General features: G+C 40.7%; 1 protein-coding gene across 1 annotated transcript; it reads right to left on the bottom strand.

Annotated features, from left to right (window-relative positions):
• Positions 1 to 49,822: 49,822 nt before the first annotated feature.
• LOC130194140 (contactin-associated protein-like 4) lies at positions 49,823 to 137,756 on the bottom strand. Its single transcript, XM_056415033.1, has 23 exons — positions 137,603 to 137,756; positions 118,839 to 119,032; positions 113,220 to 113,367; positions 110,028 to 110,231; positions 98,338 to 98,513; positions 97,541 to 97,702; positions 95,103 to 95,370; positions 92,789 to 92,938; positions 90,295 to 90,463; positions 84,265 to 84,371; positions 80,220 to 80,339; positions 79,934 to 80,134; positions 78,703 to 78,865; positions 77,758 to 77,885; positions 76,095 to 76,265; positions 73,085 to 73,303; positions 68,199 to 68,438; positions 65,514 to 65,738; positions 64,087 to 64,220; positions 60,172 to 60,259; positions 52,667 to 52,885; positions 52,179 to 52,250; positions 49,823 to 50,798 (listed from the first exon to the last, which is right to left on the bottom strand). The coding sequence occupies exons 1-23, from the start codon at positions 137,754 to 137,756 to the stop codon at positions 50,602 to 50,604; spliced, it is 3,909 nt and encodes a 1,302-aa protein (XP_056271008.1). The 3' UTR covers positions 49,823 to 50,601.
• Between the last annotated feature and the right edge of the window lie 3,807 nt (positions 137,757 to 141,563).

Below are 141,563 nucleotides of genomic sequence, written 5' to 3'. Positions count from 1 at the left end.
GAAATTTGGTTGGATGATTGTTTATTATCCGGGGACCAGTCGATTAGATTTTGGGATCGATTGGGTCAAAGGTCAAAGGTCATGAACAGGTCAAAATCTTTCGCAGAACTCAAAAAGTATTGAACCGAATCGCATGAAATTTGGTGGGATGATTGTTTATTATCCGGGGACCAGTTGATTAGATTTTGGGATCGATCGGGTCAAAGGTCAAAGGTCATGAACAGGTCAAAATCTTTCGCAGAACTCAAAAAGTATTGAACCGAATCGCATGAAATTTGGTGGGATGATTGTTTATTATCCGGGGACCAGTTGATTAGATTTTGGGATCGATCGGGTCAAAGGTCAAAGGTCATGAACAGGTCAAAATCTTTCGCAGAACTCAACAAGTATTGAACCGAATCGCATGAAATTTGGTGGGATGATTGTTTATTATCCGGGGACCAGTTGACTAGATTTTGGGATCGATCGGGTCAAAGGTCAAGGTCAAAGGTCATGAACAGGTCAAAATGTTCTTGAATCGCCTGAAATTTGGTGGGATGATTGGTTATTATCCGGGGACCATTTGATTAGATTTTGGGATCAATCGGGTCAAAAGTCAAGGTCAAGGTCATGGAAAGGTCAAACTCTTTTTTTACCATAGCACGATACATGTTTGTCCAATTGGCATGCAACTAATGCCAAAATGTTCATAATTCAATGCCCAATCTTGTGATATGCGAAGGTATGCGCTCTACCGAGTGCCCATTCTAGTTCTTATATGTTTTACACCTGGGGTCAAATTTATAAATGTATAAATTGTGTACAGGACATTGAAAACACATCATGTGAATTTTAGGTTTTTCCAGTTGTCCCCAATAAATTAGGAAAATTCATGAAATATAAAGCAACAAAAATAATCTTGTCAATCATTTTTTAGAGACGTTAAGCATTGAATGGGCTCAATTTGACCCCAAAGGTAAGAGGAGGGATAACACTTTTATATGACTGTGATATGTTGCCTGTAATGACTGCAGTCGGACGACAGGGGGCACTGTCGCCTTAGAGGACGCTGTCGTCACTGTGCGGAAACGAGTCTTCATTGATGTAACTAACCTCACACGTCAGCAACATGCATCCATAATGAATTCAAGATGGGAGTAACTGACGTTTACTCTAACTATTCATGAGTGATTGGCAATCCAGACAATAAGGCTAGTTATGTTGTTGTGGGCTTTCTTTGTAATACTAGTATACTTAAATAGTATTTTTTTAAAGAAGTCATTAAATCATTTGGGGATGACAACCCTTAGCCTTCATCTGTACCTCCTGACCTATGGCAAGGGCCTGAAATAATGTTTCTGACTTTCTACAAACATTATACACAATAACACTTTTGGGAGTAACATGTTCTGCTTCACTTGACCAATAGGTTTAGATTAAACTCAGAAACTATGCTTCTAATAGCAGAGCTCACGCTTCTGTGATACAGCAAGAAGGCTGAGGACTCTCCTGCTGCCACGGAGCTGACGACTCCTCTTTCCATCCAGCCGATGTCACTGCGAACCAGGCAGTTTGATCCCACGCTGATTTTTCAAGGCGACGCAACTAGAAGCTTTTGAGCTTGCCAGCGTCCCACAGAGGGACCTTTGAGGCCAGATCCACTTGGAGGAGTTAGTACGGATAATAAATTGAATCACTTACACATCTGAGTGCCACGAGTCTTACAAATAATGTAAGCAGTGTCGATGATTTGTGGATTCTAGTCAAAATGAAAGCGCTCGACAATGCGGTCCATGTATCCTGTAAAGTAATCCATAAATAGAAGATGCAATTAGTCATTTTAGATTGCGCCAGACTCAAATAAAAGCCTCTAATAAATAGATAATGTAGTTTGACAGGCTTGTGAGGAGCCACTTCTGACTTTGCCCCTTTTTCATTGTTCAAAGGGATCTGATATTGAGGATTAGCTATCAACTCCAAACACACACACACACACACACACACACACACACCAACAACAACTGCGAAGCACACACACCCACTGAGCTGAGTACAGACCAGTGTCTGAGCAGCCACCTGCAGTGCTCCATTAGCTGGCTCGGAAATGGGATTTAAAAGATTTGGACCATGAAATGTGGCCAATAATGCCAACTCTGATCTAAACCTGAACTGAATATAAATGGTGTTCCCACAGTCCTGTCACATTCAACTGACGACACTTTGCCTGACAGTCGCTCTCACTTAACTCTGGTGACTTCACGTCAGCCACCGTCGTGTCGTGTGTACGTGTTTTGTTGCGGTTGGAGCTGAATGAGACTCAAGTGTCTGATTGATGGAGACAATTTAAAGATTTAATGTCAGATTTGATTAAAAGTATAAAAGTCACGCGAGCAATATATGAGGCTGTGACTTTCATCCAAAAAAACAGGTTTATCTGCTTTAAGGTAGCCATGTTAACGTATTTTCAGACTCTTTTTTTCAACCTCAATTTTTTCTGTGTGTAGTTTGTTGTATTTTGCAGTTTGACTGTGTTCACAGCAAAAATCCCATGACTACAGACTGCAATGACCTACGGGCAACACAGCTGCATGAATCAAATGGCAGCTTTTCTGGTGGCAATTTACTACATATGAGACCGGTGTGTGAAAAGACAAAAAAATGTAAGCAGTCAAGTTACATCAAGGTAACTTTTACATTTGTATCTTTTCATCCAACTGCACAATAACTCAAGATCACTTGAAAAATAAAGGACAAAACACAAAAAAAGAAAAGCAACCAGGCTTCATCCATCCCTCTGCTCCAGCACAGGGACTTCATGTGAAAAGTGTTCATGAAAGGAAGTGGACCTTGAAAAAATTAAGATAAAATTTGAAAGCAAGTAAACAAGATATCACAGAGAAACATATAATAAATGTCATCAAGCAATCGGTCCCTTCTATCTTCTCGTAATTGTGGAAGCTGATAGCGGGTCAATTTGGCTCGTGGCTTCGTATCATGAAGGTCGGTTGGTACTTTGTTTCTTTATTTTTGTTGGTTTTCCAAGCGTAATTATTTTTCTTTTTCTTTTGGACCGTTGGCTTTGATCTAGCCGTGATGATCTTTCGCTCAACGATTGCTGCTACGTGATTAGCCGGGCGGTTCGCCAGGCTTTTGTTTATTTGTAGGTTATTGATGTAACCTGGATGCACTTAAGTTAAGTTATTCAGGCAATGCCACAAATAGTGTTCAGCTGCTACCATATGATAGCTTTTGTCTAGAAATGTTTGAAGAGCTGTCTCACCGTGGCCGTGATAGCTGAGCCTAATTTGTGTATAATAGCGACACTTTGATTTCATAGTGGCTTTCTTGATCGTAGACATTGGTGAATTTGTGTTGATTTTGAATGCAGCTTTTGAAAAGTAACAGTATCCGACGACCCGTTGTTCTATGCAACTGTCAGTAAGAATGGCAAGACTTAAAGAGATTGGTTGTGCCTTCTCTCAGAGGTACCTGGAGACCGTAGATACTTGGATGGTATACACACTCTCCAAGGGATACACACGATAGTTTCGATGCTGGCCAACCAATTTCTTCGGTGTCAGAGATCCCAAAATAATCCCTTGCCATCAAGCAGGATATTGTAGCCCTCTTAGACAAAGACGCAATCAAGCCTGTAGAGTTGCACACACAGCTCAGTGGGTTCTATTCAGTGTATTATTGGGTTTTGCCCAATCCCAGACCTAAAAGGTTCTATCATTGAATGTTTTGAATGTTTTTAATGGTCGTGGTTTGGGTCAAAAGACCTCACGGATGCATTTTCCGTGTGCCTTTAGCACCTTACCACAGGCAGTTCCTGAGGATTGCCATCAACGTGATGCCATTTGTACTCTCACTGGCCCTTTGTGTATTTATAAGGTGCGTGCCAGCTGCCTTTTTTCCCATACAAGCCTACGGTTTGAAAATCTGACCATACCTGGACAATTGGCTAATCATTTCTCAAACTGCAGGTCGTCAAAGAAAACAGTTATGCTCCTTGGTCATGTGATCCAACTGGACCTTACAGTGACTACTCAAAGAGCAATCGTAGACCCAGTCAGAGGGTAGGTTACCTGAGCAGGACACTTGACTAACATTCAATGAAGGTTTTCCTTCATCGCCATTCAGCAACTTCTAGGTCTCTTCCAGAGAGGCAGTCTTTAGCAATACGGCCTTTCTCAGCCTGCTCGGCATGCTGATAGCAGCTTCTATGATCATTCCTGTGGGTCTTATTTACATCCATCCACTTCAAATCGGTGTCAAAGGGTTCCAGCATTGTTGTCGGATATTGAGGCCTTGGATGAGACCAGTATATCTTACTAAGGGGGTTTCTTTAGGATTATCTCTTCCCGGCGAGAGGAGGTGGAGGCAGGCCCCTCTCTATTGCGCTGGGGTGCAGTCTGGGCAGCGTAGGTCCATCAAGGGTCGGTGGAGGGTAGAAATAATAAATGTGCTTGAGCTCAGAGCAATGTATCTGGCTCTGCGAAATTTTCACTCAGCACTGAAGGGCCGGTCTGTTCTTGACAGACAGCACCTCGGCAGTGAATCATATCAATCATCGGGTAGTCATCAGGTCCAGGCAGACCTGATGGATTGATAATCAGTCTGCAAGGGTCACAGCAGCTCCTTAGATGGGCATTCCCCAACTACCTGAGCGTCAAGGCCATTCATCTCGCAAAGGAATAGCATATTGCAGCAGATATACTGTCCTGCCAAGGGTAGTATGTCCACATCTTTGGCAGCCTTTAATGGAGTCAAATGATCTCTGTAACTGCAACCTGGGAGTCTTCATGTACCTTCGCTTGCTATTACCGTGTCTATGTGGCTGCTCTTCGTGCCATTTCAACGGCAGTCCTGTCAACAGCTTCCCTTTCCTTAGCGGTAAGCATTCTTTGGAACCTTTCTGGTTTAAGTCATCCAATGCTAAAGTACCGCCACCTAGTGGTCAGGGAGAATTAAATAGATTCCTAGGTTCTATTAATTCTGGACGACCACCAGAGCTGTCTGTAACTTAGAGTCTGGGCGAGAAGATCCTGAAGGAACAGAATGCATGATGGCGTGAGGGTCATCCATGCACATGTGTAACTCATTTTACGACAGCAATATACCTTCATACAGTTTAGTCAGATCTGGATTGTATACCTAAAATGTAACACATTTCAAAATTCCAAAATTGACCTTTAAGTATTACAGTTATCAAAACACGTTTCTGTCTTCTCGTTGCTGTTGTATTTTCTGCATTTACCGATTTCTAGAATGTTCTACATTTGTGTTGCCAAAAAGATTATTTCTTAATTTACTTGTGTTTACTTCATTTTGATGACAGGCAGCAGTGCTCTGAGCTCTCAGGGGCCACTGAATAAATAACAAATACATCCATCTGATAATGTCACCAGTGATCCGTTTGATTGGCAAAAGACAGTTACGGCTTCAATCTTCACACATGACCCTCTTGAGTTTATTGTTCCACGGATATTAGAGCGTAATAGAGAGGTGCAGCTTCAAGAAGCCACTAAGTGGGACATACTAGCTCTCAATGGGAAAGCTGGATGCCGGCACTCTAATATGCTAAAAACAATGCTTTCAACATGAGTTATTATCTTTTGTTCAGGCAAAATCAGCACAAAAAGCGCCCTAGACTATGAGAAACATTTTTCCTTTACGGTGGATTAACGGTATGCAATCAGCTTCCATGGGGGCTCATTATGTGCATACATCTGTGCAAGTGCAGGTGTGTAATTACATCTCATCGAGGGGTCTCTATAAGGTCTTATTTAGTGGGATGCTTTCTGATGCAGCGTGCCAGTATAAGGACCTGAACATGCTTTTATCAGTGTGCTACTGAAACAAATGCTTGTTCCAACTCTGCCTGGACAGAGCGCCGATGAGGACTGATAGGCTGTGACACCCGTGTGTCGGAAGCAGATGGCTGGTGGTGCCTGCCGTCGTATCTCTCTCCCACACCAGGCTCTCTGGACAGATCCAACATAAGCTTAATTAATGATTTGATAACTGCAGAGGCGTTGAAAGGAGCATGGAGACCAGCGTGAACTCCAAATTTAAGAGCTATGCTGGCTTCTATGATGTGAAGGGATTTCTTACCACATGAAATCGGCACAGCGTGAGCTCGCCAGCATGCTGAGTGTAAGACATAAGTCACAGATCTAAGAACTAAACAAAGCAGAAGTTTTCTAAAAGCTGTGCTCCCTGTGAGCTCTCGCACTACAGGGATCACCCGGTTGTTCTGAAATCTAGACGTAGCCACCCATGTGTAAGATGTACAATTAAAATTGGATGATTTCAGTAGTTTGGAGTTTGTTGGTCGAGAGTTCTTCTGTATTTGCGTTCTTATTTTTCTTACTAATTTGAAGCGGGCAGAGATCACTGGGAGAAATGTGATGTCGGGTATATCCATGCACCAATAGGAGTTCAGTAAGGATCACTTTAGTCTAAGACAACTTAATTGCCATTTGCAGTAATATATATCTGGTGATATGGCCGGAGGACGGGCAGCAGCAAAGACCCCCCCATGGGTACTGAACAGAGCCGGCATCAATGACAACTGAAATTATATTGATTAAGTCAGACATAATATGATAGGAAGGAAGCATTAAAGCTAAACCCTTTTAAATATGGTGCACTGTTGGAGATTTCCCCATTGGATACAGAAAGGGTAGTCAGCTGAGCCGATTGGCCTTATCATTCAACAGCAACACAGTTTCAGTATTAAAGATATACATAATTTCAATTAACTTAGTGTTTGCTGGTGTCGTGATGAATATGGGATGTTATAGAGAATTTCTTTTTTTTTACAATTTAAAAAAACAAAAACAACATTAAAATCAGAAGATCCAGAAAATAAATCCCCAACATATTATCGTATTATATGCAGTAGGTGCAGTAATAATCCACAATCAAAAACCCTCCCAAAGGTTTTAGGGTCAGAGACCAAGTGAGACACCCATCATGATGATAGTGACAATCATGATGATATTTCACTTCTGAATAGCCTTCCACCTTCAAACGACACCCACCCAAAAGAAAAAAAAACTCCTCGCCATTTTCCACCACAGAAGAATAAAAGATCCTGTTGTGTCCCCCCCCCCTGGCCAGGCTGGAAGAAAACATAGTTATGCATTTTTTTCTATGGAAAAAATATCAGGTCGGGTGTCAGGGGGACAGCGTGTGTGACACATATGAATAAATAAACCCTGTGAAACACACACCACATCACAACAGCCACCTGTCAGCAAAATAAATAGGATCCTCGGAGAGAGTAAGGCCAGGTATAAGTCTGGGAAGTCCACGAGTAAAATCATAAACCAAAGCAGCAGCAGCAGCAAAATAGTGATGTGCTGTTGTTGTCGGTATGTGTTGAGAGTAAAAATACACCTGGGTACAGGGTTAGCATCCTACGTTATAATCGCTTTGTTTAAAATAACTTGAAGGACAATAGACATTTAAAATATGATTTTTAGTCCAATATATAAAAAAAGAAAACCAATGTTAATTTTTTACAGTATTAATCCAGGACTAAAATCTTTACCTCACCAAAATTGAACTTTGAGTTGCTTAAATACCCAATTTCATTCAGAAATCAGGCACTGGTGGTGGTGGGATGTGGAGCAGGGCTATACTGATGTGATGAAGACTGTGGGTGAATGGGGTGGAGGAGGGTCGCGCCCGTTCACACTTAATTGACAACTGGCAGCTACATGTGAGGAGAATTTAAATTAATTTCAATTCATTTGATATAGCCCAATATCAGCGGGGCCATGACAGGAGGCATCAGACACAGCCGGGTCCAATGGACCCCATGAGGCGTGGAGTCACGAAGACTCTGGGGAGGTAGCAGAGTTAATAATGTTTGATGGAGAGATGACATAGGTAGAGAACAGTCTTTCATTTCACGTTTGTTTAACTAGAGCCCACATTTAGCAGATAGAGTGGACACCGGAGAGTCAAAAACCAAAGAGATTAGTGAATGACTGAGAATTGCCGACTGAACTCCCGCCAAGCTTCAATAAAATATTAATCATGCTTTTGTTGCTAAAAATTTTATATAACATTTATTTCCTAGTTTAAATGAGTTCTTCAATTAATATTTTTAGCATCACAATCACCTAATGATGTAAAGTTTGAGAAATCCCTTGCTCAAATGTCCACATACTGTTTTAGATGTAAGACATTGTTGTTATCCTCGATGTTAGTGTGTAATGCATGTAGTGTGTAACAGTTTAGCTCCACACCTTCCTTTTTGTATGAGTTGTTTTCATCCTGTCTCACTAACTATCACATCATTCCAGATCCTGCTTCCCATCTCGTCAGTCCAACTCCCTTCACCTGCCTCTGATCACTCCCTCGTTAGTCCCTCATTACCTTCACCTGGTCTTCACGCCCATCTCACCTGTTGCCCATTCCCTCGTTAGTCCCTGTCTACTTAGGTTCCCTCACTTGCACTTGTCCTCTGCCAGATTGTCTTGTTTTTTCCGACCTAGCCCTCGAGGGTTCCACAGTCTGTTGATTTTTCTGTCGTCTGTTCCGTTCCTGACGAAGCTCTCAGTAAACAATCTTTATTTGCATTATTGTCTCCTGAGTCGTGCATTTGGGTCCACCCTAATCCCCCCGTGACATGGTGTGTCTCTTTGTTCACACTTAGAAAACACTAAATTGACTCCAGATCACATGAGAGTAATTTCTCTAGCCCGACGCCATGAGTGTGAATCAGATCGGTGCAGATGTATTCAAACCGGTGTATTTAAAAATATTTCATTTTAGATGAAGAGCAAAACTTCTAGAAACCAAATATTCGCACATGAAGCGGAGAGAGACGAGTTTTGTTTGTGCCCGATCGTTACCGCGAGACGACATTTCAACAGTGCTTCAAATATTGATTGAAGTGGTCTCTCTGCTAGGATTTAGTCTTGTTTCCCAGAACACAGAACAAAAAATGAAAGGACAAGTGACAGTCCGGGGGAATTTGAAAACCAGCTGGAATTTCAAAAAGCTTGTTTTTTTCTCTCTCTTTCTAGTGCCAGCTGGTCATCTTGTCTATGATAAGACCGTTTGAGTGAAGTTGAGCCAAGGACATCTCTACGCTCGGAAGTTTCTATTGCCAGTAGTCAACTCTCCTGGTAACAGGAAAAAAAAACTGAGGATAACACCTGTGTGATTGAGTGACCTTGGGTTTGTTTGTTGCTGTCGAACTCTGGAACAACGTACTGGTGGATCTGGGGACTTTGATTCTTAAGACTTTTTTTCAGCAACATTTAGCAACAGCAGATTCAAACTCCCCGGAGGACACGTGCATCAATACCGCTGTCAGATGTCCCGTCTGTCTTTTGTCTTTTCTCTGGGAGCGGTCAGTAAAAATCAAGAAGCATTCTGTCATAATGTCACTTCAGTACTTTCTTTTATTGCAGAACAGCAACAGAAACATAAATTAAACTCAGAAACACGTTGCTTTTTCTTAAATGCGGTATTTATATCCGTTCTTAATTTGCGTTTAATTTCTGTTTCTGTTTTCTGCAAAAATAGAAAGTATTGAAGTGACACTACGAAAATAATGCACGTTGATTTTACTGACCGCTCCTACAACAATTGAAAAATAGTTTGCCCTTCCGCTCTCTTACCAAACTTACCTGGCTGTGCTCAGGTGACGTCGACATATAGAGTTAACGCCCCGTGACGTCATCATTGCATCATCGTCATCATAATGATTTCAGCAATATGTCAACATGATCAACAGTATTTGAGCATAATTTTATCTACGGGCAGTATCATGATTATAACGTACCCACATGGATGAGATATGATATAGATAAACACACATCAGTGTAATGGCTTCTACATGCTGTATGTTGTTCAGCCAATGGCTTCTTTAGCATCTTTCAATTCTGATTAGGTACATGTTTAATAGGAACATTGTTATTTTAGTCTCCGCTTGGCATAAGCACCACCTTTATATTCACTCAACTCACAGCTTCACAGCTTTGGCCAGTTTCTCCAGGAATGGTCACTTTGTTCCAAATAACCTTTCAGCCCACCTTTAAAGTAATTATGAACTCATCGTTGTGAGCGGCTTATAGTCACAAAGTCATAAATCATTTCTGTCCCCTGCACTAAGCCCGATCAAACCGAATGGAAACTATTTAGTGCGGAGGGTTTCGCTCTTTAAATCCAGTGATTAAAAAAGGATTGAAAGAACAGCGAGCTGAGACTGGAGGGACGGCCTGTGTGGCTGGCAGAGCGGCCTGTCGGATAGAGAGATTCATAACCGATTTCACCCGTAGATTGCTCTCAATCTTTGAATATCATTTAGATTCTGTCACTATTGTACCTCCCCATCACCACCATGAGGAAGATATTCCTGGAAATTTCTTTTAACATGCACATGTTGACTTTACTCCACCACACAAGGTATCTTCTGGCTGGGATTCTGTACAATCCCCTGTCTGTATTTAGACTCTGTTGCTAACCTCAACACGTATTGTTATACATTTCAAATAAAATGTACTCCTCATTGAAATGGTAGAAATGGTTTGAATCCATCTTCAAGGAAGAAGTTGAGTTGTCGAATGACCTTTGTAATTATAACTCTTGACAGTTCGGTGCAAAGATGGAAATAGAAGGACTCTTTTAGAGATATTATGTAATTCATATTTTTATTCAACTGCATTCACGTTTATTCTGCACAAATGTCAGCACTCAAATGAAAGTTGATTCTGTTCAGAACAAATCCCCAATAAGAAACGTCGATGAATGTCGGAGTCTTTCAGAAGCAAACACTGACTAAATCTTCAGTGGATAATGGAAAATGTGATTAAATTGACCGACTTTCATTTGGGATTAAATAGGCCTAACCAAATCCTAATAAAGACACAAACCATTTTAAATTATGCTGAAACCATCGTTTTCTATTTTCAACTCCAGCTTTAAACCCTGTAAACATTACATATAACATCATTGTGTTTCCCTAAATCAACCTGAAACTCTGTCACTTTCCTGGATGATTTGTGGTTTAAAAGCCATTCTGAAAGAAAACACTCCACCGTTTGGAAATCACAACCGTTGTCCTTGGTTCATCCCTCAAGGCTCTTCTTTGATTAAAAATCTATCATCCTCTTTATGAAGATGTCCTTGATTCAAGAAAATCTATACTAGAGGATTGTAGTGAATAATCGAGAAGTTAATTTAATTGACAAATCTTTGTATTTGCTTTCCCCCTTTTTTCTTCTTCTGGGAAAGCAAACATGACCTGCCAACATTACTTTGGGTTTATTTTTAATCTAAAACACAATAGGCCTACTAAAGCAAACGCAGTGTAAAATTTGTTTCAAATGCATTTCTTAACTTAGTTTATGGCTAACTTATTTAAGCTAACTTATTTAAGCTAATCTATTCAAGCTAACTTATTTAACCTAATTTATTTAAGCAAATTTATTCAAGCTAATTTATTTAAGCTAACTTTTTTAAGATAACTTATTTAAGCTAATTTATTCAAGCTAACTTATTTAAGCTAATTTATTCAAGCTAACTGATTTAAGCTAATTTATTTAAGCTAATTTATTCAGGCTAATTTATTTTAGATAACTAATTTAAGCTAACTGATTCAAGCTAATTATTCAAGCTAATTTATTTAAGCTAATTTATTTAAGCTAATTTATTTAAGCTAATTTATTCAAGCTAACTTATTTAAGCTAATTTATTCAAGCTAATTTATTTAAGATAACTTATTTAAGCTAATCTATTCAAGCTAACTTATTTAAGCTAATTTATTTAAGCTAATTTATTCAAGCTAATTTATTTAAGCTAATTTATTTAAGCTAATTTATTTAAGCTAATTTATTCAAGCTAACTTATTTAAGCTAACTGATTTAAGCTAATTATTCAAGCTAATTTATTTAAGCTAACTGATTTAAGCTAATTTATTCAAGCTAACTTATTTAAGATAATTTATTCAAGCTAACTGATTTAAGCTAATTTATTCAGGCTAACTTATTTGAGATAACTTATTTAAGCAAACTGATTTAAGCTAATTATTCAAGCTAATTTATTTAAGCTAATTTATTTAAGCTAACTTATTTAAGCTAACTTATTGCTTAATGTTTACTGTTTTATGACTTTAGTGAATGCAGCTCTCATTGGTAGAGGAAGATGTCTCAACATGTGTCAGGGGTACAAATGGTTCTGTGTATGTGTAGTTTATTGGATTGATACCATTTTCCTACGTGACACAAATCAGACATCTCGCATGCTAAATATCTGGAAATGTCATTGAGTCTGACGCGTAGCTTCGGCCAATGAGAGTGCGAGGCACGAGTTAAGGGGAGAGCTGGCGAAGGTGTCGCCCGTAACAGTAGCAACTTTATGTATGTGTCGCATTTGCAGTTGCGGTTGTGGTTCCCCAACGGTTGTTGCTTGCGTGGATTAACACAACAGAGTGGGGGGTGATGGAAATGTCACTCTTGTCTGTCTTCAAAACTTGAGAGCCCTGGTACAGTCCGGTGAGTCTTTTTCTCTCAAGATCTTGCCTGCCACCAAGGCAGAGGTCAGGGATTTTGGGCTTAAAAAGTTTGGTCACCACTGTCCTAGATGAAAGTCCTGTGTTTATTGACTATCTTTGTCAGGATCTGGAGTGTTTGTGTCTTGTGCTTCCTGTTTTATTTTGAAGTCCCCGTCTCTTGTGTCCTCTGTTTCCCTGCACTTCCTGTCCCTGTGATTGTCTGCCCTGTCCCTGATTGTTTTCACCTGTGTCCAATCCCCTGAATCCTGCCTGTGTATTTAAACCCTGCACGTCTCATTCCCCAGGGTTGGTTCGTACTATTTAGATTGTTTAGCGTTGTTGACGTGTTATTTTCATATGAGTTAAAAAGATTAAAGTTTCTGTAGAACGTTGTTGGCGTTTGGGTCCTCGCTCTCTCTCTGGCTCTTTTTACAACGTCACTTGCTTCGACCGACTACTAATGACGTGGGTGGGTTTACATTGGAGTTATTTGAAAGTTAGCTCGTCGTGTTGGTCGTCTATTTGATGAGTTAGAAGTAAAAATGGGTTGCACAATCATGCACACAAAGCACAGCCCATGTGAAGAAGTTGCGGTTACATCAAGTCCTAACGTTAATGCCGGTGCCTCACTGTATCGGCTGTGAATGTTTGAGTTAAATGTGGAGACATGTCAGTGGTTTCATTGTCGATCAGCAGATTGGCCTTTCGGGTTCGCTCTCATTAACTCAGTGAGACACCCATTCGCTGTCACTCAGCACGCCAGAATATCAGAGAAAATTGGCACCTTTGCCCCCCGATGCAGAGAGAATTGAAATGAAGTGATCAGACATTTAGAGACCAGACGTGGAGCAGGAGTTAACTATTCACTCCTTGTTAGCCTCAACGTGGATGCTCAATTCTCAAGGCTGAATGCTTTCTCAGTTTAAGAAACACATCATAAGTGTTGATTGTTTTGTTGTTTTTAACAGATGTTTTTAAATTAGAGGTAGTTTTAGCATTTTCCCTGCTAGATCCCTGTCAAATTGATGGTGATATCCAGGCATAATTACCATAAACAAACCATTGTTAATATAGGAGCCTTTGTTTCATACTAGTGTGATGCTAGTGAATATGAATATGTCCACAGTCTTTTAAATATGAATTGTTTATATTAATGCTACACTCGTATGATGATTCCAAGATTAAACAAACTGGATTTATAGTTTTCTCAGACAGAAAAAAGGTGTGGCAAGATAAAAGTATCGACGCTCCGTTGTATTTCATTATTTTCATAAAAATTCTGAATAAAACATTTTTAAAAAATCAAAGACACCTCTATATCTCTAAATAACTCTGTTTTCACTAATTACATTTTGACTGTTGGTAAAATGCAGACACACAGCTTCAACATGAGCATACAAAAGTGCCTTGACATCCAATTTCCTGCATAATCTGTTTTTAGCATTTAAATAATAAACATACTCATTGGTTTAATTTGGATTGAGACTAACTTTATTTTTATTTGTTTAAATGATGGCAGGAATCAGATTCTCATGGGGTGGCTACAGGCGACACACACACACACATTAATCTGCTTACACGTCTACTTCCTTATTATTAATGCTCTTCATATCCCCCAATCCATCGTTGACCTGCACTGTAAATTATGAAGCTGTCTAATGAAACATAAATGGACGAGGTGGGGTTACAATAACATGCCTGTTAGACTATTTTCTGAACCCTGATTGGCTGAGGGCTGAGTTGCTGCAGCTGAATGGGTGGAAATAACTTATTGCTAATAAAACACAATATCTGTCAGAGATCTCCAAAAGTCTTTTTACCACTGGAGATATTAAGATGTGAATCATTAATTTCCCCCAAAGATATGAACTTAATTGGGTCTCCTTTAGGACTTCCATTATTCATGTTCCTGGAAGCTGCGGTAAGATTCCAGATAGACTGGTAATCCAGAGAACTGTGTAATTACAGGATGAACAATGGCCAAACGATGCATCCGACGGGAGTGATTTTATTTCCAAGGTTCTGCGTATTATTTTTCTTTTTTCTTTCTTCAGCTTCCATGCAGGTACCTCGTAGATCACACCGCTACAGCATTGCTCCGCTATTAGAGAGCCTTTACTTTCAATGGGTTTCATTTTCAGAATAACAATGGACTCGTGGCTAGATTCCAGCTTCCATTGCAGGTAAGAATAAAGTGAGTTTATCATCTCCCACGCGGGCGGTGGGTTGAGCAGATATTATAGTCTTATCGGGGGGTGGCGCAACCAGCTGGGGGGGGGGGGGGGAGCAAACCTCAAGGCAGCGAAATGTCATCCTACCCATCCTGAGAGTAGACGTGGGCCTTCATACCTACAGTGGGGTCTTTTGCCATGCCTGTGAAGTAAATGAAACACATTTAGGGCGCACAAGGAACTCATCATATATGACAGATCTAAAAAACAACACGTTTTTCATGCTTTACAACAAGCCTGTATCCCAAAAATTATGCAAGCAATACAACATATAAAATAATAATGAATAAGACTAGAGTACGCTTTTTCCAATTAGTAACAGCATTGTAGAAAAGCGAGAAAATGATGTAATGTATGTATGGATGCAAGCAATACATGTATGTATGCAAGTACAATGTATGTATGTATGGAAGAAATACAACATATAAAACTAGAATGGGCACTCGGTAGAGCGCATACCTTCGCATATCACAAGATTGGGCTTGAATTATGAACATGTTGGCATTAGTTGCATGCCAATTGGACAGAAATGTATCGTGCTATGGTAAAAAAAAGATTTTGACCTTTCCATGACCTTGACCTTTGACCCGATTGATCCCAAAATCTAATCAGATGGTCCCCGGATAATAACCAATCATCCCACCAAATTTCATTTGATTCGGTTTAATACTTTTTGTGTTATGCGAGTAACACGCATACAAATAAAAAAATAAAAAAATACACAGCGATCAAAACATAACCTTCCGCATTTTCAATGCGAAGGTAATAATAATGAATAAGGCTAGAGTACGCTTTTTTCAATTAATAACAGCATTGTAGAAAGGCGAGAAAACAAACGGCAAAGATACGTTGGAAAACAAACGTAATCTGGGGAGAAATACGTTTCAGTCAAACGTAATTGCAAGTTTTAGTTCTGGGGGGAACGCAATCTTTCTAGCTACAGCAATATCCGCTCGTAACAATCTTCTTTAAATAAATACAAAAAAATCACTCTTCAAAGAAAACTTCGGTTTAGTCAACCAAAGTAGTTGGAAAAGTCAACATCGAACCATTGTCTCCTGGGTGAAAAAGACCGGTTCTTGGACCCATCTGCCTCCCTCCCAACACATCCGAGGGGTATTTTTTTTAAAGTGTCGGAAAGACAGAGTGGGAACTTTTGTCTCCAGTATAAATATCCCTGTCTGTGTGTGTCCGGCTCCAGCTGGTGACGCAAAGGGTCTCGATCAAGGCTCACATGGACATCGTAGTCTATTTTCACTGGAGCGAGCGTCTATCTCTGAAGCATTACATTCACCTGACTATGAATTTGCTATTTAATGAGTAGTTATGAACATTGTTTTTCTATTTATAAAACCAGTTGTTCTTGTTTGATTGTATTTCACTTCTCTGAAGTCAGGGATCGAGGATAAGGAACGACTCCTGCTATAATACAGCGGCGTTTGCACTCTGATGGCGTATTCATCATCATCGGTTACCTTCTGCACACAGATAGAGGGAAATATTGTCCAAAAACTGTCGAGAGTTTTTGATGAATGAGACAATTTGATGATCTGCTTGCGTTTCAGTTTCTCTCTCGCTGCTGTCTTTCCATGTTCTTACATGCATGTCTCTATTTTATTGTCTTTCCGTCGTCCCGGCGGTCTCCCGCCTGTCTTGTGCTCTGTTTGTTAATCCCGCGCATGTCTGTCCACACGTCCGTCTCTGTCTCCCAAAAGAATAAGATCCCATGTCAAAGGAAATCACGTTGACAAGGCAGACGGCTTTGAAATCCTCTAAGCGACCCTCCGCTGCTTCTGCATAATGCTGACCTTTCATATTTACAGGATCAGCACTCTTATCCCGTCAGAGCAGCGATTTTTACCCTGCAACCTGTTTGGTCTTGAGAAAGATAAGAAAGAGGGAACGAGAGAAAGGCTACAAAGACACTACTTAAGCCGTTAAAGAGGATGCATGGCTGCCGTTAAGTAGACCTGAGAGAGAGACGAGACGCCTAATGGAGGAGAGATGAGGGCCGCTTGCTGCTGAACAGCTATTTTATGGTTGAATTCATTTGATCCGAGAGTCTCATAATTCATGCCCCGAATCCTGAATACTCTAATAGGATGTGTCACACCTGTCCTACACCTGAATGGGCCTGTCGTTTTAGGGGCTGCAGTCATAGCAGATCCTCAGAACTACTGTCATTCAACAGTAAAAGAAAGAAAGAAGGATTTTTTTTTTAAAGTAGCAGAGAGAAATCTACAACTTATTTTAGAACTTTGTCCCGCACCTATAATTTTGACATAAGTCAATTTATGATACTTGTCAATTGTCTTTGTTTCTAACTGGCCAACCACCTTGTTTGTTATATATTTCAAGTGCCGTGAGATTAAAACAACCTTAATACTTATCAAACCTTTGTTAAAAAATACAAATTAAAAAAATTCTATATATTCACATATTTAAATATGTAATATAATAATTATAATATTTTGTCTTAAGAATATTTGTGGTTTCACCAGGCTCAAACAGTCTAACAAGAATACAACGTGGGAATCCAGCCACCAGAGACATGGTGCATGATGCTACTTCGGGCGTCGGTGGCTCTGCCAGAAACAAACAAGCTGTCCTTTAAGGTTAAATAGATCCTGCTAGACACCTCTTAGAGATAGATAGATAGATAAAGACTTTATGAATCCCCAAGGGGAAATTTGTCGACTTAGAGTTACTAAAGTAAAAATAAGGTCACTGGATACAGACGGGCTCTGGTCCAAGATGCTGCCGTGTTGCCCCGCCAGACACTAAAGCCAGTCCTCAATGCTGCAAAGACAAATCCAGCCACTGGATGCGACTGTTTCCAGATCTGTCAGTCCTGCTTCATACGTGGCTGGAATCCTAATTTGAGTATCTGTCCTCATACAACAACGGCCCCTTGTCGGAGACCTCCCAGTACCTCTCCTAGCTCCTCTCTACGGAAGAGTCGAAGCCAGACATCGACTGAGACCGTCGGAACGACGCTCCCAACTTCTGTTCTGCCTCTTAACAGAATCCCACTCATTGATTACTTCATCCACATGAGTCATCACTACTGTTGTAATGTGATGTAAGTAGAATACCAGTGACTCTTTAGCCATGCACACCTAAAATCAACAAAGACGCGGACTAACAGTCCCGAAGAAAGTTCGTCTCACGTCCTTCATCGCCAGCCAGCATCTATTACTGCACTTCATCACGGTTCCTCATTAACATTGATGGGAAACGTTCAAGGTAGCACACTTTTATTCGATGGGTTCACAGCAACAATGTTGTAAATTAAAATTCAACATTGGTTTTACAGACGGACTCAAACACTGCGATTTTGTCTCTGCGGTATGCCGGAGAGGCTTTAAAAGGAAGCAGACGTAAAGTTACAGGAAACAGCGCCTGGTACATCTCCATTATGCATGACCCTGGAAATCACGGCGCATGTGTCGAATGGGGATCTTTGTCCAGCCAGCAACAATCCTCTCAAACTCTCTGTGATAAAAATCGAACTTCCACGCTGCAAAGCTCCTCAAAGCATCCGAATCGCTCGGCGAGCCGGCATGGGCTTTCCTGGCTTCTGGCAAAGAAATATGAGGAAATAAATGATGAATGCAATTTTGCAAGGAAGTCAAAAAGGCTGGTGCTGGAAAAATCCAACACCAATTATGAGGCATAACAGAGGTGCAGATAATGTAAAAGGGTGCATGTGGAGCTACAAGGCAAGTCTTTGCACTTTTTTTATGGATAACTTTTAACACAATTTAAGAATATTGAATTTTTTCGCTTTTATATTTCTTAAATGTCACGGCCCTGTTGAGGAGAAGTCTACCACTGATCATGCTCTCCTATTTGAATAGCATTTTACTGGAGCACTTAAAAATCACATATTTGATCCCATACTTATTGGATAGTAATCTAATACAAACAGTCACAAGGTGTCAAACACAAGGCCCGTCATTTCATGTGGCCCCCCGACGGCTTGAAAGACATACGATCACCTTTTCTTCAAGAAATTTAAGAAAAATACCCGCTTTTATTTTGAAGGTTTCAAATCTAATAGATTTATGTCATAATATGAGACATTTTTCATGTACAATATTTATACACTCAAATAAACAATAATTAAATGACGAGTGTTATTTAACGATATGTTGGGGACTTTATACGTTGATATACTTCTGCTACAACCGGCCCTTTAAGAGGCGGCCATGATGCGGATGTGGCCCACGGTGAACATGAGTTTGACACCCCTGCATTCGTGGTTCAATTGTTCAAATTAGTTTCAAATAATGGAACTATTAATTATCACGGTTGCTACAACATGAATTATTTATACATCTAAATATGTGTGTGTGTACTGGGAAACCATTTGCTATTATCTTAAACCATAACAGTGCACGTCTGTCAGATTTAGACTAAAGGCCATTTCTCTGCTATTTCCTTTCATTCGTCATCACTTTTCATGGGAAGACGTTTCCTTTGCTTGCAGGTGACGCTTATTGTCTCTGCGTTCTCCAACGACCCCTATTTTTACCCTTTCGCACTCGCACGGTTGAGAAGGCTCCTTTCAGAGGAGAGACACTGGCTTTGTGTTCGAAACCGGCGGCTTCAGGCGAGATCTGGTAGCGCTGACGGGAGCGCTGAGGAAAAAACGCCGAAGGAGAGGAAAGAGAAAAGCATTTCCTTTTCTCCCCAGTCCCAACTGCTCCATGCAAGATTAGGACAAAAGAAACAAACGGGACCCTCCAGGAACGGGTCAATCGGAGCAGGCCGTTTAATTTGCATCTCTTCCACATCAGGAAAGGTGTTCAGAGAAGTTACCTGAAGCGTGGCAAGTTATTTTCGGATGATAGAGAACCTGTGCTGTTGAAGCTCTCACAAGAGTGTGTTCGGTGATGTTTTTCTTTTCCTTTGTTACCTTCGCATTGAAAATGCCGGAAGGTTATGTTTTGATCGCCGTGTATTTATTAATTAATTTATTTATTTATTTATTTGTATGCGTGTTATTCGCAAAACTCAAAAAGTATTGAACCGAATCGCATGCAATTTGGTGGGATGATTGTTTATTATCCGGGGACCAGTTGATTAGATTTTGGGATCGATCGGGTCAAAGGTCAAGGTCAAAGGTCATGAACAGGTCAAAATCTTTCGCAGAACTCAAAAAGTATTGAACCGAATCGCATGAAATTTGGTGGGATGATTGTTTATTATCCGGGGACCAGTTGATTAGATTTTGGGATCGATCGGGTCAAAGGTCAAGGTCAAAGGTCATCAACAGGTCAACATTTTCTTGAATCGCATGAAATTTGGTGGGATGATTGGTTATTATCCGGGGACCATTTGATTAGATTTTGGGATTGATCGGGTCAAAGGTCAAGGTCAAGGTCATGGAAAGGTCAAACTCTTTTTTTACCATAGCACGATACATTTTTGTCCAATTGGCATGCAACTAATGCCAAAATGTTCATAATTCAATGCCCAATCTTGTGATATGCGAAGGTATGCGCTCTACCGAGTGCCCATTCTAGTTTTTTTTTCCCCTGAGTTTGTCAGCGCTTTGGTCGCTGCTGTTAAAAAAATTGTGTGTGTTGAATTAACTGTTTTTTGTGACCTTTTGAGTAGGTGGGTTTTTAGGTGGTCAGACGCACCACGAGTTGGATCAACATGGATGATCTAATTGGCCCACTTTGACCAAGTTTATTTTTCATTATAAATATGTGTTACTTGATTTATGTTGAAATTTCAGTAAAAACCCTTAAAACTGAATCATTTGATTTGATGCTTTTCCCCACAAGAATTGAGCTCCGTAGTCAAACCTGGTGGCAAATCCATAGACTTTGGTTACAATTATTAAAATACAGCCACAGGTTACATATGTGATTTCACTATGAACATATAAGCTTTATATGGATGAGGAAAACTCAATAGCTCTATGCTACTTTGAATAAGTCGCAGCCTTCAAATGTTAGCATTTATGTCCCTCCATAGTTTATGATTTAATGCAGTGTATTCTGTGTCGCAAGAAGTTAACGTAACACTGGTTCAAAGTCTGGGGACTCAACCTATTAACTTGCTGTCGAGATGGACCTTTATTTTGAAAAGAAACTGTGAATGTTAAAGGGGCTGATGAGTCAGACGCTGAGCTTTTTCTGTCTCGCATTACATCCACCAACACCCCCCCTCACCCCAAAAAAGGATGTTTTAAACACCAGGAATGAGCAGGCAAATGTCCTCGGAGAGGAGCTTTAATTACCTAATATTCCTCCAGGGGAGTTTTCTTAGATTTCATATATTTTGACCTCCACATGTCGAGCATAATAATGTGAATATCATCCATAACCATGTAGTGAGCCAGGAGACTATAGAAAATGGAGCTGACCTTATATCCTGAGATCTCCTGTTTGGATCTCATGGAGCTGATTTCCCCCTCAAAAAAATATCTTTGGTGACTCATTCTGAACCACGGAGGGCTGGACTGTCTGAGCTGGTGTGTGTGTGTGTGATGGGGTTTGGTGGGGAAGCTCTCAGATGGAGCAGACCCACCTCTAATTACTTCCTGGGAGGGATGAAACTAAACTCCTGTGTGTGTCTATCTGTCTAGATTAAACGAGTGTAGGGAGTAGTTTTCTCTTTCTCCCTGAACTGGCTGGTGAAGACAGTGGACACTGTTCTCTTTTTCACATAGATGCAATAAAGTGGGGGAATTTACATTTGGAAGTATATTTACTCAATTTGGCGAAAGTATTTCCATGTTATGCTAATTTATATTTATACGTCTACGACATTTCCAAAGCCGATATTTGACATTAATTTGATGTCAGTTCGCCGACTAGTAGGCTTGCAGATTCAGATAACTGGTACAAAATATAAAATCAACTAATACATTTAAGATGAACGTTGTTTATTATGACTGCATCACAAATGCTGAGAAAAGAGAAAAGAGGCAAAATATTGGATCGTAATGCTTTTTTTTAGTCTTATGAAAGTACAAATGACCCTCAGATGTGATGATGATGATGAACATATTCCTCTTGCACTTTACTGTACTGGTTTAAGAAATGTGTCTCTAAGCGTCTATAACTGCGGCAGGGTTGTCCTTCAATCACAAGATCCCGGCTACCTCGGGTTTCGACACTTATCCGCAAATTGCTCCTGTAGATGTGTGAATCTTCAAACACTGATTGCCTTCCAGCTATGTGATGGAATGGGATGGATATCTTCTCCATGACTTCGACTGTGATTCTGTGGCTATACAGGTATAAGAAAAAACATGTACTCAGGATCAGAAGGGATAATGTCGGGATGAATACATTAAGGATTACGATCGTAATCAATCACACGAACGTTATCTGAAAATCTTAGTGGGACCAAGATGAATGCTTAAAGGTTTGAATCGGCTTTGTGGAAGATCTTATCACATGCTCCGAACAAATAGGGGGCAGCATTTCAACTAGAATGTTGACAAATTCCACATTTAAAAACGAAAAATTGTTGGAAACTCAAGAGATGAATTGGACCAATAATGCTTATATGTGAGCTCCTAATTGTTCATAGTCTTGGAGTTGAGACGTACTGTTTGTAAACTCATGCTTATGAAAAAAGCTCGGGCGATACGCTCTGATTAATCTGCCGGCCCACGGTGGGAGTTTATCCGTTTTCTTCGGGGGTCATTTCTTATCTTCTATGATGGTGGTGCTCTGATTCTCAAGGGCATGTGGAGGACATTACATCAATCTTGAAATGCTGTTTCACAAAGTAAGCTAAATATGTAGCGAATGTAGGCCTTAGGCTACGTGTTGACACGTTAATTAATTTTGCCTCTCAAAAAAGGTCACTGTGGTTGATTGGAGGTTTGGTTTTGACGCGTGTGATAAACGGATGCAAAGTCTAGTGTGTAATGTGAAAGGTTATTTATTTCTAGAGTTTTCCGGGTACCGAAAATAACCAAAATATACGTTCCTTGTCCAAACCCATTTGTCTGTTTCCAAAAAATTAAAGAAATCCAAACACAATTCTGCCAATCTAGCAACAGCTGGTTTAATACTACCGATTATATTGGCCTTTGTCTTCATTGACAGTGGCCCTGCCCTACGCCCCCTAGTGGTGGGAGGTCCAACAAAACTAAAACAAACAAAATGGCTCTTATAATGCTACCAAGAAAGATTGACACGAAAGGTCTGTCAGTGTCTCACTGTACTCAACCATAAAATACACACTTGTCAAGTAATGGGCCGTTGTTCACCCTTCATCTCTTTACTTAAGTTGTGACATTGTTATCAATGTCATCAATAGCATCTTTAAAAGAAAAATCTCGAAACACATACTTCATTATTATTTTACAAATTCAGAATCTGAAAATGCAAACATCTTTAATTTAAAAGGTTTAACATTCGGTTTCTCCTACGTTACTAAAAAGTGAAGTTTGTGTATAATATCGTGTCATCCTGCTCGTAGTATTCTGCGAATGTCACCGTGAAGGTCAAACATCCACGTGAAGTAACAAAAAGCAAAACGAATTCAATGCCCAATCTTGTGATATGCAAAGGTATGCGCTCTACCGAGTGCCCATTCTAGTTTTTCTCTGAGTTTGTCAGCGCTTTGGTTGCTGCTGTTAAAAAAATTGTGTGTGTTGAATTAACTGTTTTTTGTGACCTTTTGTGTAGGTGGGTTTTTAGGTGGTCAGACGCACCACGAGTTGGATCAACATGGATGATCCAATTGGCCCATTTTGACCAAGTTTATTTTTCATTATAAATATGTGTTACTTGATTTATGTTGAAATTTCAGTAAAAACCCTTAAAACTGAACCATTTGATTTGATGCTTTTCCCCACAAGAATTGAGCTCCGTAGTCAAACCTGGTGGCAAATCCATAGACTTTGGTTAAAATTATTAAAATACAGCCACAGGTTACATATGTGATTTCACTATGAACATATAAGCTTTATATGGATGAGGAAAACTCAATAGATCTATGCTACTTTGAATAAGTCGCAGCCTTCAAATGTCAGCATTTATGTCCCTCCATAGTTTATGATTTAATGCAGTGTATTCTGTGTCGCAAGAAGTTAACGTAACACTGGTTCAAAGTCTGGGGACTCAACCTATTAACTTGCTGTCGAGATGGACCTTTATTTTGAAAAGAAACTGTGAATGTTAAAGGGGCTGATGGGTCAGACGCTGAGCTTTTTCTCATCTACATCCACCAACACCCCCCCTCACCCCAAAAAAGGATGTTTTAAACACCAGGAATGAGCAGGCAAATGTCCTCGGAGAGGAGCTTTAATTACCTAATATTCCTCCAGGGGAGTTTTCTTAGATTTCATATATTTTGACCTCCACATGTAGAGCATAATAATGTGAATATCATCCATAACCATGTAGTGAGCCAGGAGACTATAGAAAATGGAGCTGACCTTATATCCTGAGATCTCCTGTTTGGATCTCATGGAGCTGATTTCCCCCTCAAAAAAATATCTTTGGTGACTCATTCTGAACCACGGAGGGCTGGACTGTCTGAGCTGGTGTGTGTGTGTGTGTGTGTGTGTGTGTGTGTGATGGGGTTTGGTGGGGAAGCTCCCAGATGGAGCAGACCCACCTCTAATTACTTCCTGGGAGGGATGAAACTAAACTCCTGTATCTGTGTGTGTGTGTCTATCTGTCTAGATTAAACGAGTGTAGGGAGTAGTTTTCTCTTTCTCCCTGAACTGGCTGGTGAAGACAGTGGACACTGTTCTCTTTTTCACATAGATGCAATAAAGTGGGGGAATTTACATTTGGAAGTATATTTACTCAATTTGGCGAAAGTATTTCCATGTTATGCTAATTTATATTTATACGCTCACTTACATTTCCAAAGCCGATATTTGACATTAATTTGATGTCAGTTCGCCGACTAGTAGGCTTGCAGATTCAGATAACTGGTACAAAATATAAAATCAACTAATACATTTAAGATGAACGTTGTTTATTATGACTGCATCACAAATGCTGAGAAAAGAGGCAAAATATTGGATCGTAATGCTTTTTAGTCTTATGAAAGTACAAATGACTCAGATGTGATGATGATGATGATGAACATATTCCTCTGCACTTTACTGTACTGGTTTAAGAAATGTGTCTCTTAAGCGTCTATAACCGCGGCAGGGTTGTCCTTCAATCACAAGATCCCGGCTACCTCGGGTTTCGACACTTATCCGCAAATTGCTCCTGTAGATGTGTGAATCTTCAAACACTGATTGCCTTCCAGCTATGGGATGGAATGGGATGGATATCTTCTCCATGACTTCGACTGTGATTCTGTGGCTATACAGGTATAAGAAAAAACATGTACTCAGGATCAGAAGGGATAATGTCGGGATGAATACATTCAGGATTACGATTGTAATCAATCACACGAACGTTATCTGAAAATCTTAGTGGGACCAAGATGAATGCTTAAAGGTTTGAATCGGCTTTGTGGAAGATCTTATCACATGCTCCTAACAAATAGGGGGCAGCATTTCAACTAGAATGTTGACAAATTCCACATTTAAAAACGAAAAATTGTTGGAAACTCAAGAGATGAATTGGACCAATAATGCTTATATGTGAGCTCCTAATTGTTCATAGTCTTGGAGTTGAGACGTACTGTTTGTAAACTCATGCTTATGAAAAAAGCTCGGGTGATACGCTCTGATTAATCTGCCGGCCCACGGTGGGAGCTTATCCGTTTTCTTCGGGGGTCATTTCTTATCTTCTATGATGGTGGTGGTCTGATTCTCAAGGGCATGTGGAGGACATTACATCAATCTTGAAATGCTGTTTCACAAAGTAAGATAAATATGAAGCGAATGTAGGCCTTAGGCTACGTGTTGACACGTTAATTAATTTTGCCTCTCAAAAAAGGTCACTGTGGTTGATTGGAGGTTTGGTTTTGACGCGTGTGATAAACGGATGCAAAGTCTAGTGTGTAATGTGAAAGGTTATTTATTTCTAGAGTTTTCCGGGTACCGAAAATAACCAAAATATACATTCCTTGTCCAAACCCATTTGTCTGTTTCCAAAAAATTAAAGAAATCCAAACACAATTCTGCCAATCTAGCAACAGCTGGTTTAATACTACTGATTATATTGGCCTTTGTCTTCATTGACAGTGGCCCTGCCCTACGCCCCCTAGTGGTGGGAGGTCCAACAAAACTAAAACAAACAAAATGGCTCTTATAATGCTACCAAGAAAGATTGACACGAAAGGTCTGTCAGTGTCTCACTGTACTCAACCATAAAATACACACTTGTCAAGTAATGGGCCGTTGTTCACCCTTCATCTCTTTACTTAAGTTGTGACATTGTTATCAATGTCATCAATAGCATCTTTAAAAGAAAAATCTCGAAACACATACTTCATTATTATTTTACAAATTCAGAATCTGAAAATGCAAACATCTTTAATTTAAAAGGTTTAACATTCGGTTTCTCCTACGTTACTAAAAAGTGAAGTTTGTGTATAATATCGTGTCATCCTGCTCGTAGTATTCTGCGAATGTCACCGTGAAGGTCAAACATCCACGTGAAGTAACAAAAAGCAAAACGAATTCGAAGGTGACCTTGATGTTGAAAAATAAACAAATAAACGTTGAACAAATGCATGGATTCAGTTGTCAGAATTATTAAAACATATACTACACCATGGATCTATATACTATTTAAATAACACATTTATATGCACACCCTGAGCCATTCTGAAATGGTTGAGATATTTAGCTCATCTACACAGTAGAGCTCAGTCAGTGGTTTATCACAGCAAAAACAAAACAAAAACAACTGAACTGTACAAACCGAGTAATTAAAGTTAATTTCACGCATCTGCAGTCCGTGATCCAGCAGACACCGAGGCATTAATCATAATTAGTTGCGATGCTCAGATGCCCTACAGACCTATCAATCAGCAGACCACCTCTGGCCCTGAGCGTTGCCTGCACTGCTGAGCAGGTCATACGCCGTCGGCTGCCACTTTGACGAGTCTAATGCCACCGGGAGAAAGAAAAAGGGCAACAAGGACTGTCACCAACCCTTTTTTCCACCCAGACAACCACCTGTTCAAAATTTAAAAAAAACTTCCTCTGGGAGACGGTACCCGTCCGTAAAAACCGAGAGCACCTGTTGTCTCGGAAGCTTCACGCCAAGAGCTGTCACCTACCTACCTGAAGTGACACCTCACCTCCAAGGATTCAGCCCACACATGTCACAGTCAAGGCACGTCACATGTCATGCATTATTATCCCCTTTGAAAAACAGCCGTGTATAACATCTTCACTAAACTGTGTACCGTATACATGTCTGAGGCTTGGAGTCAAATGATATTTTTGTGCTATACAAAGAACACAAACGATAGGACAGGTTGTTTATTTCTATTGTTTGTCACATGTATATCTTCGATGTTCCTGTATATTTCTCTTTGAGTTTCCACTTCCGTGTGGGTTCTGTCATTCCTCACACCTGGACAAAAAAATAGACCCTTGGTCTGCTGCTTCAAGTTTTAAAATGTAAATATAAACAGCCCCGATTGCAAATAAGCTCCCACTAGTCTGGTTAATAAGACGGTAAGGCACATCAATATGTATTTTTGTATTCTTCTATAAAAAGGAAATCTTATTAGACACCTCCAGACATTTATACAGCTTCATTATCACCTGTTAAGTTACCAACATCTGCTCTCAAGGAGGAGCATTCGCACCTCTTAAGGGATGCATATAATTTCCAAAGAAAGCACATTGCCTTTGTCATTATTTTTTTTCCTCCAGATATATTCTCCACTTTTTTTTTAAATTCCCTGTGCACTGCAGTCCTTGTCACCACTAACTCTAGTGATTATAAGGAGAGAGCTGTAGACTGTATGAGCTCCTCCTCCGTGACAACGCCAGCTGCTTCTCTCTCCTGCAACTGATGAGCTTCACCGGTAACGGTGGGGTTCATGTGATCCTGTGACCCTAAGAAGTCCTGTCAGGAACCGGGACGCACTGCCATGACAACAAGAGGGGGATACACACACAGTTAACAGAGAGGGTTTTATGTAACTAAGGGAGAGTGAACATAACTTAGAATAAAGAGTGGCGAGTGGAGTCAGTAGTTCCAGTGGTGGAGGTGGGTGCATGAGGGAAGTGTGTGTGTGATATGTTGTATAGTGTCGGGTCAAACCATACGACAGACAGCCATGCAAGGTCTCAGGATGGAGAGAGAGAGTGTGATGGAGCGAGAGAGGGGGAGAGAGGCGAGAGGAGAGAGAATCAGAAGAGAGAGGGAGGAGGGGGAGCGGAGGCGAGGAGGAACATGAACTAGCATCTACAGGATGGCAGAGAAGGAAATAGAGAGGGAGAGAGTGTGTGATGGAGCGAGAGAGGGAGAGGAACATGAACTAGATTCTACAGGATGGCAGAGAAGGAAATAGAGAGAGAGAGAGAGAGAGAGAGAGAGAGCCTGGGAGCAAAGGGCATTTTTAAATGCAGCACAGGTGTTGCCAATGCTGCTGATTACCTTAACAGCAGTAGAAGGGCTTCCTGACGGCACTTTGAACCAGAAGGCGCCTGCTTCAATACTGGATGGAATAACCAGTATGGAATGTTAAGTTCCACAAGTTCTTGTGTATAGGAATGTTCTTGTGTAGGGAAGAAACACACTAGGCTCAGTGCGTGTGGTTTCTGTGCATATAGTTTTCTTTAAATGGCTGATTTTTAAAATATGTTATACATATGCCTGACATCCAAATAGTATTGTCCCATTGAGCAATGTTGGAATTAACTAACTCGTTAATAAATCAATCAATCAAACTTTTACTTCAGACTCAAGGTCCAGATAGTACAAAACATTAAATAGAATAAAGTAATACATATATGAATTAACGTCTCTTCAAAGAGGCGATGAAAGGACAGTCAGTCGGTTATTTGCAGTGGTTAATTCCTTTCAGGCTTCGGGAAGTCTAAATCACATTTAAATATCCTTATCTCTGCTACTGGAGAGACCTGTGTGTCATCTTCAAAATCAATTGACTTGTACATGTTGTGTAACTGTGGTATCATTTCATTCTGAAGAAAAGAAAAGAAAGACATTTGCCGTAGATGAAAACTATACAGAACACACAAAAACACAACGGTTTCCATCTCATCTCTGGCAAATATGTTGTGGCTCCAGAGAAAGGATCAAAAATAAAAAACAGAAGGTTAGCAGTGAGAACTGTAGGGATGAATGAATACCTGCAGAGTTTGTTTGGGTACATGGCCGGAGGTGAGGCCCCGGGGCTCGAGATGAAATTGGGACTTGGAGAGAAACCTGTGAGTGAATTGAGGTTTTGTGAGTAAAGAAAAATAATGATCCTGGGGGCAGAGATAGCCTCTCAGCTCAGAGGGGAGCAGGGCAGTCTTGAGGGGCAGCGGCGGCGTAATATACTTGCGATAGGCCCCGGTGCAATTTTTTTTCTTCTACGACCCTTGCCCCAAATACACACACACACACACACACACACACACACACACACACACACAAGCTTTACAGACAATTGCTTTCCAGCGCTAGAGGCTCACATTCTGCAATCCAACCCTTTTGGACAGGGCCGACCTTATCGCCGCTACGTTAACAAGCCTGCCCCAGACGCGGCGGCCATCAGTTAGTGGTGGTCTTGTGGTATTTGGGTTGCCCAAATAAATCCACCGCTGGTTCCCCAAAGGCCAAAAAACGGCTTTGGGCTCTTCCTGGGCCAAGCCATAGGGGGCCAATGGGATGAGCGAGCTGACTCACAACTATCCACAGCAATAGGCACGTTAGCTGGGTATTCGGTAGTGCTTTGAGCTGAATGCTAATGTCGCCATGGCAACATGATGGTGCTGAGCAGGTAGGCATATAACGCTCGCAGGGTTTTCCATTTAGTGTGTTAGATTAATAATAGCTAATCAGCACCAACCACAAAATGCATAGCATGAGTATTTTTAATCATGATTACCATCATTTTTATTTTTTCCCATCATTCATGAGTTTGAGTTTGGAAAGTTTAATGTCCATCGAGCTCTCGAAGCCCGGAGGAGCATGAACTGTGCCAACTCGGGTTGAAACCCTTGAGACTGCCGCTAGGCTACGGACCACAGAGGGAGATGTTGTGTAGCAAGGTGCTTTATTTATTTTGTATAGTCAACTGAACCGTGGCTGATAAAAGCAAAAAGTTCAGGGTGGATGCGAAGGGATCTCCACAGGGGGGAAATGAGGCAGCTCAATGCATGATTATGTCATTGTGAGTCCATCTGGAAATTTGAGCTGGAAGAAGGCCGAATCATGTCATGCATGAAGTGCATCAATGCTCTCGAAGTCGTTGGTGAGCACAACAAGGACATGTTAAAGAAAAGTGATGAATAGTTTCACGAATTCTCTAATCATTCAGTTACACCTATCACAATACACATTTTAAGCTTAACATTTGAAGTGGATATGTTGCATCTTTTACATATGCTGACCTTGTATTTTATTTATTTTTTACAAAATCAATAAGATGTGTCCTTGTGTTTACTGATTGAATCACTTTGGCCTCAAGTGTCAGAGAAAAGAAGTTAAAATAAAAAAATAAAAAGGGGCCTTAAATCGAGCCTTGGAGATTTATTAATCCATCAATGACTCGGCTCCCCGGCCCCTCCCCTCTGACCTCGGGGCCACAAACAGCATTACTGATGTATTAGAGGAGCAGAGACTGAATAATTACATGGAGGAGTTGAGGGATAGCAGGAGAGGCTGGATGCGCATTAACATATCAGGATACTGTGAGGGGTAAAATCACAGCGTCGGACATGATTATAATACGAACTTGGAGCAATGATGGTTTATGATCCATAAATACAACATTACAAAGTAAAAACACTGCGTTGGTTATCCTATAACTACACCATTAGGATCACAATGAGCCTTATGTTTGGTTCATTTCTCGCCATTTTCATCAGCGGCACAGCACGCGCATGTGCTGCCGGGCGAGGAAAACTTCAATTCCAGCGTTTTTGCATTCATATTGATGTGACCTTCTCCCTCGCATACAGACGGAGAGCACCGGAACAGCTTCTATTGTAAATGCGGCTTTAATCTGCCTGATGGGGAGGCTAAACTTTATTCTTCATTCCCACCTGGGCCAGCCTGCTTCCACAGCTGTGCCTCCTGGTCTGGACAAATGGAGCAAACAAACTCATCTTCACTTTTATATTTAGTGATGGATTTTTTTTTTAAATATCTGTGCCATCTTCTCTGGCAACAATGCCGCCGTTTTAGAAAAATTAGAAGATAGAAAACTGCAATAAACAAGAACGTTCATGCATCTTGCAAATAAAATAAAGATGTTTTAATTTCAAAAAATTGTCCAAAAAGCAGACATTTAATTATTTTTAAAGCACAAAAAAAAGACTTTAAAAAAAAAATGGGTAAGGAACCTAAATAATGTTTTTCCGGGCCTATTTGGACTTTTATTGGCACCCAATCTTTTGCAACATCTTCCTTTTAAAGTACATATATCACATGATTTCATGCTCTGGCTGCCTAACATCCCAGTTATCTATGTTACTCCTATTATTCCGTTGTCACTGTGCTATTTATTCAAGTAACAATTTATCAAATGACAATGCAATAAAAATGATGTGAAAATATAAAAATAGGCTGCCCTACAAAGTGCTCCCCTTTACCTGGATGGAGCTTTACGCTCTTTACTCTACTTCCTGTGCGTCTCGTGCTCAGAGCACCGAACACGAGAGAGACGCAGCCTACCTGGCGGACATAGCGGCACATTGTGCAGCTAAAGATCCAGATATTTCCTTTGGGAGTTCTTACCAACAAAAAAAACGAGCTAAAAGAGCAAACATTTTGATCTTACAGTTGCAAAATGGACAGAAACTTTACTGCTGAATGTGCAAATAAACAACTAACAACTAAACACTTGGTGATTTGTTATTGTTGGCTTCACAACTTATTTCCTCTGACCCCAAGTGGCCCAAAAAATATGTTACGGTAGGTTTAATTCACAACCCAGGCTCAACATTCTGCTTTTAAAAACAAGAACTAAGAACTTTTTAGAAAACCAAGTGCACATTTGGTTAATAATAAGCCGTCCTGAGAGCTCTGGAGGACTTGAGGAGCACTGAGCTGTGCCAACTCAGGTTACAACTCCTGCTGGAGCTGATAACCACCAATCCCACCACGGCAAGTCCGTAAACTACAGTCGGTGGAAGTAAAATGCTTTTATTTTGTGCATGAATTTATTCATAAATCATTTGTTTTCAATTTAATTTAGTTAGAATAGCATTCATTTAGAATTGCAATGTCGCATACATGTCTCTACACTTCTCTAGATATGTCATCTTGTGCCATATCAAGTGAAAATAATCTGCGTACAACAGGGAACTTAATGATCAGTTATTTATATCCTGTTTAAAGCTGCAGGATACACACGCCAGTATGTTTAAAGTCAGTTGTTGTCAAACACCCACACATCTTTTGGGTGAAGTAATCACAACAGAAAATACACCGTAGTTTGAATAATGGACTTTCAAATGTTGCTCATAAGATTATTGCTGGTTCACAGTTACCATTGCATTGAGGTAACTAGAACGGACACTCGGTAGAGCGCATACCTTCGCATATCACAAGATTGGGCATTGAATTGGACAAAAATGTATCGTGCTATGGTAAAAAAAAGATGTTGACCTTGACCTTGACCTTTGACCCGATTGATCCCAAAATCTAATCAAATGGTCCCCGGATAATAACCAATCATCCCACCAAATTCCATGTGATTCAAGAAGATTTGACCTGTTCATGACCTTTGACCCGATCGATCCCAAAATCTAATCAAATGGTCCCCGGATAATAAACAATCATCCCACCAAATTTCATGCGATTCGGTTCAATACTTTTTGAGTTTTGCGAATAACACGCATACAAATAAATAAATACACGGCGATCAAAACATAACCTTCCGGCATTTTCAATGCGAAGGTAATAAATAAATAAATAAATACACGGCGATCAAAACATAACCTTCCGGCATTTTCAATGCGAAGGTAATTACATCATGGGGATCTGGAGCTGGCAAAGATAATGGAAAGTTTAAAAGGGAGGAAGATGAATAACCAGGCGAGGATGACGGCAGCGATCAGGGAGGTTGAAATATGTGGCATAATGCAAGTTTATTGGGTTCATTCCTACAAATTTAGAGGTTATAAAGCACAATATGAGGGAAAATAACTGCAGTATGTACAGTAACAACAAGTTTGTATGTAGGCCAAGGTGACAATGGACACGGACGGCGGATGCCCTTCATTCTCACACGACAGTGGGTGTCTGCATACAAAGAAGTGTCGACGCGTGCGTCGGCCTGTGTGCTCGGCTCGGGGCTTCTGGCTTCCGTGGGGAGGCAGAAAATCCCTGGAAAATATGATTTTAGGGAGATTCTAGGACAATATTCGTTCTCAAAACAACACATACTACAAAATATATATTTTCATTACCTTCGCATTGAAAATGCGGAAGGTTATGTTTTGATCGCCGTGTATTTATTTATTTATTTGTATGCGCGTTACTCGCATAACTCAAAAAGTATTAAACCGAATCGCATGGAATTTGGTGGGATGATTGGTTATTATCCGGGGACTATTTGGTTAGATTTTGGGATCGATCGGCTCAAAGGTCAAGGTCAAAGGTCATGAACAGGTCAAAATCTTCTTTTTATCATAGCATGGTCGATTCTTATCCAATTGGCATGCAACTAATGCCAACATGTTCATAATTCAATGCCCAATCTTGTGATATGCGAAGGTATGCGCTCTACCGAGTGCCCGTTATAGTTTTTAGAATGACTTAGTTGAGGTCAGGGACGTCTTTGTGAGATGCAAATGAACACACAGACAAGAAGGAATGTTTTAGACACATCGGCGCAGAAGCGGAGGTTTCCGCCTGAGGAGAAAGTAGAGAAAGAAAGTAGAGAAAGATAGTAGAGCTTGTGAAAGAAAATCATAATTGGGTTTCACAGAAGATATTCATACTGTCGTAGTTTGTCATTGTACTAATACAAATTCCATTAGTCAAAATCCCATCCTTTGGGGTTTGACCCGCGAGGTTTTCCCCTGACTCCCCAACAGATAAGCCTCTTCACATTATTTTGACAACGTTGAAAATTATGTTTATTTCAAATATTTGTTTACCATATTTCTAAAGAACACTGAGGCGATGTCTGTAGCTCCTTTATTTTGTGTAATTGGACCAATAATACTTTTTTTCCCTAAACATACAGTTAAAACCCTCAATGCCATGACTCTAAGTACACATTAACTGTGTATAAATCCCAAATCGTCCATGTATCGTGAATCCCCAAAAGGCACAAAGTAAACAAGCGTTCACTTTACGCACTGTGTGTTACTGCGACGCATCGTCTGTCAGGACACTTGGAGGTGAGGCTGACGGCCCGCATGATGAACCGGAGCAGTGACCGATCTGAGGAATGAACTCGGGCTCCTTTGCGTTGCATAATATCAATAAAACATGAGGCGTCGGAGACTTTGTGTTCGCCGGATCGCTTTTTATTTATGAAGCTGCTTCTGCATAATGCTGCTGAAGACGTAATCAGGGGAGCAGCGAGAGCCCGGTGATCCGTCTCTCCTCGTATCTGATCACCGGAGGGTTGACCCCGGGCGGGGCAAGGTGATTTAAAAAAATATATATATATCTACACTACCGTTCAAAAGTTTGGGGTCATCCAGACAATTTCGTGTCTTCCATGAAAACTCACTTTTATTTATCAAATGAATTGAACATTTCATAGAAAATATAGTCAAGACATTGACAAGGTTAGAAATAATGATTAATATTTGAAGTATTAATTTTGTTCTTCTAACTTCAAGCTCAAAGGAAGGCCAGTTGTATAGCTTATATCACCAGCATAACTGTTTTCAGCTGTGCTAACATAATTGCACAAGGGTTTTCTAATCAGATATTAGTCTTCTAAGGCGATGAGCAAACACAATGTACCATTAGAACACTGGAGTGATAGTTGATGGAAATGGGCCTCTATACACCTCTGGAGATATTTCATTAGAAACCAGACGTTTCCACCTAGAATAGTCATTTACCACATTAACAATGTATAGTGTGTATTTTTGATTAATGTTATCTTTATTGAAAAAAGTGCTTTTCTTTGAAAAATAAAGACATTTCTAAGTGACCCCAAACTTTTGAACGGTAGTGTATATATATATATATATATATATATATATATATTTGTATCTAACGTTGAAGCACCAATGTGGCTTGGTGGTGATAAATGATATGTATCAGGAGAATTATGGATTCCCCCTATGGAAGCATGCAGACAGTATTTAATGTTTAACGTCTTAAAATAAATGATTGACAACATTTTGTTTTGCTTCATATTTTTAATGACTTTTCCAAATTTTTTGGGGAAAACTGGGTAAACATAACATTTACATGATGATGTATTTTCGATTTTGTCTACACATGTTGTACGCATCGGTGTTCTTTGGGGTCAATTTGACCCCAGGCTGTTTTTCACGGTGTAAAACAAATAAGAAATATCAACATTTTACACTTATATGTGTAAAACATATAAGAAATATCAACATTTTACACTCATATGTGTAAAATATATAAGAAATATCAACATTTTACACTTATATGTGTAAAATATATAAGACATATCAACATTTTACACTTATATGAATAAAACGGAAGAAATATCAACATTTTACACTTATGAGTAAAACATATAAGAAATATCAACATTTTTATATTTTGGATTTGGGTTTTTTGGAAGTTATTGAGGTCAATATAGCAGAAAGTTTTAGGGCCCTAACCTTACATAAGTCAACTGTGAATCCTGAACCCTCCTATTACCTTTGGGGTCAATTTGACCCCATTTAATATTTAACATCTTAAAATAAATGATTGACAAAAAATGTTTTGCTTTATATTTCACAACTTGTCCTAATTTATTGGGGACGACTGGGTAAACATAAAATTCACATGATCATATTTTGTCAATGTCCTGTACACACAATTTGACCCCTTTTGTTAATGTGTAAAACATGTAAGAAATATCAAAATTTTACACATATTGGTTTTGGTTGTTTTGAAAGATATTGAGGTCACTAAAAAATACAATTGTATAATCTTCATAAAGTTTTAGGGCGCTAACCTTTCATAGGTCAGTTGTAAAACCCTTAAATAATGGTGTCAGTTTTGTTGTTTGTTGAGAATCAAGAAATCAAAGAGAAATTGTGATTTTATATCACCTGTGATAAAAGACTTTATGAAGAGGCCTATATTTGATCATAACCTATATGTTCATTGCTTTTTCTGATGTTTTTGTGATAACCATTTTCTCCATGAGTAAAGGCTTGTAATATCTGACCACAGGGACTACGGTTGGAGTGTAGCCTTCTAGCTATAAGACCGACACATTTACCCCTGGGTTGATTGATGTGTTCAAATAAATAAATAAAATGAAATGAAATGTATTTGAGCCCGCCTCCAGGAAGCGCTCTCTCCCCGCCCGCCTCGTCACTTCTTCCCGCCGCTTGCCGCTTGTTCGTCTCCACAAAACAACATTAATCAACTCTCGTCGTTCAAGTGAGAAACCATTTACACAAAACACTTGACACCAACCTTGAGTGAGCGGTGCGTTAAATTCAATTAACATTCCTGTGAGCCACGGAGCGCTATCGCACACACGCGTTACCTTGGAGACTAGCTAGACATCCTAATGGTTATTTAAGTAATTTGGATTAATGTAAGTGTGTGGTGTTAGTACTGGTACTGATTCTGGTACTGGTACTGATTCAAAATTCTGATTTTGAAAATGACACCAGAGGAGAAGCAAAAATCTGAGGGATGGTAAAAAATAAAATCTGTAGATTAAATCACTGCTTTTTGGGAAGTGGAATATCAGGAATATCGTTTGTTTGTGATCAAATCTTGTATTGGTTTTCGAGATATGCACATGCAAAGGAAAAGATGTACACCTTGTACGTATACAAAGGTACTCAGACAAAAAACATACAAATAAATATAAATAAATAAATAAAAAAGAATATATATATATAAATACGGGTAGACATGCAACAACCTGCACACATATTAACACATATATGCACATAACTGCATACCCTAATACATACACACACATAACACACACATACTGTAAATGTACCCCCCCCCCACCACACACACACACACACACCCATATCAGGATTTAGAAAACACCACAGCACCGAGACGGCACTGGTGAAAATTACAAATGACCTCTTAATGGCAGCAGATAAAGGACTCCTCTCTGTCCTGGTCTTGTTAGACCTTAGTGCTGCATTCGACACCATTGACCATGACATCCTGTTACAGAGACTGGAGCAGTCGATTGGCATTTCAGGCACGGCACTAATTTGGTTTAAATCCTATTTATCAGATCGATCTCAGTTTGTATTTGTAAACGATGACGCCTCGATAACCACCAACGTTAATCACGGAGTTCCACAAGGTTCTGTGCTTGGACCAATTTTATTTACCTTATACATGCTTCCTTTGGGCAATATTATCAGGAAACACTCCATAAACTTTCATTGTTATGCAGATGACACTCAACTATATTTATCGATAAAACCAGAGGAGAGCAACCAACTCTGTAAAATTCAAGCATGTCTTAAAGACATAAAACATGGATGACCTGCAACTTCTTGATGTTAAACTCAGACAAAACCAAGTAATTTTAATCGGCCTGAGCACCTCAGAGATCAATTATCTGGTGATGTGGATTCTGTAGACGGCATTGCCCTGGCATCCAACACCACTGTAAAGAATCTTGGCGTTATCTTTGATCGGGACTTGTCCTTTAACTCCCACGTAAAGCAAATCTCAAGGACTGCATTCTTTCATCTACGTAATATTTCAAAATCAGGCACATCTTGTCTCAAAAGATGCAGAAAAATTGGTTCCGCGTTCGTTACCGAGACTGGATTACTGCAACTCCTTATTAGCAGGCTGCTCTAATAAATCTCTTAGGTCCCTCCAGTTGATCCAGAATGCTGCAGCTCGTGTTCTCACTAAAACTAAGAAAAGAGATCACATCACTCCTGCACTAGCTGCTCTGCACTGGCTCCCAGTAAAATCAAGAATCACTTTTAAAATTCTTCTCTTAACCTACAAAGCCTTGATTGGTGATGCTCCATCATATCTTAAGGAGCTTGTCGTACCATATTGCCCCACTAGAGAGCTACGCTCACTAAATGCGGGACTACTTGTAGTTCCTAGAGTCTTAAAAAGTAGAATGGGGCAGAGCCTTTGGTTATCAAGCTCCTCTTTTATGGAACCAGCTTCCAATTTCAGTCCGGGAGGCAGACACAGTCACCTCGTTAAGAGTAGACTTAAGACCTTCCTCTTTGACAGAGCTTATAGTTAGGGCTGAATCAGGTTTGCCCTGGTCCAGCCCTTGATATGCTGCTATAGGCTTATAGCTGCCGGGGACGTTTTAGGATGCACTGAGTACCTATCTCCTCTTTTCTCTCCTTAGATGAATTTTCATCTCTCAATCACACGTTACTAACTCTGCTTTCTCCCTGGAAGTCCTTTTGACTTTACGTATCATGGGGTAATCGGACCCTATGAGACGGCATAGATCCCATCTGCCTGATGGATCGTCTGGGTCGTAAATTCCTGCTCATGACTCGCCACTGTCCTGTTGAGACTCCGCCCACTCCTCCTCCCACCGCCATCTGCCTGATGGATCGGGGAGGTCTCCATCGTGGAATATGCCTACTATGAACTATTCATACACTCTGTCATATTCATTGAATGTATTTTAACTCTAAATCTGTCCTTCTGTACACATTACATCTATTGCATCTGTCCATCCTAGGAGAGGGATCCTCCTCTGTTGCTCTCCTCCAGGTTTCTTCCCTTTTTTTCCCCCTGAAGGGTTATTTGGGAGTTTTTCCTGGTCCGATGTGAGGTTTTGGGGCAGGGATGTCTATGTGTACAGATTGTAAAGCACTCCGAGACAAATTTGTAATTTGTGAAATTGGGCTATACAAATAAACTGAATCAGGAATATCTTGTTAAAATGATCAAGTGGAAAATAACTTTTTTCTGAAAAGTGAAATGACTACAACTGAGGGACAAAAGTGAGCGATGACACATCTTGAATACACAGAATGTGTATAAATGCACATATGAGAAAAAAAGGCCATTATTGAAAGAGTTACTTATCTACAGGCTTACGGTGTTTTAAGGCTCTCCCGTTCTGGTTAAACACGTCTGTTGCACCTCTTATACACACGGGGTTTCATTGATGGGTGGCTGTGATCAACAGGGTGTCCTATTTCTGCTATTTCTGCTTTTTCTTTTCAAGAAATATGGGCTACCTACCACCTGCTAGAATCAGAAAACGCATGATCAGCACTTTCTACTTATAGCAGCCATATTCAAACCCACATATCATCTTGCATGTGCGCACTAAGCTACATTTCTGAGGAATAAGAGGAAGAAACTTGCCAACACCCCACGATACAACATATTCATCACACTCACAGCACTGTACAAGCACCTTCCTCGAAAACCCAACATCCACTTCCCCTTAATGAACTAACTCAAATTAATTAACACCAAAAAAAAGCGACACAATTTCCCCAAGGGGCCGTACAGTGATTTAAATGTATCTGATTATGAATGAGGCTGCAAACATGCGTTTATATGCTTTTTAGAAATAATGCGATGCTGTAGCCGGTGTAAGAGCCTCGGCCTAAAGGACTGTAGGACTAGTTGCCTAAACATTGAAAATGCGGAAGGTTATGTTTTGATCGGCGTGTATTTATTTATTTGTATGTGTGCGTGTTTGCGCGTGTTTGCGCATAAGTCAAAACGTATTCAACCGAATTGCATGAAATTTGGTGGGATGATTGGTTATTATCCAGGGCCTATTTGATTAGATTTTGGGATCGATCGGGTCAAAGGTCAAGTTCAAGGTCATGGAAAGGTCAACATCTCCTTGAATCGCATGAAATTTGGTGGGATGATTGGTTATTATCCGGGGACCATTTGATTAGATTTTGGGATTGATTGGGTTAAAGGTCAAGGTCAAGGTCATGAAAAGGTCAACATCCAATTGGCATGCAACTAATGCCAAAATGTTCATAATTCAATGCCCAAGAGAGATTCCTGTAAGTCCTTCTGAGTGTGTTCTGTATTCCAGATTGAGTTTTAGCCCCCAGATTGATTCTTCATCGCCCACCGGACCAATTCTGAAAATCTTTTGATCTTGCAGTACAGTTTATGCAAGTAGAGCATTTTTAAAGCTTTTTTTTCTTATCATCATGTTTTGCCTTTGGCAGCACTTCTTTTTTTTAAGGTTAGGAGAAGATCATGGTCTGGTTTAATAAAAACATGATTCAAAATTGTTATTCAAATAATCCATTGAGCGGTGTATTTGAGCCCACACAGGATCCGTGAACTGATGATCGAGGATCGAGGATCTCATCGATGTGGCGCCACTCTCCCAGCTGTGGGTCGTGATGAGTCACGCCGATCCCCCTCATGTCAGCCTCGATGCCCTCGCTTATCTTCCACACTACAAGATAAAAGTGAAACTCTGGAGCGCAGTTTAAGCCCAGTGGATTTTAGGTTACTTCGAATAACCATTTCATTATTTTGAAACCAAGAATTGAGAACTTCTCAATTTTCATCAGTCAAAAAAAATGGTTTACATCATGATGAGATAGCAGAGGTCACGTTCCAAGTCAATGTTGACTATTTTCTTTAAAGAGACTATTAGAAAATAGAGGAAAGGATGAAACACAGAAGACGTTTTTTTCTTTTCTTTCAAGTATTTTATTTTAAGTTTCTACAAGTTACACCAGACAACAAACAACAACAACGAATAAATAAAAATGACATTACAGCATAACAACCAACTCTACGAACATTTAGACAAGGGCAGAATAAAAAATAGAAAATAAATAAATATATATATTTTTTAATAAATAAAATAAATAAATATATATATTATAAATAAATAAAATAAAATAAAATGAATAAATAAATGAAATACATTAATAAAATAAATACAATTTAAACAAAACACAAGCGTAAATTGAACATGAATCCTCATCACATTGTTTTCTTCTTGAATTCAAACAGATGCAAGATTCTCTTGATATGCTGTCGTCTGAAAATGAAGACTTGGTGTTGAGCCTTTGGTGATGGATTGAAGATGATGAAATGGACTCGCTGTATTTCCAACGTCACATCATAACGGGTTATATGCAGATTTAAGTGATGAGGGATTCTTTTGAGAGTTTTGTATTCTTTGTCTGCCACAACTCAGATGATCTACATATTCATATTTGTCAAGGTCATTTTCTGTTACTTGTTTCAATCTAGATATGAATGGACTGAATATTTTCCCGTGGTTGAACTCTGCTCTCTGTTTAGCATCACTAACCACCACATTAAATCTGACTTCATTTCACGTGAGATCTTTAACCTCCAACGTTCAGAATGTCTTTCTAAAAAAAAAGACTTTGCCATTTCCATCTTTCTGAAGTTTTAGTCATTAAGTCGGCTCGTCTTTATCTCCACTCGGCAGACAGAAGCATATTAATATCCATCACTAATGTCATGTACTGCACAGAACCCTCGCTTGGAAAGTTTAGGAGGAACAACGATCTCGGATGTAAATTTATGTTAATTAAATGTGCTCTCGAGAGCGAAAGTGTTGCCGTGTTTCAGCTTCATTTAACAAGGAAGCAGAAGACCTCGGCTGCTCCTCAGCACTCTCTTCATACCACATGTGTTGTCACTTTAATGACAATGCAGGGATTTGAATTGGCGTACAATTCATAAATGCACTTTAGGCTCATCAATAAAGAGTGAATCCAATATGAAAGAAGTATAAAGCAATATAAAGTCACTTAAATTTAGCAGTTGTACATATCTTATCACTTTATTACTATTTGTTGGAGCTATTTATTTTGACATTTGTATTTAGTTCTATTGTTTAATCATTGCCTACTTAGGTTATATTGTGATATGTTAGAAGAGTTTTTCTTATGATAATTTTAGTTTAGTTCATTGTGATTGTTGTTTAAATATATTTAGTTTTAGGGTCACTGATTGGGTAACACTGGGATGCACCTGTGGTTATCTGTAGGTGTGGGTAGCTTCAGGACCAGCATGCACCGGGGTGGCCGATGTTTTTTTTTTTTGTGTCAACATTTTGTTTGTTCTTTTTGATTGTTTAGTAAATAAATTATAGGAATAATGACATACGGAAATGGAGATTACTTTCTTTTAGCTGCGTCAACTGAAAAACCTCCACGGTGCGTCAGTGGCAATTTGATTCAAGATTCAAGATTCAAGATTCAAGATGTTTTATTTGTCACATACACACACAGGGTGTGCAGTGAAATGAAAGTGGCAATGCTCAGCAGGAATGTGCAAGGGCAACAAGTACACACTATTTACAATAAAAAACAACACAATATTTACAGTAAGTGTGTGTGTGTGTGTGTGTGTGCCTAAGAGAACAGTGCAGGGTCTATTGTGGGTCTATGTGGGGGACCTGGTGAGGTCGGAGTCCACAAACCTGATGGCCTGAGGAAAGAAACTCCGTCTCAGTCTCTCTGTTCTTGCAGCGTGACTACGGAGGCGCCTGCCTGACCGCAACAGCTGAAACAGTCTGTTGTTGGGGTGGTGAGGATCCTTCATGATCCTGCCGGCTCTGGTTCTGCACCTCCTGGTGTACAAGTCCTGCAGGGTGGGAGTGTAGTTCCAATAGTGCGCTCAGCCGAACGCACTACTCTCTCTGCAGAGCCTTCCTGTCCTGAGCGGAGCAGTTGCCAAACCAGGCTGTGATGCTTCCTGTCAGGACGCTCTCTACAGCTCCAGAGTAGAAGGACAGAAGGATCCTCTGGGAAACTTTAAATTTCCTCAGCTGCCTGAGGTGGTAGAGGCGCTGCCTGCCTTTCTCACCAGAGTGTCTGTGTTTGTTGACCATGTCAGATCCTCGGTGATGTGGACTCCCAGGTATTTATACCCGCTCACCCTCTCCACAGTAGTCCCGTTAATCCCCAGTGGTGAGTCGTCCTCTGTTGGTGTACCTTCCTAAAGTCCACAATCAGCTCCTTAGTTTGGGTGACATTCATGATGAGGCTGTTGTCCTGGCACCAGAGTGACAGATCAGCAACTTCCTCCAGGTAGGCCTTCGGTGCTGTTTAGGAGATCAGGCCCACCACCACTGTGTCATCCGCAAACTTGATGATGGTGTTGGAGCTGAACCTGGCCACACAGTCATGTGTGTACAGGGAGTACAGTAGGGGGCTGAGGACGCAACCCTGGGGGGATCCTGTGTTCAGGGTGAGGGATTTGGAGGTGTGTCTGCCCACCCTGACCACCTGTGGCCTGGCGGTCAGGAAGTCCAGGATCCAAGCACACAGGGGAGTGTTCAGTCCCAGCTCAATCAGCTTGCCGGCCAGTCTGGAGGGGACTATGGTGTTGAAAGCTGAACTATAATCAATGAACAGTAGTCTCACATAGCCCCCCCTCTGGCTGTCCAGATGAGAGAGTGTGGTGTGCAGTACCTGGGAGACAGCATCATCCGTGGATCTGTTTGGGCGATAAGCAAACTGCAGCGGGTCCATGGAGGAAGGGAGGAAGGCGCAGATGTAGTCCTTTATCAGCCTCTCAAAGCATTTCATGACCACCGAGGTGAGGGCCACCGGTCGGTAGTCATTCATACATGCTGGAGAAGCATTCTTAGGCACAGGGACAATAGTGGATCTCTTGAAGCAGGCGGGGACCACGGACTCAGCAGCCAGGAGAGGTTGAATATTGTGGTGAACACTGGAGCTAGCTGGTTAGCAGGGTCTTCAGTACTCGCCCAGATATGCCATCTGGACCTGCAGCTTTCCTGGTGTTCACCTCAACAGAGCCCTCCTCACACTGTGCCGGTCACAGAGAGTGTGTGTTCATCTCATGTAGAACTCACCTCGGCCACGCTTAACGGTGTTGTTGTTGGCAGCGACTAGGCGCTGTTGTTGCTAGCCTCAAACCGTGCATAAAATGAGTTCAGGTCGTCCGCTAGGGATGCGTCGGCACTCACCATTGCGGGGTCTGCTCTGGTAGTTTGTAATAGTCCGCAGCCCTGCCATAGGCGCCTGGTGTCGCGCTGCTCCATCTGTGATTCCACTCTGTCTCGGTACCTCCTTTGGCGTTTTCACCGCCCTCCTCAGTCCATAGACCGCTGCCTTGTACTCGTCCATGTTGCCGGATACAAGACCGGAGTTATAGGCAGCAGTAATGGGCGTTCACAGCTTCACGGATGGATCTATCAACCCACGGCTTTTGATTAGGAAAGACCCTAACTTTACCGTGGGGACGATGGTGTCCGTTAAGCGTTGCTATGAGGCTCATTGCTACTTCATAAACTCGCTGACGTCACTGGAACTGGATTGGATCATGTCCCAGTCGACAATACTCAGAGCGTCCTGTAGCTCAGCCTCTGATTGGTCAGACCACCGCATTACGTTCCTCGTCACTACCGCTTCGCGATCCTTTGTTTATACTCCGAAGCAGAAAAATGGCGGCATGGTCTGATTTCCCCTAACGGAGGGAGAGAGACAGCCTTATAGCCTCTCTCTTGAATGGCGATAGCAGTGGTCCAACGTTCTTTCCTCTGGTAGCACACGTAATGTGCTGGTGAAAGTTCGGCATGACTTTTTTAGGTTTGCCTTGTTAAAGTCCCAGCCACCACCACAGCCGCGTCGGGATACTTGTTCTGATGCCGACATAACACATCGTGTAGGTCCGATAATGCTAACGCCGTCGGTGTCCGCTTGTGGTGGAATGTAGACGGCTGTGGTGATGACCGAGCTGAACTCCCGGGAAGGTAGAATGGACGGCATGAGATCGTCAGATGTTCCAGGTCTGCGAGCAGGAGCGAAAGAGTCTTAATGTTTTTGGGTCACACCACATGTTGTTTGTCGCCAAGCAGACCCCTCCACCCTTAGATTTACCAGACTCTTCCGTTCTGTCTGCACGGAAAACAGAGAAGGACTGGTTTGGACATATGACTCGATCGGCACCAGCGGTCAGCCAAGTTTCCGTCAGACAAAGATGTTACAATCCCGCATGTCCCGTTGGAATCTGATCCTTGCCCCAAAATCATCCATCTTATTTTCAGAGACTGGGCGGTAGCAAGAAGGATGCTGGGCAGAGGTGACGGTGGGCTTGAACTCTCAGTCTGTTCCAATTCGCTCCGTTTCCCTCGATGTTTTCGGTAGTCCCCCGTAGTGCGGCTCCACTGTTGTTGTTGCGGTTCGCTTGCATCAATCTCCGCCGGCCACGCTGGATCGATGGAAAAAGTGGACAAAAACCCTTGTTTTGCGCAAAAGTTTATGTCCAAAAGTGTGCTGCGGTCGTATGTTGTTAGTGCCGATGTGTTTGTGGCAAAGAAAATATTAAAAATAAACACAAAAACTAAAAGAGCGCACAATCTCCGCGGAGCTGCCGCGACGGCGACTGGACACTGCCGCGCCATCTCAGAAAAATCAGTTATATTTGATTTATTTGGACAAATGGCCACGACAGTATTATTCACTTTATGTCGGACAAAAAGAGACAAACATAATTTCGATTTTCCGTGTGTTCAACATTAGAAAATTGACAGTAAAGATGACTTTGACTTTGACAACATTTTGATTAAAACTGAATTAAGTAAGTACACAACAATTATTCAAGAAGCTCATCTGAGTGCTTGAATAATATCAAGAGCAACCCGTCGGCCTAACGTGTTTCACCAGAAGACTACAGCAGACACACGGCGGCACACAACTGGATCAAAGACTGGGAGGTAGAGAGGAATCAGTAAAACAAGAAGGTTTCAAAGCTCATATCATCTAATCTTCTCAGTTGGACCCAGAAATAACACATAAAATATACTGCAAGTCTGATGAGGGACGTGGAACAGGTGAGAGGGTGGGCGGAGCAGCAGGGTGACGGGGAATGGAGAGAACAGGAGGGTCACTGAAGGTCAGAAAGGAGTCTCAGAAATTATTCAACAGTGAAAACAAACACTACGAGAAATACGTTTGCTCTCTACGAACTCGGCTTCCTGATTTTGAATTTGACTTTTTGTCATTATGGTTAAGACTTGCACCTGCCTGCTGTGTATGTCAATCAAAAGAAATAATAGATGCACACTGGAACCCCCCAAAAAATGAAAAAAAGTATTTTAGTTTGTAAAACAATCTGGATTCTTTAAAGTGACTATTAGAAAATAGAGGAAAGGATGAAACACAGAATAAGTTCTCCTCGTTTATTATGTTTTTTCTTTTCTTTCTTTGAAGTATTTTATTTTAAGTTTCTACAAGTTACACCAGACAACAAACAACAACAAAGAATAAATAAAAATGACATTACAGCATAACAACCAACTCTACGAACATTTAGACAAGGACAGAATAAAAAATAGAAAATAAATAAATATATATATTTTAAATACATAAATAAAATTAATACAATACATTAATAAAATATATACAATTTAAACAAAACACAAGCGTAAATTGAACATAAATCATCACATTGTTTTCTTCTTGAATTCAAACAGATGCAAGATTCTCTTGATATGCTGTCGTCTGAAAATGAAGACTTGGTGTTGAGCCTTTAGTGATGGATTGAAGATGATGAAATGGACTCGCTGTATTTCCAACGTCACATCATAACGGGTTATATGCAGATTTAAGTGATGAGGGATTCTTTTGAGAGTTTTGTATTCTTTGTCTGCCACAACTCAGATGATCTACATATTCATATTTGTCAAGGTCATTTTCTGTTACTTGTTTCAATCTAGATATGAATGGACTGAATATTTTCCCGTGGTTGAACTCTGCTCTCTGTTTAGCATCACTAACCACCACATTAAATCTGACTTCATTTCACGTGAGATCTTTAACCTCCAACGTTCAGAATGTCTTTCTAAAAAAAAAGACTTTGCCATTTCCATCTTTCTGAAGTTTTAGTCATTAAGTCGGCTCGTCTTTATCTCCACTCGGCAGACAGAAGCATATTAATATCCATCACTAATGTCATGTACTGCACAGAACCCTCGCTTGGAAAGTTTAGGAGGAACAACGATCTCGGATGTAAATTTATGTTAATTAAATGTGCTCTCGAGAGCGAAAGTGTTGCCGTGTTTCAGCTTCATTTAACAAGGAAGCAGAAGACCTCGGCTGCTCCTCAGCACTCTCTTCATACCACATGTGTTGTCACTTTAATGACAATGCAGGGATTTGAATTGGCGTACAATTCATAAATGCACTTTAGGCTCATCAATAAAGAGTGAATCCAATATGAAAGAAGTATAAAGCAATATAAAGTCACTTAAATTTAGCAGTTGTACATATCTTATCACTTTATTACTATTTGTTGGAGCTATTTATTTTGACATTTGTATTTAGTTCTATTGTTTAATCATTGCCTACTTAGGTTATATTGTGATATGTTAGAAGAGTTTTTTCTTATGATAATTTTAGTTTAGTTCATTGTGATTGTTGTTTAAATATATTTAGTTTTAGGGTCACTGATTGGGTAACACTGGGATGCACCTGTGGTTATCTGTAGGTGTGGGTAGCTTCAGGACCAGCATGCACCGGGGTGGCCGATGTTTTTTTTTTTTGTGTCAACACTTTGTTTGTTCTTTTTGATTGTTTAGTAAATAAATTATAGGAATAATGACATACGGAAATGGAGATTACTTTCTTTTAGCTGCGTCAACTGAAAAACCTCCACGGTGCGTCAGTGGCAATTTGATTTATAGTTATATTTGATTTATTTGGACAAATGGCCACGACAGTATTATTCACTTTATGTCGGACAAAAAGAGACAAACATAATTTCGATTTTCCGTGTGTTCAACATTAGAAAATTGACAGTAAAGATGACTTTGACTTTGACAACATTTTGATTAAAACTGAATTAAGTAAGTACACAACAATTATTCAAGAAGCTCATCTGAGTGCTTGAATAATATCAAGAGCAGCCCCGTCGGCCCTAACGTGTTTCACCAGAAGACTACAGCAGACACACGGCGGCACACAACTGGATCAAAGACTGGGAGGTAGAGAGGAATCAGTAAAACAAGAAGGTTTCAAAGCTCATATCATCTAATCTTCTCAGTTGGACCCAGAAATAACACATAAAATATACTGCAAGTCTGATGAGGGACGTGGGAACAGGTGAGAGGGTGGGCGGAGCAGTCAGGTGACGGGGAATGGAGAGAACAGGAGGGGTCACTGAAGGTCAGAAAGGAGTCTCAGAAATTATTCAACAGTGAAAACAAAACACTACGAGAAATACGTTTGCTCTCTACGCAACTCGGCTTCCTGATTTTGAATTTGACTTTTTGTCATTATGGTTAAGACTTGCACCTGCCTGCTGTGTATGTCAATCAAAAGAAATAATAGATGCACACTGGAACCCCCCAAAAAATGAAAAAAAGTATTTTAGTTTGTAAAACAATCTGGATTATTTGGTTGTGTTTGATGACACGGACACTCACATGCTGGTAGATCTAAAAAGCAGAACATCAGGAGGTCACATTCTTTTGTTTGAGGGCAGTAGGTTGACTTAATTAATAATGATTAATAATAATTTCTCTTGAAATTGGCCAGAGTGACAATGTGGTGTTACACTAGCAGACAGCAGGCAAAATCATCAAGTGTGCCTATAAAGATCTGGACATCGCAAATGAGATCATACGCACCTACCATATATACCGAAATATAACAACATTATCTGCATGTGGATACTGACTTGTGCTTGACACTCCCTTTTTGCATCTACACCTCGTGATAATGAGCCTCCTAATTATCCTGATTCTCGCTAAAAATGTGGACTAATAATATGCAAATAGGTTATCTAAGGGTGGCGGACTTGTCAGCAACCACAGCTAGAGTCCCTGAAAAAGGGAAAGAGTCACATGGAAGGTCTTCATTTATTTTCCAATCACTTACCAACTTAATTCACTTTTTTAGAGTGGATACTTATTACCGACTGCCATAGGTGCAGCTGTTGCCGTGAGAAAGCTAACAGGAAGTGATTTAGGCAACCGTACAATTTTCTTGATGAGTCCGATCTGTATTTTTTAAATCCTTTTAAATGGGATATCCAGATATCCAGTGGGTACGGAAAGTATTCGGACCCCTTTAAAGGCATTAATATATATTATTATATATTTTTTTACATTGAATAGCATATTTGAACTAGGGCTCCAGGGCTCTGCTCAATAAATAATAATAATAATAAAAACTTTATTTATATAGCACCTTTGAAAACCAAGTTTACAATGTGCTCTACAGAGAATCAAGGCAAAACAAATAGAATAGTAAGATACAAATATAAAATTTAAATACAAATAAATAAATACATTTAAAAAAGCTAAATTAGGGGAACTAAAGAACTGCATAAAACTGCACAACTTTAGTTCAAAAGCTCCGACGTGCTCCAATTGTTCTTGCAGAGAGGTAATCATGACACTTACTAATACTAACTACCCAGGAAATATGAAACATGCCGTAAAAAAAAAAAAAGAGCTGTACCAAAAAGCAGTACGCTAAATGCTTTCACGAGCCGTCATTGTTAATCCCACACGGGTTTATTGTGTCGGATTATGCTCCGCTTGAGTATCAAAGAGACTCTTGTATATTTGAAAAGCCATTAAAAAAAAACATCTTGAAGACAAAGAAAAGGAATTATATATACCCAGTATTCATATTTGCATGGCTGGTTTTCGCTGCATCGTTTATACATCAATGTCAGCTACTTCTGTTTCCAAAAGCGTCTCTTCGTGTACTTTCCATTCTGATGATATTTGAGTGTACCTGTTAGGCAAACACAGATTATTGCTTCTGCAAAAACATTAATATTTGGCAGCGCGGAGAAGGAGACAGACAGTCATTGTTCTACAGGCGGCTGGAAGCTTCACTGTGGAAAGTTACTTTGAGATTTCTGGTGCAGGCAAGAAGTAAAAGTACAACAAAAAGTCTCTTTGTAAAGCTTTTATTTTTCTTATGATATAAAGAAAAAGCACAGCAAGGAACATAAACGCTTTCTGACTCTAAGTGTGTGAGATCTGACAAAAGAAGTGACTTTTAATGTTGTATTAATATATTCAGCATGTGTTGAAATTAGGTTTTTACATAAACAGAATAATTTGAGTTGATTCTGAAACTGTGCTTTTATGCAGAGATGTCATATACATAAATACATATATATACATATATGTATATATATATACATATATATATGTATATGTGTATATATATACATATATATATATATATATGTACATATACGTATATATGTATATATATATACATGCAGATACATATATATATATATCAATCCTCTGCTTATTCTTCTCATATTTTGACACAAACCGTGACTCAAGTGCATCGTCTTTGTAGAAAAAGTGCTTTAAAAACGAACACCAAAGTCCAAAGTCGTGTTCAACAGGACCAACGTCGTGTTTTTTGATCCACACATTAATTCTGCACGCTGCCTGTCGATAAATGATTTTCAATACGTCGGAGAATTATCGCCGTAAGCACACAAATGCCTATTTTCATTTTTTCAATATTTACAATGACATTTAAAACGACAGCAGGAAGGAACTACAGAAAACCCTCACACATTGTTCTGTTTTTGGACTTGGCATCTCACCGGTCCACCGGTACCAGTGGCTCGTGAAGCACTGAACTCTGGGGGAAATCCTCTTGCTCCGCCCCCGTCGGGGTCACAGGGCGGCTCTGTGGCGCTCCCGCTAAATGAAATACTCCTTTTGGTTCTCGCTGAGCGCGCTCAGAGAGTCTGCCTGGCTGCTGAAGGGCGGCTCGTGGCCGTCCTCCGGCTGCGCTGCTTTGACTTCCTGGTTCCCATACGTCTCCTTCCTGCTGCAGAGGAATCTGGCCAATATCGCCGAGGCGACCGCGGTGACGAAGATCACCACTGCAATCAGCCCTAATAAAAAACAACAACAACAACAAATGGACTTGGACCTTTTTTTTCTCAATTTCTCAACGACATCTATACACACATATACATTTTAAAACTAGAACGGGCACTCGGTAGAGCGCATACCTTCGCATATCACAAGATTGGGCATTGAATTATGAACATTTTGGCATTAGTTGCCAACTGGATACAAATTGACCGCGCTATGGTAAAAAGAAGATTTTGACCTTTTCATGACCTTGACCTTTGACCCAATTGATCCCAGAATCGAATCAAATGGTCCCCGGATAATAACCAATCATCCCACCAAATTTCATGCGATTCGGTTTAATACTTTTTGTGTTATGCGATTAACACGCATACAAATAAATAAATAAATAAATAAATACACGGCGATCAAAACATAACCTTCTGCATTTTCAATGCGAAGGTAATAAATATTTAATGCAACATCAGCATATATTACGATGTAACCACAGCTTCATTACTAACCTTACTGGAATATGGTAAGAGAGTAATTAACCATACATTAATTTATGTATATGGTTATATACTCATATACTGTATTACATTAATTCAAAGCTTTTTTACAATCCCCTTACATTCATACACTGTAGATGCAGCTACAGGGAGCAATTCAGGGTTAAGTGTCTTGCTCAAGGACACATCGACTAGGGCGGGGATTGAACCTCCAACCCCCTGATTGCAAGACGGACCTCCTACCCACTGACCCATAGTCGCCCTATGTATCATATGCCAATTTCTGCATATCGGTGAAGACGAGGGTGTGACCCGACATGTTTACTCGCTGCGACGCTGGTATTGTTTTCACATCGTTATTCTATGTGCGTGTCATCATGACCACATGTGGTCCTGCAATGCCTACTGGACAGGGAACCGGCACATTGGCGGTTTTATATACCTTCCCAGGTGTTTATATGTCTGTCAAAATAGGCGCTACTTTTCATCATTTGTGATTTTCATCCCTCGGAAGAGGTTTCACTATCCAATCACTAAAAAGACTTTAAAAAAAAGTGTTTTTCTGTTACAAACCTAATAAAATATATAATCACCAGAGTTTATGCTTTTATTTGTAATCCAAACTAACTGTTGCGACACAAAATGCCACTTGACCGATTTGAACTCTGCATCTAACGCAAGTCAAACATCCTTCTGTTTGCAAAGTTTCTTCATCCAGAGCCAAACTCTTCTCATTAAACAGCCAACCCACTCAACTGCATCTTTTTTCCTCCTCAGAAACTCAGATCAAAATTTTTTTTTTACCAACCCTCTTAATGTCAGACTCCCTAAATATAAAAGTTCTGACTCGACTGTCACGATATTTTAACGAACTGTTCGTACTCCTGCCGAGATCGACTGCATTACCTCCAATTAGTGCCGAGTCACTCCTGATGGCGTTGACTAAAGGCTGACCTGGATCCACTGAACCCGGTTGATCTATCGAGAGAGAGAAGAAACTACAATACAAGCAGAAAAGGAGTCCGGAAACAAAAAAGGAGGTTGAAAAGTACAGACAACAGAAGAATGTAGAGCAAAGAGGAAGGGGAGAACAAAGAAGATGAAGTGAAGGACTCCATGGCCAGAGAGAGTCTCGCTGGGAGAAGAAGTGCTTGTTTTAAAGTCTCGGAAACAGCCTCAAAGGACTTCACTACAGTTGTCTGACGAATCGTATCTGCCGGAGTGCCATCACTCTGTCTGCTCACCGTGGAGGATGGTTAATGAGGCCATAAAAAGAGTCTAATGAACAGCCCTAAGAATGCCATCAAAGACGTTCCCGAAAAGGAAGAAGGGATGGGTTACCTAATGATATTCAGCATAAGGGGATGTAAGGACCGAGTCGGCTCTTTGCGTACCTGATAAGGAGCGTGTGCTTTCTGTGGCGTACGGATCGGCCAGAGAGGGGGAGGAGCCACAGCTCGACGGGGACAACGGGCCGCGGACGATAACGGGGCCGTCGGGCTGCAGCAGGGCGGCTTTCAGAGGACGGATGGAGTTGAAGCAAACGCCCGACAGACAGCCGGTGAACCCGAGAGAGGCCAAGCTGGCGAGGTCGGCATCCAACTCGTCCGACTCTGAATACAGAGAGAAACAAACACAAGAGGCGAGAGAGTGAGAGGACACATTTGTTATCAGCAAGATACGCATTTCTCTTGATGAGGCCACATTTGGGGTTGATGAGCGTTATCTACCCTGAGGCTTAATCTTTTTAATACCTGTGCTGCAAAACCCGCTGGAAAGGATTGAGCAACACTGTGGAGGAAACTGGAAAACGACTCATCACGTTGAAAGGCTTTTTCCATGTTTTTTATCCCGATACTATTCTGAAGAGCCCTGGAGCTGAACAGGACAGTGACTATGGGAGTTGACAGTGGACTTCTCCCCCCGCCACACTATCCGCTCACACCTCAGGGTGGAGACTCTGCGGTTTTCACCTTTCCACATTCTCCGGACCTGAAGTGGGACCTGAAGTCCAACTCAATCCGCACCGCATCATAAAAAAGCAGAGCAGAGGCTGTACTTTCTGCGCCAGCTCAGGAGATTTCCAACCTGCCTCAGGCTGCCCTGACTTTTTACTCCTCCCATCTGCTCTCTCCTCTCTTCCATCTGTGTGGTGCCAATCAGCCCACAAACAGGACAGAATCAGAATACAGCAGATCATCAAGAGAGAGAAAAGGCCCCCAGCCTCCCCTCATTCTGGACTTGTACACCGCCAGAGTCAGAAGCGGGCAGGAAAGATCATGCAGACCCCGCCACACCCAGGACACAAGCTGTCAACTCTCCTGCCCTCTGGTAGGCTACCAAGAGCACTGTTACCAAAACAACGAACACGAAACTAATCACTTTCCACTGCGTCACCATGATGAAAAATTAATCAGACTCTTCCATACTATCTGCACTTTCTTTTTGATTGTCTTTAATATTCTTATTTTTATTTATCTATTGTATATTGTGTGTGTGTATATATGGAAGGAAGAAAGTGTAACGTAAAGTCAAATTCCATGTATGTGCAAACCTACATGGCCATTAAAGCTGATTCTGATTCTGATTCTGATTTAAACGCAATCGAGCATCTCTGGAGAGACCTGAAAATGGCTGTCCACCAACGTTCACCATCCAACCTGACGGAACTGGAGAGGATCCCCAAATCCAGGTGTGAAAAACGTGTTGCATCATTCCCAAGAAGACCCGTGGCTGTACTAGCTCAAAAGGCTTCTACTCAACACTGAGCAAAGGGTCTTATGACCATGTGATATTTAAGTTTTTCTTTTTTAATAAATTTGCAAAAATCTCTACATTTCTATTTTTTTCTCTCAAGATGGGGTGCCGAGTGAACATTAATGAGAAATAAAATGAACTTTTTTGATTTTAGCAAATGGCTGCAATGAAACAGAGTGAACATTTTAAAGCGGTCAGATAACTTTCCGTACCCACTGTATGTACAATACAAAACAACAACAGTGACAATGGAGGGGGACGTTAGTGCAGAAAGAAAGTGGCGATAGTGAAGGTACGTGGATGTGTCTGATGAACTCTTCATCAGAGCGACGGCCAGCGAGAAGAAGCGAGTTCCGTTCACGCACGCTGACCGCAGTACACGTTTCATCCTCTAGTCGCACCTTCGAAAGCAGCTTCAGTGCCGTCCGAGTGCTTGACCTTTACCTCTGGCCAGCTCGGTGCTCGCTTGCCCGAGGGTGTAAAGGGCGGAGGAGGCGCGGTGGCACCAGCGCTGATGGAACGAGCCCGAGGGGGGAGTGGATAGAGCGTGGGGTGATTAGCCGTCACCGGCTTACGAGTGCAGCGCGGCCAAAAGACGGAACATGTGGCGCCCGAAAGAATATGGTTGAATTAGCCTGAAGTATAGGAAAGAGTAGCTTTGCCGGATGTCTCGCGCTCGATGGAAATCAGGACCGGAATGCGATGGATTAAGTTTAACAAACAATCAAAGCTCACGATCGTGGGTTTCGTAGTGATCCAGGCTCCACAGCTACGAGCTGGAGCGAGAGTCGCCGTGTAACCCAGAGAGAGATTTCTCCCAGCACAGGAAAAACTCCCAAGAAATAGAAGAACAAACTTCAGGAGAGCAACAGAGGAGGATCCCTCTCCCCGAGAAATGGAGGCAGCTTCCCAAAAATGTCAATGTTTCTTAAATTAACTCTGTTGTGTCACCGTCTCTTAACTTTTATTTTCTTTTAACTCTTGTACTGTGTTTTTATTTTGTGTAACTGTGTTTTTTTATGTGGCTGCCTGTCTCGTCCAGGTCACCCTCGAAAGAGATTTTTCAATCTCAAAAGGACTCACCTGGTTAAATACATTTTTAAATAAATAAATAAACACATAAATAAAATGTTATCACTCGCCCGATTGCCTCTCAGCTGTCACAACAACAACAACAACAACAACAACGCCACAGAGTCTCACTTGTGGCTGATGCACTTTCCCCATTAATTCTTTCGGAAGGTGCTAAATAAAGTCTTCACGAGCTATAAATGTCAGTGTAAACTACAAATAATCCCGCGGTGCAATTTGCTCACGCGGCACATTAATGCCACTCGTCTTATTATTCATTACCGGTGAGAAACAACTTTCCACCCCCATGAATGCACCACTGCAGCGGGGCCTGGCTGGAGAGGGCTGTTCATCAGCTGGATATTTGATCAGGTTTTGATTAAAGATTTTTAATTGAACGTTAACCTCTGAGCGTAAAGGAACTAATTTGACTTTGAATTATACATCTCATGACACACTTGTATATCTATTGAGGTGGAGGCTAATGGGGAAATTAGTTAATGGCACAACAGATTGAATTAACTAACGTAGCATTAGATTGTCTATTGTATTTAGATGAGAAAGCACAGCATCACTATGCACACACTAGGCCCACTCCAGATGTTAGCATCGCACTGGTGGTATTCATCCACTGGATTTTTGATTATTACAGAAAACTAGGTCTGTGGCAAATAGTTTACGATACCTGATTTTGTTCAGCGAGATAATCTTTTCGTAAATGAACGACACTTTTAGGATTGTTCTAAGCATAAATGGGCAGAAGTAAAAGAAAAAAAAACATTATCCTGAATGCACGACACTGAAGTCACATTGCGTGTATCCACACACTGTGTTTTGAAAGACAAAAAAGAGAGCTGCATTTACTGAGGTAATACAACATACAAACAAATGTTAAAATCTCTTATGCTTACTTTAATCACAGATTGCTGCCATCGAACCAAGAAAAAACTAAAAAACGTTGACTTTGAGATGAGGGAACTGGAAGTGCAAAAATTCTAACTGACAGAATTTAGGACCCATTCATTACATTACATTTCATTTAGCTGACATCCAAAGCCACTTACAATCATGTTACATTCACACACCATAGACACGGCTACAGGGAGCAATTCATGGTTAAGTCTCTTGCTCAAGGACACATCAACTAGGGTGGGGCTTGAACCCCTGATTGAAAGACGGACCTGCTAACCACTGAGCCACACATCATTCCTGCAATTCAATTTATTTTGTATAGCCCAAAATGACAAATTTGCCTCAGAGGGCTTTACAATCTGTACACATACGATATTTTCGATGTCCCGGAAGACCAAAACACCCCCCCAAAAAAAAACTTTTAATGGGGAGTAAAAAAGGAAGAAACCTCCAGGAGAGCAACAGAGGACGATCGCCAGTCGGTGTTAAAAGTGCTAAATAGAGTCTGGGACTTTCCAAACAAGGAAGTGGATGTTTGTGCGAGCAGTCAAACCATACACTGACAGCACTGGCCTCGTATCCACCGACTGACTCTTACTGTCCACCTACACCTTCACCCACGGCGCTCTCTCTGTCGTTATCCCAACTTCTCCCTCTCTTTCTGGCTGAGCAGCTCAGTCTCTCCAGTCTTTGCTGGTCCATTAGTTCGCCTGATAGATGACAGCGCTGGCAGGGAGTGACAGCACATCAACTATCTTGCTGCCTCTCTGATACGACAGCCCGAGTCCCGCAGAGGGAAGGCTGGGTCACACACCAACACGGTGTGGGTCAACGGAAAAAAAGAAAGAATTCAAGGAGCCGAATGTAAAAACAGGACCGGCGTGTATATATAAAGTCCATCTGGAGAAAAAAACTTTTAAAATATGTGTTCTTGAGATGGACCACACTTGAAAAACTTAAATTTGAAAGAAATCAAATACGAGAGCAAAAGTTCAAAGGTGCATACGATGATTACAATGTTCCACTGGTGTGCATGGTGATAATACATTACTGCTGAGCGTGCATGAACCAAAAAAATGGATGAAAGAAAATTCCGTTGGATGATATTGAAATGGGCGTAGTGGCTAGCACTGTCGCCTCACAGCAAGAGGGCCGTGGGTTCAATTCCCGGTCTGGGCGGTCCTTCTGTGTGGAGTTTTAATGTTCTCCCCGTCCAGCGCCCCGCGACCCGAATGAGGATAAGCGGTATGGATAATGGATGGATGGATATTAAAAATAGGCTGGTTGTGGCAAAAATCGTGTCCGGCCATCTTCATTGGGGGTGCATCATCTTGTTCTACATTCGCTTCTTTCTCCTCTTATTGAGGTGTAATGTGGGGTAATATTGCGTCACACCACGCTTGCCAAAATTAAATGACCCCCATTTGAAAGGGAAGGCAGGCGTGTCCAAAAAAGAGGGTACGATCATATTTTCCTATATTGACATTAAAAAAGTAACCATAGGTTATTCACTTCCTGTACGGAGCCGTAATAGATAGAATTGAAGCTTCCATCATTATTTTGAAGGTAAGTTACCTTGTTTAACACCCTGGACTCATGCACATACCCTGGCACATGTGGCCTTCCACATCTGTGAGGACGTGGAAGGCGTCACATATTATCATGCAAAAATGAATGTGAGGCATTACTATCTGAATAGAAGATTTGACTTTGACGCTTGTGGCCATGTCATGTGAAAAGATTTCCTCTTTTGTTCTCACTTAAAGCTTTAAATAGAAATGTGTTCCATCCACACAGCCAATTACATTTAAAAATCCTGAAAGGTCAGATAATGACTATTCATAGTTCAAAGCGTTCGGTACCTAAAGTCTTCATGCCGTTTCGATTGTTACGTAAGACGCCAACGATGCGAGTGCAAATCCACGATGAGTGAATGTGAGGTTTCAGAAGGTTGTTGAGGTAGATTATAGATTATGATGAAAAACAATGACGCCATAAAAAAAACACTTCCTGTGACAATGTCCGCATATCACAACGAGACTAAATGACTCGTTCTCTGCGAAATAATTCGAACCACCTTTTCAATGAAACCTCCAATGAAAGAGCACAACCTTCTCAAAACGGAGAGTGTCTGGTTCAATTCTCCGCTGCTTAAATACTGCTCCCGCAATGCTGCAGGTTAGTTTCAGAACATACATTTCCACAGCTACTAAAAAACTGGACTTGCCCCAGTCGTTTGTATCTGAAATAGAAAAGTCCCAAAAATCCTACTTTCTGGAACGGGGCCCTGGAGGCAACATTGCTACTTTGCTATTCTGGGGGTCCATTTACAACTTCATCAGACGGTTGATCGTGAAGAGGCAGATAGGAAACAAGGTGAGAGAGAGAGAGTGGCGTGACACGCAACAAAGGGTCCCGGCTGGAATCGACTGGGTGACATTAAGGTTACGGGGCTGGAACCATTCTACACCACCGCTGCTTTGGTCTGGAAAACCCCTTCAACCTAGATGCTGAGCCTCATTTCTGAGCTCTGCTTTCATTCAGTACTCACGCTTTAACTCATGTGCATCTCCTTTAACAATTTAACTCTACATAAGGGTTATTGTGGAAACCACAAGAGCTGGGATTAGTCCTTAAATGTTCTCGTGGTGTTCATAAGCAAGACTCAGACATCTGCTCATGTACAGTAATATACATACCCTCTCTGCACTGCATCACAGATAAAGAATGGACATAAACATTGATATTACACAGCAGTAGTCTCCAGTTAAGTAATAAACCAGGCACAATGGAAGTTACCTGGATGTAATGACCTGGATCTAACTCCAGTTCTGGAAGTACTTGCATATACCACTGTTATAAAAGCTGTAAGTACAGTTAAGCACGATGGGCTCTATCACGAATGACACATCCATGCAGTGCTAATGTTAATCAATCAAAACCTACACTGTAAATATCTCGTACCGTATCTATCTTCAGGGTTAGTGTCGATGAATTATGCAGAAACCCTCACTGACATGCATACTCACTGAGGTATATTTCGAGAAATAAACAGGGCGACTCTGGGTCAGTGGTTAGCAGGTCCGTCTTTCAATCAGGGGTTCAATCCCCTAGTCGATGTGTCCTCGAGCAAGACACTTCACCCTGAATTTCTCCCTGTAGTTGTGTCTACGGTGTATGAATGTAACACGATTGTAAGTGGCTTTGGATAAAACCGTTAGCTAAAATAAAATGCAATGCAAAAATGGGATTTCTCAGACAATTCCTCAACACTATACTTTAACTTAATTATTTTTCTGTACATTTCGAATCGTTTCTTATTTCTATTCAACACTATTTCAGACCAACGTGTTGGATGACATCATGTGTTGGTGCTATCCAAAAGTGAACATCAGATACGACAGACGGAAACACAAACGCGGTCCTTCCCCTTTAAGAGACGCTCGACTGGATTGAGGATTCCGTCAGGCAGCAAAGAAAAGGGGCTGAACTATACCGTCTGACTTCCTGGTTTAGGTTGACCCCACACAAGGCAGCTGAGACTTATTGGTTGTTATGCTATATTGCCGGGTGCTGACTCCAATCTTCCAAGTAATTTGTTCTTTTCAATCTCTCCTCATTACCATACAAAGTGAAGGACCTTTTTTTTCGAAAGTTATTACCATTACAGCTGTCTGACTCGCCGCTCGGCCAGACGGACATGGAGACTGTATTACTCACCGCTTCGATAGCAAAAGATAAAAAGTTCACCGATGTATACTGCACGATGTGAACTTACGCATGAGTGAATGAAAAAGCCATTTGCACGGACACTTTACCTGCACACATAAACTTTAAAATGTCACATAACAGCGACTTAAGTGGCTGGCTCCAGCTTTTGTCATTTCAAAAGGTTCTTATTCTTGCATCTCCACAGTAAAGTGCTCTCTCTGTGACTATTGAATATCAATGTCAGCTTGTGTATAAAATCACCACAGCTGTTGCTCAGACCGCACAGCTTTCTCTTTGCTCCACCCAACATGATGAAGAGTAAACAGCATAAAGCTCCAGAACTGTTTTGTTTGTTTGTTTGTCGCATAAGGCACAAACATCTCAGTGCTGTTATTCAAATGAGTCTGTTCCAAGTGCTGGCGTCTGAGCCAAAGAGAGTCTTACTTACCCTGCACTCTGCCGAGCATGAGCGATTTGATGCCGGTGAACTCCACACCAGATGTCAAGCTGAAGTCCTCCCTGGTATTCTGGTCAATCTGAAAGACAATGCACGCCACATCTGAAAAAAGGTAAAAGCTTAACACACAGAAAAATAATGGTTCTTAAAAGGCTTTGTGGTTCTACAAAGAACCATCACCTACTGAAGAACCATTTTTTTGTTTGAGATACCTTTATAGGTTTTTTGAAGAACTATTTAAAGAAATGGTTCTTTAAAGAACCCTGGTTTGAAAGGTTCCAGAAATGGTGCCTTAAAGAACCACTTTTTAAGGTTCTTTGAAACACTGTTTCTTTACGACACTGGATTTAACCTTCTCCTCCGTTTGGGTTAGCCATCCGGTGGGCGGTCACTCCCGCGCTACTACCTCCTGGGACGCTCATTCACCGTTACAAACACCTTTATAGTTCTTTGAATAACTATGTAGATTCAAGATTCAAGATGTTTTATTTAATGAAATGGTTCTTTAAAGAACCCTGGTTTAAAAGGTTCTTTGTGGAACCAAAATGGTGCCTTGAAGAACCATCTTTTAAAGTTTCTTTGAGACACCTTTATAGGTTCTTTGAAGAATTATTTAAGGAAATGGTTCTTTAAAGAACCCTGGTTTAAAAGGTTCTTTGTGCAACCAAAATGGTGCCTTGAAGAACCATCTTTTAAAGTTTCTTTGAGACACCTTTATAGGTTCTTTGAAGAATTATTTAATGAAATTGTTCTTTAAAGAACCCTGGTTTAAAAGGTTCTTAGTGGAAACAAAATGGTGCCTTGAAGAACCATCTTTTAAAGTTTCTTTGAGACACCTTTATAGGTTATTTGAAGAATTATTTAAGGAAATGGTTCTTTAAAGAACCCTGGTTTGAAAGGTTCTTTGTGGAACAGAAATGGTGCCTTAAAGAACAATTTTGTAAGGTTCTTTGAGACACCTTTATAGGTTCTTTGAATAATTATTTACGAAAATGGTTCTTTAAAGAACCCTGGTCTGAAAGGTTCTTTGAAGAACCAAACATGGTTCTATTATGGCATCACTCTGAACAACCGTTGTTGGTTCCAGATGGCACCTTCATTTTTCTGTGTGCAGGTAGAAAGCAAAAACTGAAAACGACTGTCAATGACAGCGTTCTATTGTTAAGTGTTTAAACAAAGGCTGCCCTGAGAGGGAATGACTCATGGCTTCAGAGAAGTGAGTAATTACAAAAAAAGACAAAGCTGGCTGGAGGGCTAAACCTCTGGTTTGACCTGCATATCAAAATGGGATTCAAACCCCAAAGCTGGAAACCGATAGACCCCGTGAGACAGTGGTTCGCAGTAGCTGAGCAGTGAAGTGGAATAGGCTCTGAGATGGTATATATGCCATCAGAGAGAGACACTTCTATAATAAAAGAGAGTGCGTGATGCATTGCTTGCAAACAGAGAGATTTGGGTTTTAGTGAACCATTCATCAATAAGACATCCTCCAATGTTGATCAACCTGACATGAAATGGGAGCCACGAAAAAGGAGGAGATAGAAAGTATAGCTGGAAAACCGAGGGGAAAGTAGCTTCTATTATGTATTCATTATATTAGGTTTCTAAAAGCTTTTTGGTCAGATATTGAGACATTTTGATGCCCGCAGTGAGATACCCACTGGTACGCCTGAGGGGATTGATCTATTAAATCATAATTTCTTTAATCCTACGATAATATCATGGTTTGAAGATTATCGCTCGCTGGCGTTCACCGTCATGTCATTAATTGAAACTGCTGGCTGGTCTTTCTGTATGTTGTGGCTGGTCAGTGGTTGACGGAGCACAGTGAGATGTTTTTAACCGCTGTCATTCACAAAGCAAAAGTAGCACCCTGAAATATGTTATGTCATATACAGTGTCAGAAAAAAAGAGAAAATTAATAATAAAGTCTTTTTTTTTTTGTAATGCAATAAAAAAAAAAAATGTCATGCATTCTGGATTCATTACAAATCAACTGAAATATTGCAAGCCTTTTATTCTTTTAATATTGCTGATTATGGCTTACAGCTTAAGAAAACTCTAAAATCCTATCTCATAAAATTTTAATATTTCCTCAGACCAAGTAAAAAAAGATTTATAACAGCTGAGTGTTTGTCAAGGCTCAAAAAACCTTGCAGTGTTTCGAGTTAATTAGACAATTCAAGTGATTTGTTTAATACCCTACTAGTATACTTTTTCATGATATTCTAATATTTAGAGATAGGATATTTGAGTTTTCTTAAAATCAATAAATCAGAATAAAAGGCTTGCAATATTCAGTTGATGATTGAAAAAATCCAGAAATGCATGACATTTTGTTTTTTTAATTGCATTACAGAAAATAAAGAACTTCATCACAATATTCTAATTTTCTGAGACAGTCCTGTATCTTACCGGTTTAATACAACTGTGTCCATTTCTTATAATTTACTTTGAATGTGTGTTTAACGTTAATTCATATGTTGTTCCTATATTTGAGAGCGTTGATCACCTGTGTACATACTAACTGTGAAGGGAGGAAAGTGCTTGTTGTCCCTTTTGGAAGAGAGCACTCTCTCTTTAAGAGAGCGCTGTCTCTTTAAGAGAGGAGTGCTGTCTCTTTAAGAGAGGGACGCCGTCTCTTTAAGAGGGGGCGTGCAGTACGCAGGCTGAAGACAAAACAACGTATGCTCGTGTTAAAACAGAAGAACAACCTGTTTCTGAACAGTTCATTTTAATGGTGCAACACAAACATCTGGATTTATAGCTGATACCCGTTAATCAAAATTCCTATATTGGTTCTGTGTCTCTTCTCAGGACCAACTTAATTTCATTTTTATTTTGAACGATTATATATAGGGTTATAGATGACTCAAGTTAAGGATGCTTCTTTTTTTTGTTTACAAGTGTTATCCCAGTTTGGATTATATAATAAGTAAGCTGGGTACTCGTATACATGTAAACATGATTAATTGTCTGTGGATACATAAGCAAGCTGGGTCCTCATTATGTACACATGATTAATTTGCTGTGGCGGAATGAACCATGTGATCACAAAATAAGCATCAGCCAGAAGTTGCATTACATAAAATGACAACCAGAGTTAGTGTCCCTGTGCAGTCTGCCTTTCATTATCAGGTGTTGAGTGCAGTGTGAGCAGTGGGTTTATTTAGCAATGAAATGCTGCGTTCACACCAAAAGTGTTGAGAATTTTTCGCTTAAGTAGATCCCATGCAAAGTCAACGCACAGACGCGAATGGTTGCGATTGACGCACATTTTTCGCCGGGCGGTTCGAATGACGTAAATTACTCGCCGCGAAAGACGTGAATGACTCAAATTTAGCAACGCCCGAAAAAATTCGCCCGACACTGAGTTGCGAAAGCCAATCAGCGTTGAGATGCTCCGCTGTTGTTGAATTTAATTGCTGCTGCTACTCTAATAATGCTGGAAGCGGCATTCATTCAGACATAGTCGGTGAACGTCACCGAGCTGTGTGAGCCTACGGGTGATGTTATGTATAAATATATATTTATATATATGATATTAATGTTATGAATCCGAACACGAGGGCGTTAGATGTTCCAACGTTTGTGGGCTGTCCACAACAAGTGTAAAGCAGAAATAGTGGTTATTTCTTCCATGGTGGATGGTGGAAATGATAACTGTTTCCACGGAGTAAAGCCACGGAAATAAGCCACGCCCCCTATAAGGTGCGAATGAAGCGAATAAACCACAAATAAGTGAGTAATATCACGTGAGTAAAGCATTGCGAATTTTGTTTTGAACGTAACACAATGCATTTTTGGATGACATCCATTTAAAGGAAAATTGAGCATCTGAAATTAATTACAAAAGATGCTTTCTACGCATTGGTTTACAGTGTGTGTGTGTGTGTGTGTGAGCACCTGAACAGAGACGGTGCCTGCCAGTCTCCTGACGATCACCGTGTGCAGACGTCCGTCAGCCAAGTTCGTGACTCTGCTCCCGATCACTTCCACGTCTCCGCTGCTGTGCAACTTGTACCTCATTTCCAGCTCGTCTTTGCAAACACAGAACAACAACAACACCAGCTGACAATTTAATGCAAGAATGTACAATATCACAGGAAAAATAAGTTGCGGCGCATTGTTTTAGTATCGTTAAAGTGCCATGTTCTCTTACTTTAAGTCTATTACATAACAGTGCCAAATTATGACATTCAGGAATAGAGTGGGGCTTTATTTGTCCCTGAGGGGAAATTGGACTAAGACCTTGAATAATGAATATTAGATATGAAACAGATGTAGCACAAGCTAGTGCTCAAAACTATTTAAGTTATATATACTATACACTGCAATTGTTGATCACCAACTATAAAAGGTAATACTTACAATTAAAGAGAAAAGTAAAGAGGTATTTTTAACCAGTCTATAATAATTAATTAGGCATGTTATCCATAGATGTACATATTCTGGCTCTGAACATCTCAGAAGACACATATTAACTTCTAGAAAGAGACATGTCATCCCAAAATATGAATGTTCCAAGGTTATACCAGTTGTTAACTAAAAAGCTAAAAACTATTTCGAACTTTGTCGATTTGTATCTCTATGAATAACAGTCCAATATGAAATGAATCCCCCCCCTCCCGGTTAAAAAAAAAAATTAAATGCTGTCGCTGAGATAATTGAATAGTCAAAGATAGAAAGATAGATAGATAGATATATACTTTATTAATCCCCAAGATGCCTGCAGATTAGGAAAAATGATAGGAAATAAGCTCTTTTCATATTTCATGACCTTTTCAATAATGTTTTATAATTATATCTCTGTATTTTACTATTTTTTCCACAGACTCCCAGATTATTTTGATAATAAAAACAATCTTACAAAGGGCAAAGGGAGTTTCACACTGAGCGGGTGACTGAGATGGTAAAGTTTCTTTGCTTGCAGCCGCTCAGCAGCTACAGTAAGAAACATGAGAAAAGCCTTTGTGGTGCATCCAAAAGAAACCTCTCTCTGGGATTCAATTAGCTACTTTATCAAGACGGCAGATACCCGATGACGGCTTGATGAACTAGAAAAAGCCTCCCGGCTATTTCTCTCACTAATTAAAAAAAACAGCTCAAACTTACCTCTGTTAACGGCAGAGTTTTTAACAAAAAAAATCATAGCAATTATATTTAAAGTACATTCATGGCTTGAAGCAGTGCTTCTCAAACGGCTGCCTGGTGGGCCGGCCTCCTGTCATGTCATTGAATCTGACACTGTGCACAGCATTGAGCCTGCGAGGAGATCCGATGCAGCAGAGGACCGAACGCAGAAGGAGAAAGAAACCCGAGTGTGTCCTCACCATGTGAGTTGATGAGCAGTGCCAGGTACTGCCTATAGAAAGAGTTGACGTAGAGTAGCAGGGCAGGACTCTGGTTGGTCCTGAAGCTCAGGGAGATGTTTTCTCCGCTCGGCGTCGTATCAGAGTGGATGGAGAAGGGCGAGGCGCTGCTGTTCCTGGTCGCTTCAGAGGGCTCCTTGAAGTTGTAGGCAACGGACGTCGATGACTGGAAGCTGGCCGAGACCTCTGCAGGTTAGAACATTGACGAGTGAACGTATGGCTTTCACTCTGACATGCCTCTCTCTCGAGTGCATCGGTAAAAACTGCCGTCGTTGACTGAGATTGAAGGTCAATGTGGAAGAAAAAAAGTTAAAAGTGTACAAACGCTTTGCTTATTTGTTATTTATTTTGAATTGTTTGTAAAATGCATTTACAATATCAGCATAGAACAGCTAATTAACCACATTATCAAGTAGTTCCTTAAGATAAATGTGCAACCTTATTAGTAGCAAAGGTCATTACAATACTTTTTGTAGTACATTTGGCTCACTGCCACTGATTGCCGGGGGCGGGGCTTGTTAGCTTATTGGCTCGATTGTTTTTTTCCCCTTTCTTTTTTGAAAGCAAGAAACTGTTGTTTTACGTCACGATGCCGGATGAATCAGACAACTTGGATGAGTCGGCAGATCCAGGCAAGGAACTTCCAGTTCAGGTTGCCTGGAAACAGGAGTTTTTGGAGATGACTTCAAAACTCTGACCGGCCTAAATATTGTAAAAACCGGCAATTGTTGGTGTGCTTTGGTTTACGTTCAGATTTCTTTTTTTCTTCTTCATCAAAACAAACAAAACATGTCAAAAAAATTAGCTTTTAAGGTGCTGGGAGGAAGATCTCAGCCAGGCTAGCAATTTCCCTCCTATTCCAGTCGTTATGCTACGCTAGGATAACCAGCTGCTGTCTGCAAAACCGACACACGTGAGAGTTGTATTCATCTTCTCTCTAACTGTTGGCAACAAAGGGATAAGTGTATCCTCCAAAATGTTCTTTGACAATCAGCACACAGCATGTCTACACACGGACAGTGTTCAACAAGCCCCTTGATGCATCACACGGGGGCCACAATGTCACGGTGGGCTAGAAGAGTCCTTTAAGATAATCTTGGTGCTTGACCTTCAGGACAGAGCGGGCTCAATTATGACGCACTCAAAGCGAGCGTCGAGAGGCCGACAGTGAACGAGAGAGACGGTCAGGGTCAGTCGAATGTGTGCTGACTGAAGGACCCTCTTCAGAAAGCAGTTTCATCATTGCCCTCTCTTCCGATTTAAAGCACCGGAGAGAGGTCGTGTTCTACGAAGCTTTCGGATAAACCCCTCTTGTCAGCTCACGTATTAATATAAACTTTCTGCAATTCAAGTCAACGTGTGGTAGATTTTTTTGTTATGGTTGTTTTTCTGGAAGACTTGTGTTAAACGTTCTCAGAAAACTTCCGGGTCTCGGAAATTGTAGTTGGTAGCAACTGAACACCGCATATCCAAACAGGAGCTGATAGCGACAGTAACTGGACGCGACAAGCCAAGCTGTGCAGAAGCTTAGCTTAATACTCAAAAGTATAAATAACCACTTTCGGAGAAAAAGCTTTTTCGATGAACGTTAGCTAAATAAGTTAGCAGCTGTTACAATTTGCGAGCGACAAAATCTACAGTTGTATAAATGAGAAGTTGGCCTTTGTCTGATAACGAGGAACAATGGTTACCGAGATCAAGTGGTAAATATGCAACTGTCGTGAACTGTGTGACGTTAGAAAGCTGGACAGGCTAAGGGGGCGTGGCTTAGCATACGGTTAATTCAGAGTGTCTCATGAGTTACACAAACACCGAGGGACGGGGAGCCACATACAATCTTATTTTTCAAAAATGGAGAGAAATGGCTAAAAGGAACGTAGACTGACTAGCGAAGAGGCAAACAGATATCTTCCTCTTTGTTAGGATAGCCTCAAACATCAAAACAAATTTGGAGGAATTAGGTACTAAGATAATTCTGAAAAATTGAGGGACAGAAAAACATCACAATGTAGCTTCTTAAATATTTTAACATATTAATGTTGTTACTGTAATCACTCAAATTTGACCGTTGGAATATTATACAGTGCTGGAAATTATGACATAAAGTTGTTAATTGAAAGATGCAAATATCAGATGATTCTTCTCTTTCTTTCTTTAACCCGATGAGATTTGTTTGGAGAAGTTTGATGGCATAACAAAATATCCGCTCTCCTTGAACACAATAAATTAACCTGATACATTTGCCTCTCTCAACTTTTATTCTTCGGAAAATAAATTCCTGAGGCCGTTGCTGGGACAGAAAACTAAATGCAAGAATTTGAAGTTAGAGGGGAGACTTGGTAATATTTTTAAAATCACATACGACCATGACTAAGGCTTTTTCATCCATTGAGTCAATCTGTCCGTCAAATATAATCGCATCGTAGATGTGTTGGATCTTTTAGTAAAACTTAAACTTCACAGGTCTGAAAGCATGTTATCTGTACCTGTGATGAAAGTTCACATTACTAGTAGTGACTTTCATTGGAAGCAGGAGAAAACTGTTTTGCATTGACGATAAAATGTCATACATTCTTACTTTTGGGGTACAGAATAATGACATATTGTCGTATTTATTAACATGAAGTCTCCGTCTTGTATTTGCACCTTTATGACAGAAGGCTCCAGTGAAGGCTGACTGGTCGCAGTCGCAGGAGAAACCATGAACTCTTTCCACACAGCGCCCCTGGTTCTGGCACAGCGACCCGTAGCTGCTGCAGTGGCCCGGGCATCCGGGTCGGACTCCCGGGGTGATCTTCGCCCTCTCCTCCAGGTCCAGAGTCACGCCGTTCAGCTGCAGAGAGCGGATGCAGCCCAGAAAGCCCTTCTGTCTGGAGGCGGTGCCTCCTGCAAACAGACAAAAACAATACTGTACACATTATACCAGTGGTTCTTAGCCTTATTGGAGGTACTGAACCCTGAAAGCTCTATCAGTGCATTAGCGAACCCTTCGTAGTTGTAAAAAAAATGTTTTTCTTAAAAACATAGGTATATATTCTATAAGTGCACAAAATTAACCACATCGCATCAGTTCTACACAAAATCATTATGTTTAAAGAACAAAACCAACTAAACATGAATTTCACACAAAGACATAACTCAATGAATATTTCCTGCAAATCAATGTGACTTTAACTGTTTAACTGACTTTAAGTTCATAAATTCTCAAAAAAATCTGTTTGTTTTCTTACTTTTTTCATGTCTACCATCCTCGAATAGGATTGGAAAGACAAAAAATGGTGGGTTGCCAAATAGTCGGCGGCCAATTTTTTGACAACCGACAAAAAACGGCCCGACTTGTGTGAACCGGGCTGTACTGTGTGTGTGTGTGTGTGTGTGTGTGTCTTGACCCCCTGCCGAACCCCTGAGAGTGACTCGCTGAACCCAGGTGAAGAACCACTGAATTATACACAACTACTAAGTAGCCCAATCAGAGCTGAGAGCCTAGTTGTCATAATATGTTTAAAAGCTAATCAGATAAATGCCTCTTATCATCAAGCCAACCCGAATCAGTCACAATGATGAAAAAACATCTGACCTTTAGCTAATTTAATAATCAAAAGGTTTACACTTGTATGGAGAAGTCTTTCTTAATCGCAAAGTTTACATATTAGTAACTTAAAAAAGGAAAAGGCCTCAATCATAAACTTTAAGGTGCAATGAGTCGGATATTGTCGGTATTTTAGTTAAAAACGTTAAAAGTAATAATTGACATCATCAACAGAATGTGATGTGTAGATGGCAGGGGTGATTGTAGCATTCACAGAAGGGGGGGGCTAAGCCCCAAGGGGTGCGTTACGTTGGACTATTGCGTGCACATTTTTTGGGTGGGGCCCCCGGATATCTATTGTATTTCAGGGTCATAGTGGTATTTTATGCTCATTTGGACACTATCAATGAGATAAAGATAAAGTAGTTTATTGTCAAATATATCATTCAACGAAAACATTTTAAAATAGTAATATATATGAATGCAAAGAATAGAGATATGTCGATAGTTATTTCTTGTATTTCGAATTGACTTGTCCACTCTCTCACCCACTGGAGACAGTTTCTAACTCTTCTCTTACATTTGCCTCAAGTAAAGCTAAATGTAAGATGGGAACAACCGTTAACAACTACCGATATATATATATATATATATATATATAGCCACATTCTGTAACTACCTGGATATACAGGTCACTCCGTGCATCATTTACTTTGAGCTAACCTCATTGGCTGTCATCCTGGCTGTCTTGAGAGACGTTACTTGGCAGAGTGAGAAAGCCGGCGCAGCAGCCTCCCCAAGGTCCTAGTGCCCGGGGATTATATAGTTAACTATGATGATAGGCTATTGGATTTTAATTTGAAGGGGGAGAAAACATACAAACGAGAACACACGCACATATGTAGCATGTTAGGGTTATAAATAACGTGTCCATCTGAGAAAAAGTAGTTTAACTTAATGACAAAAAAAAATTAAGCCCCCCTTAAATAGGCCTAACGATGCCCATTGGTAGATGGTATGTCATAAATGTCTATGGATTTTAGCCAGTCTGTTGTGGAATCTCGGGACGAATATGGCAGCAGTGGTCATTTGGTCTTTTTATTCTCTTTTTGAAAAATTGTGAATCTAAACAATGTTGTTTTCTCTGCAGTAAATTACGATTGCAGCCCAAGGCCCTGGATGCTCTGAGGGCATTGAGATGCTGTCGCTGTGCTGGATGCGGATCGGCTTACTGCGTGGATAATGAGCCATCTGGTGTCTGATATTCATCCTTTCCCACTAAAAGGCGAGATCTTTTCACCTGACAATTAGCATTCTAATATAAACAACCTCCCACTATTCAGAGTTTAGACTTGGTGAAATCATTCCAGAGTTCAAAGCTGCCGACGTCTTTTATTTTACATAAACGCATTAGAGTTGTTATTGTTCCCGGTGACTGGAATTGGCAGGGTATTACTCTCCCAGTTTGAGTCTGGCAGAGCTTTTAATGTTCATTCAGAGCAGCTTTTTACGACACTACATCTCTAACCCCTGCCTGCCTCTCGTCTCCATCTGCAGCAACAGCTATTAAACAGAGATAGTACAGGAAGCAGGAAATGTAATTGAGAATTTTTCGTTGGCTCAATAAGGAAAAATGTTATGACACTGAATGAAAAACCGGCATTCTGTTAAATAAGGATTTAACCATCAACATCTAAACTGGGGAATGCGTAGAAAAGACTGGTAAAGACTGCAAAAAAAGGATGAACTTTAAAGTGAAAAGCTTAACAAGAGTTTCAGTATTGTGGTGCTGATGAAAGTCGGACTGGAAGATATTAAAACTGTTATTTTCACTCGAAGTTGTTCAGCTGAAAAAACACTTATTCCATTATTTTACTTAAAAGTGGGAGGTTTGGTATTGGCGGAAACTTTTTCATTATTTCGGGGGCCAATCAAGCCTTTTTTTTTTTAGGAGTGGTTAAAATCTGCATTTTTCAGGGCTTGTGGGAAGACACTTAAGGGAAGGATGTGTTTACAATTTAAAAGATCAGTGGTCATGCAGTGTGAAATACAGTATTCTCGGGAGCTCTGTCCTCCATCTACCGCAGACACAGCAATTTATCCCCTTTCTTTCTTCTCATAAGAACAGATATTTGTTTTACATCAACCAACACAGAGAGAACAATAACTTATTTACAAGAGTATTATCTGAAATACAGATTATACAAGAATGTTTGTTACAGTGTGTACACAAAATTAATAGCTTCCCATGGCAATAAATAAAATTGAACCATAATCACTTTGATTCAATTTAAGCGACATTACGGCTTATTAATTTAAAATCTATAGTAATCTGTCTTGTTTAGTTTTACAAATCAAGTGTATATATTACAAATGGGACACACTTTAGTTTCTGCAGTGTAGCGATTTGTGATTTCACAGATGGGAGGCTAACAATTTCAAGAGCACATGAACCATAACTTTTTTTATTTCATAATCCTATCACATTTCCATTCAAACATAGGAATAACGCTGCATCGCCAGTAGACACCAACTCGGACATCAACCCCCACCCATCCACCCCAACCTTCTACCGAAGAGACTTCCGAATCATCATTACAAACGTGTTCACGATACCTCGGCAACCAGCGTGATTGGGGAGTCAACGGTCAAAGTCCATCGCCCCTTTCACACAGATTCCTCAATACTGCCATAAAGAAGATCCGCCATTACGCCAGCTTGCTTTTTCACATTGAACCCAAAAAAATAGCGCCATTACGCCGTCGAGATTAATGTATAAATATGCCTCGGGCAGCAACTTGTATCCCAAACACCGTGATGACAGTTTGTGTTTCAAGGTCCTCTCCTCGGAGGATTTACGAGCCCCCAGACTTCGCGAGCTCCCTAATTTGCTAGCATTCTCGGGTGCTGTACGTTAGCTGCTAACGGCTGCTAGTGTTTTTTTCTCAATTCACGCTCAATGTTGAGCTTTTGTTTTGAAGGGCAATAGTAGAAAAGCCAATCAGCAAGTCCCCAAGAATCTTGGTCGTCGCGCAAGCGCGACCTGTTAACGCCGTGACGTAAACATGTACACGACGGTAAAGGCATATATCAACATGTATTTATTAATGACTTAGTTTTATGTCGGTGTACTTTGAACTTGTGGAAAAAATTTCGTTCTCAATAAAGGTCTTTCTGCATTTTCTTGTGCGCCCCACCTGTAGTACCACTGCGCCCCACTAGAGGCCCACATTTTGAGAACCACTGGGCTAATGTGACTTGAGGTCAACACTTGCATATTAATAGCAGCCGGTCTAAATGAGAGCTAAACATTGTCTGGAGGATTTGACATTGAATGGAAAAAGACTTGGTGTATTGTCTCTTTTCAATGAGAATGTAAAGTAACAATACAAAAATGGGGGAGGGGGGAGGGGGGATTCTTCTCTGCATTTGACCCATCCTTAGAGCAGTCGGCTGCAGTGAAGCGCCCAGGAAGCATCTGAGGATTCAGTGCCTTGCTCAAGGTGCAGCTTTACAGGACACACTTACTGTATTTCTCAGGTAATTACTGTTATAAGATAGTGTTTAGAAATAATTAACTCAGCATCTCCTTTACGGCACCAATGGTGTTGCCACATTAGCAACATGTGTTGAGCTTCCCGCTTGTTGTCGAGACAAAAAAAAAATTTCATTTAAAAAAGACTAATCTCCTGGATTCCTCCACTCATAAAATACAGATGCAATGTGCAAGGGTTTCGATCGTCGCTGTCACGGATAAGAAAAGATGCTAATGAGATTAATGTTCAAACAACGTGAATTACTTTCTCCACCTAATGCGTATTAATGTCCTTTATAGCGCAAGAACAAATGAGTCTGCTGCAGAGGAGGGGATGCTTTTATCTCAGTTTGTTTGGTGGGAAATAGAAAGAAGAAGTCTGGAGCATGAAATCCAAGGAACAGCAGTTAAATAAGAGATCTGTGGGAATAACACACACACACACACACACACACACTCATTTCTCACCTACGAATAACTGGCTGTTGAGCTGCAGATGACTGTGTCCGTCAGCAGGAGCCTCCTGCGTGGCGGCGGGGAATTCGTCCACGCGCAGCGACGCCTCCTTCACGTTGCGCTCGGCTCGCACGCTGTGCCACCGGTTGTCGTTCAGCTGGACGCTCGTCTCCACCCGGACCTCCAGCGGCCCGTTGCCCACGTCGAGGGAGAAGACGACCTGTGAGGCGGCTGTGAGAGGAGGGTACAAGACGGCGTTGTGAGTCACACCGGCAGAGCCACTTTAAAAAGATTCGGCCACACTTTGGGATAATTGTGTGCTCTGCTGAGTGAGACCCTTATGGAGCCTCGGCACAGAGAATAACACACTTTAAACAACTCATCATGGTAGTGTGTGTGTGTGTGTGTGTAATGGTGTTGAAACTCTTACAGCTGTAGTGTGTGTTACCACTTGGCTCAAGGCTGGCAACCAAAAGGGAGGCCACACACAGATCTGTGATCCAACAGCAGTTTAATCAAAGCTCCACAACTTCCATTAGTAGAGAGAGAGAGAGAGAGAGAGAGAGAGAGAGAGAGAGAGAGAGAGAGAGAGAGAGATGCCTTTAATGCCTTCTTGGAGGCTCCAATCAGCAGGTGAATGTTCTAGCTCCTCCCACCAGGAAGCCAACGTAGAGCAGGACGACAGCCAGCAGAGGGGAGGGTTGTCACATGTGTTATGTTTTTGTTTTTGTTTATTCATATATGATCAAAAATGGAAAAAAAACATTCAACCAATGAGGAATTATGGCGGTAGTATGAAGACCGTATTCTGTCAATTATTCCTACACAGTTTGCGGGTGGAGTAGGAGTAGGGAGTGGTGTCACTTTCTTTCATAATTTGAAAATTATCGAAGCCAAATTTAGCCAATGCATTAAAAATAACATGTGAAATGAATACGGGTACATTTTGGACCCATGTTGTGTCTAAGAAGGGTCGTGATACACATTTTTTTATTTTAAAGTACAAATGAAAAATAAGAATTTGTGATGATCAAAAACAAGTTAATTGAGGAATTCCTGGAATTCTGAAATAAATTTATTGGAAAGATATTTACAATTAAAACTCTGTCGGGTCATTTTTGACCCATGTTGTGTGTCAAATGTTTAAGAACGTCACCTATAATAAAGAGAGGTGAGCTGAAGGCCATATGGAGTCTGTTTGATGCCTCCTCTCCACGCAAGTTATCAGAGAGGCGACATCTGTGCACGAGCACAACATCTTCCTCGTGAAGGATACCGACGGTGGAGCTACAGCTTGGAACCATTTTCTAGAAAAATCCATTTCATTTGGAGACTTCTCTGTGGCCCGGCTCCAAGTCATATCACTGCAACAGCAGTTCTACTGATACCGAGTCATAAGGAACACCAGCTGTCAAAATAAATGTAATAGAGCTGCAGTGAGATAAGAGAAGTGCTTACTAATGCCGGGGTTTCCCCGAGGGGGAGGGTTATCATGTGTGTGTATGTGTGTTTTGTGTGTGTATGTGTGTGTGTGTAATTCCCACAGATCAAATGTATCAAATTATTGTTCATTGGATTTCATGCACCAGACTTCTTTTTTATTAAGATAAGATAAAAGTATCCTTTTCTCTGCCGCCGACTCATTTATAACTGCGCTATAAAGAACATAAATTCTAGGTCTTGGTTAAGATATGTACTTTGTTGACTTTATTACGCGTTTGGGAAACATTGTGGTTTGTGTTACGTTGTCACTGTGAGTAGAAAACAGGAAATGAACAGCGCTCTCTTTTGTCAAAGTCAACGTCACGTCGATCCATCCAGTAAAATCCATCTGAGAAGTTGATCTTCAATCTTCCCAAAATGAACAATCTAATCGATAAATATGTTTTTATTTTTCATTTCAAAGGATCAAACTGACGGCTGCCACACGTTCACAAAGTAGGTTAACATCAGCGTGAGTCCCCCGCTGTACCAGGTGTTGGAGCTATTTATTTTGACATTTGTAAAGTAATATTGATTATTCATTGTTATTTAGGTTGAATTTTGATATGTTAGAGTTTCTTCTTATTGTAGTTGTAGTTTAGTTTAATACATTATGAGTGTTGTTTAACCCTTGTGTTGCCTTAGGGTCATTTTGACCCGAATCAATATTACACCCTCCCCCCGCCTTAGGATTAATTTGACCCCATTCAATGTTTAATGTCGGTGTTCTTTCGGTAGTCAACAAACAAACATAAAGTGCCTCACACTTAAACTTGGAAAACAATATTAATTCAAATAATTTTCTGGAGGTTTTAATTGTTGGCGTCAAATTGAACCCAAAGGGTAAAATATGTTAGTAAATATAAAGGTAACAGGAGGGTGAAACATTGAATCGGGTCAAAATGACCCAAAGGCGGGGGGAGGGTGTAATATTGATTCGGGTCAAAATGACCCTAAGGCAACACAAGGGTTACATATATTTAGTTTTAGGTTCACTGATTGGGTAACACTGGGTACCTGTGGTTATATATAGGTGTGGGTATAGGCACAGGACCAGCATGCACCGGGGTGGTCGATGTTTTTTTTAGCAGCACAGAAAGGCAGTGTCAGCATTTTGTTTGTTCTTTTTGTTTGTTTAGTAAATAAATTATAAGAAAAATGACATACATTTCCGTATGTCATTTTGGACATTACTTTCTTTTGGCTGCGTCAACTCAAAAAAAAACATGTTGCGTCAGTGGCAATTTGATTTATAGTTATATTTGAGTTATTTGGACAAATGGCCACGACAGTATTATTCACTTTATGTCGGACAAAAATAGACAAACATAATTTTGTTTTTCTGTGTGTTCAATATTAGAAAATTGTCAATAAAGAAGCTTTACTTTATTTTTTGGCTGCGTCAACTCCGAAACCCACGGTGCGTCAGTGGCAATTTGATTTATAGTTTTATTGGATTTCTAAGGACAAATGGCCACGCCTCCAGGTGATGTAGAACCAGACTGTTAATGACGCAGAGCATGCTTTAGATTACACTCACAGCCGAGTTCGATCCGGATGAAGTCCTTGATGCCTAGATTTTCCAAGAAGACCCCGGAGGACGACTTTGTCTTGAACAGGAACGCGATGTCCGCATTCAGCTCTCCGTGGAAGGTGGGAAAGTGAAGGTAAGACGTCTCCTTGTCAAAAAACGCAGCGTTCCAAAAGTTCTCTGAAAGTGTCAAACAAAATGCTTCAAACAATTGTTTAAATAAAAAAATCTTATTTTTTGTCTTTTATCACATCAGTCTGGAAGAGAGCTAATTAAAAAATAAATGTCATTATGACGGCTGTGTTATGAATATTGTGTTGAGTAAACAAATGCACCAACTGTTCAGACAATTAGCCGAGAACAAAGTCATAACTCGTGTGACGCTATCTCATTTGTGTATATTTATCTTGCGTTGGTGCTCATTTATTCATTAATTTGCCCGTTAAACTGAAGGCTGAAAATTAGGAGGCAATTAAAACAAGGTAATATGAATCACTGAGATTCGTTTTATTATATAGCTTTTTCACTGGAGGCTGTTATTAAAGAGTACAAAGTAAGTCGTATTTTTTTTGTCGCCGGTCTGCTAATTAGCTGCTGTAATTGGACGATTAACCAATTTTCCATTAGGAAATGAAATGGCAGCTGGAAGATTGGATTCATGGATTCCTGGAGTCCAATTCACTAAAGAATTCAACAACTTCATGACAGCTTGGTCAGAAGCTCTGAGCTTCAAACTGTGACACTCTACCATCAGTTAGCACGTGTCAATTGTGGAAGCATTTGTTAGAAACTATCCCTAATTAATAAGTGTGTTCGCATCAGTGAAACTTTAAAACATCTCAAACGAGACGACGTGAATCCTGTCAAAAAGATTTCTTTCATTAATTTCTCTCTGAAGAGAACATAATAGCCGTGTGAACAGAACTACAGGTTTCAAACTGTAATTTAATTTTTTTCCCCGAATTTTTACTTTAAACCTTCCAGCTGCATCATTCCAAAGAGATATTTATAATAATAAGTGTTTTTTATCAGGCGAACCTGTCACTTTTTTAAATTTGTGCTGTGTGCCATCTTCACTTCATCTTAACCAGTAAGATAAAGGCTGATATTTACACATCTGGAGTATTCTCACAAGTGTTTACTTTTACTCCAACACAAACATTATTCAGATAGCCCTTGTGGTAGAGGAGATAAACCCTTTTTTTAGTTTGGGTATGTTTTTTTTCTGAGCAGAAGCCTAAAAATAAGCTGTGGTTAAAAAGGTTAAAATATAACTTTAGTCAAGACATAATTAGGATCATTGGACAATATAGTTATAAGTTTTTCTTTGTCACATTGTCAACACATCTCTAGGTTGTGCAGGAAAAGGCTTCCTCGGCCCCGACAACACACACACTTTTTTACACACGCAATTGAATTAAACTAATTGGCCAGCTTTAGTCCACCCTGTCATTATAGAAGCTTCTGTGGCCCGATGCTTCACACCATGCGGCTCTACGGAAGGATGAATGGAATCGTTGAATAAAACCTATTAATTCATTTTTAATATCATCAAAACATTAATACGTATGTGTAATATCTTAAATATGCAAATAGGAATACATATCAGAAAAAAAACCTGAAGTCTCAACATCTGGTCAAACTCAATGAGCGTCAACGGAAATGGACTCACTGTCTCCATGACAACGTAGCGGTCCCACCCTGTAGGCAGCCTCCGACCCCGCCCGCTGGAGGTCACCCAGCACCAAAGACCTGATGGGGAGGCTCTCCTTCTGGGTCAGGAGACCCGAGTCATCAGCCCTGTCAGATGAGGAGGATGAAGAAAAGGAGGACGAGGAAAAAGAAGAAGAAGAAAAGGAGGATGAGGAAAAAGAAGAAGAAGAAGAAGATATGGTCAATGAGGGAAAAAAAGAAGAAGAAGAAAAGGAGGATGAGGAAAAAGAAGAAGAAGATAAGATCAACGAGGGGAAAAAAGAAGAAGAGAAGGAGGATGAGGGGAAAAAAAGAAGAAGAAGAGGTCAATTTGAAAAAAGGAAGAAGGAAAGAAAGGTGTGGAAAGAAGATGATGAAAAAGAAGAAGAAGAAGAGGAGGTTGCAAAGATGTCAACGATAAAAAGTAGATAATCATACAGACAGAAGCGATGTGAAATGTGTAACCACTTGAACAGGTTCAGAGAGAGAGAGAGAGAGAGACTGTCATCCCTTCATTTCTGCGTTTCAGATTCTGCTGCCGTGAACATTTAGTCAAAATAAAATAGATCTGGCACTGCGGGGCGTCACGCAGCACGAGAGACGGACGGCAGAATAAAGTCCACGAGGAGTCGCGCGGATGAAAGCTGTGAGATAATAATAGAGAGAAGAACCTCGGGCTCTGAAGACAGTCGCAAGAAGATTGGTGACGATAAGAGGAAACGGGGAGAGCTGCACCATCGGTTCCGGGATTGGGGAAAGTGACCTACATACAGAACGGCTGACAGCTCTGGTTCTCATGGTCCGACCCACCATCTCCCCTTCGTGACCCAAATCGCGGAACATTCTCAACTTCTCAAATGTATTTCATGAAAATAAGGTGCAGTGTGAAGCTGAGTGCGGACCGACCCTCCCTTTGGTACCGTACCATTGGTCGTAGTCGGCGTCACAGTTGCAGTAGTGGTTCGAGTCCAGACAGTCGTCACGGAGACCGCAGGCACACTGCCGGCTGCCTGGCAGAGCCCCGCCCCAATACGCCTGGATCTCACCCGGACCCGGACCTCCCACCCACCAGGCGAACGGAGAACCCTCTGCAACACACACACACACACACGTACTGTAAAACATCATCATTCAATGCATCTGTGGTTGGCAGAAACGAACAATCTGGAACAAAAATGAAAGATAAACTTCACATAACTCAACACAGAGGTTAAGGATAATGGACAATGACTCCAACAGTAGCTGTTGTGTGGATGAAAAGTGTTTCTAACAGATAATTGTCACTCATGAGTGTTTTTTCTTTAAAAAGACACATGTTGTTGATGAGCAGATCAAATGGGGTATAGAAATGTCTTCATGTTAGTTTCCATCCCTTTCAACCTCATCGTCATCTTCCATCTGGCTGACACCACAACACCCATTCATGAGGATTTCGACACAAACCACTACACACACACACACACACACATGTCTCTCCTACAGCCTTGCAGCCCATCACTGCACTTTTGTCCACTAAAATTTGGACAGAAAATGGGCATCAACTTTATGAAGTTTATGAAGTATCCTGATGCTTTGCTGATAAACTTCCTGAGGGTTCACAGAAGAGAATCTTTCTCCAGTGCAGTTTGAAACTCAATTTCTACTTTCCCTTTTTATGAGTAAAGGATGATGTAATATTTATATAGTCTTTCGGCAATATAACCAACTAACACTTTTGAACCCACTAGAAGAAAGACAATGTCTCCGGAAAAAGGAATAACAAAAACAAACATAGAAGAATTCCTAGAAAAATCTCAGTATGTTGTAGATAAACCTTTAACTGCTGCAGTCAAGTGAAGAGAAAATGCATATTTCAAATGTAATTGATGTTTTAATTAGGTTGTAAATGAACTAAAATCAGCAATTCACACCACACCAGATACAGATCCCTCACATACAGAAATGTTTGCTTTACAAAGACATTTGTACCCATCGTTCTCATTTTAACAACAACACTCCATCATGCCGACATCCTCCATTTAACACACAACGTCACAGAAATGCAACAAAACAACACAAACAATGTCAATAACACGTACACATCTCACAGTCCCCCAAAAATATCCCTTTTCAATAACTTAAGATACACATAAAACATCCGTGGGCATACATCTTACCTGGTGTGTTGAGGAGGCGGGACTTCCTGCAGTGGTAGGACAGTTCCTGCTCACAGTGCTCTGATTGGCTGATGATGGCCGTCAGCTGCTCCTCTTCAGACTTGTAGTCAAAGTGGGCGGACTCTTGGTTCCTCTCAGGGGACGAGCGCACTCTCGTCAGTTCTGTGTTATTGTGCTGGATCACCATCCACGCCATGTCCTCTGGGACGGACACACAAATGAATGAATACATTAATACACATCTTGATGTTTTGTGTGTGTTCACGAGTGGAGATGCGTGCGTTACCTGTCATGTTACAGTAGATGAGCTGGGGTCTGATTGGCCCACTGCCGTCCACGTCTATGTGATAATGTCCCGATGCGTTTCCTTTGTGTTTGTACGCCTCGCATGACTTCTCATATTTCGCTGTGAAAAAAATAAAAATAGATAAAAAGCGTATCAACAATAATACGTCTTCTCACAATCACATGTGTGAGGAGACGTTGCCCCCGGTCAACTCCCAAAAGCCAGTTTCAAGATGACACTTCCATTTGCATTGATGGCAATTCAGTCAAGAGACAATTGGAGGAAAATAAAATGGATAATTTATTGCACATTTTTGAAAAATTCTGAAAGAATCTAAGGAGTCCGCTTGGAGAACTATACCCATAAAGATAACAATAGTTGCGGTGGCAACTCAATCAGTGTTGGACCCAGCAGAGTGATGGTGAAGGATGAGTTTATAAAACACGAGTCAGCTGGTAGGAGTCATCAATAAGAAGTCAAAGCTATTCAGAAAGAATCAGAATCAGAAACATGTTTATTGCCAAAGAATGTTCATATTAAAAACACAAACAAACGAGGAACTTTTTTTGGCGGAAGGTGCAAGAATCGCGCACCAATACACGGCGCATGGCGCCATCTAGGAAAGGGTGGATGAAAGATGACAGCATAACATGAGGGAAGAGAGGCGACAGCTGGGTGGGACTTCAGGGCTCGGCCTGAACAAACACTATACGCTTCATATGCGGCTAAATCAAGAGAGATTAGTACGCATCAAAATGGTGACGCCGTCTTGTTCCACTGAAATACTTTAGCAACCATGGATTCAGTCATCGTTCAACTTGTGCAGAACAAGATAGACAATATCCAAATGTCTATCTAATGTTAACCAATCACCAAAAACAATGACAACGTTGTAGCGAGAGAGAGAGAGAGAAGCAAAACTACCAAATGTTACTGCAAACAATACAAAAGTAAACATTTTGATATTTAATTTGTGGATATTTTTGCCCTGAGATGCTTGAATCGCTTGTATTTAACGTGGTCACGGTGAACCTAAAACAACCACAGCTCATCATGTATGGGGCACGATTGTATTTGTATTGTGTTCAGGTATTGATTTCCTCTCTGAATGAACTACTGAGCAAGAAAGCCAATGGCCTCTTAATGTACAAAGGCATCACACACTGTAATTAAACCTCGGTCTATAGTGTACATACATCAGCAACACGTGTTACTGTTGTGAAATCAGAATGTATGTGAAGAGAGGGGCTTTAAATGAAAAATAAACTTTATTCCATATGGAGAGAACGGAGGAATCACACAAAAAGAGGTAGGGCGAACATCAAAGGGCAAACCGGGTTTGAATACATAGGGAAGGTGCAGGTGATTGGACACAGGTGCAGGTGATTGGACACAGGTGGAAACAATCAGGGACAGGGCAGACAATCACAGGGACGGGAAGTGCAGGGAAACAGAGGACATGAGAGACGGGGACTTCAAAATAAAACAGGAAAGACAAGACACAAAAACCCAATTGTCCTCTCACCAAAATCTGCCAAAAAATAAAGAACATTTTGCTTTCCTGATATTTTAAGTTTATTTTCATACAAAACAGTATGAAAATAATCATAAATGGTAATAAAAAAAAAAAAAAGAGGAAATTATTAAATATAATCTGAGGTAAACTATGTGTTCTGTATCAAAACTGTGTTATGATATCTTGTGAATGCCTTTTAGGTGTGAACTGCTCGAGAGGTAAAGGGCAACAAGATTAACAATAGAAATATGTTACTATGTAACTAAAAAAAGTGAGAGGAAAAAAAACATTTCTGTAATTCTCTCTGCTTACATAAGGTTTGCACACACACACACACACACACACACACACACACCAACACAAATAATATGCTACAATAAAAAAAACATCAGACGTTAATTAATGGCCTGGGGAAACCCCCACATTGTATATAAGGGTGTGTTTTTTTCTTTTTTTAAATGTCAAATACTTCAAACAGATCCCTGATATAGCTCTAAAAAAAGGTTTTGACCCAAATATAATAATCAAACACAGTGTGTGTTTGTGCCTGTGTGTGTGTGTGTGTGTGTGTGTAGGGGGTTTGTATTTGATCATACCACCAGAGCGTAAAAAGATTCAATCAAAGACTCTTTCATTTCTAATTTGACTCACATATAAATATTGTAGGCAGTCTCCGTGTTGAAATCCATTTATGTAGAAAGAACTGTGAGCCGGAGGATTCATTTGAGCTCTTCTGACATGCTCTTCTGCTCCAGAACTCCCACACGGTCCTATATCCTCACGCTCTCCTTATCGTTCTCTATGTATAACTTCTTCCATTCCTCCTTTTTTTGGGGGGGGGGGGGGGGTTCATCTTTCTATATTCTCTCGTTTCCATTTCCACATCGCCAGGGAGTGAGTTAAATGATTTAGCTTCTTTTTTTCGGAGCCGAACAAGAAGTCTTTCATTCGAGTTCAAATGTTCTGAAGGAAATATTTTGAACTGGTTCGAAAATAGAAGAACAAAAATAGTATAGTATTTTTGCTTTCTAGACCAAATATAAAAAGTTGTGGGAAGTGTTTTAACTTTTAAAAACTATCTCAAAGAAACTTTCAATAAAGAAGCCCAAGGATATTTCCCCAGAATTAAAGACATTTATTTTAATAATATTAGATTTGCACAGACAAATAGTCGTTCATGTTTAAGTTGAGGAAAGCTACAGCACTGTGCCTATATATATATATATATATATAAAAATTGCCGAAAATTTTCGCCATGAATTGCAGGGCGTGAAAAATTCGCCTCATTTGCCGAAAAATTCGCCCTACGACGATTTGCGAAAGCCAATCAGTGTTGAGATGCCCCGCCGTTGGTGAATCTAACTGCTGCAGCTCTAGTAGCGCTGGAACAAACAGGTCATTCAGACATCGTGGGTAAAAGTCAGCTGTGTGAGCCTACGGGTGATGTTATGTATAAATAAATATATTATATGATATTAATGTTATGAACCCAAACATGAGGGCGTTAGATGTTCCGACATTTGTGGGATTTCCACAACAAGTATAAAGCAGAACTAGTGGATATTTATTCTGTGATGGATGGTGGATATGACAACGGTTTAAAGCCACGGAGATAAGCCACGCCCCCTCTTAGGCGCGAATGACGCGAATGACGCGAAAAGCCACGAATAGTCAAGCGAGTAAACTTACGCGAGTAAAGCGTTGCGAATATTGGCAACGCTGTTGTTGTGAACGCAGCATCAGGAAGCCAAGCTTTTCAAATTAAATGAACATTTTATTTTGTCAGTATAATAAAGTACCAACGATCTGTTCAGTCTATTCCCGATTGAACTCGGCTAATTCAAGTTCTGAAACATAAAAGTAAATTAAGTGTTAGGGGACATGCAGTCTCACTGTTGTGAGCACCTAAGAAGCAACGAGAACACGACTGGAATAATGTATTAATCCTGTTCTGTATGAACCGAAGACTTTTTTCACAGTTTCTCCAACATTTAATGTTAAATATTGCACGAGGATTTAATGCAGAGTAAATGAGTCTGTTTCCACTATTGTATTTTGCTTTTTCAGTTATCTAAAAAAAAATAACTTTAAAACTTTAAAATTATAATAAGTGGTGAAATGTGTTCAACTGTATTGTATTATAAAAAACACAACAATAGCTCATGAAATCAAATGTATTTCACTTCTGTATGTTAGCACGTAAGAATCACACAGACAACACGTTATAACATATATAGACTATTATTATTAGATGGAGTGAATATTGGACATTCACCATGATGATGAACAGGTCTTATAATACACAATATTGTTCTGCTGAATAGATCGATGTCCATCATATTAACTCGATAGGTGACGGTACGTCTTTAAAACATGCCCGTAAAGCATAATGACGACAGATGATGAGGTCATTAAAAAAAGTATACGTGACCACATTTCGACACTTTAAATAACTTCCATTCTGACGGTTGTATTTTAGGCATCAAGCCTTTCAAAAGACCTGCAGATGGCCTGTTGCCGGTTGCTTACGGCTGTGGCAGGTGGCTCCTCTGTAGCCGCCGGTGGAGCAGTTGCAGTGGAAGGTGCTCCACGACTGGGTGCACCTACCTCCATGTTCACAGTGACTGGGGGAGCACCTGAGAGAGAGCCAGAGAGAGAGAGAGAGAGAAGCATAGGGCCTGTTAAGACTTTAAAAATAAAATGTGCTTTTTTTCTTATATATGTGAAAAGGAACAAGAGACGTTGAGCACTCCTTTCTGTTCTCATGAGCAGCTGCGTGGGAGGGAGCGCAATAAAAGCAGCCTTAAAATGAAAATGAAAAAAAAGTTTCACTCCTTTTTTTTCATAAATGGAAACTTCACAAGTTTTTTTTTGATTTCCGAGGGGAGCGCAGGTGCATGTTCTGAGAGGAAGCTGAAGTTGAAACCTATACCTTTGTTGCTATTATTAAACTAAGAAATTGCCTCAGGCAGACGCACAACTTCTAAAAACTTCAAACCCGGCTCAGAGAAAACAAAGAAATCTTTTAATTATTTACAGGTGTTTTATTTTTTATAATTAAAGAAAACTTTTTTTTTAAGACTATGTTTTGTTCCTTAATTTCCCCTGAGTTGCTCCTAAAATGCAGACACGGACATTTCATCAACAGCCTCTGATCAAATTGGAAGCGGTGCTATTAAAGGTGAGCGGAGGTCATTTTCTGTTAAGAGCATATAACATTAACAAATGCAAAAAACAGTTCCAAGTGCAACCTAATTAACTCTAGTTGAGTACTAATACGCTAATTCCAATTAGGAGGTCTCTCATTTTAGAGTGAATTTATCACATGGTGCACAAAAGCAATATAGTGGCGTCCTCGTCGATGAAACCTCATTATGACACGGTGTATTAAAGCTGGGGTTTGTTCTGGAATATTCCCCCCTGGGGTGTTGATGGGATGTGAAGCAGGACCAGAGGTGAATGGGGAAGTTAGAAATGACAACTGACAGCAGCAGATGACCTTCATGAGGATGCGTTAGTTGGGTTCAGGACTTCCTCAAAGTAATCTTTCCATTGCTTGACAGTATCCTCGGTTCTGGGTCTGAAGTTCTCCTCCCCTGCTAAGCCCTACTTTCCCCTTTCTGAATCATCTAACGAGTTGCCATGACTTCCTGAAGGCCAAATGAAAGTCCTTCTCCATAGTCCTTGGCTGCTGCTTCCAGAGCCCCTTGGACCAGCCAGGCCCGAAAAGGACTCCCTCTTAGGTTGGACAGATGACTTACGGACCCACAACTCCTAGCAGCCGCTTCCACAAGGGAAGCTTTGAACATGGCTTTTCAGATCCCATGTGCCGGCCTCCCGTCCTGGGATGCACTAGAAATTCTCCCGGAGGTGGGAGTTGAAGACCTCAGCCATACCTTCCCCAGGTCACCCTCACAACATGCTCGGGTTTACCTGTCCTGCAGACTACGACTGTGATCCGCCTCACCACTAGGTGGGGATCGGTTGGCAGTTCTTCCTTCACTCGAGTGTCCGACACATACGGCTGCAGATCTGACGATACGACCACCATGTCGATGACTAATCTCTGGCATAGAGTTTGTTCTAGTCCCATTAGGAACCAGCCAGCAATCGAACAAGATCTTTGTTCTGGCCAATCCACAACGAGCACAAAAAAGCACCACCTGGGTTCAGATGAGGCAAGCTGTTCCTCCCAATCACCCCTCCCCCCCCTGCAGGTTTCTTCATTGTTACTCACATGAGCATTTAAGTTCCCCAGTAGAACTATAGAGTCCCCAGTTGGCACCCTTTCCACAACGCCTACCCAGAAACTCCCAAGAAGTCCGGGTACTTCCTTATTTATTTATAATCGCATAACCGCGAACATCAGTCTTGTTCCCCTGAGAAAACTCTACCACAGGTGCTCGCCAATCCCCCGACACCCACTACCATTTACCATCTCAACTCCATTCCCATGCCTCCAACCATTACCGTCACAAGCCGAGGTATGTGCGAAAGGATAAAGGAAAGGACGTATAGGGTCAGGAATTAGGAAGCATGGATAACGCAAGGGAAGGGGAGAGAGGGTGAGGAGGAAGAGGTGAGTCAGAGGGCTGCAGGAAGGTGAGCGGCGGCCAGATGGAGTGAAATTATATCAACTGTATTTGGACGGTGAACCGGAGGAAATGAGGTCAGGTGGCTGCAGCCTGGAGGACACGGATAGAAAGGCTTTTTTTAAACGGTGCTGGTTGGAAACATGACAGTCAACAGCAAAAATACTGCTTTCTTACTGTAATAAAGAAGAACAAGAGGCTAACACAAATGTGTTTCTTCCACTTCCTGCCTGATGCTGAATGTTTGATGATTACTGTCCCGTTCTCTTACTTGATTTTGTGATCTAGTTTCTATCGAGATTTTTAATTCATAGGTTGACCTCAAAGTTAGTCTAAATCTCAATGACTGATGTTTTTTAATTTGTGTGATTTTTGTAAATAAGTGTATTTCCATGCATGTCAACGGATCGTTCCCGAATAAACTTCTCCAACTATACGTACAATCCAACAGATCAACCCTGATTAAAACGGGGTCAAAAACATTACATTCACTTTCATTTTAAGATCATCATCAACATTTTTCATTAAACTATTAAAACCCAATTTATTCTGTAAAATAATTGGAACTGAATAGGCGACTTTATCCCGAAGCATCGGTGGAGTTCAATTTTTTCGCAATCCAGTCATCAACTCGATATAAACGCAGAGAAAAATCGCAGCGGTTCAGAAACACAAGCCCGGATCAAGTGAACTGTCTCACTAAATCTATACTGTAAATCCATTCTGCACCTGGTCCCAAATTATCTGCCACATCTTTGCCTCACACACACACACAGGGGAGACTTTTGGAGTGTTATTGGTAAGATGTGAATGTAGACATAGGCGTAAAGTCACTACAGCTGACAGACAATTAAACAAAACAAGAAGACTGGACCTCTTGGTGACCCCGGGTTTCTTTTTTTTGCGTGAGTGTTTTGACAAGGTGTATTATTAGGTTGTCAGGAGCCTGACAGAAGCAAAGAGGTCAGAAGTATTGCCTTCTGACAGCTCCATCGATCTTGCTTTCAAAACACACGCTCGTACAGTGAGGAGAGCGGTGTGCAGCAGGGAGAACCGAGGCCAGAGATTGTTAAAGGAGTCGGTCAAACAATCCATGACCCTTTGCACGCCAGATTTTGGATCTGTGTCAAACTATTTTCTAGACTTTTCCCCAAAAAATTGAAAATCCCCAAAAAAGACACTTCTGTCTTGTTTTTTTGTGATGCCGTCGAAAACCTTTCAAATAGCGCCGATAAACCTCCGGACAGCAGCCAAACAGCCGTTACTCGCATCAGGGATGTCCTTCTGACCAGTAAAGAAATCGATCTGGTGTAGTTTGAATACTTTATTATTTAAAAAATTAAAATCTTTAAGGTTAAAAAGTTAATAAAAATGTAACAATTTCTGAAAAGTGGATATAGTTAGTGAGCGATGTGCGTTGACAGATCTTTGAGCAAATTTTAAACATTTTGATCACAAAAACATCAGATTCGTTGATGAATATATGATTAGTTATATGCAACTATTCATATTGTTTTTTGGGGGGGAGGGGGGGGGTAATTTCAGCTAATTAACAATTTTATTTGTTGGTAATATCAGCGAACAAATTTTCATGAATGGCATCAGAGTGATGATGTCCAAAAATGTGTGCAATTATCCCGACATGCCACTTGGAATAAATCTGAGTGAAAGAAATGTGATTAATATTTTGGCCTCACTGTGACTAAAAGTTGGAAGCCGCTGCTTCCTACAGTTTGACACAGAGTCTCCCGTAGAACCACAAATTGTGGTCCGCACATTTAATTTGAAACAAACAGGACACAACATGTCGAGCCAGCTTTAGAGATCCTGGTTTATACATTAATTATCTCAGTTAGGTTTAGCCAGTGTGGCCAGGAATGCTAGTTTATGACTAAAATAACTTTTTTAAATCTCGGATTTATCTTTTTTATCAGATTTCTTTCAACACGGTCATTTTCCTTCTATGTTTCCTTCTCAAGTCTTTTACCAACCACAGAGAGAAGGTTCCGATTTGAAAACGTATATACATTTCAGGCTCTACGGTGGTTACACCTTTGCATCCCCTTGATTCTAATGTAATGTGGCACCTTATTTTGTATTCAGCTCACTTCTTTTTTTTGGGGTGAATGTGTATTTTTTGTTTTATCTACGTATCTATCTGAATTTAAACAGATAATTGTTTAAAAAAACGTCCGAACAAAAAAATCCCACCCATTACAAAGCTTATATGGATACATCTATATGACATTATTGGTTTTAATAAGCTACAAATATGACTGCAAATGCAGTAAACTCAGCGCTGTCCAAGGCACTATACCTTCAGTCCACACCGTCCAATCAGTGAGCTGCATTTCAAATCCTTCATGTAATTGGTGGTTTACATATAACCTGTGTTCGTTGTGTTCTGGTTGCTGAGTCTTTAATACACCTCCTCAGTGTCTCTCAAACTGCACAGTTCCAGAATAAGGCTATATATCCTATATTTGTGTTATTATCAACACAACGTATAATAAAACCAAAGACAACAGGTGCATTCATCTGCCTGGTTCTCAGAAACAATTGTTGCTATTGACAAAGAACATTTTAATGAATTTATAAAGCATATATTGTAGGTATTGTGACATGGAGTTATAAGGTGGAGAAAAAAATCAATCTTAAGCTTACATAACAGAGCTAGTGTGCTTTAAATCATCATTTCCTTTCCTAGATGTCTATTCTTGAGTAATACATTGACAACTGACACGTCTAGTTTGGTAGCCTTGTTGATGTTTTTTTTAATTGTCAATAAAAGCAGCATGAGTGTCTACAGCTTGCTTCTATAGCTGTTGTGTTCTCAACTATCTTTAAAGAGGACAGCAGCTAATAAAATGCACAATGTTCCACCTGTGTGTCTAATCGAGTACGAGAAAGGAAATACATTCATGAATTTGATTTTCAAACATCGGGTCCAAACCAGAGGAACAAATGCAAATAAATCAAATAAAGAGTGTTATTCTTATGGCCGTGTTCATGAATACAGATGTAGTGTGGAAACCACTCGGAACCGACTCCACGCACACAGCAGAGGAACAGCTTAAGACAAGTTAATGACGGCAATCACACACACATACACACACACAGGGACACACACAGGGACACACACACACACACACAGACACACACACACAGGGACACACACACACAGAGAGACACACATACACACACACACACAGACACACACACACAGAGACACACACAGGGACACACACACACACACACACACACACACACAGAGACACACACAGGGACACACACACAGAGAGACACACATACACACACACACACACACACACACACACAGAGACACACACAGGGACACACACACACAGGGGCACACACAGACACACACAGAGACACACACAGGGACACACACACACACACACACACAGAGACACACACAGGGACACACACACACAGAGAGACATACATACACACACACACACAGGGGCACACACAGGGACACACACACACAGAGAGACACACATACACACACACACACAGAGACACACATACACACACACACACAGACACACACACACAGAGACACACACAGAGAGACACACATACACACACACACAGGGGCACACACAGACACACACACACACACACAGAGACACCCCCACGCACAAAAATAGAGACACACAAATACACACAAAAAATGAGAATATACACAGAGACAAACACACATACACACAAAGAGAGACATACACAGACACACAAACACAGAGAGAGAGACATACACAGACACACACACACACACACAGAGACACACACATACAAAGAGAGAGAGAGACACACACACACACATACAAAGAGAGAGAGACACACACACACAAAGAGTGACACACACAGAGACACACAAACACACACACACACACACCACAGTGTACATGTAGAGCACCAACAATAAATTCCGATGGAGCCTGACCTGTCGATGATGCCGCACATATCGATCTGCAGGTGGCTGTAGTTTCCCAGAAGCCTTTGCTGCACCTTGATCAGGTCCACCGGCTGGTTATCCACGGCGACGAGGCGCATGCAGCCCTGAAACGCCCCAAAGGGGTTCTCACACTCCTGGCTGCTCTCCTCAGGGCACCCTGGGGAGGGACACACAGGCACCCGGTCACTGGGCGGTCTGCAGCTTTATCTGTATGTGTTGTTTCCTTAGTTGAAACATAAACATGGATTAAATACATGTTTACTTGAAAAACAACAGTCATTTGTGGATATATTGTCCTTGTGTGATGTAATGGCTGTTTACTCTGTCGTGATGCAGGTGTGTCTCCACACAGATGTACCCGGTGTGTGTGTGTGTCGCGTCTGGCTCGGCCATATGAGGCGACCTCTTTGTATCTATTGTTGTGTATTTATCTTGCTGTCCTCTAGGTGGGTGTACCAGTGGGTTTGTTATCTGTTTGTATACGTCAACAAAAAGAAGAAAAAACAATGGAAATATCAGTTAAAGTCCATGTTTACTGTGTTATGTCCCTTTTAATATTTCCAAATAAAAAAATACAACTAAATAAAATACATAAAAACAACAAAAACAAAACCACAAACAAAACAAAATAAACCATTCTGCAAAATGAATACTTTTACTTTGGATATATTTTGTACACTAACTTCAGTAAAGTTATGAATAATGGAGTATTTCTCTACATTGTGGTTTTATACTTCTGACTATATCTTCCACTATTACACTGTACCTCCTATTTGTTTCCACTCCAGAACCACAACTGGACTTCCTTTCCCCATTTTCAAAAAATGTCTGATTCAATGTGCACGACCTCATGACTCAAACATCGCTGCAGAACAGACGAAAGTTTATTTGTTCTCCGCCTCGTTATCCGTGTATCTGATGAGACCGATCCACGGGTCTCCGTCTGCCCTCGTCTCAGCCCTCACTGAGCCGAGGTCTTCTAGAACAATCCTCTCTCCTCGATCGATGCGATTGAGCTCATGATTCATGTCGGTTGATCCTGGAATGGCGGCAATGTCGACGCAGCGATCCCGCTCCGGGCTCGATATACGCGCCGCTCTAATTATAGTCGTCAGCCCATTAGACGCGTGAGCTCGACACCTCGCGGCAAAGGAGGGGGAGGAGTGTGTGTGTGGGGGGGGGGAGGGGGGATGAGTCACTGTTTGTCACTTTGAATTTCAGGAGCTCGAAAGAAGAATTTCGTTGGAGCCGTTTTTATTTCACGGTAATAATGACTCACGGAGGATTCTTTCGCGATATGCAGCGTTTCACTTTGGGGATTATAGTAACATCACCGCCGGAGTCAAACTCACCGGAGTTCTTTTTGTCATCGTTGTGGTATTGTGGTTGGAGGAAAAGGCCAAAATACCTTTAAGAGACCATTTGTATCGTGCGTTATCGTTTACATCTGCAGCCTGTGTTTTATATTCGTGTGTGCACGAATGTGTGTGGACGAACGAGGGATAGGAAACACACACACACACACTGCAGAGACATGAGCGATGGGTGGGGGGGGGGGGGGTACAAGCAAGTTTGAGGTAAATTCAAAGCGAAGGTGTTTGGAGGGGACGGGTACGCATAGAGGAGAAGAAGAGCAAAAAGGGAACTGAGGAAAGAGGAAAGAAGAAAGGGGGAAAAGGGAGAGGAGAACCAGCATGTGAAGGAAGGCATGCAGAGGAAGAGAGAGGACATAGGAGGAGGAGGAGGAGGAGGAGGGAGTGGAGAGGGAAAGAAGAGCCAAAAGTTAACTAGGAAAGAGGAAAGAAAAAAAGGGAGGAGAAGCAGCATGTGAAGGAAGGCAGAGGAAGAGAGAGGACAGAGGAGGAGGAGGAGGAGTAGAGAGGGAAAGAAGAGCAAAAAGTTAACCAGGAAAGAGGAAAGAAAAAAGGGAGGAGAACCAGCATGTGAAGGAAGGCAAAGCAAGAGGGAGGAGGAGGAGGAGGAGGAGGAGGAGAAAGGGGGGGGGGGGTGGAGGGAAAAAAAGAGCAAAAAGGGAACTGGGGAAAGAGAAAAGAAGAAAATAAAAAAAGGGAGAGGAGAACCAGTGAAGGAAGGCAAAGCAAGAGAGAGAGAGAGGACGGAGGAAGAGGAAGGAGGAAGAGGGAGTGGAGAGGGAAAAGGGAACTGGGAAAGAGGAAAGAAGAAGGAAAAAAGGAGAGGAGAACCAGCATGTGAAGGTAGGAGGAGAAGGAGGAGGATAACTTTATGGCTGAACCCCTCTCTGGGGGGCATGGTGGTACCCGGTCCCCTCTGTGTAAATGTCAGACGTTTTCCCATCTTCTACTTGAGGGACACTTTAACATATCGGACAGGAAGTCGTCCTCCGTTTAAAGACACGCCCCCTTCTCGGCAGCTCTCCTCGGCTGCGGATGCAATCCGGTAAATGCGTGTTTTCTCTCTCGGTTCGACACGCGACGGCCGTTTCATTTCACGTCTCCCTTACCACCGAAGAAGAGCCGGCCGTCTGCGGCGAGAGGAAGAGCGGCGCTGGAGTGAGCCGCGGCGCCTTTGTCTTTGTCCACCGTGACGCTCAGGTGACCCGGCCTGGACTTCAGCTCCACGTGATGCCACTGACCGTCACTCAGACCTGAGCCTGGAACACACACACACACACACACACACATGCTACATGAACGACCCGTTTTGGCTCGTTTCCATTTTTGTTATGTCGGCTGACCAGACGTCCTCTTTTCCCCGGGCATGTCCTCTTTTCGAGACCTAAAAAATGCGTCCGGCAGATTCCAAAAACGTCCGGGATTTTGCTTCGTCGGATATTTGTGTTTCTCTGGGTCTTTCACAAACTAGTTATTACGCCCTTACAAGTTTTGGAAATGGCATCTCCCTTACGTTCCACCTTCTTCCGCGAGCTTCGACTGGATAGAGAACAGTCATTGGTCGACCGATCTCAGGGTTGCCAGATACACGAAAAGTATCCTCCTTTTAGGCATGTATATCACAAAACAGGCCCTCCCGTCCACGCCGCTCGCCGTGGGAGCCCTTTCCTATCTCAGGGGGGAGCATCATGGAGGAGTTAAGTTTAGGGCACCAACATGGCGAGCGGCAGCACTGACTACCCCCCCCCCCCCCCCCCGGGACGAAGTGTCCTCTTTTTCACAAACTCAAATCTGGTCACCCTACTTTATGACCTCCACGTACGAGGGATTTATTTAAAGCCGGGAACACGACTCGTCCCTCGGACTTCACGGGGGTGTTGCGGGTCTGTTTACCGAGACGCGGAGCGTTTCTCCTCGCCTCTCTACATGTTGACAGCGCGGCGGCTCGGAGGTGCTACCGGCGCTAACGACGCAAACTGTGGCTGACGGAGCAAACAGTGTTTACCTGACGAGGTGTGGGGGGTATACGCTTCCACGATGTCGCTACCGTAATCAGCTGTAACAGCTGCGTGACAGCAGCGCTGAGCGCCGGCCGTGAGCTTAGTGAGGCACTGAAAGCACACCTGGCCAAAAATACCGAGGAGATGCTCCAATAACAGACTTAACTATATTCAGGGACACATTACTATAAATAATAATCCATATAGCGCTTTTTAACCCTCCTGTTACCTTTCGGGTCAATTTGACCCCATTCAATGTTTAACGTCGGTGTTCCTTGGGGTCAATTTGACCCCAGGCTGTTTTTCACTGTGTCAAACATATAAGAAATATCAACTTTTTTATATATTTAAAGGGCTATTTAAGTAGTCAACAAACAAACATAAAGTACCTCACACTTAAACTTGGGAAACAATATTAATTCTAATAATTTTCTGGAGGTTTTAATTGCTGGGGTCAAATTGACCCCGAGGGTAAAATATGTTAGTAAATGTAAAGGTAACAGGAGGGTTAAGGTGCTCATAGACACTTTTACATATTACATTTATACACAAAGCTACAGGGAAAAATTCAGGGTTTGGTGTCTTGCTCGATGACAAATCACCTAGAGCGGGGATTGAACCGCCGACCTCCTGATTGGAAGACTGAACGGCTGACAACTGACCCGCATTTTTTCCAGCTTACTAAATTGTTGCTTTATATTTATTAATGTCAACGTTTTTAAATACAGATCCATTACGCATGTGGGAAGTTAAGTTGGAGTGCGTCATTTAATTTACTGAAATGATGAGTCGCCAAGTCTGGAGAAATGTGACAGTTCAAGAGTTCAACATTTGGATTTAATTATATATATATATATATATATTTATCTGTTCATCCTGCAGCTTCCAACAACATCTCATGGTTTTCCACTGCAGACGAAGTTCGACGACGTGTTTCGGCTTTTCCTAATAGTATCACGTGTCAGAAGTTCAATAAATTGAATATGTTTATGTAACTTTGTAATTATTCCTTCTGGTCACATGACATGTATTGTTCTGTCCATCCTAGAGAGGGATCCTCCCTCCTCTTTTGCTCTCAAGGTTTCTTCCCTTTTTTCCCCCCCGTGAAAGTCTTTTTTCTTCTATTTCTTGGGAGTTGTTCCTGATCCCATGCGAGGTCAAAGGTCAGGGATGTCGTATGTGTACAGATTGTAAAGCCCTCGGAGGCACATTTTGAATTTGTGATATTGGGCTGCATAAAATAGACTGAATTGAATTGAATTGAATACTGCTGAGTCATGACTGAGCCAACTATCCACTGAAGAACCGTGACACTATGTAGTCTTTAATATGCAAGAAGCCGTCGGCTGAATCTGAGCGATGAGAACTTGTGATTTCATCTCTGTTACACGACTGAGCAACATGGGTAACACACCTCTCTTACCTGCGCTCAACTCCAGCTGGACCCTGCCAGCTTTATTAATCTGTAGGCGGAGTCTTCCCTCACTCAGGTGCAGCCAGACTGTGCCCTCCTGCTGTAAGAGGTCAAAGGTCAAGAGTAGCCCAGCCTTGTTCCACGTGCGAAACTGCAGCTCCGCGGAGACAACACCTGATGACCGAGATGTCGCGCCCGGCAACTGCAGGAAGCTCTGGGAGTCAGTGAACGTCACAGAGACCGAAACTCGCTCAGCGCAAGAAAAGGTCACATTGCCCTGAGGAAGAGAGGAAGGGAGGGAACTAATGATGAAAGAGATAATAAAACATTCATATTCATTAGATGCAGAGGATGACTAGGTTTGACTCCATGTCACCGAGGTCTCATCAGCAGCTCTGTGGGAAAAGAGGGAACTGAAAAAGGACATCTTTATTACCATATTGATATTAGCTGAGCACTTAAAATAAGATGGCACAGCCCACAGCATTTGTACTTACACTATTTGATCTGCTAATCCTTACATGACTTTAAAAACAGATTCTAAAATGAAAAAAAAATAGTAAAGGCGGAGTCATGTGAGGCATTAGCATTAATTAATATTCCATAACACATTATAAAAAACAAATAAACTATTGAGGGAATTAAAAATACTCAGCGAAGTGGATATAATAACGTAATATATAGATAGATAGATATATACTTTATTTATGCCCAAGGGGAAATTTGTCGTCACAGTAGCAGCACCAATAAACTAAACGCACGAGAATAAATATAATAAAATATAAAATGTAAAAAACAGGGATGAAAGATATTGATGTAAAATACAAAATGAAGTATATATGTATATAAAATGAAACATATATGTATATATATACACACACAAGCAAATATAATACAATGACTGTGCAAAGTATACAAAGTCAAATATAAAATTAAATATATATGTATATATATATATACACAACATATATGCATACACAAATATAATACTAATGACTGCAGTGTAAAATGTAATTAAATATAGACAGAGTGTGCAAAGTGTGTGTATGTGTGTAGTGTCATTGAAATGTGTGAAGTGCAGATCAACATAGTGTAAATATGAATGTGTACAGTGATAATAATTATGTTATTATTACAGTTATTGCACTAGGATCTGGCAAGAGGTGATCTGTTATAGAGCCTAATAGCTAATGAGGAGTAGTCTTATATATGAGCCACACATTTTACATTGATTCCCATGATTATTATAAACTCATATGAAACACACCTTTGCGTGATGTCTATTACGCCAGGTTATCACTTTCCTCCCTGTTTCCTTCTCTCCTCCTCTTCATTTTCATTCTCTCCCTTCTTTCCACCCTGATTTATGTTATTAAGTCTCAAGTTTGCTTGCGTTGGTCTTTGTGAACCTGAACAATGCTCAGTGATGTCATCGGCGATGATAATGAAGGATGCTAGTGATGATGATGGCGGGAGTACAAATTAAAGGGATGATACAAATAATAAAAACAATGATGTTGACAATAATAATCGTAGTTGACCATAATAGTAATGACTGATGCAGAAAGGCACGGGTGATATATAAAAAGTTACAATATTATAACCCTAGTTCTATAAGCACAGACAGAGTCCTCTACTACACTAATACTGAGCACACATTTACCCATTGGTAGAGGCTCACACAAGCTCCGCCCTTAACTGAGTGGAGTGGGCGGAGCCATACAAATGCACAACCTGCCGCAACACAATATATATTGGTAGAGGCTCACACAAGCTCCACCCTTAACTGAGTAGAGTGGGCGGAGCCATATTAATGCACAACCTGCCGCAACACAATATAGGTAGAGACTCACACAAGCTCCGCCCTTAACTGGATAGAGTGGGCGGAGCCATATGAATGCACAACCTGCCGCAACACAATACATATTGGTAGAGACTCACACAAGCTCCGCCCTTAACTGGATAGAGTGGGCGGAGCCATATGAATGCACAACCTGCTGCAACACAATATAGGTAGAGACTCACACAAGCTCCACCCTTAACTGGATAGAGTGGGCGGAGCCATATGAATGCACAACCTGCCGCAACACAATATATATTGGTAGAGACTCACACAAGCTCCGCCCTTAACTTGGTAGAGTGGGCGGAGCCATATGAATGCACAACCTGCCGCAACACAATATATATTGGTAGAGACTCACACAAGCTCCGCCCTTAACTGGATAGAGTGGGCGGAGCCATATGAATGCACAACCTGCCGCAAGACAATATATATTGGTAGAGACTCACACAAGCTCCGCCCTTAACTGGATAGAGTGGGCGGAGCCATATGAATGCACAACCTGCCGCAACACAATATATCTCTCCAACCACACAGTTCCTGAGTGGCCTTTCTCTTCTTAAGAAGAACAAACTAGTTCCGAAGATGCAGCCACACGTTGACGTACCACCACGGAGGCCTGGTGGTGGTGGTGGTGGTGGTGATTGTTTTTCGCCAGGTGTATCAGGTTGAGGTCGTTGTAGAGCAGGTTTTCCATGCAGCCATGGAAGTTCCTGTGGGAGAGGACGGCTTTCTGCAGTCCATGGCTCTGGACAGCGCCCAGACTCAGCTGCAGAACAAAGACAACACACACAGAAAACTTATATACAGGGTTCAGCCACATTTTGAACAATGGATTTCCATGACTTTAAACCAAATTTCCAACATTTTGTGAAATCTCGGTGTATACTTGATAGTGGATTATCCCCGAGCTACTGTTGCTATGACCAACACTCGCAGCGGAAAATAAATAAAATGTGCCCGCTAATAATTTAAGTGTCTTTCTTTAAAAACATTCTAATTTTTTGAATATATATATGAATATAACACATTTCCATGACCTTTCCAAAACTTTTGTGATTTCATTTTGGTTTCAAGGATTTTTCCAGGCCTGGAAATAACCATATTGAAATTCCATGACTTTTCCAGGTTTTCCATGACCGTAAGAACCCTGTATATAATATACACCACCACCTGCAGGATTAAACAGTTTTGACAGTGGAAAAATATCCATAGACATATTCTCTTTATTCACAGACTCATATGCTCTCGTGTGTTCAGTATTGCAACCGACCTAAACTCAAGCTGCCCATTATATTCCATGAATAAAGGACACAACTACAAACTTTTTTTTAGCCAACTTTCAAGTTTTGGTATATACAACACATTCTAAACAGAGTATACCGCTTTACAAGCTTCTCTCACCTGGTGAACTTCCCAGTGGCTGAGCTCAACTGGGATGTGGACTTGATGAGTATTCTTATCCACGGTGAGGTTGAGGTGAGTGCTGAGCCTCTCCAGCTTTACGTGGTGCCAGTGCTGGTCGTCCAGCAGACTGCCCACGGAAACGAGGAGCTGTCGGCCGGAGGATGAACTCACACCTGCAGGGGAGGTGAGGATGTGAAAAACAAATCGATTGTGGCTGAGCAATGTCTTCAGCTGGTGCAGAAATCCTCGAATGTGCGATTCCTGCTGAGGAAATGGGATTTTCTTTCTTATTTACAACCCTAAAAAAAACCTTAGCGGTCCTTCGAATGCATTTCAACAGGCTTGAAGGAAACATTTTTCAAATGCTTCCTATTCATGGAAATGTATACAAATCTAAAGGAAGGTTATTCAACAAAAAGTCATTGAATCATTGCATATTCAGTTGAATATTTGCATGTTTCAAACAGGGAGCTGAGGTCCCTGAGGTCACCCTCTCTCATTAGAGAGCACGCATATCTGTATGCTGGCAGGGAGGAGGAGGAAGCACGATACACAATGAGACTGCAAAATGACAGTAAGATATCATTAACGACAGACCCGACCCCAGCAGGGCCACATTTGTGGATCCATCTCTCCATCCCCTCACATTTTGGGATAGAACAAAGGTTTCTTCTGACAGAAGGAGCAGGATACACCAAGTCATTCATTATGAAGGACATTTTATGAAGAGATGGATAGATTGATATTCATTTACTTCCATGTACCATTGGTTTGGACACCTTGTTTAAAGGCTGGGAGTCCATTTGAAGCTGATGGCAGCTTAATTTTTCTTTCATTTGCGTTGGACTGCTTTTTTTCCCTTCTGCATTGCAGTTTCAGGGGTCGTTGCCACCTCAGGCGATGACGTTACAATGCGCTCGCAGTAACTCAACACTTCCAGACACAAACACCGGCCCCCTGATCAATGTCCTCGTTTTGTGTGACCCCGCCTTCGATGGTTTTTACCCGTCTTTAAACTACATCATCACGAAGGTCATCACCTATACTACACCTGTATAACCGGTGCCACCCGGACAGAAACTCAACGCACATTTCGGTGCCTTGAGCCGATTGAAATTTACGATAGCCTATCATTTAACTTTGAGAGCGGAGGCAGGCGCCGTGTTTTTCTGTCAAAAAGTATTAAACCGAATCGCATGCAATTTGGTGGGATGATTTGGTAATTATCCGGGGACTTTGGGATCGATCGGGTCAAAGGTCAAGGTCAAGGTCATGAAAAGGTATGCGGCGAAGGTATGCCCTCTACCGAGTGCCCGTTCTAGTTAAGTATCGGTTCAGGCACCGGTATCATTTTAAAAGTACCGGTTTAGCACCGGTATCGGGAAAAAACACCCAAACGATACCCATCCCTTATCATCACACTCACAGACAATTTCGTCTAAGCGTCTAATAAAGCCGTGGACAACAACATAAGCAACACTTTGAACAAACAATTCATGTTAAGTATTGGAAACTCACACTTTTAAAGCAGCAGGAAACTCTGGATCGAGCCATGTGTATTGCCTGCTTCCAGTCTTTATCCAAGCTAAGATCAACCTGTATCCAGTTCCTTAATCACCGTGTTTACATGCATTCGATTCGAATAACTGGCTTAGTCGGACTGAAATCGAATTATCCGTTCCATGTAAACACCTTTGTTCGACTATGTGCGGTCCGACTACGATCCGATTAACACCCCTGGATAACTCGATCCGATCCGGTTGATAATTCGACTATCGCGGCATGTAACGGTGAATTGGATTAGGAACTGGACTTTGCATCTTTGCGCATGCTTGAGATCCCGCCGCCCTCCTCCCCCCTCCCTCCCATGTCGTGACCCGGAAGTCGAAAGAGTCGCAAAAGACGATAATGTCACTATTAACATCATGCAAGAACAGTAGAGGGATGTAGCTTCGCCTTGCTCTCTGTTCGCCATCTTTCTCGAAATGTTGATGTTGTTGTTGTTGGTTGTTGTTCGTAGTGGTGAAGAGGTCAAGCGGAAATGGCTGGATCACCACGAGTTGTAATGAAAACAGCGCCGCCTATCGTATCGGATATGACATGCTTTCAAAGGCCAATGATTCGAATTACTCACTGCCATGTATATTGGGATAACAGCAGATCCCCCAAAAGATAGCAGAGTCCGACTAAAGCAAGATTAGAATTATACCATCATGTAAACACACTGACTGTAACAGGTTCTTAGCTGCCACCTGTAGGCCCCCCCCCAGCACCAAAGGATGAGCACACTCCGTGATACATCACTATATCTTTTATTAGACGACAGACTGTGCCTCTGCTCTCCTCTCTCGAGCCTCCATCCCTCTTCCACCTCATATATAGGGCAGAGACACTCATCAGCTGATCCCCTGCGGCTGAGGCCAATTAGGCTCTTTCTCCGGCACCCGTTCCCTCAGCCACTCCCCCACACCCCTCTACAGCTGAGCCTAGCCACGCCCCAGCCACCACACTCACTTCATGCACAGACGTAAATGCTGATAACAGCATTTCCCAAAATGTCAAACTATTTCTTCAATGCCGTTTGATGAGGCGACGCATTGTGTGACAACTTGAATTCGTGGGCATAGAGATGGTGATCGATACGAGAAATCTGAGGTAAAACAATTATAAAAACACTTTTATTTCATGAAACTCTCGCCTCCTTCCAGTCTGAATTCTCCTCTCCCTTCCTCTCCTCACCTTCATGCCTACACTTGCCTTTTTGTCTTTTATGTCCAACTACAAAGGAGCACAACTTGATGTATCCACATTGCTAATATTGAATCTTCTGGTCTTCAACCCATGAAGTCTACGCCCAACACTTCTTTCCACTTTGCAGGAGTCCAGCGTTCCAGACATTTCCCTGAGGCAATATCACCTCATCACATTCTGTCCGCTACTCCATTAGGCCTCTTTGCTCGAGCTGTAAAACTGTTTATGAAGGACGACGGTGACACGTCTTATCAGGGGTGGCCGTCATAATTGTTTCGCCGTTTCAGCGACACGTATTGTGCCATTATTTGAAATACAGCTAGACTATGATAATAATGTATTTTCTCTAAACCGATTCTCAGCTCTGGTCACAGTTAGGGAGTGAATATATCACCATAAAACAAACTGTGTGTGTGTGTGTGTGGGGGGGGGGGGGGCACAGTTAAATTCATGGGGGGAATGTCACTTCTGTGTCAGCCCTCTGTCTCTTCAGTTCAATTCACATGGGCTTTATTTGGCATGCTGTTATGATTATAAAGAACATTTAGCCAAAGCATTTATATAAAACAGAGAAAAGATCAATAATACATAAAAACTAAAGGGACTGAAACTACTTTTTTATATAATGCAATGCTTGATAACATTTAAATAAATAAAAATAATACCTTTTTAATTCTCAAAAGGGGAAAGTAATTTCTTTTCTTTATTTAATCCTTCCTTAGTTATTATGGCAGTGGCTGCAGTGAAGCGCCTGGGGGTTCAGTGCCCTGCTCAAGGACACTGGACACTTCGACTTGCAAGAGCTGAGAGGGAACCTACAACCCCAGGGGGGTTGCAGCACAGCAGCTACTCCCCCACTGAGCTACAGCCGCCCCAGTACGTCTGTCTGTGGGCATATTTGTAAACCCTGTTTTTAAAGGTGCTATATATATAAAGTTATTATTATTATTATATTTAGTCACCGCTATAGCTTCACAACCGTGCATGTCCGTGTGTGTAGATGAGATCAAAATGGTTTTCCATTGTGATAGGTGTGATTCCATCGCAAGATGGTCTCTGGTTTTATTTCTGTTTGTTTCATATTATGTGAATTATAGAAAAAAATTAGGGCTGTCAATAGATTTAAACTAGTGCTGTGAAAAGTAACGCGTTAACTCAGTTAATTAAATTACAGGTGTAACTTTTTTTTTTTTTTAACGCATTTTTTACGCATTTTTTTTTAAACGCATTTAACTCTTCTTGGATCTCTTGCCTGTCTTGAGAGCCCTGTAAATGTATATATGTGATTAGTCATGATTAATCCACAGAAACCTGGGATTAACCTGATTAAAAATGTTAATTGTTTCACAGCCCTAATTTAAACAAATTAACTAATTAATCGCACATTTTGAAATTCATTAATCACGAATAATCGTGATTAAACGTTTTTTTCTTCTAAAGACTAAATCTTATAAATGAACGAGTAATCACTTCATTTGAATTTAAAATAAATAAAAAAAGGCAAATGGTTATCAGCAAGTCGGTGTAGAATGTGTCGACTTACAAAGAGTTTAAAACACTGATGATGTAATCACAACGTCCCTGGTTTGAGTCATGGACCTTTGTTGCATGTCATCCCTCCTCTCTTCTCTCATTGTCTGTCACCTCTACGATCTTTTATCAAAAATAAAAGCAAACATGTCCAATAACAAAAATGCCACCATCTTCAGAGGCAAATCCTTTACATTTCCCTGACTATGCAGCTGTGTGTGTCGCTGATACCTTTTGATTGTTGCTGCTGCACACAGAATAAATCAACAGTAAGCAACTTATTATACACAACGGGGGGAGTGTATTACAGAAAGAGTCCCATGGCTATTTTAGCAATTTCAGGCTCCTCTGAAAATACAGAAGCTTCCCCCTGAAACTCGTACCAGGCTGTTAACTACAGAAACTCCTGGAGGCTCAACTGTAAATCACCATGAAAAATAAGTGTTTTTTACTCCAGAGCAAGCCAATGCAACGGTAATCACCACGATTCATCGCCTGATATTTTCTCAACTGGAGCACTTGGTAGATGGAGATTCATCTAAAGCGTTTAGGGGAAATGTGACGTGATCGTGCACGATCTTTCATAACTGTGAAAATCTGCGTGATTCAGGACACAGCCGGCATCCAGAAACCAACAACAACATGTCTGGATGCAGAGAAAAGACAGGCTTTCGCTTAGCATGCAACATCGGCCTGCCGCCATAATTTAGTCGGCGATACACAACACCGCTCGTCCGCGACGCACTGGAGCAGGACACGCCGGGCCTCGGTGTGTATTCACTGTGGTGGACTACAGCTTCCCAGGTAAGACAGTTCAGGAGTGAACTGAATTATGAAGCAGTTTGCTACATCGGTACGGGGTCAGATCAGTCTCAATAATTGAAAATGCACACAGAGACTCACAAATGCACACGGAACAATTCACAAATATATAACAATGCACACATGCATTTGGATCGTGGAGTATGCCTACTACCATGGCCCTGTTGATGCTCCGCCCACTCCTCTCTACCTCCATCTGTCTGATGGATCACGGAGGTCTGGATGCCTACTACCAACTATGCCATGGCCCTGTTGATGCTCCGCCCACTCCTCCTCTCTACCTCCATCTGTCTCATGGATCACAGAGGTCTGGATCGTGGTCCATGCCTACTACCAACTACTCATACACTCTGTCATATTCATTGAATGTGTTGTAACTCTGTAATGATTCCTTCTGGTCACATGACATGTATTCTTCTGTCCATCCTGGAGAGGGATCCTCCTCTGTTGCTCTCCTGAAGGTTTCTTTCACTTTTTTCCCTGTGAAAGGGTTGTTTGGGAGTTTTTCCTGATCCAGTGTGAGGTCAAAGGTCAGGGATGTCTATGTGTACAGATTGTAAAGCCCTCTGAGGCAAATGTGTAATTCGTGAGAATGGGCTCTACAAAATAAACTGAATTGAATTGAATACATTTTCAATGTGGATTTGTACGTATTTATTTGCGGATCGCTCCACATTTGTGTGGGTTTTTGAGACTCCCCTGCCGTGGCTCGATTCGCTAAGGCAGATTTTCTTTCTCCAACATGGACCTATCTGTAGCCAATCAGATGTCGCCCTCATTTTCAACCAATCACATGAGAGCAAACGGACATTTTGATAAATGTACAGCGGAGAAGATTTGAGATGGTTTTGTGTCGCGGACATAAATTGTTATGAGCCAAACAATTCATTGTCAACTGCTTGGACAGCCACAGGCAAGAGAGAGAGAGAGAGAGAGACTCCCAGAAGTGCTGCCTCTAATGCCTTCTTGGAGGCTCCAATCAGAGAGATGGCCTTACCATTGCACTGTTGTATGCATCTGTTTGTTATACTGCACAACAGTATTGTGGTACAATTTTATCATCTATAATTTATGCTAATGGTAGTTACACAGTGTTTGACAAGAGCACATCTGCTCTCGCCGAGCTCTTTATGTTTGTGTTTATAAGCCACCCGTATATCCCCGATGCCCAACGCTAGCCATCGTTAGCAATCTTGAGCTATTCCGCCTCTCAGACAGCTTGTTAATCTCATAAAGCGACACGCATTGCAACGAGAGGAGGCCCGGCACAACGACACGGTCCGGCCGCCAAATGGGAGGGATGAGGAATGAAGAGCACCGGAGAATATAGCCCCACACTCTGGAGCTCAGGGCAAATCTTCTTTTTTTTATTTTTTATCTTCGCAACCCTAGTTTTTAAGCGTCTCATCTCTTCTCTTGAGCCAAGAGCTGAGCTGGGGGGGGGAGGGGGGGGGGCGTGATGTGGCTCACGGTGGATGCTCCAAGCAATTGATCTAAATTACACTGTCTGCAGTCTGCAAACGCCACGGAGAGAAGAGAGTGTGAGCGAAGGGAGGGAGGGGATTTGTGAAAGAGAGGAAGGAGAGAAAGACAAAGAGCATGCAATTGAAAAGGCAAATAATCACCTCTGAGGAAAAAAAATGTTGCAGGGGCAGAATTTGCACACATCATAAATAACAATGGAGAGTGAGGAAACTCAGGGAAAAAGTGAAAAAAGAAAGGAGGGCAGCCAGGCAGACATGAAAACAACAAGAGGCAGAACGTGAAGCATGCAAAGACAATGCTGGGATGGATTTGTTTTGTCTTCTATTTCAGCATTGACTATATATCACTGGCTTATCATAGCTCAATATAATCGCTTCTCCAATACATAAAATGAACGCTGTTTAGATTGGTTTGTTGACGATCACTTCAGGTCCAGCAGGGACCGATGTGACGGGCATCGGTCAGAGAAATGATGTCAGACAGATTTTTATTGACACTACTGGTGACGCATGTTCATATACAATCCAGCATGTCTCTAGAGTAAAAAAGGCACAACAATTATTAAATCTACCACTGCAGAGAAAAATGCTGCAATATATATACATATAAATATATAATATATATATAAATATATATAATATATATATATATAAATATATAATATATATATATATATATATATACACTACCATTCAAAAGTTTGGGGTCACTTAGAAATGTCTTTATTTTTCAAAGAAAAGCACTGTTTTTTCAATAAAGATAACATTAATCAAAAATACACTCTAAACATTGTTAATGTGGTAAATGACTATTCTAGGTGGAAACGTCTGGTTTCTAATGAAATATCTCCATAGGTGTATAGAGGCCCATTTCCATCAACGATCACTCCAGTGTTCTAATGGTACATTGTGTTTGCTAATCGCCTTAGAAGACTAATGTCTGATTAGAAAACCCTTGTGCAATTATGTTAGCACAGCTGAAAACAGTTATGCTGGTGATATAAGCTATACAACTGGCCTTCCTTTGAGCTTGAAGTTTGAAGAACAAAATTAATACTTCAAATATTAATCATTATTTCTAACCTTGTCAATGTCTTGACTATATTTTCTATTCAATTTTCAATTCATTTGATGAATAAAAGTGAGTTTTCATGGAAGACACGAAATTGTCTGGATGACCCCAAACTTTTGAACGGTAGTGTATATATATATATATAAATATATAAATATATAAATATATAATATATATAAATATATATTTTATATATATAAAGTGTGTGATTGTTTGAGAAACAACACCATGAAGGGATAGAGCAGCATCCAGATAAGTTAGCATGACATTTTAGTTTGAACAGATGTTAAAATGCAGTGTGACCTGCAACGTTGATGGACTGCAGGCGGCTCCGACAGGAGGAGGTGGGCAGCGTGAAGGAAATGAGTTGAGAACAGTTTTTCTGGGGCTCGTTCTTTCAAGCTTGACAAAAATCCCCGAATGAGAAACTCTGGGGATCAACTGAAAATGAACTCGTTCAACAAAAATAAAAAAAGGAAACTTGCTAACGGTCCTTTACAATTGTCCCTCTTCATACTTCTGTTTCGGGAGGGAAAAAAGGACATCTTGAGTTGGTTGCTGACTTGTTACTGTTGTATCAAAAGAGCATGAAGAATCGGCTCTGGGAGCCTGGAAGTGACACAAACTCATCAAAGAGAAGCCAAAGACAAATTTCCACTGAGGTGGAATAAGAGTAAATATGACATCCTCAAAAATCAATATATATATACAATGCAACTGTTGTAGTTACTTGAACATACTTACGGTAACTACAATTTTGAAAATGTCATTTTTTACTGTAATCTAAGTGGATCAACCTTTCCACTGCAGACAATTATTCCAACTGCATGCCATGCTAACATGAACATTAAGATCTTAGTCACTGACCACTGTAACATCGCGGTCTGCGCCCCTGAAGGGACCAGCATCTCATGTAATTTCCCATTTCCTGTCAAATCTAAAAAGCCATAAAATGACCAAAAAAAACTAAATAAAACTTGAAAGGAAGCAGCTACAGAGCACTTTAAATGGGCCTTCTCCAGACATTGAAGATAGAGGTCAATATGCTATCTTCACAGGTCATGTGAAGACATTACAGCTAAATTACCAGGAACAATTCTCCCAGGTCCCCCCAAAAAAGTCCTTCCTTGCCACTGAACACAATTTTTCAAATCTTTCCACATTTCCACATGGTGAAATGAGCCAGAGGTTTGGAGGGCATTCTAGAGCCCAGTAGTAATGGTGTTCACGCTGTTTGACCTATCATTAGGCCCATGCCGTGTTTAACAGATTGTGCCTTCATACATCTACCATCTTCTGATGTGGCGACCTTGTGATTGACAGGTCATTAACGCAGGGTGGGCCGGTCTGGGAGTTACTCCTATTTTTTTGTCTTCCAACTTTAACCCTTTGACATTGTGTTTTAAGTTCATGAAGGTTAACTGTAACATTTTGCTACCCTAAAATTCAGCGTTCGGTTGTACGTCACTCCATGGTCTCAAATTACTTCTGGTTGCAGGAAAAAAAAACATTGTCCTCAAACCCATAGAGGAAGTCATGGGGACTACGTCCACTTTTTATATCCAGTCTAAGTCGTGTATCAGACTTGAAAACATGTGAACCAATCTTATCCAAAGTTAACGTAATTAAGTGTAAATATTGTTAGAAACCATGAACTCAAAAGTAGAAAGTATGGTTGGTGGTAGAGTCCTCCAGCATCCAGATAACATGGTTGATGAGAGGTCTGCCATATGGAGATATTACGAATTTGATTGTAGTATAGCAAAAGTATACTTTTTTATATTTGTAAAATACTCAAAATATATTAAAAATATACTTCAAATACAATAAAAATATGATTTAAGTGAACTATCGGCATGTATATTTGTAAAACACTTTAAATAGATTTAAAATATATTTAAAATACAATAAAAATATAATTAAAGTGACATATGGGCATGTATATTAGCACATACACATTCATCTACTTAATTGTTTAAGTATACTTTAAGTTGTTCCAATTTAGCAAAAAATATATACTAAATACACCTTTAATAGTACTTAAATGCTATTTATATCTCCTTAAAAAACGTGTTGTTTCAAAATAACTCACTTTAAGTACACTTATGATTAATAGGGCTTCAAGTGTACTCAAGTATGCTATGATTAAATATATTTAGCATGTTTATTTTTCAACTGGGATAGCGCTGGAAGAGGCAGTTATTCAGACGTAGCCGGTGAAATTCACCGAGCTGTGCGAGTCTAAGATATTTATATATATTTTATTAATGTCATGACCCAAAACACGAGGGCGTTAGAAGTTCTGACATTTTTGGGGATGTCCACACCAAGTATAAAGCAGAAATAGTGAATAATACTTCCGTGGTGGATGAAGGAAATGATAACTGTTTCCACTGAGATAAGCCACGCCCCCTCGCCGGCGCATCTAGCGCGAATGAAGCGAATGACGCGAATAAACCACAAATAATCCGGCGAGTGAACTCAGGGAGTAAAGCGTTGCTTTCGGTGTTACGCACAGCAGCTTTAACCTTGTTTACACCAACACAAACACACATCGCCTCCCATTGGCTCCTCAGTGCTTCATGCGGCGCAGTCTGGGCCCACGTAGCACGCTGCGCTAACACACTGTGCTCCTCAAAGGGCATTTTTAACACATGGAGCCAACATATCCATCATAGATTAAAAAAGCAAATATGAAAGCAGACCGTCCGACTGAAAGCTAATCAGAGCGAGGACGAGAGAGAGAGAGAGAGAGACGGACGATCGAGGGGGAAATAATATGTTTTCGACCTACACATGGCGGTGTCCTCCAACACAGTCATTGAACTGCAACGACATGCCTGCAATGACGCCACGACCAATTCCCCAAGTTTATTCTGATTAGTTTTCTCAAATATATTGCTTGCGACACATGGAAAAACAAGTAAACACTGTACCGAATTAATAAGCATAAGCGGAGAGAAGCGTAATGCCCCCGAGTTTTCTCAAAATTGGATCAGTGGTATCTTAGAAATCACATCTGACAAACACACAAGCATCCGGCAGATGGACGGAGACCAACTTGAAGCTCCCTCAATTTAATTTCTGTGAAAAGAAAAAAAAATGGTTTCGTTTGTAGCAAGCGCACGCAAAAATGACAGCAATATATCGTTTAGTGCAAACTGCCAATTATTAAATACATGAGTTCTTGATTTGTTTGGTGCAGTCGTTCAGAGTGAAAGTTAACATGCTGCTCGTATATCACTGCACATTTTATTTTTTAAATATTATTTGCTATATCTTGGTATTTATTTCCATTTCCTATATGGAAATATATATATATATATATATAGTGTATTATTACTGAATACTCTATGTTTGACACACTATATACAGGACTGTCTCAGAAAATTAGAATATTGTGATAAAGTTCTTTATTTATTCTTTTAATATTGCTGATTGAAAACTCTAAAATCCTATCTCATAAAATTTGAATATTTCCTCAGACCAAGTTAAAAAAAAGATTTATAACAGCAAAACAAAATCAAACATTTGAAAATGTGTTTCCAGGTGTTTCGAGTTAATTAGACGATTCAAGTGATTTGTTTAATACCCTACTAGTATACTTTTTCATGATATTCTAATATTTAGAAATAGGATATTTGAAGTTTTCTAAAGCTGTAAGCCATAATCAGCAATATTAAAAGAATAAAAGGCTTGCAATATTTCAGTTGATTTGTAATGAATATTCTAATTTTCTGAGACAGTCCTGTATAATACATTATAAACATTACTTTTTTTACAATGAGTTTATTATTCATACCTGACTTATATATGAGTGTTTGTAGTACACACATCTTGCACAACTGGATTTATTATTGCGTGAATGTTTGCACAATGCTCTTATACAGCATAGGTTCATTTTCCATTGCTTTTCAGTGTGTCTCTGTTATCCTTAATTTCTTTATTTGTTACATAATGTCCTTTAACAAGCTCTTAATCGGTTTCATGTGCCTTATCTTATCTTATTGGAAGAGTCATGTAGATACCTTGTTGGTGGTAGAGCAGCAGCCGGCCCTTCTCCAGCTCCAGCGTGAGGCTGTGACCTCGGTTCCCCTCAGCGTGAAGCAGCGTCCCACAATTCTTCAGGGTTTTAAACTTCAGAGAGATCGTCTCCATCGGCGTCCAGCCGGGACGAGCGCCGCGCCGGAAGACCAGACTGCTGCTGCCATCGAAGCTGGCCACGTCAGACGCTACGGAACCAAAGCGTACCGGAGGAGGAGCATTAGAACACAAACTAAAGCATTACTTATTTAGTTGTACAAGTGTGTTTGAAGTTTTTATTTGTTAATTACCTTCGCATTGAAAATGCGGAAGGTAATGTTTTGATCGCCGTGTATTTGGATGCGTGCGTGCGTGTTATTCGCATAAGTCAAAAAGTATTAAACCGAATTGCATGAAATTTGGTGGGATGATTGGTTATTATCCGGGGAACATTTGATTAGATTTTGGGATCGATCGGGTCAAAGGTTAATGTCAAGGTCATGAAAAAGGTAAACATCTTCTTGAATCGCATGAAATTTGGTGGGATGATTGGTTGTTATTCGGGGACCATTTGATTAGATTGTGGGATCGATCGGGTCAAAGGTCAAGGTCATGAAAAAGGTCAACATCTTCTTTCTACCATAGCGCGGTCAATTTGTATCCAATTGGCATGCAACTAATGCCAAAATGTTCATAATTCAATGCCCAATCTTGTGATATGCGAAGGTATGCGCTCTACCGAGTGCCCGTTCTAGTTTGTAAATGCATCCAATTGCAGGCTGATTCCCATCGTCTGTCTACAGCCCGAATGTACAAGCTGAGTGTCCCAGAGGAAAAGGTCGCGCCAAAGTGCAGTAGTAATAAACTACAATCAATTATAGTCTATAGTTGACAGTACACAACAGTTCGGTAATAAAGTTAATAATGGATAAAAAAGAATTGCATATATAAAAAAGAAACAACAGAAAATATCACAGTGTAAGGAAGACATGTCACGTTCATCATATTGCACACAGATATATTGCACATAAGGGCATTCATTAATTTGCACATTTACGGTTTCATTCATTCATATAACATTAATACATCACATATCCACGACAGTATCTACTGCTAACCCAGGTTAAACTATCTATGTGCACAAGTTTGGGTGGAGAACAGCCATCCCTTCATGTGCTGAAGGTTGGGCAGACCCTAACAGAGGATGGTATATGGTGTTGTGTGCAGTTTGCTAGTAGTACAACTATTTAGCATGTGTAGCTATAACTACACAACCCCCCCCCCCCCCCCCCCCCTTGTGCCATTAATAAGCTTTTAGTTTGAAAAGAGTATCTATGGACTCCCCCACTAGAGGTTTGAGTTTGAACAATCTTGGACTAAAAACTGACTTTATATGAACCAACATGTGTCGTTTATGAGGTTAATGTGAGAAAAAAAACTCAAGCTATGTTGTAACTTAGAGCAGTGGCAGCTGGTGGACTTTTTTTTGTTGGTAGGGCCAATAACATTTATTACAACACTGACATAATAAGTTACATCATATTCATACAATTCAGTTTATTTATATATTTATATATATATATATATATATATATATTTATATATATATATATATATGTATCTCTGAAGATAAATATATAGAAACTAAAAAACATGTGTGCATTTGTGGATACATAAATATTACTGCAAACAATACAACAGGAACAATTTTGATATTCAATTCGTGGATATTTTTGCCCTGAGATGCTTGAATCGCTTGTATTTAACGTGGTCACTGTGAACCTAAAGCAACCACAGCTCATCATGTATGGGGCACGATTGTATTTGTATTGTGTTCAGGTATTGATTTCCTCTCTGAATGAACTACTGAGCAAGAAAGCCAATGGCCTCTTAATGTACAAAGGCTTCACACACTGTAATTAAACCTCGGTCTATAGTGTCCGCTACTGATGATACATCAGCAACACGTGTTACTGTTGTGAAATCAGAATGTATGTGAGATTAAAAACAATGTGTTATCAGAATCATCAGCGATATTCTCAAAGCTCAAAGCTCCAATTAGAAAATAATATTCTGTTTACAGCTAAACAAGTTAAGAATAAAGCACACTGGTGACTTTTTGTGCTGTTTATTCTCTAGATTATTTGATTTCTTCACAGTCAAATGTTTATTTGTCCCACCTTTTGTCATAACTCTCATTCTAAGATGTGACAAGTAACAACTGGAGCCTATTTGAACCAAAAAGTAATCTGTCTTTGTGCCAGGAAACAAACTCAATTTCCTGTCAAATCCAACCTGCAGCACCGACTTCTCTACGTTTGTTTATGGGAAAGAAAAAAACCCGAATGCCTCAATAATTATTATTATTTGTCATCTGGTTACATGCAGCATCTTAGTATGGAGGACTTAAAATGTCTTAAGTATGAATAAATAAATACATGCATGAATAAATGTAGGAATAAATAAATAAATGCTTGAATAAATGTATAAATAAATAAATAACCAATAAGTAACCATTATTTATTAATTCCTGGATTTATCTATTCATACATTTATTTAAGCATTTATATATATATTTTTCCGAATCATGCATTTATTTATTTATATTTAAGACATTTTAAGTCCTCCATATCTTAGATCTATGTCACTAATTGCCTAAATGTTCAAAAACCATGATTTTTATTTTTTACATTTTTCTTTGATATTATTATATATCTGTACACTTAGTTCAATTACACATACTATCATTGTAACACCCTGTTAATGTTGTGTCTAACACCATGTTCATTGTGTGTGTGTCTCCCCCGTGTCCTTTGATTGTTTCATTCCCTGCACCAGCCCTCAGCCACTCTTGTCTCGTTAGTCTCTAATGCCGTACACCTGTTCCCCTTCGATATGCTGTGCCTGTCTTTCCCTCGTATCCTGTCGGATTGTTGTCTTCTTTAGTCTCCTTGTTCCTGTCTGGATTATTGTATTTGTACCTAGTGCTGTGTTTAACCTTTTGCCTCAGTAAAGAGTGAGTTTTAGTTTATATTTAAACCTGGAGTATTGCTTCTTTTCTCTGCACCTGAGCCTCACCCCGTGACAATAATGACAGTCAAAAACTGCAAGAAAGATATACATCACTTCATGTTTATATCTTCAGTTGAATCGAGCTCCCAGAAGCCAAAGAAGTAAAATAAAGATATCGAACTTACTATAACGACATCCGTATATCTCCAGTCTGAGTCCAGTCCTCCCAGTTGGGTTCCAGTCCAGAGGAATCAGGCGGAGGTAGCGAGCTATCACCGGCTGTTTAAGCTTGTACTGGACCACAGTGTCTGCATTACTGTTACCTGGGAAAGCCTAAAAACAACAGAACATTATTATTATAGGGACCATGTAGTTAAAACATAAATATCACCATTTGATGCACTGGACCAGATTGTAGCTACACAGATAATTTGCATCTGTAGTTTCTTGACAGACCATCACATACAGTACAGGATAAGACACACTACAACATTATAAGGTCAGAATAACACGTGTACGTGTGCCTCGATGTTCCATTCGGTTTGTTTTGTTTCATCCAACCATCCATATTTTACTGGTTGCAGAAGCTTTAAAGACCAGGGGAACGTCTTCGATTTTAAGATTGCGCAACCATTCCTCGAGGATAATATCTACAATCTTGTAACTTTCATTTCGAAAAAAGTGTAGTTGCCATTTGTCCAATAAATCAAAAACAAACATAAATCAAATTGCCACTGATGCACTGTGAGTTTGTAGTTTACGCAGCCAAAAGAAAGCGTTTGTCCATTCAGGATTCTATTTTTCTTGATAATTTATTCAACTAAACAAACGAACTAAACAACAAAGGAACTCCTCACGCTGCCTCTCCTGTGCTGGTAAAAAAACAACAACATAGGCCTACCCAGATGCATGCTGGTCCTGTACCTGCCTACTCCTACATATAACCACAGGTGCCCACAGTGTTACCCAAATAGTGAGCAAATGAACAATAAAAAGACTAAATATATCTAAACAACAACGAATTAAACTAATAATTATCACAAGAAAAAGCTATTCTAATATATGAAAATATAACATAAATAAGCAAACAACCTGAATGATTAAACAATACTACTTGTCAATAAAATAACTAAATACGAATAACAAATAAATAGCTCCAACACAAAGTAAGATATGTAAAATAAAAACATGAATAGTGAAACAAATCCTACAAAAGAACTCCTCAGGCTGCCTCTCCTGTGCCTGTATGAAAAAAAACCATAGGCCTATATCCAGGTGCATGTTGGTCCTGTACCTGCCTACTCCTACATGTAACCACAGGTGCCAACAGTGTTACCCAATCAGTGAGCAAATGAACAATCAAAAGACTAAATATATCTAAACAACAACAACAACTAATAAAACTAAACAAAAAACTATCACCAGAAAAAACAAATCTAATATATCAAAAAATATAACCTAAATAAGCAAACAACCTGAATGATTAAATAATAACACTTTCGAATAAAAAAAATCAAATAAATAGCTCCAACAAAAAATATGATATATTATAAACATGTTAGCAGTGAAATAATCCTACAAAGAAAGACATGCACTCGTTCCCGAGCGCAAAGACCCTCTCAAACCTCCGAAATCCCGAGACGGTCTTTCTGCGTTTCTTTTCTTCTACCTTCCAGCTCACAGGCCATTGATCCTAACTGCTGATGTCTGTCGCTCGCCGTGTCCAGTGATCGATAAGTGTGGGGCCGGTTCTGTCTCCGCACCGAGCTGCTCCTCACAGACTGATGGGCTCTATCTTCTCAATCAGCCGCCTGTGGGAATCCAGGAGGATTCTCAGCTTGACAGGTACACAGCTCTCACTCTGTGTGTGTGTGGGGGGGGGGGGGCAAGCTGTTTTGATTTGTGGACCAGACGCTGGGACAAGTAACGATTCACAAACCATGTTTCTACACCAGATCCTATGCGCCGTAGAAAAGAAAAGTTCTATCAAAATAACGACACATTACATTACATTTCATGTCATTTAGATCAGCGGCCCCCAACCCCCGGGGGCTCGGTTGGTACCGGGCCGCGGAGGAAAAGTGTAAGGTAGACAGTTGTATAGTAATGTGAGGTAATGTGTAACTTATTTTTAAAAAATGTTTAAAAGGTGAGTGTTATTTATAAGCCTTATTCTAGTTTATGTAAACATATCTAACATAGTTTATCCGTCCCAGTTGTTAACCAACTCACGCATTGGTGAGGGAAAAAAAGAAGAAGCTGCATGTGTGGTTGTGTGTGTGTGTGTGGGCTCTTCTGGTGTCTGTCCTCCCTGCTTGAGAGTGTGTGTGTGTGTGTGTGTGTGTGTGTGTGTGTGTGTGTGTGTGTGTGTGTGTGTGCGCGTGTGTGTGTGCACTGATGTGGCTCTCTGAGTGAAATTGCGTAATTGTAATCTCATTGCCGTCTTCAGGGTTCTGAAGGGCCGAGCCGACTGGACAGCCGAGCGACTATAAGCTCAACAAACAGCTCCGTTTCCCGCTTAGGAGGCTTAATAGATCTCATTTACTTGCCTTTTCATTTTTTTCCCTGTATGAATAGCCTCTGACAAGTCATTCGTCAGTCAAGGAGAGAGCGAAAGGTAGAGCATGAGAGGAGGAGGAGGAGGAGGGGTCAGGTGTAGAAGCTCTGCAGTATTACCACATTGTAGAAATACTCCAGCAAGTTAAAAACCTGTATAAAATAAAAAATTGTTCCTCAAATAAAAGTACATTCATATTATAGGCAAATAACGAGCTGATGATGATGTCACCTCGCAGAAGCTTAGTGTGAGGAAAGCACGTGATACGATGAAGCTGATTAAATATACACTCATTCGGCCACAGTGACATGTGAACATTTCTTTTGATGGAAATGCAATTAAGACATGACGTTTCCATTATGGAGACGCACCTGCAGGAGCTTTGAAGATCTGTAGTGGGGAGCTAACGGAAAATACACAATGCAGCAAAAATGTACTAAATTATTGCTGCACTATGCACCAGAAATGTATCAGAGTAGAAGTCTTCAGACTTCTACTCTGATACATGAAGTAGAAATACTCTGGTAAAGTACAAGTAGTGTGTTACTATTTATTTTTTTTCTTTCTATTTTTTGGGAGTTTTTCCTGATTCCAATGTGAGGTCAAAGGTCAGATGTCCAATGTGTACAGATTGTAAAGCCCTCTGAGGCAAATTTGGAATTTGTGATATTGGGCTGTATACAATAAACTAAATTAAATTACAATTTACACATGAATGAATCCAATTTTTTATATGAACATCTTACAGATACATGGATGACGTGTGTCTTGTAGCGGTTAAAAAAGTAGTATAAAGTATAGCACCTCAAAATAAAATAACAAGAAGCGCACGCATATCACATATATGGGGGTATTGAATTATGAATATTTGGCATTAGTTGCATGCCAATGCCAAAGATGCTATGGTAAAAAAGAAAGTAAAAGAAGATTTTGACCTTTTGATGACCTTGACCCTGACGATCGGATCCCCCCGAAATCTCAAATGGTCCTCGGATAATAATAATCATCCCACCAATCACCAAATGCGATTTTAATACTTTTTTTTTTTTGACTTATACACAACAACACTCACGCAAACAAATACACGGCGAAATATAAATTTTCCGCATTTTCAATGCGAAGGTAAAAATATGCCTCAAAATGACAGTTTAGGTAAATTACCACCAGAGCAGAGGGAGAAATGTACTAAATTATTGCTGCACTATGCACCAGAAATGTATCAAAGTAGCATGAAATACAACGAGTAAAGTACAAGTACTGTGTAACTTGAGTACAGTAAATGTTTTAAGTTACTTTCAAGGAACTAAAGTGATACACTTTTACCAATACAATTTGTATTTACACATAAATGAATCCAATGTTTTATATGTACATCTTCACCTTAAAAGTAACGACTGACTATAGCTTACAGATAAATGGATGACGTGTGTCTTGTAGTGGTTAAAGAAGTAGTATAAAGTATAGCACCTCAAAATAAAATACAAAATATGCCTCAAAATTAGAGTTTAGGTAAATTATCAGAGCAAAGGGAGAAAAAGAGATCGTCTGAATTCAGTGTGAAACTGAAACTGGTACAACTTTTTTTTGCAGTCAAATCTCCTCCTAAACTGACACGCTAAGCTGGCCTGACTAAAATATGGAGCTTTAGAAACATCCCGAGAGCTGATCTGTGTCCATCACCTTTCAAGCTGAGTGTCAAACCAGCACGTTGGTAAGCTTTTACAAGTCATACCCTGTTATTTCTCTTCTGAGTGACAACTCCCTGGGCTTCTGAGAGGAAATCGCATCCTGTCAGAATCTAAATCGTAAAAAGCCGTTCTCCCGGCTGCTAATGCAACAAGAAGGGTGCACCGTCTTCAATAAAAGGAGAGAGGAACCGCTCCGCTGCCTCTGAATCAAATCTAATGCGGTTCAATCAACGGAGGCCTTGCTGTCATTCTGTGAAGTCGTTTGCTTCGTCACAAACATCCCTGTAGTCGAGCGTTCTCTGTCTTCACCGAAACAGTTATAAAACGCTTATAAAAATGCTTTCAAATGCAGGAAAAAAGGATGTTTTGAGGGGGGGGACACAGACATTGAAACTGGGCGAAAGTGCCTCCCTCAGCTGTGATTTCCGCTCGCTCGCAGGGAGAAATTTCATACATGAGCTGGATTATCAGCTGCACGACAGAATATTCAAAAATATTCAGATATGCCCCGTGCGTGCATATCTCGGTCAGCTTCCTCATTCACATTTACATTCTAGACGGCGAGCCGACGCTCTCGTCCAGACCGTCTCTCCGAGACTGAGCCGGCAAAGTGTACATCAGAGTGTTGCTCGGAGACCGATGGACACCTCCGCCTCCGCAAGGAATCAAAGATGGGACCTTTTTTTCTTTCTTTCTGAGACACCAGGGAAGTCTTTCTAACAACAGCAGCAGCCTCTCCCCGTCAGCTGTCCACAGAGGCCAGCCCGGGTTTCTTTCATTGGGCCATTCATTATTAACTAGAACGGGCACTCGGTAGACCGCATACTTTCGCATATTTTGGATAAAAATTGATTGTGCTATGGTAAAAAGAAGATTTTAACCTTTTCATGACCTTGACCTTGACCCTTGACCCGATCGATCCTAAAATCTAATCAAATGGTCCCCGGATAATAACCACCAAATGTCATGCGATTCAAGAATATTTTTACCTTTTCATGACCTTGACCTTGACCTTTGACCCGATCGATCCCAAAATCTAACCAAATGGTCCCCGGATAATAAACAATCATGCCACCAAATTTCATGCGATTCGGTTTAATACTTTTTGAGTTATGCGAGTAACACTCATACAAATACATAAATAAATAAATACACGGCGATCAAAACATAACCTTCCGCATTTTCAATGCGAAGGTAATAAAGAGTGAAAGTCTCCCGGTGAGCTGCAGGCAGTCCCAGTCCCACCAGAGCATGTAAATGATGTCTATGATGGGGAGAACACATATATTTGAACTTCAATGCATTTTGTTTAATGAGTAATTATATCTGTTTAATTTTATAATTATTGCATCCTCATCTTGGTGTGAGCTCCATAATCACTTTAATCTAAATCATGTTATTAAAAGGCACATAATCAACGGACAAGGACAATTTGAATACCGAAAAGAAAGAAAAAAAATCTGGTGATATTATTATTTTTTTAAAATTATTATTTCTACTTTGGAAAATTTGTTTATTCTTGTTTTTGTTTTGATTGCTGTGTATTGCCGGAGAGTTACCCCAAAGCTGTCTTCCTGCCGGTGTTGTTTCCAGTTGTGTCCCGTGTCGCTGAACATCAACAGGTACGCCGTCATCCAATCAGAGCTGCCGTATCGTCCCTGCGTCGCGACCGCGGTGATCCGGGTCCGCCTCCCCAGATCCACCTCCAACCACTGGTACCTGTCTGAGACCAGAGGGGACCAGCCTCCAGCTCCTGCACGGGGGGGAGAGAGTATGTGTTAATGTGATGAGGTGTAGGTGTGAGTGTGAGCGTGAGTGTGCGAGTGTGAGTGTGTGTGTGTGAGTGTGAGTGTGTGGGTGGGTGTCAGACAGAGGTGAGAGATTGGGAGACAAATTAAAGTGATTCATTATAATTTAAGTCTATTTACATTCACATATTTAAAACCGTGCCATACATCTTTATATAGTTTATATTATAACACATCCTCCTACTTAAACACATTAGGTGTATTTGATGCACACATTTATTTAAAAAAATAGATTTGACTGTGTAACACCAGGATGGTATTTAATTGGAGTGTCAACAAGACTCCAACTACCCATGAAATTAACTCATTAATATGTTAATATTATCGTGTTAGTCAAAGTTAGTCCCATCAAAACTCTACCAGCCTGTCTGTCTTTGCAATAGCCAAAATATTATGGAAAAATAGGCTCGATTAAATGAAAATAATACCACTGCATGTATTTTAAATGCTCTTTTGATTTGCCACAGTGTGACTGATAATGTTTAACATTTACATTTTAATTTAAAAAAATGCATTAAAAAAGCAGCAGGTGTGTAGTAAACTGATTGTTATGTTTCCGTTGGCATAAAAAAAAAAGTCTCCCCTGCTGTTCACCAAGCAACAGGTGAGCAGACTGTTTACCTCTGGTGACAGGAAGTGAAGAGAACAAAAGGCACGATGATTACGGTGAACACTTCCTGTCTGGAGAGACAGTTGCATGTTAGTTTGAGAAAGAGAGACGGCAGAGGATGGAAGACAGACGGGGAGTGAGACGTGTGTCTTAAAACAGGAGCTGACCTTTGTGCCAGAGAGAGAGAGAGAGAGAGAGAGACTATGGCAGGGCCTTTTTATGAAGAAACATTAAAGGTGAGGGAAAAGGTTGGAAAAAGATAATGACACTTTGAATACTGAGAAGGGTGTGCATGTGTGTGTGTGCGTGTGTTTAAGAAGAAGTGCTGAGTCAGCGCAAAGCAAATCCTCAGCGCCCTAACAGCAGATGGAGAGATTTCACCCCTTGAGAGCACACACACACACACACACACACACACACACACACACACAACAAGCCAGCCAAAAGAGGACTTGTGCTCTAGTTGCAAAGAGGATGTCACGCTGACATGAGAGGGACACACACATCATGACAACAGTTCAGACGCACACAGGGCACGCTGTGTCATCCCGTCTCTTCAGAAACTACTTCATTCTGACAAAATGATCATAACACAACACTCTGTGAACCCCGTCAGGACGCTGCGCACACAAGGACAGATGTTCGGATTTAAACTCGTGAAACCGGTGACGGGCGAAATAACGACGACACAAGTTGTTTGTTGCTTTTGGTGTTTTCGCCACACTGCATCCGTTATCTTTTCTTTCTTTTTTTTATTTATATTACAAGTTTTTCTCGATTGCTTCAACACATTTTTTTAAAGCATGCCTCGTTTTCTCAAAACTCTAAACACAAATCCCAAAACCACTCACACAAAACCCTTTATATCTCCTGCAAAATGCAACTTTGCTTTCAAAACAGTGTTATGTCACCTCAAAAGGGGATTTTGTTTTCAAATGACAAACACAGCCCATCATATGAGTAGACATTCTGAGCATCGATTGAACACCGATGTGCTCAATGGAAAACACGATGAAATGGGAAAACACCAATATGAAGGCCTTATCAGAAGCATTATGCCTTTTCATGTCCAGTGTTACTGTACGCTTTCTCCTGTTGTAAAATATTGTAAATGTATAATGTTTTAACTCAAAATATAAAACACACAAATATACAACAAAAATGTTTCTTTCTTTTTTCAATTTTTTTCACAGAACAAACAATAGAAAATAGACCACAACAGTCAACAAAAAAAAAAAGAAAAGTGTAAATAAAAAAGGACACAACAAATTAGGCTTCATCCTGTGGTCGGTTCCTGTGGCCACGGGACCTCATCAACATCCTCCTCCTCTTCCACCTCCTCTTCCTCGTCCTCGTCCTCTTACCCTTACTCCTCTGCCTGTCTGGTCTCCTCTACCTTCCATGTTTTCATCCCTTCTTCTTCAAATCAGGAGGTCACCTGTGGCCCTTATATTGCTAAAGCATTGATTCCAAATTGCACAACAGCCGTGGAAATGGAAGTTTTGCCAATTGAACAGCAGTGTGTTCTGTCTGAACACGAGGAGGTGTGGCATTGATGAAGTGTGCAAAGTAGAGAGGATGGTGTTTAGTCTTTTGAAGAAAGTGTGGCTAACAATTGAAATCTGTGTCTAAAGCAGATAATTGTGCTTATAGTTTAGCAGAATTGGTTTAGGGAGTTGGCACATGAGTTACAGGTTGTGGTCATTGTGTTATAAGTTCCAGTTTTTGTGTGTAATCAATTGAGAAAAACTGTAATTGATTTTTTTAAAAAGCTTTACTGAACAAAAGAGAATGGGACAAAACATTGTAAATGACAAGAAAAATGTAAATAAATGTCAACAAAATTCAGATTTGTTTTGTTTTGTTATCTTTTCACATTGAAAGGTGTGAAGTTGTTCCTCACGTCTTCGTGAGAAGTGAATGACCTTTGCTCCGACCTTTCATCACGCTACCTTTGGCTTTGTAGACATGGAAGCCAGGGCTGCTTTATTTGGTTAAAAAAAGAAAAGAGAATTATTCATTTTGTTCCAATGGAAGAAACTAGCCGGTGACCAGTATACGTGGTCGGGGCTGATGCACAGCTTACAGTATCTATCATGGATGTTTATATATTCACATTTCCACAAACATAGACCAGTAAACTTGTTTTCTCTTGTTTGTTTTCAGCCTTGAGAACCACCTGCTTCGTGACAGCGGTTGCTTTCATGTTCTTTTTTTTAATAACTTTTGGTATCATCTGTATTAAGGGCACATTACTCCTTCATTACAATACAACCCCAATAATACAATTTAAATTGAACATGATTAGGGGTGTGTGTCGGGGCTGGATTATGAGGGTTTTTTTTAATGGAAGCAGGGGTAGGAGATTAAATCCATACTTGGAGATAACAACTTCACATCCCACATCAGCCAGTTTGTGCCCATTAAAAACACCATCTCACTGACATGTATCACTTTAAATCACAAATAATTATCGCTATATATATGGAACTAATTAGGGAAAACCCACTGGGATTATTTTAAATGTGGGGCAGATGTTAGAGAATCAACATCAACACATTTTTGCAGTTCCAATTTCTATCAGATTTATGGATAGGAAAATAAATGCGGGGTTGAATTAGCGGAGTCCGACGCCATTTTCTTCCCTCTCTTGTGTCTGCTGTGTTTCCCTCCGCCAGCTGTTTCAGGGCCGCTGCTAAAGGCCAGCGCCAATAAGTAGAGCGGTAACAGACATGACCACTGACAGCACCACAGAGAGCAGACACGCTGACCTTTAGCCATTAGGGCGGGAGAGGAGAGGAGAGAATTGAAAAACACAGAGAGAGAGAGGGGGGGGGGGGGGAGTGATGGAGCGAGAGAAAGAGGGGAACATGAACTAGCATCGACACGGCAGAGAAGGAAATAGAGAGAGAGAGAGAGAGTGAGAGTGAGAGATCGAAGCGAGAGAGAGAGGGAGAGAGTGAGAGAAAGAGGGGAACATGAACAAGCATTTACAGGATGGCAGAGAAGGAAATAGAGAGAGAAATAGGGGGGGAGAGAGAGTGACGAAGCGAGAGAGAGAAAGAGAGAGAGTGACGGAGCGAGAGAAAGAGAGGAACATGAACAAGCATCTACAGGATGGCAGAGAAGGATATATAAATATATATAGAGAGAGAGAGAGAGAGAGAGAGAGTGAAAGATCACATGATGTCAACAAAAGACACATGATGGCGCGGCTGTGTCCAGTCGCCGTCGCGGCAGCTCCGCGGAGATTGTGCGCTCTTTTAGTTTTTGTGTTTATTTTTAATATTTTCTTTGCCACAAACACATCGGCACTAACAACATACGACCGCAGCACACTTTTGGACATAAACTTTTGCGCAAAACAAGGGTTTTTGTCCACTTTTTCCATCGATCCAGCGTGGCCGGCAGAGATCGTGAGCGAACCACAACAACAACAGTGGAGCCGCTACTACGGGAGACGACGAAAACATCGAGGGAAACGGAGCGAATTCGAACAGACTGAGAGTTCAAGCCCACCGTCCACCTTTGCCCAGCATCCTTCTTGCTAACGTCCAGTCTCTGGAAAATAAGATGGATGATTTTAGGCAAGGATCAGATTCAACGGGACATGCGGGATTGTAACATCTTTTGTCTGACGGAAACATGGCTGAACCCGCTGGTGCCGGATCGAGTCATATGCCCAACCGAGTCCTTCTCTGTTTTCCGTGCAGACAGAACGGAAGAGTCTGGTAAATCTAAGGGTGGAGCGGTTTGCTTCATGACAAACAACATGTGGTGCGACCCCAAGAACATTAAGACTCTTTCGTTCCTGCTCGCCGAACCTGGAACATCTGACGATCTCATGCCGTCCATTCTACCTTCCCGGAGTTCAGCTCGGTCATCACCACAGCCGTCTACATTCCACCACAAGCGGACACCGACGTAGCACTATCGGACCTACATGATGTGTTATGTCGGCATCAGAACAAGTATCCCCACGGCTGTGGTGGTGGCTGGGGACTTTAACAAGGCAAACCTAAAAAGTCATGCCGAACTTTCACCAGCACATTACGTGTGCTACCAGAGGAAAGAACGTTGGACCACTGCTATACGCCATTCAAGAGAGGCTACAAGGCTGTCTCTCTCCTCCGTTAGGAAATCAGACCATGCCGCCATTTTTCTGCTTCCGGAGTATAAACAAAGGATCGCGGGAAGCGGTAGTGACGAGGAACGTAATGCGGTGGTCTGACCAATCAGAGGCTGAGCTACAGGACGCTCTGCGTGTCGTCGACTGGGACATGATCCAATCCAGTTCCAGTGACGCCAGCGAGTTTTGGAAGTAGCAATGAGCCTCATAGCAACGCTAACGGACACCATCGTCCCCACGGTAAAAGTTAGGGTCTTTCCTAACCAAAAGCCGTGGGTTGATAGATCCATCCGTGAAGCTGTGAACGCCTGCATGCTGCCTATAACTCCGGTCTTGTATCCGCAACATGGACGAGTACAAGGCAGCGGTCTATGGACTGAGGAGGCGGTGAAGGACGCCAAAAGGAGGTACCGAGACAGAGTGGAATCACAGATGGAGCAGCGCGACACCAGGCGCCTATGGCAGGGGCTACGGACTATCACAGACTACCAGAGCAGACCCGCGCAATGGTGAGTGCCGACGCATCCCTAGCGGACGACCTGAACTCATTTTATGCACGGTTTGAGGCTAGCAACAACAGCGCTAGCTCGCCGGCTAACAACAACACCGTTAAGCGTAGCCGAGGTGAGTTCTACCGCTGGGGATGAACACACACTCTCTGTGACCGAGCACAGTGTGAGGAGGGCTCTGTTGAGGGTGAACACCAGGAAAGCTGCAGGTCCAGATGGCATATCTGGGCGAGTACTGAAGACCTGTGCTAACCAGCTAGCTCCAGTGTTCACCACAATATTCAACCTCTGCCTGGCTGAGTCCGTGGTCCCCGCCTGCTTCAAGAGATCCACTATTGTCCCTGTGCCCAAGAATGCTTCTCCAGCATGTATGAATGACTACCGACCGTGGCCCTCACCTCGGTGGTCATGAAATGCTTGAGAGGCTGATAAAGGACTACATCTGCGCCTTCCTCCTTCCTCCATGGACCCGCTGCAGTTTGCTTATCGCCCAAACAGATCCACGGATGATGCTGTCTCCCAGGTACTGCACACCACACTCTCTCATCTGGACAGCCAGAGGGGGCTATGTGAGACTGCTGTTCATTGATTATAGTTCAGCTTTCAACACCATAGTCCCTCCAGACTGGCCGGCAAGCTGATTGAGCTGGGACTGAACACCCCTGTGTGCTTGGATCCTGGACTTCCTGACCGCCAGGCCACAGGTGGTCAGGGTGGGCAGACACACCTCCAAATCCTCACCCTGAACACAGGATCCCCAGGGTTGCGTCCTCAGCCCCTACTGTACTCCCTGTACACACATGACTGTGTGGCCAGGTTCAGCTCAACACCATCATCAAGTTTGCGGATGACACAGTGGTGGTGGGCCTGATCTCCGACAACGACGAGAAGGCCTACCTGGAGGAAGTTGCTGATCTGTCACTCTGGTGCCAGGACAACAGCCTCATCATGAATGTCACCAAAACTAAGGAGCTGATTGTGGACTTTAGGAGGGTACAACAACAGAGGACGCACTCACCACTGGGGATTAACGGGACTACTGTGGAGAGGGTGAGCGGGTATAAATACCTGGGAGTCCACATCACCGAGGATCTGACATGGTCAACAAACACAGACACTCTGGTGAGAAAGGCAAGGCAGCGCCTCTACCACCTCAGGCAGCTGAGGAAATTTAAAGTTTCCCAGAGGATCCTTCAGTCCTTCTACTCTGGAGCTGTAGAGGCGTCCTGACAGGAAGCATCGCAGCCTCGTTTGGCAACTGCTCCGCTCAGGACAGGAAGGGTCTACAAAGAGTAGTGCGTGCGGCTGAGCGCACTATTGGAACTACACTCCCACCCTGCAGGACTTGTACACCAGGAGGTGCAGAACCAGAGCCGGCAGGATCATGAAGGATCCTCACCACCCCAACAACAGACTGTTTCAGCTGCTGCGGTCAGGCAGGCGCCCTCGTAGTCACGCTGCAAGAACAGAGAGACTGAGACGGAGTTTCTTTCCTCAGGCCATCAGGATTGTGAACTCCGACCTCACCAGGACCCCCACATAGACCCACACAACTGCCCCTCTTAGGCACACACACACACACACACACACTTACTGTAAATATTGTGTTGTTTTTTATTTGTAAATAGTGTGTACTTGTTGCCCTTGCACATTCCTGCTGAGCATTGCCACTTTCATTTCACTGCACACCCTGTGTGTGTATGTGACAAATAAAACATCTTGAATCTTGAATCTTGAATCTTGAGAGAGAGAGAGTGACTGAGCGAGAAAAAGAGAGGAACATGAATGAGCATCTACAGGATTTCAGAGAAGGAAATAGAGAGAGAGAGAGAGAGATCGAAGTGAAAGAGAGTGACGGAGCGAGAGAAAGAGAGGAACATGAACTAACATCTACAGGATTTCAGAGAAGAAAATAGAGAGAGAGAGAGAGAGTGACGGAGCGAGAGAAACATGAACTAGCATTTACAGGATGGCAGAGAAGGAGAGAGAGAGAGAGAGAGATACCTCATCAGCCACTGGAGAAGAAGATATAAAGTGCCTCAAATGAAGGAGAGCAGAGACTTCAGATGTGTAGTTTACTAACTCCACCATATTGTCGCACGTTGTCGTCTGTCATGCTCACCCGTCAGTTCTGTTCCAGGAAATCTCCGAATTTTGTCTGTAATGACACCAGCGATTTTTTCCTGGTAATTGAGGTTAAACACAGGTCGGGATAAAATGGCGTCGCCTCTCAGTCAAATGAGCACATTAGCACAATAAAGCCTTTTAGAGTCACCGACGTCAGGAGACCAACCGACCACAGCGGTGGTCTGAGGCTGGAAGAGGAGGTCATCGACCAGAGGAGAGGCGTGAGAATAGAGCTGTGAGTAATACCATGAGTAATACTACATGTAATACTATAAGTAATACTATATGTAATACCATAAGTAATACCATGAGTAATACTACATGTAATACCATAAGTAATACTATATGTAATACCATAAGTAATACCATGAGTAATACTACATGTAATACCATAAGTAATACTATAAGTAATACCAGAAGTAATACCATGAATAATACCATGAGTAATACCATAATACTATAAGTAATACCATAATTAATACTATAAGTAATACCATAATTAATACTATGAGTAATACCATAAGTTATAATCTGTTTTTATTCAAGTTATAGTCAGAAAAGATGTGTTTTTAGTAGGGCTGTGAAACGATTAAAATTTTTAATCGGGTTAATCACAGGTTTTTGTGGATTAATCATGATTAATCACATATTACCGATATTCTCGGTATATTTTGTGAGAACATAGAGATTTATGACAAAAGACGGATATATACATTTATACATTCTTCTATACAATGGTGCTGCAACTCAGCAGTTATTTAGCAGTTTTCTTCCATATGGAACATTAATACATCTTCATCCTAAACAGAATGTTTAACCCTCCTGTTACCTTTCGGGTCAATTTGACCCCATTCAATGTTTAATGTCGGTGTTCTTTGGGGTCAATTTGACCCCAGGCTGTTTTTCACTGTGTCAAACATATCAGAAATATCAACTTTTTATTTATTTAAAGGGCTATTTAGGTAGTCAACAAACAAACATAAAGTACCTCACACTTAAACTTGGGAAACAATATTAATTCTAATAATTTTCTGAGGTTTTAATTGCTGGGGTCAAATTGACCCGAGGGTAAAATATGTTCGTAAATGTAAAGGTAACAGGAGGGTTAAACAGAGCATTTTCTCTTGTTTGTCAACCATTAACTCCACCATGATACAATCTAAAGGTGGACAGATTGACAAGTGACTTTTTTTGCTCGGTCCCGATGCGCCGCACGGAGCTCTGTGGCGCGCCAGACGGAGATCGATAAGTGTTAACGCAACGCGTAGAGACAGAGATGACATGTTGCTGTGGAGATACGATCAACAACAGACGTTTAGTTTAATAAAAGAACAAAGACGTGCTATAGAGAACATGTCAGGGGCGGGCCAATCTTTTAATGTCATGCGATCTACCGACACTACGCGCGATCGACTGGCAGGTCGCGATCGACGTGTTGAGACCCTGATCTACAGGAAGTAAAAGTCGTCACAAGGTTTCCGGAGGTGAACCTGCGGAAGGATCATTACCGATGAACAGACCGTCTGCATGAGAGCGGACAGAGTTCAGATTGAAGTGGTGTATTGGAAGCTCATTTTGCAAGTGACTTTTTTTTCGTCCCAACGACCAACAACAGACGGATTGGAAGCTCATTCTGCGCATGCGTTAAATGCGTTGAAAAAAAAAAACTAGTTAAACCTGTAATTGGATTAACTGAGTTAACGCGTTATTTTTCACAGCACTAGTTTTTAGTTTCCAGCAGTCGCTATAGAGACGTTCAGCCGTCCTGATGTCAGTGGGGGGATCCCTTTTTTTTATTAGATCCATTTTACTGAAACATGCAGTATGCACAGTGATAACAGCATTACTGTCACACATAATCAGAAATATAATAGATTGGTTTTCCAAATATATTGAGCTAAAAATTAAATTCCTGCCTGGATTATGTGAACAACCTATGAAAGCACATCCTCCAGGGTTACATTACATAATTTCCTTGAAACACTTGCATTAGGAACACAGCAAAAGTTCTCAAATGTAAAATGTTTGTCTCAACATCGACTTTTTATATTATTTTTGAAATAGTCTTAAATTGGAAAATAAAAAAGCTGTTGAAACAAAGGAACTATTTTAGATACGGTGTGACACATTTCAGTCTGGGCCAAAACAGAAAAAGTATTGAGTTTAGATACTAAGCTATAGAAATGAAGAAGATGAAGCATTTCCTGTTTTGAATTAATGGACCAATTTCATAGCAAAAGGTTTCTCCAACCACAAACTTGGGAGTGTGACCTTCTTGTTTTCCGGGATTGTGTACGTGTTGGTCGATGGGAGACCGCAGCCCAGATCAATACCAGTTTGATTATTACATGGTTGCCCAACAGAAACAGATTTTAAAATAAACATAGCTAAATTGCAGTATTGACTGCAGAATGTTTCTTTCTCAAAATGTATTCATCCAGAGGTCAAACAAAACAAACTCTTTATCTACTTAAAAATAAGGTCAATCTTGTGATTATTTAGCAACAATACACACATAGAATATGTTGCACTCAACTTTGTCATTTACTTATGTTTTCAGGTTTTTAAGTCCTACAAAGATGGTGCATTCCTCCAAATAAGTATATATTTGTGTCATTGCTGCAATATTTGGGTTAGCATTAAAGCTTCAAAAGGAATGTTATTTTGGATGCTTCCTCTTGGCGCAGTTTAAGAAAAAGGATGTGTGTCAGGGCTGGATTATGAGGTTTTTTCTTTTTTTAAGAGCGGCAGCGGTGTGAGATTAAATCCATACTTAGAGATAACAAGTTCAGATCCTGCACATCAACCAGTTTGTGACCATTAAAAAAAAACACAAGAGCACCATCTCAGTGACATATATTACTTTTAAATTACAAAATAATAATCGGTATGTATGGAACTAACTCGGGAAAACCCACTGGGATAAATTGAAAATGTGGGGCAGATGAATCAACATCAACACATCCCTCTATAAAAGAAAAAAAATCTAAAACCAGGATCAAGTTTGATACTGTAAATCCATTTCACTAAAAACTGAAGCATACACGAAAAATACCAAACACATCCTGCATGCTCTTTCGTGATTCCTTCCGGTGGGGGTTGAATATCTTTAACTTCTCGGCTCGATGCATTCAAGTTCCTCCCTGCAGAAACCTCTTTTTTTCTCCAACATATTGCTGTGAGCCACAACAGCCCACATCTAAACAAGAGCTCACTTCCCTCTCTTTAGAATTTGACCTATAGTTACCCAACGGCTCTTGGTTTGGATAACAACTGGATGTGTGCTTAAAGATTAAAGCTGCAAGGCCAAATGTTTGAAGTTACACGGCTAAATGTTTAAAGCTGCAAGGCTAAATGTTAAAAGCTACAAGGCTACATTTTTAAAGCTGCAAGGCTAAATGTTTAAAGCTACAAGGCTAAATGTTTAAAGCTACAAGGCTAAATGATTAAAGTTGAAAGACTAAATGTTTAAAGTTACATGGCTAAATGATTAAAGCTGCAAGGATAAATGTTTAAAGATACACGGCTAAATGATTAAAGCTGCAAGGATAAATGTTTAAAGCTACAAGGCTATAAATGTGTTATAAAAAGCCAGCACCCAAAACCCCTCAGTCTTCATTGAAAATATAACTATTGACAATTAGGTTTAATGTAGTGGTGAAGGGTCTATCACGCCACTCGCTCAGCAAGTTCATCCAGGTGTTAGACAGAGCCATCTCCACAGGGAGGATTAGCTTCAGCCATCGTCTTGATAAGACAGTAAAAGAACACCGGGCACATTATTTATATCCGTTCTCTTGTAATTACGATCTCCACTGTGTTGGTGTCGACTGGGAAAATAGAGGCTGACACGATGCTTGTCAGGGAGAAGGATTTTTACTAGAAGGAGGGGATGTGTATGTCAAATAAAAGTAATGTTTATTTAGAAGGGATACTGTTGTTGTGAGAAAACACAAAAGGGGGGGACAGGAAGACACAGGACGGATGGGGGAAGTAGGATATAAGCCATTACAGGAGGAAACAATCACCCAAAGGGAGTTTCACAGGGAGGTGGTGAGACACAGCCGCCAGAAGAGACGGACGGTATCACCAGGTTCAAATGTGTACATGCGACTGACTGGGCTGGAGGAACTTTTATATGGTTTTAAGCTTGCAAAGATGTCATTGTTTTCTTAAATTAGCTCTGTTTTGTCATTGTTTCTTAACTTTTAGTTTCTTTTAATTTATCTTGTTCTGGTTTTTGTTGTTGTAACTGTGTGTTTCTTATGTTGCTGCCTGTCTTGGTCAGGCCCCCCTCGAAAAAGAGATTTTTAATCTCAATGTGATTCACCTTACTTAAATAAAGTTTTTCTTTTAAAGAAATAAAGGAAAAGCTGATCAGAGTAATTTTTTTTTTTACGATAATGTTGGAGAAAATATGCTGCTGTTTATGAAAAATACTCATCAGAGAAGACAAACACATAAATAGATGTGAAAGGAAGCAACAAAGTAAAACAGGACATACTAAAAAAGGAGCACATTAAATACACAGTAAAAAATGGTGCAGTATAAAACACAATAAAACATGGTAAACGATAAAATAAAGTCACAGAAGCGCTCTTCTAATTAATCCAAATAAAGATGTTGCAAATAACAAGTTAATTGATTTGCCAAAAGTAAATAACAAAAACAAATGCATAGAATTAGACTATAGCTTTATTTCGGGCAAACATCATTATTTATGTTCATTTAGATGATGATACAAATGTTTACTCATACTTAGTTTTGTATTTGGGAAAATATGTCTGAATATTCCTTCTGTCAATTGGATATTTTGGACCAAAAGATGTTTTTATGAGTAAGTAAGTAAGTAAGGTTTATTAAAATTGCACTTATCACAGACAAAGTGTCACAAAGTGCAGTACAATAGTCAATTAAAACAAAGTGACAATAACAGGGGCCAAAACATTTTTTTAAAGTTAAAAGAGCAAAGTACAATACACAGTAAAAGATGATGCAGTAAAAAACACAATAAAACAAATAAGAAAAGCAAATAAACAAAGAAGATAAAAAAGCAGGCCATAGAATATGTAATTTAACCAAATGTCAGTGTAAACAGGTGTGTTTTGTGATGGAGTTTAAATGATACTCTTGAATCTGAACGCCTTTAGGGGGTGCAGGCAGAGCGTTCCACAGCTTTGGTGCTAAAACAGGTACAGTGAAGCAGTGAAGCCAGTTTTGGGTTCTTAAAGGAGATTAACATTGGGACCAGGCTCTGGAGATGCTGCCATTGGGGGAATTAAAAATAAATGTGGTAGGTAGCTTGAAAATGAAATAACAGGATTACCGAGCAATGGAATTCGGGCTAACTTCGAGTTTAAAGGAGAACAAATCAAAGAAGTTTGGAGGTTTCAGTAGTTTTTCGAGAAAGGTACACATGCTAAGCTGATGGCGGTGTCATACAGAAGCAACTAAAACATGGATATAGGGAATGTGTGTCTTTCAAAAGACCCATATAATCTTTTTTTTCAATGTATTTGTGTTTACAAAATAAAGCAAAGTAAAGCATGGTACCTTGTTACATCTGCTTCTCTGGCAGTAAACAAATGAATTGGATCTGGGACACGGGAACATATGGACGACTGCCTCAAAAATACAGTGTACGATATAACATGAGAGAGGGATGTAAAAGCAACAGATTTAGGTAAGAGGCTTTCAGATGCATTTTGTCAAGGAATCAGGCAATATGTATACGTATAATTAGACTCATGGAGAGAGTGACTACCTCAGATTTACAGGATTTGAGCAGCCTGTGGTATTTACCCAGATCAATGTGGAAGAGCAGCATTAAACCGGCACCTAGAGGAAGATCAATACCTCATTCTACGGTTCCCCCACAACATTCATTTCAACCTACAGCCCCTTGATAATATTAGAATCCCCTTTTCAAATCTAAATTAGCACTTCCAGAAAATGATTACTGGTTGATGAAGTGTTCCATGGCCTATTTCAGCATAATTACCGAGGTTCTAATGTGCAATTATCAGTATGGCCCGCTGGAAAAAAAAACTAAGACAATTAAGATGTTAAATACCGCCATTAACATTTGCCTATAAATGTTAAATGCTGTCATTAACGTTTGTCTGTAAGATGGAATGAAGTTATCTCAATGTTTTCTCGGCCGTTAAAACTACGATTACAGCGGAACACGCTCGACGAGGAGGTTGACAAGAGAGTGGCAGGACGTGGTAGAGAAGGGAGAAATACAGGACTTATAGGAGGGTTCAATGAGTGCCTTTTAAAAGGAAAATGTGCATATTATGGAGCCTATTTGATGTCAGAGTCATTGCAGAAGTTCGTTTCTGCAGATATTTGCACATTTAGGCTCCGCCTTATCCAAAGTGTGAGGACTGGCAAACCGCACCGGGAAGACAACGTCCATTGCATCGACTATCTGCAGCTTCCTTTAGCTTATTCACAGTGTGAAAACAGGCCCCTCCTCCACCAGCTCATACCGAAAACACCGAAAACACTGGAGACTTACACTGATCAGCGTGTATGAAGAGCACTTGCTGCTTTTCTATTATAGCCTTTGTGTGTGTGGAAAACCAGATTACCTCTTTGAAGGACATTTTGAACACGAGTGGCCTCATTATTTTTCTGCTCTTTTTGAGTTTTCAGTTAATGTAATTTGTGTGCTTTTTTTGGGGGTGATTTTTTCTTGTTTTGTTGTTTGTGATTTTTTTGGTGGTGGAGGATTTTTGTGATTTTTGTTTGATTTCTTTTTATGATTTTTTCGTGATTTTTTTTCTTGTTTTTGTGTTGTTGTTTTTTGTGATTTATTTCTTTGTTGATTTTGTTTGTAATTTACTGGTGAATCATGAATCTGCTTATATTGACTTGGTGGGTCAGAGTGCAGACTGGACACATGGGTCAACACCAGCAGAGCTGTTCAACTTTGATGAAAGTGAGCTTTTACTGTAGTAGAGAGTTCCTTACCGTCTAGACCAGTATAGTTTACATAAGCAATACTTATCAGTCGTTGGTGACATCCCAAGCATAATCAATGAATGCCATTATGTGCCTCCCTGGCCTCTAACCCAGAGCCGCCTGTTAGAGCAACCCCACTGAGCTCTGTGTCAAAGCTCCTCTCCCTCTGGCCTCCCCCTTAACTTCATGACATGCTAATTGTCTACTTTGCACATTGTTATGCACCTGGTAGTAAGATGACATGTCAGTGCAGGACTGTGGCTTCCTCTCCTTGCTGTTGGCTACATTCAGCGTCCAGCCATAGCAGGGTGCAACACTGGAAGTGGAGGCAACACCATAATGGGATTAAATGGCTGCCATATGTGAGCATTCCTGCCAAAGCCAGCCCCCATATGGGTGACCAGCCGTGGGTGACCAGCCAACTGGCAGCGGACTAACTGGCAAAGGAGGCATGTGGGAGTTCTGTATCCTCTATATCACAGCTCCCAATTTGGCTTCAGATAGAGGGTTTTTTGGGGGGGTTGATTATAACTACTGTTTGATGGATGAGACACTTCACTGGCTACTTTCTTCAGCGTTGCCCTCATTCAGCAGTGAGAGGCTTCTCCATGTGGACACGGGTCACTGATGTCAACTCCAGAGAAATTTGTAAGCTCAGAGAAGAAGACACAAAACAAGAGAACGCTTATTTTTCTCCAGCCAGCATTGATATTTGACACTTATTGCAGATATTTTGGGGTTTCCGAAGATAATCTGACATCTATACAATCTCTGTCACGGGAGTATGAGGGTGGACCCAAATGCACGACTCAGGAGACAGAACTGGAAAATAATTAGCTTTACTCCAAGTACCGGCAGGAACAAAACAGACGGGAACAGATAAATACACTTAGTAACGCTGGAGGGCTTGGTCAAGAAGAACACAAGACAATCTGGCAGAGGACAAGTGAGGGGACTTAAGTAGACGGGGACTAATGAGGGAATGGGCAACAGGTGAGAAGGGCATGAAGACCAGGTGAAGGTAATGAGGGACTAACGAGGGAGTGACCAGAGGCAGGTGAAGGGAGTTGGACTGACGAGATGGGAAGCAGGATCTGGAATGACGTGACAGTTAGTGAGGCAGGATGAAAACTACTAATAAAAAAAGGAAGGCGTGGAGCTAAACTGTTACAATCTATGCATATATCTATACAATCTCTGCTGACGTCAGGGATTCCACTTTTTTTTTGTTGGGACCATGGCAACCATACATATCATGGCTCCTCACCCACGTATCAATTTTCATTATATCATACAAATTGAATATTTCAAGCCAAATAATTCTCAATCACTAAGAATAAAACCTGACAGGTGCTCTGCAGATTTACAAACACATGTTTGACCTATGTAGTAATTGTCAATAGGACATTTAAAGTTGGCCCTCTATTCTGCAAGAAGCTTTGTTCTCTTGGCATTACACCTCACTATATATATATATATATGTGTGTGTGTGTGTGGTGCTGTGTACCCATTTGGTTAGCTGGATTCATGCTTGTGAAGGCCCAGTGCCCTGAGGCTGAAACATACCGATCATGCAGCAACACAATAAATCAACAGGTAGACGTTGTGTTTGTTTTGTTTTTTTTTCAATATAAACAGTGTTTCAGGAAAACTATGTTTTCAGGAAAAACACCATCTATATCTTTAAAATAAACAATGAACAGCATGACTACCAGCCGCTTTGAGTCCACCGACACACATGTCATATATACCAGAGATGTAGGAGCCACATCACACATATATTATAATATTGGTAACGTGAGAACTCCAGGGAATGTGCTATTAGAGAACAATAGATATATTCGTTCTCGAAAAACAGCCAAAAACTTTCCGTTGAGTTGTTCGTCAAGTATTGTTCAGTCTGATTTTGGTATTGTTGTTAGGTCTGTTTAACATATCAAAAATGTTAAATTGCTTTCTCTGACAGTCCCGATTATTCTGACTACTCAGGTCCTGAAAAACTGCTGCGCTGGAAAGCATGTTGTGATGCAACAGCTGTCGCTCAAACTTTCAAAATGGTGTTTTTCTTTCGCTTGCTGTTTGCTTCTGATTTTAATGTGTTTGAACATGTCATATTTAATGTCAAAGTTAATTTAAATGTCGCTAAATGTCATTAAAAGTTCACAATAAATGAGCAAATATATGAGAAAAGTTATTTGTGAACGCTGCTGCAGGCTGCTGGAACGGGTCCAGCTGTATGATTGGCTTTATGTATCAGCGGGGCCTACAGACTCAGAGAACAATAAATATATATCATATCAATGTCCTGCATGTGTTGGAATGTGTTCACAGGAGACGACATTGTGCAGTCTTCACATTTACATTTTGCTGATTTAACTTTAAATTCGTCTTAAATGTGTTGTCAACTGAGTTCCGTACAAATATAGAACGTTTCCTCCCAAAAGCTCTGAAGCCAGGCATGATTTACGTTTACTGTAAGTTTAGGCAACTCAACTACAGTACTATGTTGGGTGTAGTAAAAGATTGTGTTATTGGTTACAATAAATATGCTTCTTTTGGTTTCACATGTAACGCAGACACTGTACTGCTGAGGGAAGGACCGGTGTTTACTTTGACTAAATTACTTAATATTGAATAGTTATGATGTGTGGACTCTCTCTTGCACTGAGGGAGAAATGCATCACTGGAGCCCACAAAATAGAAGTGTTCACATTTCAGTCTGTGGACTTTTTCCTCCATCTCTTTACTGGCCTGAAGGTGCTTCTTGACAGTTGATGTAAACAGCTGACTGAGTGCTTAATGTTTAAAGCTGCAAGGCTAAATGTTTAAAGCTGCAAAGCTAAATGTTTAAAGCTACAAGGCTAAATAGTAAAAGCTAAAAAGGCTAAATGTTAGCTCGAAGGCTAAATGTGTAAAGCTACAAGGCTAAATGTTTAAAGCTACAAGGTTAAATATTTAAAGCTACAAGGCTAAATGTTTAAAGCTACAAGGCTATATGTTTAAAGCTACAAGGCTAAATGTTTAAAGCTACAAAGCTAAATGTTTAAAGCTGCAAGGCTAAATGTTTAAAGCTAAAAAGGCTAAATGTGTAAAGCTACAAGGCTAAATGTTTAAAGCTACAAGGCTAAATGTTTAAAGCTGCAAGGCTAAATGTTTAAAGCTGCAAGGCTAAATGTTTAAAGCTAAAAAGGCTAAATGTGTAAAGCTACAAGGCTAAATGTTTAAAGCTAAAAAGGCTAAATGTGTAAAGCTACAAAGCTAAATGTTTAAAGCTACAAGGCTAAATGTTTAAAGCTACAAAGCTAAATGTGTAAAGCTACAAGGCTAAATGTTTAAAGCTAAAAAGGCTAAATGTTAAAAGCTAAAAAGGCTAAATGTGTAAAGCTACAAGGCTAAATGTTTAAAGCTACAAGGCTAAATATTTAACGCTACAAGGCTAAATATTTAAAGCTACATGGTTAAATGTTTAAAGCTACACGGCTAAATTTTTATTTTTTTATTTTCTCCTCTCTTCCCTCGTGTTATGCTGTAATCTTCCTGGATCTGCCTGTAATTTCCCGCTTGCGGGATCAATAAAGTATACATCTATCTATCTACATCATTTTAGCTACAAGGCTAAATGTTTAAAGCTACAAGGCTACATTTGTTTTGAATATCCATCACTCAAAACCCCTCATTGTTCATGCTTAGAAACACAACTGTCATCAAATGGAAAAAGGTGACAGCTGCTATAGTATAGAAAGGGGGTGGAGATGAAGGTTCTGTCGGGGGACTCTTGATGTTTGAGTTGGATGTAATGAACAAAGGAAAAGGAGACATAAAGAAATACAAAAAAATGGGATTGAAGACTCCAGAATGTCCGTCTCTGAAGATAACTACTAAGTGTTTGAAGGTCATTTATTTTACTTATTTAGTATCCAACTGTCATGAAGCTATCAGCTTTACATAGTTATTTTTCTTTTGTTGTGTTTCTTTTGTTTTGTCTCTTATGATTTCAGCTTTATCCCTTTAAATTGATGTGTTTTTACAAAGCCAACAACAAAGTGGATTATTGACATTAAAAAGGCAGTGATTATTTATGGCAATAAAGCCACCTTGAAATGTGCCACTCTTATAAGTAGTAACATATTTCAGATGGACGGTGAACATAGCAATGCATATGATGGCTCACCTTCTCTCCTGTTGACCTTCGCAAAGACCGGCCCATGGCTGTTGGTGAGCTGGGAGGAGCTTCTGAATGATGACGGTGGCAGATTGGCTACCAGTGGGCTGTCACATACCTCTGTGGACCAATCACAAAGCAGAAAAAGACTGTTTAAAATCATGGATAGTTTTATTGAACCTATCCATCGATATTTCACAGAAAGTTATTTCAATGTAAAGATGGTGAAAAGCAGACTGAAGGAATTGAAGAAGTTTTCTTCTGATGGAAAACGTGAGGTTCTCTTGAGGTATAACAGACAAAACAGATACATAACAGATCATTTCAGGTGAGGGCAGATAATGAGGTCACACTGACGTACACTTTGATGTTTAGAAATGTCCCAGGTAGGAATTGGAGTTATAAATAAAGTGACATGAGCATATGAGGTATGTAGATATAATACTGATGCACCGACAAGCAACGTCATGGCAACAGCCTCAACACCTTTTTATTCAGGAAGGCGTTTATGTCTTTGAGTTGAGTTTTATGACTTATGTCAAATATCCCCTTTTTTTTTATTTATAGTGAATTTTAACCATGTCTTGGTTCTGTGGCACTCTGAGATTCTTGGATGAAGAGTGCCTTACAAATAGAATCCATTATTATGATTATTGTTATTAAAGAACAAATATATAAATAAGGAATACAAGGAAATGTTAAATATAAAAAAATGAATGTCTGTACAGTGAGTATGCTTTCGTGTGGCATAGTTAATATATTTAGATTATCAACTGATATGCTTATGTTGCAATACTTTACTGCTGCAGAGCCACTTCTCAATGGAAAGGTCTGACCACAGCATGCTATGAAACAGGAGCGCCAGCTTGTTTTAGTCATGTACCCAGGAGGAAGCAGTTTCCCCAGAATATCTGATTATTAAGTAATTATCAATTGCAAAAGCAATCTGAAATCGTTTTTTTAATGCATTTTGCTTTCCACCACTTAGTCGAGAGCCATTTCAAGTTATTCACGACCAATTCAGAAGTGCCAGATCCTGTTTCCCTTCCTAGGAAAACAAGGCCTGCGCTGAGATTACTTTGTCAACATTATTGTACTTCATTTCTAGCACAGAGGGAGTTGCATTGCCTGAGACTATAAACCACAGACTGTTGACAGTTTTCAATAGCCCATCACATGCACCCAGTGTAACCCCCTCCCCTCTATGCAGACACGCCACAGTTCATCTGCGCCTTTCCATCCAACTTCACCATCTGCTGAATCTGCAGGAATCTCATATTTTTCTGAATGGTAGTGCACAATAATATATTGGGAAATGTGCTTTGAACTATCATCTCGTAACATCCCAAAAACATCCCTAGCTGACCCCAGATGTGTTTGAATTGCACATGTTTGGCACATAAAACATAAATTACAGTTTCATCCCAGTTAATGTTTTCCGATGCGAGAAAGTAACACGTTTCTAATGAAACGACTTTTAGTAATAAAGTTAAACTACTGAAAAATGACTTACGGACAATGTTGTTTTTGTCACTCCTGATTCAGATAGTCACTCAAACACAACTATCAGTATAGATGTTGGTAGATTCACACATCTTTCATAACGCTGGAGTTTCTTTAACTCCTTCAAGCCAGGCCTGAAGCTGGCACGCTGGGGATTACAGAGGAGCAACGACTGTAAAATACAGAATAATCGGTTGCGGGGAGATGAAACGAGAGCTCTCAGGAGCATAAATGTGTCACGAGAGCACGGCCTCTGTTAGACGAGCTGGTTACGAGCAGCAGAGGTATCTGAACGGATGAGGCAGATTTTCCTCGGAGGAGAAGTGACATTTAATAGGTGGCTTTGAGACTTAAGTAAAGCATAAATACAGAAAGCTTAGAGTACAATGAGAGTAAGAGGCTGCTGGCCTGGGCTTTGACGGACACTTTAAAGCCTTTCTAAAACAGAGGAATGATGCAACCTCAAATACCTCTTTTTGACTGATGTTGATCTTCCTAGACCAGTAAAGTACAAATATCTCAAAAGCAAAGGCTTTTGAAGGTCTGATGCAGGGAAAACATCATTTTAATGAAACTAAATATTTGCTTAAAGATCTTCATATTTGGTGAATGATACTGAACTGTGATAAAAAATAAAAAACATTGAGACATGTTTCTCCTGTAGGTTCAGTCAATCCCCTTCTGCTGTTATTCTGACAGCCAAATATGAAGATCTCCATGCAAATATTTAACGTTATAAACAACATGTTTTTACCTTCATCAGCCTTATATTCTCTTTCTTCTTTGCTTTTGAGATTTTTGTACTTTTCTGATCCAGGAAGATCAACATCTCCAGTTTTGTAACCTCTCAAATGGCCTCAAGTCAAGTTCACCAATTACTGGTGTGAGCTGCCTTGTGGGAAACGGTATTTGTTAGAGAGCACTAAATATAAGAAATACTAAATAAATCACAACATGAAGTAGTTGTATTTATAATCCCTCGTTGGACAAACGCATGGCATTTGCGTTTTTACAAATGTCGTGGGGTGACTGTGGGTCAGTGGTTAGCAGGTCTGACATTCAATCAGAGGATTGGCGGTTCAATCCCCCCCCCTAGTCAATGAGTCCTTGAGCAAGACACTTAACCCGAAATTGCTCCCTGTTTCTACGGTGTATGAATGTAACATAATTGCAATTCCCTTTGGATAAAAGCATCAGCTAAATGTAATGGCTTGATGATTTTCTAATAGGGTCCTTTTTCTGGAACCATACCCATGAGTTCCAGTTTAACTTTGTTTTTCTGCAAGTATTGCTGGTTTAAAAACGGTTCCATCGTTCAGCATTTCAACGCTTCAGATATATATGTATGTATATTATATACTCCCTGGATCAGCACATATCAGCCGTGACGCTGGGATGCAGGCTGCTGTGTTTTTTTGCGCTCGAAGCACAATAATTCAGGAGAAAGAGACAAATGCAGAGACAGAAAGATCATCTATATGCAGTATACCATCCAGTTTACCATGCCCGTGAAATAACTGAGTGCCCGAGAGAGAGAAGCAGATCCAGAGATGAATACTGATGAGTACCATCCATCACTCCGGCATACTAAAGGTTAGAGAGTTATGTCTTAGACAGTCGGTGTTGACTTGTTGATCACAGTGAGCAGGATGTAACAGCAATCATCAAGTGGAAAACAGCTGTGTGACTGTTTGTTGACATACTTTACCTCTTTACCAAGGAGGTGACAGCAGACAAAGATTTTTTTCTGCATTATATATATATATATATAAATATATATATGTCTCGTGTGACTGAAGATACAATGTCGGGCTTTCTAAAGAGGCACACAAGAGCATACACCTCAAAGCATCTCTTCTAACTGAGAACAAAAATATATTTCTCACAATAAAAATGTAAACTCGAACCAGAAAACATACCGATTTGAACTTGGAATCAAACGTCTGTTTGTGTTTATCGATAGGAGCTTATTATTAGACCGCGTGGTGGCTGGGGCATCGTTAGGCTCAGCTGCGGAAGGGGTGTGGGCTCAGGGAACAGGTGCTGGGAAGAGGCCTAATTGGGATCAGCTGAGGCCAATTAGGCCTCTTCCCGGCACCTGTTCCCTGAGCCCACACCCCTCCGCAGCTGAGCCTAACGACGCCCCAGCCACCACAGACCGGAACATGTTGTCTAGTCAAACATGTATCTAAAAAAATAGAAAAGAAGTGGCGAAGGATTACATTACATTACGTCATTTAGCAGACACTTTTATCCAAAGCGACATACAATAAGTGCATCAACCAAGAGTACAAACTAAGAACAACAAGAATACAGAAAGTAACATTTCCTCAACATAATCGAACTACAAAAGTACCACAATAAGAGCCATTTAAGTGCCACTGAAGTGCTAATCTGTGTTTTAATCCAGATATAGTCGGAAAAGGAGAGGACCAGAAATAAAAAGAGGATTGATACAAAGATGTAT

Source organism: Pseudoliparis swirei, chromosome 5, assembly GCF_029220125.1.
Source record: "Pseudoliparis swirei isolate HS2019 ecotype Mariana Trench chromosome 5, NWPU_hadal_v1, whole genome shotgun sequence".
Lineage (NCBI taxonomy): Eukaryota > Metazoa > Chordata > Actinopteri > Perciformes > Liparidae > Pseudoliparis > Pseudoliparis swirei.
Note: the sequence above shows the minus strand (reverse complement) of the source record. Positions and strands in the feature narration are given on the sequence as shown.

Bases quoted from the DNA above. Each gene is read 5' to 3' on its own strand.
- LOC130194140 (XM_056415033.1), bottom strand. From the start codon at position 137,756: ATGATTTTAAACAGTCTTTTTCTGCTTTGTGATTGGTCCACAGAGGTA. The intron at 119,033-137,602 runs GTGAGCCATCAT...CCCCCCGTGCAG, and splicing joins GAAGGTCAACAGGAGAGAAG to GAGCTGGAGGCTGGTCCCCT. The intron at 77,886-78,702 runs GTACGGTACCAA...CTCATCTGACAG, and splicing joins GACGCCGACTACGACCAATG to GGCTGATGACTCGGGTCTCC.